The sequence below is a fragment of the Cygnus atratus genome, chromosome 23, assembly GCF_013377495.2.
Source record: "Cygnus atratus isolate AKBS03 ecotype Queensland, Australia chromosome 23, CAtr_DNAZoo_HiC_assembly, whole genome shotgun sequence".
Taxonomy (NCBI): Eukaryota; Metazoa; Chordata; class Aves; order Anseriformes; family Anatidae; genus Cygnus; species Cygnus atratus.
The window spans coordinates 4,257,910-4,363,703 of record NC_066384.1 but is presented as its reverse complement, the minus strand read 5'-3'; the positions used below and the strand labels follow the sequence as shown (position 1 = coordinate 4,363,703).

Genomic DNA, 105,794 nt, shown 5'->3' with positions numbered 1-105,794 from the left:
AGCGAGAAATGTCCCCGGAGAGCCCCAAGAAACACTTCCTGGCTTGGGTTGCTGCCTGAGTAAGCGCTTTCCCGGAGTCAGCCTGGCCCCTGCTTCTGCATCTGGCAGGGAGCAGGGAGAGGGGGAGAAGAGGGCGAGCTCGATCCAGGGGCTGAGGGGAGCACAGGAAGCAGCCAAGCCTCGAGCTCTCCTCGCGTAAAGAAATGGAGAAAGAGATGCTCGATCCCGCCAAGCCCCAAAGGCCACCAAGTAACCAGGGGTGGGATGAGGTGGGTCTGTGTCTGTATCATCAAGCTCTGGCGCCCAACCCAAAAGCTATCCTAACAAAACAGGAAAAAACCAAACCTAGCAGTTGGCTTTGCCAGGCTGACACCGGGAAAAGAAAGAAAAAGAAAAGGAAAAACAAAATGAAACCCCTCCGAGATAAATACAGAGCCCCCACTTTGGAAGCGCCTTCAAAAGGAAGATGGACGAACCGTTCTCAGCAGTGGCACAACCTTCCAGTAACGTCTGTCGGGCTGGTGATTTATCGGCTTCCTTTTGAGGAGGGAACAGTCCGAGACAAATCAAGCTCCCACCGCACGCAGCTCCCGTCTCATCTGCGGAACGACTGGCCACGGCTATTGCCTCACAGCAGCAGGTCTGAAACCAGCGAGAAGTCTCTAATGCAGCAGGTTCCTGGTTGCTAATAGAAAGAGGTGGCAGTGGTAGTAACTGGTCGGGAAAACACTTCTTCCAGTCAGCAGTGCTTCGGGGGGGGTGTGGGGTTGCTGGGACCTCTCCCCGCGGATCGCCGTGATGCGGAACGGTGTTCAACAGAGATCGAAACCAGGCACACTCAAGCATGCTGTCGAAAGGCAACACACACCAGGCGTTTCCATCGAGGCCACAGCAGTGGGAGAGTGACAACACCGAGGTTTTGGCTTCCAGCGATCAGGCAGGCCTCCTAGACTCCTTGGCTAATGCTGGGGAAAGCTCCCAGATCGGGGGTTTGGTTTTTAAGGGGAGGTTATTGCTCCCGACTTCTCAGGCTTTTTGCCCTTCGATAGGGCAGCTGCTTGCTTCAGGAGTTCTCTGTTCTTGGCCTGGAAACACAGTGAAAACGGGTATTTAGTGGCAGGGATCATCGTTAGCTCCTGGGATCCTAGAATTGCCTGGACAGAAACCGCTGCATCCGATGAGAAGGGAGGTAGGTGTTGCTGCGCAGCATCACAGCGCGAGTCACGTCCAGCACCTCACCCCTACCGCCCAGAGAGGGCTCTTCCCATCCCTCCCCCTCGCATCCCGCTGCTCTAACACAAGCGGGCGGGAGGTTTACAGGGGCTGTGGTGAAATCTGACATTCACGACTCGCGTTAACCAACCACGGACACTCGCCAAGGTCTCTGGGACCGGCTTTCAATCCTCCTCTCCCCTCCCGCCAGCCACTGTGGTCTGACAGCGCGAGAAGCGGTGGAGAAAGACCCTAGGGACTCAAGGCCCCGTCTTGACTCTCGTTTTAGCGAGTCGAAGGCAAACTTCTCCTACCCTGCATCCTCACTGGTGTGCAGGGTGGAACAGCTCACTCTGTTCTCCGGCTTTGTTTCACCCTCGGTTTCCTGAGATGCTGCCAACGTTTTACCAGGGCTCAGCACTGCGCTGCCTGCGTCCCTGCAAGGAGCCTCCTGAACCCGCCAGAGCACCAAGAGAGCACCAACAGCTCGGCCCCCTGGTTCGGACCGAATTAAAAATTACAGCAACTTACGAACGAGGCTCTTTGGTGCCTTTTCACAAACTCCTGAGCTCGCTCACCTCTGGCCCACACAGTAATTCGTGCCATACCGGTAGGATAAGGAGCAGAACCCGCACAAAACCAGCCACAGCCCTTCTGCACTGGTTTGCGGTGAGTGACTGAATACACAAAGGTTGTTAGAGGAATTAAACCCTCCGCTCCGGTGCTGCGTGGGGCAAAGCAGCTTCTTCTACCTCCTGCAGACTGGAAGAGCACAGTACCCCCGCTTCCCCCCCGCGCAAAGACGAGACAAAATAACCCAAGAACACATCAAAAACCATGTGAACACTTCAAGGCACCTACAATACACCAGGAGGATTTGAACTTTTATTTTGGAAGCAGTGAAGAAAGTTTCCAGAGCCTCAGTCAGCACCGGCTGCGGGAAAACATTCGGACAGCGGAGAGGAGGAGCTCAGGGCGGTCCCACCCCGAGCTAAGTACAGAGCAGCGCAGCGGGCGGCAGACACGCGAACCCCCCTCCACCCAGGGTGGCTGCGGGCAAACCTGCTCATGGGTCTGACGCTTCCTCTTTGCCCTCAGAACTGAGCAAGTTTAAGGCTGTTGGGAGGCGTCCGGCAGCTTTCGAGACAAGACATCCTCTTTTAACTACAGCAAAAGGCTCCACGGGGACACACGCTGAGCGAGCAGCGCGCCCTGCCTCGGGAAACCGCCGCACGGAGGGAGGGCATCTCCCTGTCAGCCCTTGGCTTCACGGCCGGGGCTGCCGAGGCAACCAAAAGGCGGAGGTTTGTGCTAAGGGAAAGCTGCCTGCTCGGAAACGGAGTAAGAACATCAAGTCATTCTTTGCAGGCCCAAAGCCACGAGACAGAAACAGCTCTAGGCTGAAACAGGATCACAAAAGCAGAACAGGCAGAAGGCTTTGGCCGTCGTCGCTCCCTCAACCACAAACCGAGAGCGCTGCCCTGCTCGCGCGGGGTGGGGAGCACACCCAGCCCCCTGCACACCCCGCAGCCCCCAGGCAGGCTTACGTCGCTTAAGAACGTGCTTTGTGCAGAGGAGCTCGTGGGCACCAGCTTTCTGACAGCAACTGCAGCCTCCAAAACCTGTCTTCCTCTCTAATAATTAACTTGGGTGTGTGCAGATGGAGGAGGGGCTGTTTCCTCAGCAGGAATATAAGCCTTTTGTCTTATCCCCTCCCATTTCTCATTGCTAGGGCTTTAGATCATTATAAACCCCAGGGTAATTAAAGGGTGCAAAGTTCATTTCTAAGGCTGACTTCTTCCCTGTAACCAGCTCCCCTTTGACCCAATCTCTTCAGCGGCTCAGAACGTATTCAGGCTGATAGTCTGCCTGGTGTTTCCATGGCCGTGACAAAAATCCTGCTCTCCCTGTTCCCTCGAGCTCAGGGACTTCTTTATTTGGACTACGGCGATAGAGCGCTAAGGGAACTGCCGACTGTTTCTCGATCTTTGTTCCCCTCGCTTACCGGCCACATAAATCACGTTAGGAGCTACGCGGTACGGGGAGCTGAGAGGTTCTGCAGGCTGGAGGAACAGGGTCAAACCCAATGTTGGGAATCGGTAAAACGAGACTGATGGTTCCCAGCTGGTCCACAAGGGACACAGCCCAGCACTTTACAACGCAGAGGGCCTGAGCCCGAGCAGACAGCAGCAAGAAGGATGTAAATAGGGGTTACAGCGCACTGCGGCGTGGTACGGGGCTGGGGCAGAGCAGAGAGGCTGGAGGACGGGGCTGAGAAGCGTTAGCAGAGCTGCCTGTGCAAAGGCTCACGGGTTGTTCTCATCAGGAGTGTCCTCAGTCACTCCTAGGTACAGCGCAGCTCAGCAAATTAAAACAAAAATGCTGTCACCTGTAACTGCTCCATGACCTCCTTGTGCGTCTTCTCCATCTGGTTCATCTTTGCCCTCATCTGTGACTCCTGGTACTGCAGGTCGGCTTTCAGCTCTGTGATCTGCAGATAAAGCAGGAGAGAGCACATGAGCTGGAAGGAGGAATGACCGCCTTCACCCCGGATGCACCCTGCCACAGAGGACGCCTCTGCAGAAGTTGTGTGAGACTACCCGAGTTGGGAAACGTGCTGGGGTAGCCGGGGGAGAGCAACAGGACCCAAACCGGCCCACAGAGCTGCACAGAGAAGCAGAAGCGCCCAGGGTGCTGCTCTCATTCTGCACAGGGCAGCGGGATTTCCTCTCTGTCTTGTCCCCACATGGAGGTGTCTGAAGCTGGCCAGGAAATGACCCTTTATGAAATGAGAGCCCCCCAGGTGGGTCCTGAAAGCCTCTAACTTCGGAAAGGAGGCAGCCTGGAGACAGCCAGAAAGCCTCTTGCTGGTTACAGCAAGAAAAGCTAGACTCTGCTGGAGTGTGATCTGTGTGAACACGGCAGCTGTCAGCGTGCTGTGGGGAGGGGAGCAAGCCAAGGGCTCTACCTTCTTCTCCTTCTCCAAAATCATCTGATCCTTCTGGTGCAGCATCTTCTTTAAGGTAGCCACCTCCTCCTTGAGCTGGGCGATGATAACGAAGTGGTCGGTGCCGGGAGAGTCCAGGGCGAGGTCCGGAGAGAAGCTGCAGCAAAGAACAGGGCAGGACTCTCATCACGACCCCTTCTCCTCACCGAGGCAGGGGAAATCCCACACGGGCGGCACTCGGGGGAGAACGGGAATCGTTTATGACGTGTTGTGCCCCCCAAGCACACAGGGTCTGGAGGCGCTACCCGGATCCCCGCCCTGGATCCCACAGAGCATTTGGGAAGCACCTGAGATGCTGGGCAACACGGGCTCCGTGTGATTAACCCGAGTTGTGTTATTGCACGATCAGCAGGGACACAGGACTGCTGGGGGTGAACACCAGCCAGCATCTCCAGCAATCAAGCTGTAATGATCCGTTTTCAAACCAAAGAGCTGAGGCCAGCAATCAGAGAGCTCGTGAAACTTTACGCAACCACTTAGGAACTCTCTTCGCTCACAGGCAGTCCTTGGATGTACAGCAAAGCTCCGCACTCAATGTAAACAAACATTCTGGCAAGGAGGGAACATGAAAGAGACACAAATAACCCCCGAGTTAAACAAACAAAGCCAAAGGAGACACCTAGATTAAAGTCAGCCCTGTCCTCAGCAGGGAAAAGGGGAAAAAGACACGCTGGACTTTAGTATTTCGGTTCCACCATGACACAGCAATGTAGGAAGAAGCTTCGTTACAGCTTCAGAGCAGGAAGGGCTCTTCAGGAAGACAGACCAAGAGCCGAGGGCACTGCTCATCAGCCAGCTATTCTGAACTTAAGCAACCAGCTGAAAACGTATCCGGACATCAGTCACCTTCCTGCAAAGGTAATCCACGCATCCTCCTCCAAGACACCCAGGATCTAGGCAGCCACCCCCAGTGCCGCGCTCCAGCAGATCACAAGATATGATAAGCTGCAGCCACAGGCCCAGGGAGCTCACCTGATCTCTGCCTGCCTTCTGTTCCTCACCGCTGTAATGCTAAGCTTGATTTTTATCTCTGGGTGCTAAAAGGGCAGCACACTCCCAGCCACACACACCTGAAATGGCTGTATAAAATTTAACTGTAATAAAAAAAAGGCAACAAAGCTTCACCTAGAAGATAACGGCCAGACTTGAAGTTATCAGCCAGCGCTGCTGCCATAAAGATAAACAGCCAGGGTTACCTGAATTCGGGCATTTTCTGAAAGCCTCCCGGGTAGGCCAGCACACGTCCTGAAGCTCACACTCAGCTCCAGAGCTGGGAGCTGCAGCGGGCGGGGCAGGCAGGGTGCGGAGCCAAACAAAGCTCCCCCACCGCTGCCTCTCCCAAGCACGCCGCCGCCTCCGAGCCCCCTGAAACCCCAAACGGAGAGTTCCGGCTGCTCACCTCACGCAGGGGGCTCCTCCAGAGCCTGGAAAGAATCCATCTGCTAATTAAAAGCACAGCCCGCGGCGATCGGGCTGGAGGGCAAGGACGTGGCGGCAGATGGGAATCTACAGAGGGAAGCTTCCCAGACCTGAAAGCCACAGGCCAGCCCCGCGGCACCGGGAGAGAAAGCTTGGCACAGGAAAAGTCAGAGCACAGCGGAAGCACCGTGCATGTTTGCAGCACGCTGACAGAAAAGCCCACCCCAAGTCACGGCAGCTCCCCGGGGACGCGGGGTTTAGCACTGCCTCGTCACACTGGGCAGCCCTCGGGCACAGAAGAGGTTCAAACACGCGTGCTAGAGGAGAGCACCTCCATTTTAAAGCTGTTCCCGAGTACAAGTTCCCCAGAGCGGAGGCTCTGCAACGTGCTGGTGGGTGCGCCGGCACCTCTCCGTTGCTAGCAGTAGCTTTAATTTCCCACTCAGCGCAAATATGCTGGGGAGGAGAGAAAGGAAGGAGGAAAAAAAGAAAAAGCAGCCTCCGCACAGGCAAAAAAATATAATAAAGTCTTCCTCGCTGAATTCTACTGGTTAAAACAAACTCTGGCTTGCACCGCTGCCTTGCCCGGGCAGGCTTCCCTCCTGCTGTGTCCTGGGGTGAGCAGCAGAGCGGGGAGATGCTCCATTTCCCCGAGCAGCTCGGGCAGGAATCATCGGCTCCCTGGCAGCTCCCGTTGCGAGCAGCCGCGGAGCCAGGAGGCGAGCGCGGCCCTGCCACCCAGCGGGGAGAAGGGACAGGAGGGCCACCAGCCCTCTGCGGAGCAGCACGGGGCTGGAACCCGAGCTTCGGGGGCCTCCACGGATCCTCCTGCTGAGGACGTGGAGCACAGGCAGGTTTTTTGCTGTCCAGCTGCTGCAAAATCCACCCTCAAAAGCGTCAGCGGGCAAATTAATGCGGCTTTCTCTTCCCCCCCCTCCTTTTTTTTTTTTAAGGGTGACAAATCAATAATGAAAGGCCTCTCTGTCTTTAACTTCGTATTAAGGAAGCCTGAGGCTCCAAAATTAGAAGGAAAAATGACAGATACGCATCATTCCTTTAGCAGATTAAGAATAAAAAACAGCAAACAAACCAAACCACCACCACCCAACACAGCCTCCCTACAAGTGAGCTCCATCCCCAGGGGCTGTGCCCCTGGTCAGAGAGGCGTGGGCTCTGTGAGTCCGAGCAGCCTCAAATTCATCCCGCCAATGACTCGATGAGCTACCGCTGCTTGCAGTGGAGACTGTTAAAAACGGAGCTCTTCCAGAGACACCTGCCCCTCCGGTGAGTGGAACAGAAACCAAAATGACTGCCTTAAACTCGGCACCTGTTAAAGGACTGAAATTAGGCAAAATAAAAGCCAGGCTTAAAGATTTTGCTGCTTAAGTCAGGCTGCTGTAAACAGGCACAAAGCAGGCTGACCAAGCCTGCAATAAAAACGCTCCCTGTTCCCAAAAATCCATCCAAACCCACAGGAACCGGCACTGAGCTCCCACTTCCCCTAACACCAGCAAAAGCAGGAGCAGTTCAGCCCAAATCCTAGCGCTTTCAGCAGAAGCCAGCACGTTTCCATGCAAATGAGAATCTTTTTACCCAAGGAAGCCCTGGCAGAAGGGGCTGAGGAGGCCCAGGCCCAGCCGGGGTGCTGGGGCACACCGGAGAGCCCAGGGTTTGTGAGGCAAGGGGTGCTGCAAGCTGTGCTGGGAGCTGCTGCCGGGGAGAGCTGCTCGCCGTGCAGTAGGGTCACCGCCGTTACCTCCTCTCGGAGCTCACCCAGCGAGGAGGAGCCCCTCGGGTACCACCCTGCTGACAAAAACCCTCGTGCCCCCGCCGCAGGCCCTGACCCAGGCTGACTCTGAGGTGCTTTACAGAAAAGGGTGGAAGAGGGGAGGCTTCTGTGTGGGGGGGGGGGGTTCCTCCTCAGCAGCTCCACAATCACACTTAACGAAGCACCATTATCACTCCGCTCAGGAAGCGCAGCCCTGTGTCTATTTAAGGCAGCTGCAGCTCGCCTTTTCCACGGCACGTTGCTGGAGCCCTTCAGGAGCTGCTAAAATTGCCCACGGTTCGTTACTGGGACTCATCAAGAGCCCGTGGCAGAGACCACAGCCTTGGCAGGAGCCGGACTGACAACGCCTGACGTGAGAGCAAACAGAAATAAAGGCATCCGACTCCTCTATCGACTGCTCCTGCTTTGCAGGCGAATGGCTAGCAACTAGACTTTTTGCTTCTCGGGTACGTCCACACCAGCAGCGGTGCTGCAAGGAGTTGTTGGGTCTCAGCCCAGGCTTTAACGAGCAGATGAAAGCACCTCGTACCCTCCTGCAGCCCAGGGAGCAGGGGCAAAACGGGGTTCCAGAGGGAAAGCAATGCCGATGGGCAGAGACCTGGTGCAGAGACCCGTCTCCAGGCTCTCCTCCGGCTCCCCCGGCATTAAGGGCAGCCAGGTGACTCCTCAACACACCGTGCTCAGCTCCCAAGCCACAGTCAGCCCTTAATTTCTTCCGATTTTAACAGAAATACCGTCCAAGTGCCGAGCGGTCTTGTAGACCGCTTTGTGGGAATCGCTGCCCTATAAAATTACTGAAATCCTCTTTCCCATAGCAGCATTTCATCTACTAACAAACGTTGCCCAGACGTTAACCGTATCTATAGGAGAGGTGATGTGATCTTGAAGAGACCTTCAAGGCAGGCAGGCAGCAATTAATTACCAGTTGCTGTAACGACCCCTTTGGCACTAAAAAGCCTACGCTCTGGTCCGCGCTCCCAGTTCACTGCTGTTTGGAAGGAGATCCACCGAGAGGGGCAGTTTCCAGGTCTGAGACAGTTCCCAGGGAGGGAGGGCAACAGGGGGGAGAAAACGAGAGGTGATCTCACTTCAGGATGTCAGTGCCTTGAGAAACAGGACAATGGTGGGCACCGAGACTCGGGTGGGAAGCAGCCCCCTGCGCCAACGTGGACGGGGCACTCTGGATAGGGGGACAAAGCATCTCGGGAGAGGAAGGAACGCTGAGAATCAGAGAGGAAAGGGAGGAATGAAAATATGCATGTACAAGACCATCAAAAAATAAAAAAAAAATCCATCTCAATCTCCTGTTTCTGCTAGTGACTCCCGTTCTGCTGCGCACGCAGCCAGCGCAATCCAGCACAAACTGTGGCAGCAGAACGGGACCGGCTGCGTCGAGCAAAGTTGTTTGATTGCTTGGCCCTCCCCCCGAAGGCAGGAGGGGAAACGGGAGGTGGGTTTTGATCCTCTCCTCCGTGGCCATCTCCCTGCAGAGCAGTCTGACAGCCCAGAAAGCACAAAAACTGCGCAGCTCCGCAGCGTAGCCGGCAGCCACCCCTTCCCTGTAACTGCAGGGAGAGGATACAGCTGAGCCGGCTGCAGTTTTTGTAACTCGTGGTGAGCTCAGCCAACAAGCAGCTCCTGTTCTAGCAGGTACAGGTACCAGGCATTCCTTTCTTTTTCCAGTCTATGTCTAAAGGGCAAGTAACGCTGCCCTGCTGGGTTCTGGAAAGCTGCTAACGCAGCCCCTTTACGTCCCAGAGCCCGAGATCCCTGCTCTAGCATAAAGCTTCCTGCCATCCGCACGCAACTCTCCTACATAAAACTTAGCCAGACCGCCCACCCCCAATTTCCCCATGTAGCAGGCTCACCTGTCACCGTTGGCAGATATGGCATCAAACTTGGCTTTCTTCTTTGGGATTTCATTCTGAATAGAAGAGGTGGATAAGGTTTTCTGGCTAGAAAAACGAGGAAATCGTATGTCAGAACCTGAATGATTTGCAGCCAAAGACAGAGGAGCAGATATATATTCCCACCCACTTTGAGCCTATTGAGACAAGGTTTCCTAGCACAAGAAAGAACAATAAAAAAAAAACTCATTCCTTGAAGAGCAGCTGGAGACTAAAAATAAACAGAAAACAACGCGTCAGCCAGATCGGTAGGTAGGTGAGGAACCCATGCTTCAAATCTGCATTTCAATCAAGTTTTACAAACGCAATTTTGCTTTAATTGTACACAAGTTCAGCAAGTCGAATCGCTAAGCAGCACCGGCGGACTACAAGCCTACACCAGAACAACGGTGTTTGCAAAACAGCGATGTCTGACTTAGCCAGATTCCCCCAAACAGCAGAAACCTGCCCGAATTCATCACCGTTCCACGGTCCCGAGGCCAAGGCACTGCTCCCAGTCACTTCAGGAAGGGCACCAAGGCGTGAGGAGCAGCCAGGAATCCTCCTTGCTCACCTCGGAGCAAGCCCTGCCCGACAGAACGGCGTGTGCAGGTTACCTGTTGTAATGGCTGCCGCTGCTGAGCCTGCTGTACTGCTCCTTCTCTTGCAGGCTGGCTCGGGAAGAGCTGCTGAGGTGTTTGCACTGCTCTTTGGTCTTCTGTAGGACCCGTTTATAGGACAGTGTGCATAACCAGCAGAGCAGCTTTCCATCCACCTGGAGGGCACGAAAGAGAGACAGTTTTGTCTTGCTTCCTGCCCGCAAACGAAGCACAGCGAAGACAAGAAGCACCTTCAGGCTTTAAAATCGCACACAAACAAGCAGCGACTCAAAAAGGACCCCCTGGGAGCCTAGGAAGGGTAAGAAGTGCATTTGGCACGGCTGCTGTGATGCAGGCAGTACTCAGTAACAGCAGCTGACTTATGCTAACTTCAGTCCCTTTCAGGCTTTGCTTACAGGCTGTGAGACATCACCCGCTCATCAGGGCAGGTAAATGGCACCAATACTGTTCCCCATCCCTCTCCCCCAGCAGGCGCCTCGCGTTTCACTCAGAGGCCCCTTTCTCCTCCTTTGCCACCTCACCTACCCTCCGGCCAAATTCAAGAGATCCTGCCCAGCAGACCCGGCAAAGGAGCAGAGGGACTCAAAGGTTACAAAGCTCCAAAACCAGCTCCCACAGCAAAGCCCAACTCCAGGAACTACTCCACAATCAAGAGGCACCCCCTTCAGAAAAGCTAGGGAACACTCCAAAGAGCGGACAGTCGCTGCGAGCAGCCTCGTTACCTCCTCAGGCTCCTTTTACAGATACCGACCTTCTTTCTGTCATCCTTCCTGTCAAACGCACACTGCTGCTTGCACTGCTCGCAGGAGTGCGGCGGTCCGTACTTCTTTTCGGAGTTGGTGCAGCGCTGGCACTTGTTTCCAATGAACGCTGCGATTATGTTGCAGTACTGGCAGGGTTTGGGCTTTAAGGAACAAGACCAACCGATATTGTAGCGCCTTCTAACGACATTAACACATCGCTCCTTCCCCTTCTCCCCGGCACTTCGGAACATTTATTTCCCCATACCAATCTAGCTGTAATGCCGAGCCAGGAGACATAACTGCATTTGGGCCCCTGGTCTCTAGCTAAGCGTGTTTAGCCGTGACACCTCGACCATTTATCAAGCGCTATGAAATCTGCAGAAATATTTATCACCAAAATAGAAACAATCTAAATCTCTGCTTCAGCTTTCAGAAAAGCAGGAAAATGGATTTATCCCTGCTTCCTGGGGCAGTCTCAGTTTGTATAACCACGTTCTTGTTCCTATTGGATCTCCAGTAGTTCATTTCCTGGTCTAAAATGATGCAAGGCTGCTCTTTTCCATACTAAGAGAAGAGAAAGGTAAAAGCTTCACGCTTGAGGGACCTGCGTATCATTGATCAGTCATGCTATCACAACAGAGCCAGCCCATAAACTGCTCTGGGATCCAGCAGGGTAAAGACAAGAAAGATGAAAGGAAAAGAGGCAGGGGCGAACGGGCCCCGCTCACTTACTGTGCCGTAGAGCTTCACGTTCTGAGCACACTTCTTGCATATCGTGTTGGTTTTGCTGGGAAGAAGGACAGATCATTTTATTAGCACCTCCCCCAAGAACACTAAACCTCCGTGGTTAGGATCCCCCCGCAGGCTCCGTCTCCAGTGACGAGACTGCATTCATCTTCACTGGGGACTCCGATACCAGTGCGCTTCCTATCCCCATCTGGTCGAGGATAATTTGGCAAAAAGTGGGCTTACTAGGAGGTATCTTTTAATTAAGGCATCCCCAGATGACGCCAGTTTTTTGTCCTTACAAACACAGGCGTCTGATCGCCAGCTAATTGGCGGCAGGCACGATTCAGCAGCGACAGCGCCACTTCTGCAGGAGGTCTGCGCTCAGTTACGAGGTGAAGGCAGGTCAGCACAGAGGTGATTTGTCCAACAGCACAGGGAAGAACACCCCACACAACGCCCACACACTTTGTGCTCATCGCATTCTGGGTTTACCTATCCTTCCTCTGTAACTTGTAAAAACGCACAAGGGCAGAAGCACAGGAAGCATATTAAGGAATAATTTTGGGGCACCAGAAATCAGGTAGGAGAAAACTCATGGGCAGGTGTACCCAGAGCCTTCAGTGGGTGACGCAGCTGAGCGCTGACCAAAACAAAAATCCAAGGGAGAGGTACAGATCTAAGGGCACTGCGCAGGCACGCTGACTCGCCCAACAGACCTGCGAAGACGACCAAAGGTCTCCCACGCCTTCCGGAGCAACAATCGGGCTCGGTCACGGAGGTGTGCAAACATTATGGTTCCGTTGCAAGGCAAACCTCGGCCTCCCCGGCGCGGCCACGCTTACCTTTCCTGCTGGAACTCGGTCCTGCAGTATGTGCACTTCACGATGGGGTGCGCGATGCGGCACTCCTGCCACAAGAGAAGCGGTCGGTGAGGGGCAGCGCGCCCTTCCCCAAACCCCAGGTCACCCGCTGGCCTCCGCCCCGCCACAGGCACTTGTCAAACCCCAAACATTTCCTCCCCGTGCTGCTCCTACGAGGGCCGGGAGCAGGGTGACAGGAACAGACGGTGGCACAGGTGAGCCCGGAGTAAACCCAGACTCACCCCGAGGGCTGAGCCGTGCCCGACACCCACACAAGGGTCACAGTAAGGCCTCACCTTCCGGGGCAGGGCCCGTCCTGCCGCAGCTATTCACACCCCTGCCCTCCCTCCGCGAGTTTCCCGTGCCCACAGTGTCTCCAGCCCAGCTCTCCTCTCCCCACGCCCCCCTGCTTGGCCCCATCAGCACCCCCAGGCTGCTCCATGCCCTGCCTCATCCTCATCTCCCCCACCCGCTGCCCCCCCAGACCCACCTCCCTCCTTCAATACCTGAAGAACTCCCTCGAGATGCCCCCAGATCCTCCCCCCGTACCTTGGAACCCCCCCCTTACACACAGCTCCCTGATGAACCCCAAAAGCCCCCCCCCAAGGCCCCAGATACCCCCAAGACCTCCCCATCAGCAGCCCCCTCAGCTACCCTCAGTCCCTCCAAGTGCCCCCAGGCCCCAAACCCCCCCAGCAGCCCTGTCTCACACAGCCCCTCACCTTCCTTCAGAGCCCCCCCTCATTTTCTCTCAGAGAACCCCACCTTTTCCTCAGAGCCCCTCCCTTTACCTAAGAGCCCCCCAAACACTTTCCTTCAGAGGTTCCCTACCTTTACCTCAGAGTCCCCCCCCCACATTCTCCCAGAGGCCTCCTCACCTTCCCTCACAGCCCCCCTGCCCACTTTCTCTCAAGATCCCCCCATCTTCCCTCAGAGCTCCCCCCCTTTCCCATAGGGGACCCCCACCTTTACCTCAGAAAGCCCCCTAACCTTCCCTCAAGATCCCCCCCCTTCCCTCAGAGCCCCCCTCCTTTCCCTCAGAGAACCCCCCTTTTCCCTCAAGGCCCCCCCCCCTTCCTCTCAGGAACCCCCCACTTTTCCTCAGAAAACCCCTCACTTAGCAGAAACCCCTCCCTTCTCCTCATCTTTACCTCAGGAACCCCCCCCCCCCCCACTTTCCCTCAAGATGCCCCCCCTTCCCTCAGTAAGCCCCCCACTTTCTCTCAGAGGACCCTCACCTTTACCTAAAAGCCCCCCCATTCCCTCAAGACCCCATTATTCCCTCTGATGACCCTCCATTTTCCCTCATAGCCCCCCCTTTCCCTCATAGCCCCCCCTTTTCCCTCAGGAACCCCCCCCCCCTTCCCTAACCCCCCCATTCCCTCGCAGCCCCCCCTTTCCCTCAGAGACCTCCTTCAAAGCCCCCCTTTTCCCTCAGATGACCCTCTATTTTCCCTCAGAGCCCCCCCTTTCCCTCATAGCCCCCTCTTTTCCGTTAGGAACCCCCCCATTTTCCCTCAGGACCCCCCCCTCTTTCCCTGACCTCCCCAATCCCTCACAACCCCCCCCTTTCCCTCAGAGACCTCCTTCAAAGCCCCCCCTTTCCCTCAGAGGACCCTCCATTTTCCCTCAGAGCCCCCCCCTTTCTCTCAGGAACCCCCTCCTTTTCCCTCAGAGCCCCCCCCCCTTCCCTCACAGCCCCCCCTTCCCTCACAGCCCCCCCTTTCCCTCACAGACCTCCCTCACAGCCCCCCTTTCCCTCGCCCCCCGCCCCGCCGCACCTTGCAGAGCTGCTGGCCCTGGCTGAGCGCCTCGAAGGGGAAGCGCTGGTGGCACTTAGTGCAGGCGTACAGCGCCGCCATCCCGCCGCCGCGCTGACAGGCGCAGCCCAACCCGCCGCGGCCGCCCGCCCCTAACGCCCGCCTCTCCGCCCCGCCCCCTCCGCCCGTTCCTCCCCTCCCATTGGCCGCCTCCCCCATCGCTCGCGCCGCCGCCGCTTCTCATTGGCCGGCGCGCCCGTCGCTCCGCGGGGAGGGCGGGGCGGGGCGGCCCCCGCCCTTTCCCCTCCGCGATGGTCGTTGGGGGGGGGGGGAGCGCTGACGTCACAGAGGGCGCGCGGCGGTGATGCAACGGCCCCGCGCGTGACGCGGCCCCGGGGGCGCGCGGGGAGAGGCGGGGAGGTCTCGCGAGAACGCGGCGGGGTGGGGCGGGGGGGGAGGGAGGGGGACCCGGAAGCGGGGCGGGGGGGGCAGGGCAGGGGATGGGGAAGGGCCAAGGCCAAGGGCAGGGGGCAGGGGCTTGGGCAGAGGGAGGGGGCTTGGGGCTGTCCAGGGCCTGGGGCAGGGCCAAGGGCAGGGTCCTGGGGCTGTCCTGGGGCAGAGGCCACGGGCAGGGGCTGAGGGAAGGGGCCTGGGCCTGGGCCTGTCCGGGGCCACCCTCCCAGTGGGGTTCGATCCATGGTGGGCCAAGGAATGGGGCTTGGTCCCGTCCAGGCACTTGGTCCGGGTCCTGGGCCTGTCCGGGGGCACGCTCCAGGTCGGGTTTGATCCACGTTGGGCCAGGAGCAGGGGCTGGGGCCAAGGGAAGGGGCTTCAGCCTGTGCAGGGGTCTGGTCCTGTCCCTGTCCAGGGACTTGGCCCTGGTCCTGTCCTGTCCAGGGGTCTGGTCCTGTCCCTGTCCAGGGACTTGGCCCTGGTCCTGTCCTGTCCAGGGGTCTGGTTCTACCCAGGGCCATAGCCCTCGTCCTGTCCAGGGTCCTGGTCCTGGTCCAAGGGCAGGGACTTGGGTCAAGGACAAGGTCCTGGTCCCGATCCCATCCGTGTGCCTGGCCCTGGTCCTTTCCAGGGGCTCGGTCCTGGTCCCATCCAGGGTTCTGGCCCTGGCCCTGGCCACGGCCTTGCTCCAAGCCGTGCTCGATCCCCGCTGTGCCAAGCGCAGGGCCCCGTGCTGGCCCAAAGCCAGGCCAGGGCCAAAAGGAATCGGGGTCACACCGAGCCCCGTAACTGCCCCGTCCTGCCTCGGGGAGCGCAGGGTGAGGGGCACGAGGCAGCGGGCGGCTGCGGGGGGAAGGAGGAGCAGGGCTGGAGGAAGGAAGGGAGCGGGGGGCTGCGGGAGGAGCGGGGCAAGGGGGAGCGGAGCCCGGGGGGGCCGGGGATGGGCAGGGGAGTGCAGGCAGGGCAGCCCAACTGCGCCTGAGAGGTCAGACGTAAGAATAGGAGGAAAAGGAAAGGAAAAGGAGGTAGGAGGTAACATCTGCAGCCAAGGGGAAGCCTTGTTTTCCTCTGCCCTGACTCCTGGCCCGCTGCGAGGGCAGCTGGTCCCAGCCAGAGCCGAGCCCGGCTGCGATCTGCGTGGTCTGGGTGGCGGGGCAGGACCAGCACTGCAAACCGCTTGCAAACCATCCCCTGCGCAAACGGGGTAATTCTCTCCTTTTTTATTTTATTTTTTAGCGGAGCAGTTGTTGTTTTTACAGCGTGACACGGAGCAGGTGCTGCGAGCTTCCAGACGTGCTGCCCGCCCAAACAAACCGGGGAACTGACGCGTTTTGGAGTTAAAAGTTCGCTGCCAGTCCAAGACAAAGCGAGCGGGGAGTCGTGGCTGCGTTAACAAACCCGCAGCCGCTGCTTCTGTGCCTGCCTTGCCTGACATTCCTGCGTTCTTAAACCCTGCTTGCTCTCGGGCCGCTGGGGATACCTCGAAATCTTTCGGAAACTTACTTCCCCACCTTCTTTTTCTTCTCCCCACCCCCCCCCCTCCTCGCAGCAGATTACAGACTATTCCCAGTCCTAGCTTGTGCAAGTGGTGGAGCTGAAACCCGAGCTGCTCACCGCGGCGCTCAGCGCTTCCCGAGCAGGACCGGGGGAGTGCCTTGGGTTTTTAGCGAGGCTGCGTGGGTGTGCATATTAAACTGAAATTCTGCTGTGCTTGGCTACCTCGGGGACTAGTTATAATCACCGGGCAAATATGCCGTGTGTAGGAGAAATACTTAATTTCATGAAATTCGTTGCGTTGCACTGGATGCGCGGCGGTGATGGGGAAATAGCAGGCGGTGGAAGCAGAAGGCAGAGCGGAGCTTGGCAGAGGCGGCCGGGGAGCTTCAAACAAAAACCCTCCGCGTCGCCCAGGGGCTGGGATGCTCGGAGGAGGGTTTCTGAGGGAAACGGGGCGGAGGTGGAGGAACCGGGGCCGCCCGGCTCCCCGGGGTCTGACAGCGCACCTGGAAAACGTAAACGCCATGGGCGGCTTGTTGCAAGAAATGAAAACCTCCGAGAAAAAAAAAAAAAGAAAAAAGAAGTCAGGGGGGTTGCAAATCTCTGGAGCTGCGGAAAGGGAACGGTTCGTTTGAGAATGTGAGCAACAAACCTGCCAGAGCAGCCACGGCAGCCAAGGGAGAAGCATTTGGCTAAGGACGAGCGTTTGTGAGGCTGCTACCGAAGGAAGGGTAAGAAGAGCCGTTTAGAAAGGCCCTGCCTCCGTGGTTTGCCAGGATCGCCTCGCCAGCAGCGAGCAGCCTCTCGCTCACCGTCTCCTGGAGGCCAACAGACTGCTCTGCTCTTACTGGAGGCAACCGAAATGCTCGTTTCTGTAGCAAAAAGCGACGTTTCCTGGCCCAAATCGCAGTGGTTGTCACCCCAAAACCAACGTGGCTCTGCTACACGGGTCCCGCTGTCCACGCACCCGGCGTAGGAGGTGCAGGGAGCTCGCCACAGCCCCCGGGAACCCACCCCAGCAGTTGCCAAACCGACTTGCATCCAGCTGCTGCCCCCTGACTCCGCCCGTGGTTCCCTGCGAATCGCTCACAGATAATATTTCCACATCCTGGCTCCCTCCGTGTCCCCGGCCTGCTGAATAATTACCTTGTTTTGCGCGAGCCGCGAGAGGTTTTCGCGGATAATTCATCCGGCGCTGACAGGCAGCCAGCTTTGGGGCCGGAGCACATTTTCTGGCCACCTGGCAGTGCTGCACAGGCTCCCTTCTCGGGAGGGAAGCGCCGCATCCAGCACGGCCCAGGGCAGGGCGAAACCCAAACCCCACCAAAATCCCAGCCGCCCTGCCTCGGAGGATGATTTACCTCGGCAAGCTCGGCACACCCCGAGCTTCTGGATGGAGTTTCTGGACACGTGGACAGATCGATCCCCAGGTCTGGATGCTCTCGCCCGCAGAAAGCGCGTTTCCCTGGAACAAAAACACCTCCTGAGGGCTGTTTGCCATGGGGCTCTCTGTCTCGCCTCGCTGGGCTCTGAATTCGAGGGTCAGAGCCCAGCATGGAGCCGGGATTGTCCCCAAATTCCCATCCCTGTCTCACCATGGATTGGGGTCGGAGTGGCTCGGGGGCAGCCCGGAGGCTTCCAGCCCCGCTGGGAGCTGGGGACCTGGCACGGGGCTCGGTGGCCGGGCAGCGGGGAGCTGGTGCCTGGGCAGCTCGGGGAGCGCCACGGGGGGAAAATGGAGCTGGGGGAACCTCTGCCAGTGCTGCAGGGGAAAGGCTGCAGCCCAGGGGCTCCATTTTAGGGGCGTAACATGATGTCAGATGATGGGGGAAGAAGCCCAGAGCCCCCTGCTCGCCCCAGCGGGCACACGGGGACCTGGCTGTGCCAGGGGACAGAGACTCCTGTCCCATGCCCGGTGAGGGCAGCGGGGAATTCATGGGCACAGGGGTCCCGTGGGGGAGCCGGGGAGCCCTTTTCCCCCCCAAGGAGACACCACCATCGCCCCGATGGAGCACCCGTCCTTGTCTCGAGGGCACAGGTCCACAAGCCCCGAGGACGGCCTGGCTCCAAGCTGCCCGGGCTCGCTGCCTGCTCAGCCCCACGTCCACCCCCAGCACCGTTCGGGGTGGGGGCCCCGCATGGAGCCACCCCCCCAAATCTCACCTCATGCTCCCGCTGCAGTTACGAGCACTGGGGAAGGTTTGGGGGTTGGGATCTCCGAGGGGGCACATGAGAAGTAGGTGCTAAAATCAATTTTGGCTCACGGCACCCGCTGCCTTTAAAGTGCCCAGCCTCAGCTGGTGTTTTACCAGCCAGGTATCAAATCTGGGGAGTTTCCCACGTAGCTGGAAGGCTGGGAATGCGGGGTGTGCAGACAATACGCCTCATCCAAAGGGAAGCTTAAATGTGGGGATTAAATCTTATTAAGGGCAAATCTCCAGGCCACGTTTGTTTTCCCTAAAAGAGGGTTTTAGGGTGTTTGCTCCGTGCTGTGCTTGGTCTGGGGCTCGTGGCTCAGCCCAGCATCAGCTCAGCAAGCAGCCGCCCCCTTCTCAGGTGCCTCCTTTCTTAAGTTCTCCCCTTCCAAAAAAAAGTAAACCCATCTTTTTAAGTTCCCAGCCATGCTTAACTACCCACACTCAGAGCCTTGGCTGTCCCCGGTGCCACAGATGCAAAATTCCAGGCTCCTTCCAAATGCTTCCTGGGGGCGCAAACCCTCCAGCGCTCGCAGCCTCCTGCGTGTTCAGCAGCAAATTCAGAGCATAACCTACCCGAAGGGAGCCTGAAAGTCACGGTTCCCTGAAAGTCAAAGCCTGTTTTATCGACTGCAGTCAAGAGAATCAAAGCTGCGGAGCCCCGGCCTCCCCCAGCACAAACCCCATCACTCCTGCGCCACGATCGTTCCCCTCTCAGCCGCGCGTTCGAGTCAGCACCCCTGCCGGGAATGATTAAAGACCACTTCAGAAATCAGCGCAGCAAATTGTCAAATAAGCAGGTGAACGAGGGAGAGGAAAACAAGGCAATATTACGGCCTGCCACCCTCAGTCGGGAGCTGGAAGGGACCTGGAAGGGACGCGGCGCTCCCAGGGAGGAAGCACGGTGCTCGCCCCGGCCATTTGCTAGACAAAATAAGGGTGTAACAAGGGTGTAGCTGCTCAGCACGGCTGCCCTCAGCCACCACAAGCCCCTTTTGGGAAGGATGCAGCCCACGTATGCACAGGGGAATCGCTGTCAGCTGGAGGCGCTGGGCCAGGCACCCTCGACCCCATTGCTTTGGTCTCGGGGCCTTCGATCCCGTTGCTTTGGGAGTTTTGCAGGTCAAAAAAAATGCAGCAGGGGAAGCCCCATCCACAGACGTGCCGCTGTGCCCTCTCTGTGGCGTGCCCTGGGCAGGATTTTGTGGCTGTGCTGGATGGGGCTGGCATTTCGGGCAGGGATGCATCCGTGGGGTGATGCAGAGCGCCGATGGAAGCAGCAACCCAGCTCCCAGCCCGCTTCTGCTCCCTGGGAGCAGCCAGAGGTCAGCCAGAAACGCGGAGGGGCTCCCACGTCCCCCCTCCAGGAAGCCCCCCAGGGCGTTTGGGTGGCGCTGCCCCTGCCACCAGTACGGCCAGTGGGGTCTGTGCCCTGTGGCCAAGGGGACAGAGCTCAAACCCCTGGGGGCTCCTCTTGCTGTGGGACCCCCACCCCTGCTGCCTCCCAGGAGATGCCAGCAGGGAGCACCATGGTGCATGGGACACCCTGGGGACACTGCTGTCCCCATGCTCTCCCCATCACCTCCTCACACACCCCACTGACAGAAGGTCACCCCTTTCCCAGGGGACACACAGGGGCCCCCCCCATCACCAGCGGCTCCACCAGGAGCCCTGCGGTGCCCTCAGCACCCCCAGCTCTCCACCGCTCACCTCTCCACCCTTGGGACCGTTTCCAGCTGCTACCCCGAATTGCATGGGGTTTGGGGACAGCCCCCCCATGCCGCCTCTCTGAGGCCCCCAGAGCTGGAGGCGCAGCCCCCCAGGAGCTGCAGCTCTGGTTCCTTGGTCTGCTTCTCGTGTCTGCTTCTTGTGAAATCCCCGGGGACGGCAGCTGCTGGCGGTGGGCACAGCCAGGGTGTCTGGGGCAGGATGATAAAGGGCACCCTGGGGGCTCAGCCCCCAGCCTCCCTCCCCATTACCACCAGGAGCCCAGCACTGACTCTGCCCCTCCTGCAGCCTCCCCCCAGCTGCTAAATGGGCTCAGGTGGGGAGGGCAGAGCCTGGCGGTGCCGACAGCTTCCACCTGGGACACGAGCAGGGCACCAGCACCCTGAGTGCTGCAGACCCCACACCGCACTGGGACAGCCAGGACCCTCTCTGGGGCAGCCCCACAGCAACAGCGGCCTCCCTAAACCCTTGGGGCTCCTGCTTGGGTTTCCCCATGGCCATGCAGTTTTGGGGTAAAGCGCTGGAGAAGGGTGCAAAAAGGAACATGGCAGAGCTGGGGTGGCAGCTCCATGCCTGGCTGCTCCCTGTGGGGTTGAACAAAGCCTCCCCCTACCCAGGGATGTGCCTGGGAACCAGCTCTGTCCCCCTCCCCGTGGCTCTGTCACTGTCACCCACCTTCTTGCCCTGTCCTGCACCCCTGTGTCCTCCCAGCACCTGGGTCCCTCTGACACCCCCAGGAGCACTCACAACACAGGGGACCCTTTGGGTTTCTTCCATCCTTGGAACATGAAAACCCTCAGGAATTCTGTTTTCTCCCCAGATGTGTGAGGAAACTGAGGCACCGGGCACTGACACACGTAGGAGCCCAGAGAAGAGGGCCCAGCATCCAGAGGGACAGCCGGAGCTGCTGGGAAGGGGGTGCTGGCACTGAAATCCTTGGGGTTAGGGGACACAGAACCCAAATGGGGCACGGCCGGGCTGAGCACCGCGTGAAGCTCAGCACCCGGAGGGCTGCAGAAGGCACTCCCAGCAAGGGCTGTGGCAGACAGGGGCAGGCTGTGGTGGGGGAGAAGACACCCCAGCACCATGGACAGGATCACTTCTCACAGCATTTATTGCCCAAACGACAAAACACCTCCCCAAAAACCCTCTGCCCTCCTGGCTGGGCTGCCCCCCTCTGCCCCACGGTCACCTCGCGGAGCCCCGCATCCAGCCAGAGCTGCACAGGGGGACACGGTGGGGACGGGGCACGCGTTGGGGCCGCGTCCCATCAGGCCAGGACGGGGAAGGAGGCGGCGGTGGCCACGCCGCAGTTGTTGTCCTTCATGGCCATGAGGATGTAGCCGTCGTTGCCCCAGTAGGTGGACCAGGAGTTCTTGATGAGCCAGTAGCTCTTGCCGTGCAACACCCCGTAGCCCACGGCCAGCACCGCGTGGTCCAGATCCGACGTCTCGTTCCCTGGGAGGGAGAAAAGAAGAAAAACGGAGACATCTCCGTCCCCATCCCTGCTCTGGGTGCAGCCTCTCGGCCAACCCCGCACCGACGTTACGCCCCAGGTGTGCAGATCCCCTTGCCAAGCCCAGACCCCGTGAGCAGGACGGGGACCCCGCTGGGTGCCCCCCACCCCGCCACCCACCCAGCTCACCACAGTGGGGTTCCTCGTAGACGCCGTTGGCGTAGAAGGCGAAGGACTTGTGCGAGGCGTCGATGTTGACGGCCACGGGGCCGTGCTTGAGCAGCGCGGCTTTCAGCGCCGCGGCGCTGCCCGGCTCCATGTTGACGTAGCCGGCAAGCGGGGCCACGAGCTCCGACTGGTTGCAGTGGCAGTAGCCATTCTGGGGGGGACACGGAGGTGGCACCGGGGTCCTGGAGAGGTTTCCAGGGGGATCCAACCCATCCGAGAAGGGTCGGCTTGGGTGGAGCATCCATAACCCAAAGAAGAGCAGCCATCTGGTGCCAGATGGGTGATGGCAGCCTTGGGAGAGCCTCGCTGTACACCCCAAAGCTTGGTGGGGAGGATGGGGTGCAGGTGGGAGCACACCCTCCCCGAGCACCCTCACCTGCCCCAGGTACGGCCCGTAGGACTCGGTGCTGGCGATGCCGCCGTGCTTCATCACCCACTCGTAGGCTCGCCACTCCTCGCCCCCATCACACGCCTGGTTCCCGAAGCCCCAGGAGCAGTCGATGAGGACTTGCTGGGACAGCGGGGTCAGCACGCCGGTCTGCGGGGAGGGGACACGCTGCAGGGACAGGGACAAGCACCCTGCGGCCACCCCGGCCGTCCCCGCTCGCTCTCACCTTGAGGAAGAGGGCACCCTCCATCGCGCCCGTGGTGGCGAAGCTCCAGCAGGAGCCGCAGACAGCCTGGTCCTTCACGGGGGTCACCGCGCCTGGGGACAGCAGGAGGGTGACAATTGGGGTGGGTGAAAGGGAAACTGAGGCAGGACTCGAGGACCTGTGCAAAGCCCGGAGTGCAAAGCAGAGCCCAAGTCTTGGGCATGGTCTGGGCTTGCACCCCACCAGGTTGGGTCCCTGCTCACCGTACAGCCTCCAGTCGAGGCTCTCGGGCAGGTGGAGGTCGGCGTAGAGCTGGGTGGGGAAGGGCAGCCCGTGGTTGGGGGCCCCGCTCCGGCGACGGCCCCGCAGCGCCGCCAGCTCCTGGGGCGTGCGGTCGGCCAGGTGGTTCAGCGCCAGCGTGTAGGAGAGCGCGGCGCGGTTCTTCGAGTGCACGAACCTGGGGACGGGATGGGGTGAAGGTGCTGCGGGACAAGGGGAGCATCCCCGAGCCCCCCCGGGTCTCCCCCCCACCGCCCCCTTACCGCATGTTGTGGATGAAGGCGCGCTTGCGGTGCTCATGTTCCTCCTCGCTGCTGTAGCGCTTCCCAAACCTCTCCTGGTAGTGGTGGAAGAGGTGGTGGTGGACGTGCTCCGTGTCCGTCCCCACAAACTCCCGCATGGGGTTGGCCACGATGCGGTGCTCGGGGCCGGCCGCGGGCCACTGCTCGCACTGCACGCCTGCAGGGGGCACGGGGAGTGCTGCAGCCTCCAAGCGGGCACGGGTCCCTCCCCGTAGTGGGGTGCAACGCCCACACCCCAAACCGTGGGGGCACAGATCGAGGTCTGCACCCTCCGCTTCCAGAGCTGGTGCTGGAGCATCCCCGCACCGCGCCCAGCACGGGATCACCCAGCCCTCAGCATTTTTAGGTTTCTCCCCACCTCCCTTTTTTCTCCCCAGCCAATCATCCCGAATTACGGGGTGCTAGGAAATTAATTATAATAAATCAGAGGACGCAGAGCCGCGGGGTGGCACCGGCTGCGCAGCCGCTCACCGTCCGGGAGCTGGAAGACCTCAGGGGAGAAGCGGTGGCTGAAGGTGGAGTAGTCGATCTCGTACTTGTCGTAGTGGGAGCCCAGCAGGCTGTTGAAGCCGCGCACCTCGTAGTGCAGGGGCACGGGGCCACGGGCCGAGCCGCCCACCCGCAGCGTGTAGACGTTCTTCTTGCGGCCCCAGTAGGAGACGTTCTGCCAGACGGCGCAGCGCTGCCCGCGGAAGCGCTCCTCCCGAACCCACTGGGCACAGCGGGTGTCAGGGACACCGTGCCACCACCGTGTCCCCGGCGAGCACCCCACCACCATCACACCCCAGCCACACCACACTGTGCAAGATGAGAACCCTCCTCCTCTTCCTCCAGCACCCAGGGCTGGATCTGGCCATGTGTTTACCCGTTCCCAACCACCTCTGCCCTCGCACGGGGGCATTTGCCCATTCCCAACCACCCCATGCCCATCGGTGTCCCTTGTCCCCTCCCCTGCCTCATTTCCAGCTCCTCGGGGGCCATGCCCGGGGCTCACCTTGAAGTTCTCCAGGCTGGGGAAGACGCTCTGCGGGGTGACGAGGTCCCCGTCGGTGCCGTTGATGCGGAAGCACTTGCGGACGTTGACCTCCGTCTCCGTGGTCTCCGGCGTCACCTTGAAGCTGGCGCCAAAGGGCTCGACGGAGCCGAACTGGTAGGTGACCACTTGGCCTGGGGACAGGGACGGCACCGGGTTCCAGCCCAGCCCGGCGTGGAGGGGGCCCCCAGAGGGAGCAGAGGGATGGGGGTGGCCGCCAGCCCCCCGCGCACCCACCGCCGTAGTACTGGATGCGGCTCTTCCCCCCGGTGAGGTTGTACCAGGCTTCGAAGGGCTCCCTGATCTCCGCGTAGGGCAGGCTGAGCACTCCTGTGGGCACCCCGGGCACCCCACGGCATCACCACCCCGCTCCCACCCACAGCACCCCACGGCAGCGATGTGCCCAGCCCCAGATGAGGGGAACCCGGAGGTGCTGGGTCCCTCGGCTAGCACCGTCCCAGCAGGGTGCTGGGTCCCCGAGCGGTACCTGTGACGTGGTAGATGTCCCCAAACGTGGGTATCTCCAGCAGAGCTTTGCTCTCTGCTCCTGGAAATTAAAAAATAAATAAAATAAAAGCAAAAAAGCCTTTTAAGCTGCTGATTGCCCACCTCTCCATGCACAGGGCTGCCTCAAAGCCTGCAAAAAAACCCTAGGAGAGGGGGGACAACCTGGGGGAGCGCACCCTGCCCAGGCAGGGCAGAGACTGGGGGTCCCCAAGGCAGGGCTCCCCGCTCCCCCAGACCTCCCCCTATCACCCTGGGGTGCAGCCAGGGCAGGGGGGGCGCTCACCCAGCAGCAGGGCAGCCCCCAGCACCAGCAGCCACCCCAACCCCTCCATCCTGCACACCCCAGCCCACGGTGCTGCCCTGCACCCACGGGTGCCTTAAATACCCCCGGTGGGTGGGCAGGGAGCTGCCGGCAGCCGATGGGCACGGCCCCATCCCTCCCGTTGGCCAGGATTACACCAAAGGGGAGGTGGGGCTTTGTGCTGCCCTCCCCAGCCCCGCCACGAGCACCCAGGGGTGCCCTTCCCACCCGTAGCAGGGTGGGTGCTGATGCCGTGCGCTTGCAGGGCTTGGGGTCAGGGGGAGCAAGGTGGGACCCAGATGTCTGTGGGCACTGGTTCCCTGTGGTGGGGCCATCCCCTGGGGTGAGGGGGGAGGGGTCCCATGGATTAGGGACCCAGGGGTGGGTGCTGGGGGTGCCCATCTGCCCCCAGCACTGCAGCTTGCAGCAAGGCTCTGCTGCCTGCAGCGAGCAGGGGCAGCGTTTGCAGCAGCGCGGGGCAAAGAGGCACAAGGCAAAACCCATCGGCTGCCCCGGGAGAGCACCCAGGAGAGCACCCACACCCTGCACCCACACCGCGGCCCCTCAGGGTGCTCCCTGCCCTCCTGGATGCCCCGCTGTCCCCACTGTCCCCACGGTGGGGTGCGGGACTCTCTGCACCCCTGCGTCCTAGCAGGGCGAGCCCAGGACTGCAATTAGAGGGGGGTTAATTGGAAAAAAGGAGAGAGCCCAGATGTCAGGAGCGCTGTGGGGAAGGAGGACCCAGGCAGGAGCGCAGCGGTGGCCTTCACCCCCCCCACTTGCAGCGGGGCCAGCTGGACCCCGGCCCAAGGTGACAGCGAGCGCCCGCAGGGCCGCCGAGCCCCAAACAACGCCGATAGGGGCCGGGCGCGGGATGGCTGCACGCACCACAAGGCACACGGGGGCTGCTGCCCCCCCCAAAATGCTTCTGCCCCAGAGAGGTGACAGCGAAGGGGGGAGGACAGCCAGAGCTCTCCCTTCCCATGCTGGTTGCAGGATGTTCCCGTACCAAACCTGCTCTCCTGGGGGGATTTGTAGGGTCCCCCCTCCCCAGCAGGGAGCAGCCCCACAGGGTGCGGAGGAGCCCGGCTGGGGACACCGCAAGTGCCACCCCCTCCCAGAGCCCCAACAGAGCCAGGGCAGTGGGGAAGAGGGTGGCTGCCCCCCCCCTCCCCGTGCTCCAGGAATGTCCCGTCTCAGCAGAAAGCCCTGGGGGTGTTTGTGCTCCACTCGAGATAGGGCTGGGAGAGCCTCCCCCCTCATCCCGGGGCGCTGCTGAAGGCAGCTGGCTGTCCCCAGGGCCAGGACAGGGACCTGAGCCAGGCGGGCAAACTTATTTTAGCCAAAAATTATTATATTATTATATTATTATATTATTATATTATTATATTATTATATTATTATAATTATAGCCAAAATTATTTTTTCTGGGGTCTTTATTGGCAAGCCCACGGCTGATTTTCCAGCAGCTCTGTCCCACTATGTCCCCATCTTCCTCCTGTACCATGGGGGTCCCCCCATGTCCCCATCTTCCTCCTGTACCACAGGGGTCCCCCCATGTCCCAATCTTCCTCCCACACCCCAGGGGTCCCCCCACGTCCCCATCTTCCTCCCGCACCCCGGGTCACAACGAAGGCTCTGCTCCAGGGCTGGGTGCCCGCAAGTTCCCCCTGCAGAGCTGGCAAGTGCCTTAGGCCAGGATGGGGTAGGTGGCCTCGGTGGCCACGCCGCAGTTGTTGTCCTTCATGGCCATGAGGATGTAGCCGTCGTTGCCCCAGTAGGTGGACCAGGAGTTCTTGATGAGCCAGTAGGTCTCCCCCTGCAGCACCCCGTAGCCCACGGCCAGCACGGCGTGGTCCAGCTCCCCCGATTTGTTTGCTGCGTGGGACAGCGCAGGGGAGGGCGCGTTGGGACGGGAGCCCCCAGGGGGCTGCAGGGATTCTCACCCCCTCCAGCCCTGCCCAACGTCAGGCGGGGGGTACCCGGGGGCCACCCGACTCACCGCACTTGGGCTCGTAGTAGACACCGTTGGAGTAGAAGGAGAAGGTCCTGTGCGAGGCGTCGATGCTGACGGCCACGGGGCCGTGCTTGTAGATGGCAGCTTTCACCGCCGTGATGTTGCCCGAGGTGACGTTGACGTAGCCCGTGATCTTGGCCAGCATCTCAGACTGGTTGTAGTGGCACAGGCCGTTCTGCGGCACCCCCGGGGGCAGCGTCAGCGGGGGCATCCAGGTCCCCCCGCCATGCCCCTGGCTGCCCCCTGCTCACTTGCAGGGACTGGTGTGGGATTTGGGGTGTGTCAGCGTCCCTGCCCCAGCCCCTGCTGCCCACCACAATGGGGACATTTCCCTGGCATGCAGCACGGGCGCCTTGCTCTGTCCCCAAGCCCCTTGCTCTGCCCTTGTCCCCCTGTCCCTGGGCAGTCCCGCACCACCCCTGCACCCCATGGAGCCGTGGCTGTGTCACCACCCCATGGAAGAGGAGCCTCATCCCTGTTGTGCAAGAGGAGAAACTGAGGCAGCAGTGACGAAACCGCCTGGCTGAGCCCCAGGGCTTGGCTTCGCGCTGCAAAGAACCGCAGGGACTCTCGTGCCCTGGGGAAAGGGTGGTTCGCCCATCCCCAGAGCCCGTTAGCATCCCTGGAGGGTGACCAGAGGGACACATCCTGAGAGCTGGGGACCCCGGCAGGGGCACAGGGCCACCCTCACCTGCCCCTTGTAGTTGCCGTAGGACTCGGTGCTGGCGATGCCGCCGTGCTTCTTGATCCACTCGTAGGCTCGCCACTCCTCGCCCCCGTCGCACGCGTAGTTCCCGAAGCCCCAGGAGCAGTCGATGAGGACTTGCTGGGACAGCGGGGTCAGCACGCCGGTCTGCGGGGAGGGGACACGCTGCAGGGACAGGGACAAGCACCCTGCGGCCACCCCGGCCGTCCCCGCTCGCTCTCACCTTGAGGAAGAGGGCACCCTCCATCGCGCCCGTGGTGGCGAAGCTCCAGCAGGAGCCGCAGACAGCCTGGTCCTTCACGGGGGTCACCGCGCCTGGGGACAGCAGGAGGGTGACAATTGGGGTGGGTGAAAGGGAAACTGAGGCAGGACTCACCGTGCTCCCTCTGGAGTCCCTCTGGAGCTCCCTGGCATGGGGAAGGAGCACGAGCCAGCTCGGCCAGACTCTGCACCGACCCTGATGGGCAGCACCCCCTCCCTTTACCAGCACCCACCCCCCAGGCAGAGCAGCACCGCGCACCGACCCCATCCGGCACGCACCGTACATGCGCCAGTCGAGGCTCTCGGGCAGGATGAGGCCGGCGTAGCGCTCGGCAGGGAAGGGCAGCCCGTGGTTGGGGGCCCCGCTCCGGCGACGGCCCCGCAGCGCCGCCAGCTCCTGGGGCGTGCGGTCGGCCAGGTGGTTCAGCGCCAGCGTGTAGGAGAGCGCGGCGCGGTTCTTCGAGTGCACGAACCTGGGGACGGGGACAGCACCGCTGAGGCCACCGCAGCACCTGGTTCCCCAGGGGGGGTCGGTGGGTGCCCCCCAACCTGCCCGCACCTCATGTTGTGCACGAAGACGCGCTGCCGGTGCTCCAGCTCCCGTGCGGAGCCGTACCGCCGCCCAAAGCGCCGCCGGTAGTGGTGGAAAACCTCGTGCGCCCGCGGCTGGTGCCGCCCCACCAGGTCCTCCATGGGGTTCGCCAGCACCCGGTGCTCCGCCGTGCTCCCCGGCAGGAGCCCACATTTCTTCGTCTCTAGGGTGCAATTAGGGGACGCCGTCAGCCCGAGAGCCAGCCGAGGGCGGGCAGGGTGGTGGCCCCGGCCCCGCTCACCATTCACGGGGATGTCGAAGACGGAGGAGGGGAAGCTGTTGTCGAAGTCGGTGTAGGAGATCTCGTACTTGTCGTAGTGGGAGCCCAGCAGGCTGTTGTAGCCCCGCATCTCGTAGTGCACGGGGGCCACCCCGCAGCTGGAGTTGGTCACCCACAGGGTGTAGACGTTCTTCTTCTGCGCCCAGTGGGTGACGTTCTGCCACACGGCGCAGTACCGGCCCTGGTAGTACTCCTCCCGTAGGAACTGGGGGCACAGGGACAGGTTCTTGGGGTGCCGACCCCTCATCTCCCCCTATGTCCATGCCTCCCCACCCGGCCCCTCCGTTGGCACCCATCGCACATGCAGTGCCGTGCACCCGGTGTCTGCGTGGCCAGCAGGGAAAGCGGGTGCTGCAGCCAGCCCCGCCAGAGGCTGGGGATGGGGGGAGCCGAGCCGCCATGCAGCGACTTGCCCGAGCTGCCCCGAAACACCGGCGCTTGTGTGGGCTGCGACACGTCCCAACACGGCTCCTGGGGTTGGGAAAGGAGCCGGGCGTCTGGCCCCGAGCCGGGTGGAGAAGTGACCCTCCCTGCACCCATGGGCGCAGGGACCTGCCGCAGCCTGCCCCGGCACCCTGCACCACGCAGAGGCGAGCAGGGACGGAGGGGAGCATGGCCCAGCACCCCCGGCCCCAGGGATGCTGCGGGCAGCAGGTCGGATCCAGGCTTTCCTTTGCCCCCCCTCACCTTGAAGCCATCCAGGCTGGGGAAGACGCTCTGGATCCTGACCACGTCCTCCTTGGAGCCGGGCAGCTGGAAGCATTTCCTGGCGTTCACCTCCTTCTCGGTGGTCTCGGGAGTGATCTTGTACTGCATCCCGTAGGGCTTCACCCCGGCCAGCTGGTACGTTATCACCTGCCCTGCGCCAGCCAGGGGGGAAACTGAGGCATGGGGGGTCCCGCGCTCAGCCTCCCTTCACACAGGGATGGGCGCAGACGGATCCGGCCAGATGGATTGTGCCCCCCTGCCTACCCCCGTAGTACTGGATCCGGCTCTTGTTCCCCGTCAGGTTGTACCAGGCTTCGAAGGGCTCCTCGATCTCCGCGTAGGGCAGGTTGATGACCCCTGCGGAGCACCCAGCACGGGGCACGGCTCAGCCCTGGCACCCCACATCCCTCCCCGAGCCCCCGACCACACCGTGCTCATCAGAGACACCCCTGGCACCCACGGGGGACGCAGCCCCACAGCCGAACCAAGCCGCTGTCCCCAGGGGTCCCCCACCACCACCACCACATGCACCAGTTGCAGTGCCAGCTGGGAACTGGGATGACCCGGTGCTGAGCATCCTCCGCTCCCCCCATGGTGCTGGGGGGGCCTGGCCGCCCTGAGCCCCGACACGGGGCCGTTACCTCTGACATGGTAGATGGATCCGAAGTGGGGCAGCGGCCGGGAGAGCCCCTGGTCCTGTCCTGCAAGGCACGAGCTGGGATGGGGCCGGGTTGCGGGGCCGCGGGGCAGCCTGTGGCGGGACGCTCCCGTTCCCTGCGGCTCCTCCCGGGCTCGCAGCTTGTGCAACCCCACGCTAACACGCCCTGGGAGCCAGCCTTCCCCTCCGTCAGCACCTTTCTGACGGGCCCCAGCACCCCAAAATCAGGGGGTTCCCAAAGATCGGGGCACCCACAGGTGGTGCCCAGGACGCAGGGAGCGGCGATAGAGCCAGCACCCCCGGGACTTGTGCAGTGCCCCAGGCACCCGGCGAGGGGAACTGGGGGCACGGCTCCCCCTGTCCCCCCCAACGCTTCCGGCAACAACCCGCCCGCCTCCCCGCGCTGCTCTCTGCAAAAACAGGGAAATGGCTGGGGTTGGTGCGTGCGTTAAAGCCGTCTGGCTCGGCGTAGCCCTATTTTCATCCTCCCCCCCTTGCCAAGCCTTCAAGGCACTGCACCACCCCGCAGCCCTCCTCTCCCAGGGGCTCCAAGCACGGGGCCTGGCACACGCTATAAGAAACCCTTCTCCACCCTGCTCTGCGTTCCCATTAACCCAGCGATGGGGAGACGAGACCCACAGGGGTTCCCCCAGCTGCGGGACGCCCACAAACCCCCCGGTGCCTCGGCACCGTCCCGGGGCACGGACTCACCCCGCACGGCGGCGCAGAGCGCGGAGGCCACGAGCCAGCCGAGCACGCCCATCCTCGCCCCCATTGCCCCCGCTCGCCGGGACCTGCTCCCGGTTTTAAGGCCGAGCCTGGGCCCTCCCCAGGGGAGGGAAGGAGCCGGCATCATGTGGTGCCCGATGGGGCGCATGGGATCGGCTGGATCCATTGGGGGGAGCCCCACAGGCTGGGCTATGGAGTGCTCAGGGTGCGAGGGGAGAGCTGGGAGCTCCTCACCGCGCAGCAAAAGGGGGTGTGTGTCCTCCTTGCTCAGCTGCGAGGGGGAAACTGAGGCAGCAGGCGGGGAGAGCAGCCGGGCTGCAAGGGAGAGCCTCATCCAGCAGCACGGGGAAGCCACCACCCACCCACCCTGTTCACCCCAAGGGCTTTGGGGGCTCCCCGAATGCAGGGCTCCATCCTTCCCCAGCTGTAGGGCAAGGAGGGGAGCGCTCCTGCAGGGTTTGTGCACCACCAGCCCCATCTCCACCCCGCACGGGGGCTGGAGCCCTCTTGGCAAGGCTGTTCCCATAAGGGACGCGCCATGCCAGGCTGTGCCCCCAGGGGCAGGGGCACACAGCAACCCCCGCCCCGATCCCTCCAGCCGGCTCCTGTCCCCGTGGTTTAGCCAGGCTGAGCCCATATTCTGCCTGGGGACGGGTGCTCAGCCTCCCCCAGCACCCCGGGAGCTGCCCTTGTTCCTCAGCGGTGGCAGCACCCATGGGACGGTTCTGGTGAGCGGCCGCCCCCCCTGCTGTGCCCCGTCCCCCCCCCCCCCCAAGGGGCACCGGTGGCCACGTGCCCATCCCGGCGGGGACCCGTGGCCTCGGCCAGCCCCGTCGCCGCGTGAGAACAGGAAGCCCCGGGGCTGGCCTTGCTGTCACACAGGAAAGAAGAGGTCAGCGCCTGCGAGGAGCACCTCACACCTCCCCAAATGCTCTGCCTGGGGGACCCCTGCTGCAAGGGACCCCCCTGGAACCCCCTGGAGCCAGGATGCCAAAAGCTCGAGGGGCTTTTGGTGTCCGAGCGCCTGGACTGGGAGCCCGGGGGGGCGCAGGGGGGCTCACTGCCTCTCCCGGGGCTGGCTGGGGTTTGGGGTTTGGTGCCAAATCTCGGGAGCCTCCCACTTGCAGCCTCACCCGGGCAAGGCATAAATAAGGAGCCCGGTGTCCGGGGCACTGCCGACAGCCGCAGCGACTGCGTGAGTGGGCCAGGAGCAGCGTGCCCATTTTGGGGACCCGCGGGAGGGGACACGGTCCCACCACACCTGGGGAGCCGGACCACTCCTCGCCTTCCCACAGCTTCACCCTGTCCCAACTCATCCTGCCCTGTCCCACACCCCGCTCCTGGGCTCGTTTTATCCCTGCCCCATGTTTGCAACGTGCCTGTCCCCGTGCCATCCCCTGCTCGGGGGGGCTCAGGGATGCGTTTGGGGGCAGGCAGCACCCCGACCCCGCACACGCTGCCTTTTGGAGCACGACAGCCCCACGCGCACCCCATAAATCACCAGCAGACCCCGCGCAGGGTCCCCGCGTGGGGCTGCGCCGTGGATGGGGCACCCCAAAGCCACCGTCCCGTGTGTGCCCCCAACGCCACCGTGTCCCAACAGGCACGGGGAAGGTGCTGGGCCCCGGTGCGGGCGGCGGGGCTGGCTGGTACAATGAAGCATCGCTGGGAGTGCGGGGAGGAAGGGGGGGCAAGGGGAGGGGAAGCTCGGCTCGGCGGCGAGAGCTGCTCGCGAGGCAGGGAACCGCACGCACACGCACTCCCGCTTCTCCCCTCGTCGCCCACCCAGCCGAGCCCTGCTGAGCCCCCCCGAGCCGTCCCCCGGCCCCCAGCGCCGGGAGGGTCGGGGTTCTGCGGTGGGACCCCGCCGGGGGGGGGGCCGGGGGCCACCGGGCTCCATGCGAGCCGGAGCAGGAGGGCTGACGGTAGGAGGGATGCACAAGGGTGATGGGAGGGCAGGTGGGGGGGCTCGCGCTGCCTCTTGCAGTAAGGTGGGGGGGTCCCTGCATCCCCTCGCTGAGTGTTTTTTTTTTGGGGGGGGGGGGTGTCTCTGTGTGCTGCCCCCCGCCTCGAGCGTGGCGTGGGTTCGGGACGGGGCGCTGAGTAATGGGGACGGAGGGCCCCATGGGGGGGGCCCTGCCTCGCCGCCCCCCCAGCCTCTGTGGTGATGCTGGAGATGGGGGGGGGGGGGCAGCAGGAGACCCCCGGCCTCTCTCATCCTGGGGGGGAGGCAGTGGCAGCGGGGAGGCTGGGGGCAGCCTCCAGCTCGCCCTCCCGGCACTAATCGGCGGCGCCGCAGCCGCGGGGACACTGCTGAGACAAAATAGAGCTGGGGAGGGGGCTGGGGGGGGTGCCCATATTGGGTGGGGGGCACCCTCTCCCCCCAGCCCCATAGGTGTCCCCAGCCTGCCAGCACCACCATGCTGAGCTCCGCCACCCCCAGCCGGGGCTGGGAGCCGGGGGGCAGCTCCAGGCGCATGTAGGGCTGGGGGGGGCCCGCTGCAGCTGGGTGCCCCCCCCCCGCGGCCGGCGGCTCTGCCTCGTCCCCGGCCCTTGGTGTGTCCCAGGCAGGAGCAGGAACTCGGCGCTTCCTGCCCCGCACAATTCCCTCCCCGCCCTGCTCCTCCCGGGACATTGTATTTGGGGCCGCGCTCCGCTCTTGGCTGCCTTCCTCCTCCCCTGCAGCCCCTCGGATCCGGGAATTGCTCTTCTTCCAGCGGAAATCCTGCTTTCCCCGCCAGCGATGGGGCTGGGAGGCTGGGGGGGGGGGGGGGGGGTTGGGAGAGGCGGGGGGAGAGCAGAGCGGGGGCCACGGCTCACTCCGTTGTGGGCATCTCCTGCTGGGCCGGGGGGTGAGGGGCACCCCCAGGCTGGGGGGCGCAGCGCAGGTGGGCTTCTCGGGGCCGATCGCTTGTAGGGGTGCTGTGCCCTTCCTCTTCTGTATAGTCCCAGTATAATTGGGGGGGGGGGGGGGGTGCAACGCTCTGCCACCTCCTGGGGCAGGCACTGGTTGGTGGGGGGGCCAGCAGCCCCCGTGGACCCTCCCCAGCCTGCCCTGCATGTGGCAAAGGAGGGGAAGGGGCTTCTGTGGCCGTGTGTCCCATGGGCAGCCATGGGGTTCCCTGCCCTGCCACGTTCCCATTAGGGTGGGACACCCGCTGGGACCACCACAGGCGATGCTCTGATGCTGTTGGGAGCTGGGTCCCAGCAAGGTGCTGCATCCCCCCCCCCCCCCCCCCGCCACCTCTCCTGGTGTCCCCATGGGCCGAGAAGCGGGCAGTGGGGAGGCAGGAGGTGTCCCCTCGTCCCCTCCCCAGCAGAGGTGTCTGCAGGGCTCCTGCTGACGGGAAGGGATGTGGCTGGAGGCCCCATATCCTAACGAGGCACCCGAAATGCGTCACCGTCCCCTGCTGGGCTGCAGCTGGGACCCCAGTGCCGCAGGGTGACCGAGGGGACCCGGCAGGCACGGGGCTGCGCCGTGCAGCGATCTCGGTTCCTCTTCCCCCAGGGAGGCTGTGGCAAGGTGGCGAGAGCTGCCAGGGGTTGCCGGGCCACGTGGGAAGGACGTGAGTGTGCAGGGCAGGGGGTGGGATACGGCCCTGGGGGCACATTGGGTACCCGAGGGGCTGCAGCCCACGGCGTCGCTGCTCAGCCCCACCAGCGTCCCATTTACGACCCCGTTTTGCCATCCCCAAAGCCTGGGACCCTGCCAGCCGCAAGGTTCCCCTTGGAGGCCGCGGCACCATTCTCTTCCTCCTCCTCCTCCTCCTCCCCCACACCGCTCTCCCTGGCCGCTTCCTCCTCCTGCTGTGAAGGTGCCGGCCTGGGTGACGGCAGGGCCCGCGGGGTGCCCCCTGCTCCTTGTCCCTGCGGGGGCCCCCCTTTGTGCTGCGCCCCGGGGTCGTGGCTGAGCCCCGGGTCCGGGCGTTGGTCCTGATGCCACCTCGGTTTGTCCCCAAGGCACCGGGTCTGCGATATTCAGAGAGCCTCCGGAGGTCTCCGTGCATCTGCAGCCCCCACGAGCCCGACCCCTCCGTCCCCATTAGTCCCCAGAGGCAGGGGATGGCGGCAGGGGATGGGGGTGATCCCATGGGGTGACAGGCAGGGTGACACGCTGGGACATCAGACCGCGGCTCAGGGCTGGGACAGCGCTCCCGGTCCCTCCCTTCCTGGCTGTCACCGCTGAGCTCATTCAGCCCCCTGGCCACCCGCTTTGGAAACCACCCCGTGCCACCAGGACCTGGAAACCAGGCTCTGGGGTGTGTGGGGGGGGACAGGAGGAGCAGATGGCCAGGCGGACGGTGACAAATCCCAGACCCGTGGCGGCGGGGGGGACAAGTTGGCCGGGCGTCCGCGTGGCACGGAGGGGGCACGGCGGGGCGCGAGCTGGCACCGCGGCGGCACCGGTGCAGGTGGAGCCAGCCGGGGGGGGGGCTCGCTGCCCATCTGCTCCCGGGTCTGGCCGCCAGCACGCGGAGCCGAGCGCGTCCCCTCCCCAGAAATGACCCCAGGGACCCGTTTGGGGGCCACCCTTCGAAGGCGGGTGGGATGCTGCGTGGTGGCTGGGGCTAAACCCCAAGGTATGAGGGTATTTGGGGTTTGTGCCTCTCTAGGAGCTGCCCCGCGCCCTCCCTGACCCCCGGCTGCTGAGCTCAGCAGAGAAATTCAGCAAAATGGGAAGTTTCAGAGCGCGGTGCCAGCGACGGGTCCGGTGTTTCTCATGAAGAGGGTTTGCGAGAGCTGGGAACGTTTGTCAGCTGAAATACCAACTTCTTCTCAGAAAAAAAAAAAAAAAAAGAAAAAGAAAAAGAAAAAAGCCCCAAAAACCGGCCAGGCCCTCTTGGGTTTGGCAATTCTGTCCCGGCTGCAACAGCCTCGGCCTTGCCAAATGGCTGGTGTTGAAAGCGAAGCTGGCCAGGGAGAGCCCGGGGCCACTCGAGCTTGTTTGGTGTTTAGAAACCTGCTGCCGAGAGAAGGAAAGGAGAGTCAGGGACTGGGACGGGGGAAATCCATGTGAAACGTTTCCTTGGCTCCAAAACCACGGCATTTGCCTCTCAGATTTCGGGGACAGGACCTGAGCCTCCCTTCCTCCTGACAAGGGGCCGGGACGTGGCTGCGGGGCCAAGCACGTCTGCGCGGTGTCACCTCCACGCTCCCGGGCTGGGCACGGCGCAGGGCTGGGACCCCCAAATCTCCGTCCCTCCCAAGGCAGCTGTCCCCAGGGGACAGGGGACAAGGGCCAGCGCTGTCCCTGGTGGGAGCGGTCCGATTTCCTCCTCCTCCTCCGTTACACCTTCGCACAGCGCTGGCCGGAAAAGCGCGGCTGCGACCGCAGCGAAGCGAGCGGGGCCCTTCCTGCCCCGAGCCACCAGTTCCCCCGCGAGCTCAGGGGACGGGGACGGGGACGTTTCGGGGGCTCCTCACCGCCCTGCCTCGCTCCCTCCGGCCCCGCGGGGTGGCTGGGGGACGCTGTGCTGCTTGGAAGGAGGTGCTCGGCTCGCGGGGGGACCCGGCGGGATGTGGTTTCAGCCCATGCAAAAGTATTTTAGCTCGTGCAGCGGGACTGCAGCTTGTGCAGGGGTATTTTAGCTCGTGCAGAGTCCTCTGAGCCTGTGCAGCAACATTTAAGACCTCACAGGGGTATTATATCCTGTGCAGGGGCGTTTCAGCTTGGGGAGGGGTATTTAAGCCTGTGCGGGGGTATTGCAAGCATGCAGGCTTGCTGCAGCCCGTGCAGTGATATTTAAACACTCGCAGGGGTCTCGCAGCCCCTGCGGGGTTTTTGGAAGCCTCGCGGGGATGTTTTAGCCCACGCAGGGGCTCTGCCCCCCTCTTGACGCCCTCCCCGCTGCCCGCAGGTGCCTCTCGTCCTCCCCGTGGTGCCATGGAGCAGCTGAAGTGACCCGCGGAGCCGTCACAGTGAGTGGGGCCGCCGGGGACGGGAGCTCCCGCGGGTGCTGGGGTTGGGGGGAGCAGGGGAAGTCGGGCTGCGGGTGCCTCTAAGCGTGCCCGTCCGTCCGTCCCACGTCCGTCCGTCCGCCCCGCAGGCCGTGCCAGGATGGGCTGCGTGCACTGCAAGGAGAAGGTGGCCGGCAAGGGGCAGGCGGGGAGCAGCGCGGGGCCCTCGTCGGCCCCCACCCTGCAGTACGACCCCGACCCCGCGCAGCTCGGCGGCGCCTTCACCCACATCCCCGACTTCAACAACTTCCACGGCACCGCCGTGCCCACCGCTGCGCCCTTCGCGGGGCCGGGCTTTTACCCCTCCAACACGCTGCAGGCGCACAGCAGCAGCATCACAGGTCAGTGGTGAGCTGGGGACGGGTGTGGGGGGGTGTCCTGGCTGCACCCATGGGTGCTGGGTGGGATGGGGCTCACCCACGGTGTGCCGCAGGTGGGGGCGTGACGCTTTTCGTCGCCCTGTACGACTACGAGGCCAGGACGGAGGATGACCTGAGTTTTCAGAAAGGGGAGAAGTTCCACATCATCAACAACACGTGAGCCCCCCCGCACCCTCCCTGGCCCCCTATCCCACTTGGCGAGGTACTCCCAGTACTCCCAGTACAACCCAGGCTGGGGACCCTCCTTACCAGTAAGAGAACTGTGTATGTCACGAGTTGGGTGGCCCCAGCAGAGCCCTGGGGTGGGTGCCCTCGGTGGTGGGGGACAGCGGGGTCTGGGGGTGCTGTGCGTGGGGAGGGGAGGCGCGGGGCGGCCAGGTCCGTCTGTCCGTCCGTCCCTCCTCCTCACCCTCCGTTCGTCTCTCCCCAGCGAGGGTGACTGGTGGGAGGCCAGGTCGCTGAGCTCGGGTGACACGGGCTACATCCCCAGCAACTACGTGGCCCCCGTGGACTCCATCCAGGCAGAGGAGTGAGTACGGGGGGGGGGGGGGACACATGGGTGGGGGGACCCAGGCGTGCTGGCACCCCATAACAGTACCGTGATGAGAGCGCGATGCTCGCACGTTGCTTGGCCCTGGTGCAAAGCAATGTCCATGGTGCCGGCAAGGGCACTCAGGGGACCCATGGGTGCCCCCCGGCACTGATGCCAGCCCCCCCCCCCCCACAGGTGGTACTTCGGGAAGATCGGGCGCAAGGATGCAGAGCGGCAACTCCTGTGCCACGGCAACTGCAGGGGCACCTTCCTCATCCGGGAGAGCGAGACAACGAAAGGTAGGGAGGGGGCCGTGGGGACGGTGTAGGGGGCCGTGGGGACAGGGGGGCTGTGCCCCGTGCCCCTCCGTGTCCCACCCCTCACCCCTGCTCCCACCTAGGCGCCTACTCCCTCTCCATCCGGGACTGGGACGAGGCCAAGGGCGACCACGTGAAGCACTATAAGATCCGAAAGCTGGACAGCGGGGGGTACTACATCACCACGCGGGCCCAGTTCGACACCGTGCAGCAGCTGGTCCAGCACTATATAGGTAGGGTGGGATGGGGGGGCCATGGCGGGGTGGTGGGGGGCGGTGGGGAAAGCCCAGGGGACCAGTTGGCAAGACCCAGCCTGCTCGGCCAACTGGGTTTAACTGGAGGAGGAGGGGGCTGTGCTGGTGGCAGCAGGAGGGGGACCCCCGGGGGTCCCCAGTCTTCCGTGTCCTCGGTTCAGGGAGCACCCGGCCTCTCCAGAGAAGGTAAATAGCCCCCGGGTCTTGGGGGGCATCACCCTGTAACGGGGCTGGGAGGGCTGCAGGGCTGTCCCCGGTGGGAGGGAGCGCACCCCATGTATGTGTTTTGGGGAGGGGGGCACTGCAGTGGGACCAGGGTGGGGGGCGAGGGCCGGGGGCACCCCGGGGTGACGCCTGCCTCTCCCCGGTGCCACAGAACGGGCGGCCGGGCTGTGCTGCCGCCTGGCCGTGCCGTGCCCCAAGGGGACCCCCAAGCTGGCCGACCTCTCGGTCAAAACCAAAGACGTGTGGGAGATCCCCCGCGAGTCCCTCCAGCTCCTCAAGAAGCTGGGCAACGGGCAGTTCGGAGAAGTGTGGATGGGTAGGGCCCGGCGGGCGAGCCGGGGAGAGCAGCGAAGGGGGGGGAAGCGGCGGGGGCACCCCCAGGCCTGGCACCCCCCCGGAGATGGGCGTGGGCTCTTGGTGCCCTAGGGAAATGTCCCATCACCTGCTTTTGCAGGGCACCCCGACTCCTCCCCGCAAGCATATATCCCATATATCCCCCGTATCCCTGATGGGACCATGAGCAGGAGACAAAACCAGGCCAGGGGGGGTCCCTCGTCGTCTTCCTCTCCCTTCCGCGCCCCGTGCTCCCCCCGCTCGGCATGCATGCTGCGTTCATCCCATCGCACACCCTCCCTCCCTCCTCCCCTCCCTGCGCCCCTGCAGAGTGCAACGACGGGTTGTGCCATCTGCTCACCCGCGCGTGCCCCGCTATGAAGCCCCAGACCCTGGGATTAGCTAAGGACGCCTGGGAGATAGCGCGGGAATCCATCAGCCTGGACAAGAAACTCGGCATGGGATGTTTCGGAGACGTGTGGATGGGTAAGGCTGGCCCAGCCGGCCGGGAGGGGGCAGGGGCACGAGCGGCCCCGTAGGCAGCATCGCGGGGACCAGGCTGCGGTGGGGCAGAGCTTGGCACCGCTCCGCTGCGGATGGATGGGGAATGGGGTACGGCTGTGGTTAGATGAGCCCACGGGTGCCTCGTCCCCGTGCCACGAGGTGAGGAGGAGTCCTTGTCCTGGGTTGGGCGCGGTGGTAGCATGGCCCTTGATTGCCCTGGCTCGAGTTCCTTGCTCCTCTGCTCGTCCCTCCATCCACGCATCCATGCAACCATCCACCCGTCACCTACCCGTGCACCCCTCCATCCATGCATGGATCCATGCAGCTCCCCATCCCTGCACCCCTCCAACCACGCACCCTCCATCCACGCACCCTCCATCCACGCACCCTCCATCCACGCACCCTCCATCCTGGCCCTGCCGGGGCCGGGTGTCCCCCCCGGGGGCTCCAGGTGACGCCGTGTCCCCGGGCCAGGCACGTGGAACGGCACCACCAAGGTGGCGGTGAAGACTCTGAAGCCGGGCACCATGTCCCCCGAGGCCTTCCTGGAGGAGGCTCAGATCATGAAGCGGCTGCGGCACGACAAGCTGGTGCAGCTCTACGCCGTGGTGTCGGAGGAGCCCATCTACATCGTCACCGAGTTCATGAGCCAAGGTGAGCGGGTGACGGCACCCACGGGTGCCCCCCCTGGTCCCTCGGAGCTGCCCCTGGCTCTTCTGCAAGCACCACCCTGCCTGGGCACGGCCAGGGTGTGCAGGGACCTGGTCCAAGGGCTCCCTTTGGTGGGCACGGCTGGGTTCCTATGGGGAGAGCACCCTTGGGTGAGCATGGCTGGGTCCCTACGAAGGAGAGAACCCTTGGGTGGGCACAACTGGCTCTTTGACTGGCACCTTCTGCCCCCAGGCAGCTTGCTGGACTTCCTAAAGGACGGGGACGGCCGCTACCTGAAGCTGCCCCAGCTGGTGGACATGGCTGCCCAGGTACCGGGGAGGCTGGCACGGGGTGGGTGCCCTCAGGGGGGGACACCCAAGGGTGTCAACACTTCTCCCTGCCGCCCCAGATCGCCGCGGGCATGGCCTACATCGAGCGGATGAACTACATCCACCGGGACCTGCGCGCTGCCAACATCCTGGTGGGCGACAACCTGGTGTGCAAGATCGCTGACTTCGGCCTCGCCCGCCTCATCGAGGACGACGAGTACACGGCGCGCCAGGGTGAGCCCCCGCCCATCCCAAAGCTTTGGGGACCGCTGCCATGTCCCTGCTGGGCTGGGTCCCAGCACAGGCCTGGAGCTGTCACCCCCGGTGCTGGGTGCCCTGAGTGATGGGTGTCCTGAGTGGTGGGTACCCCAGGTGCTGGGTACCCCAGATTGTGGGTTCCCTGGGGGATGGGTTCCCCAGGTGCTGGCCACCCCCGTTAATATGTACCTCAAGTGCTGGGTACCTCAATTAATAGGTACCGCAGGTGCTGGGTACCCCAGATGATGGGTTCCCTGGATGATGGGTTCCTTTGGTGCTGGGTACCCCAGGTGCGGGGTACCCCCATTAATAGGTACCCCAGGTGCTTGGCACCCTGAGCGTTGGGTTCCCTGGGTGCTGGGCACCCCCATTAATATATACCCCAGGTGATGGGTACCCTGGATGATGGGTACCCCAAGTGATGGGTTCCCTGGGTGCTGGGTGCCTCAGGTGCTGGGCACCCCCATTAATAGGTACCCCAGGTGCTGGGCACCCTGGATGATGGGTTCCTTTGGTGCTGGGCACCCCAGGTGCTGGGCACCCCCATTAATAGGTACCCCAGGTGCTGGGCACCCTGGATGATGGGTTCCTTTGGTGCTGGGCACCCCAGGTGCTGGGCACCCCCATTAATAGGTACCCCAGGTGATGGGCACCCTGGATGATGGGTTCCTTTGGTGCTGGGCACCCCAGGTGCTGGGCACCCCCATTAATAGGTACCCCAGGTGATGGGTACCCTGGATGATGGGCACCCCAAGTGATGGGATCCCTGGGTGCTGGGTACCCCTGGTGTGGGTTACCCTGGGTGCGGGTGCCCCGGGGTGCCCCGGCCGTGGCTCACCCGCCTCGCATTGCCCCCCCAGGTGCCAAATTCCCCATCAAGTGGACGGCCCCGGAGGCGGCGCTTTTCGGGAAGTTCACCATCAAGTCGGACGTCTGGTCCTTCGGCATCCTCCTGACCGAGCTGGTGACCAAAGGCCGGGTGCCCTACCCAGGTACAGCCCCCCCCCGGCGGGGTGGGCACCCTTGGGTGGGCTGGGCGGCGGGGCGCAGGGCCCCCCCTCCCCAGCAGGACCCCCGCGTGCCTCGGTTTCCCCGGCGGCTTTCCCCACGGGGGTGCAGGATGCTGATGGGGCCGGATCCTTACCTCCTAGGGATGAACAACCGGGAGGTGCTGGAGCAGGTGGAGAGGGGGTACCGCATGCAGTGCCCGGGGAACTGCCCCCCCTCCCTGCACGAGGTGATGGTGCAGTGCTGGAAGCGGGAGCCCGAGGAGCGCCCCACCTTCGAGTACCTCCAGTCCTTCCTCGAGGACTACTTCACGGCCACCGAGCCCCAATACCAGCCGGGGGACAACCAGTGACCCCGTGCTATGGGGGGGGGTGGACAGGGGGGGAGCGAATCCCCCCCTTTTTGCAGGGGGGTTTCTCGCTCCCGTTGCCTGTGCCCCCCTGTAAATGCCCATGGGGTCGTGCAGGGGGCGCCCCCGGGGGGGTTTTGCACAAGGATTTTGGACTCAGGGGGCAGCGCCTTGCCCAGATGTGCACCCCCCCCCCCGCCCCCAGCCCCTCTCTCGTTGCCTTCACAGCCAGCTTTGAACCTGAGAAGTGCTTTGGCTGGGGGGAGGAGGGTGGGTGCCCTCCCGTGCCCCCCACACCCCTACCCCACAGCAGCAGAGGCCTCGGGGGGGGGGGTGGGCAAGGGTGCCCCCTCCCCACGCCAACCCCATCCCCTTGTCCCCAGCTCTGCCAGCTCACCTCCACACAGGTGGGGGGGGGGGCAGAGGGGGGGCTCAGCCCCCCAGATCCTAGCACTGAGCTTCAGCCCCCCCTTATATCGCCTTTAATTTATACAGTTTCACCCCCCACACACACCCCAGCAGGCACCCACACACAGGGACCCCTATATGTGGGGGGGGGGGGGGGACAGGATCCTTGCTCCTCCCCCCCCCCCCCTCCTTTTAACTCCTGTCCTTAAATTAGAGCCAAATCCTTAAAGCCATAAACCCCTGCTTGCAGTGGGGGGGACACAAGGGGTCCTGGGGTGGGGGGGGGTCTGTCCCGGGGGCTGTTCCCACAGCCCTGTTGCCTTACCGGGGGGGCACGGGGTGGATTCACCCCCGCAGCAGCTGGGGGGGGGCTGTGGCTTGGCTCCAATCCCTGCAGCAAGCATTAACTTGGGGGGGGGCATTGTGGAGGCACAGGGCGCAATGTGAATGTGATGGCACTGGGGGGGGGGGTCACCCCACCTGGGCACCCCCTACCCCATATTCCAGGCTTGGTCCCGGCCCTGCCCCCCATGGCCAGGACCCCCCCACAGCCATGCAGCAGGGCCGGGGGGGGGGGGCACCCAGCTGTGCCCCCCAGGCTGTGCCACCCGGGGGGGGGGGATGCTGGGGGAAGGGCCGGGTTTGTTGTTAATTTTTTTTTTTTTAATTCCAGTCTGTAAATAGAGAGAAATAAAAATCTTTCTAACAAGCCTGGGTCCTTCTAGCCCCATATCAGGGGGGGCTGCATGCCCCCCCCGCCCCCCCCAGCTGAGCCATTTGAGGCTGCAGGCAAGCTCCCCTTGCAAATAAAAGCCCAAAAAACAGCAGGGGAAGGGGCAGCATTTGAGTTTTAAAGCTGCTCCCCCACAGGGGAGCGCCCTTGCAGGGGGGGGACTGTCCCCTCCTGCTGTCCCCTACCCCTTGGGGCTTTGTGCTAACGAGGCAGACAGCCCCGGCTTCGTTAGCGGGGGGGCCTGGGCAGTGTTTGGGGGGGGGGGGAGCAGCTTTTGCTCAAAGGCAGAGAAGGGGGAAGGGGGGGGGATCCCATGCATGAGGCTGGGGAGGAAGGGGTTAATTCCCCCTGCAGCCTGGCCTCCCCAGCAGGGCCCAGCTGTGGCCGCTACTGAATTCCCCAGCACTGGGGGGGGGGGGGCAGCAGGTGGGGAAAGGGGGCAGGGGCTCAGGGACACCGTGCACCCCTCGTCCAGCTCCGTCTCCTGGGCAGGCAGCGGGGCAGGGCTGGATGAGGCCACCCCGTGCCCCATCCCATGCCTCATCCCATGCCCCATCCCATGCCCCATCCCATCCCATGCCCTATGTCATATCCCATCCCATCCCATCCCATCCCATCCCATCCCCTGCCCCAGCCCGTGCCCCATCCCCTGGGGGACCGTCTGGTGCCCAGCAGGGAGCAGAGCGGCGCTGGCACACCCCAGGTCACCAAATTGCAGCCGCTGGCACCCACGGGCGCACGGGATCTCGGGGCCGCCTGCACCCCGTGGGCATTGCGGCGGCTCCGTCCCCCCCCGGCTGCTGCCTGCATGGTGCACGTGCAGGGCACGCGTGTTCACACGTCCTCTGCGTGCACACGCAACACGGAGGTGGTGGTGCACGTGCATACACATGGCACAGCCCTGCCCGAGCTCCGTGCACACCCCTGCGTGCACGTGTGGGTGTGCACAGCCAGCTACTTGGGGTGCACGTGCATCCCAAAAGCCATGTGCAAGGAGCAAGTCCCTCACCCTAACGGGTGTCCCTTGTCCCCATGGGGACACCTGTGTTGTCCCCCCTTTGCCCCCCACACCACCCTCCAGCCAGGGGGGAGCACCCTGGCTCACCCCTTGCTCGCCAAGCCCTGCAGAGCCCCAGAACCTCAGGGAAATGCCGCCCCCCCCCCCCCCCTTCCAGCACGTTTTGGGCACCCAGGGGGAGGAGAAGGGGGCTGGAAGCGGCAGTGCTGGGAGGAGAGGGGATGGCCACCGCGATGGGGACCGATGGCTGTGCCCACAGATGTCACCTCTGTCCTGGGTGGGAAGCACTGCCAGCACAAAGGGCTGGGGGGGCACGGTGCTGAGCCCCAGCCCCAGCCCCATGGGCTGAGCCCATGGCAGGGTGACCCCGGGGGCAGCAGCGGGCAGGATCAGCCCCCGCTCTGCCGGGCTGCCACGGCGGCAATTTCCTCCTCCAGCATGAAATTCACTTAAAAAGAAATAAAAATGCAAATCCGGGGCCTGGTGCGGAGGGGCAGGCTGGTGGCTGGTGCGGGCATCCTGGCTGCTGCCTCCCTGCAGCATGGGCCGGATCCTGACCACCCCATGGGATGCGATGTCACCCCCGTGTCCCCAGCCCAGGACCCCCGTCCCCAGCTGTGCCGGTGGCAGGATCGGTGCGGGTGCCCCCTGCTCTGCCCCAGGGCTGGCTCCGGGTGTTTGCTCCATGCCGTGCCCCCGGGGGGACCCTGCAGGGATCTCTCCCCGCGGTCACGCCGCAGCGGTGCCCTGCCCGGCCTGGCAGCAGGCTTTGGGCAGCAAAAAGCCCGGGGACGAGGCCAAGCTGGGGCTCAGCCACCTCCCTGCTGCAGCCTCCTGCACGCCCCTGGTCCTGTCCCCTTCATCCGTCCCCAGCTTTCCCCTCTGCTGTCACGAGGCTTTAAGGGACGGGCAGCGGGGCTCGAGGCCGTGGGGGCCTGCTGAAGGCGCTGTGGGGGGGGGGGGCCTGTTGTGTCCGTCTGTCCTCCCCCCCCCGGGTGCCTCGAGGTGGGGGCGAAGGGGTTAAAGGGCGCAGCTTCGCCCAGCGTGCCTGCAGGCTGGGCAGGGGAGGGGGGCATTGATTTTATGTTAATGCCGGGCTCCATCGACCTGGGGAGCGGCATGGAGGGACAGCCACCGCAGGGCACGGCCACCAGCCCCTGGGGGGCCGGGGAGGGTAGAGAGCAGCATCCAGACCCGGGGGGGGGGAGCTCTGGGCTGGCCCCTTCCCCTCCCCGCTGCCCAGGTCCCTGCAGCATCCCAGGTAGCGCCGCAGAGCCGAGCTGTGGCTGCAGCAGCTTCTGGAGAGGAAAGAAAACAGCTCAGCATCACCTCCCCTCCCCGCGCACGCACCCCGGGGCATCAGACCCCCCTCCCAATGCACTCCCAGGACCCCCCCAACACCTCCAGGACCCCGCATACACCTCCGGGACCCCCCATCCCCATGGTGCCCAGGCCCATCTCTCCTGCTCCAGCCCTGCTGCCGCAGATCCTGGCCGTGCCGCCCCGCTTGGCCGCGCTCCCCGCTCGGGGGGTGCTGGAGCGGGGGTGCCCGCGCGGTGCCAAGCGCGGTGGGCGCAGGTGTGAGACCGCTGCAGATGGCCGGCGCTGCAGACCCTGGCAGGAGGGAGCTGCGGCGCTGCCACCACCGCCACCAGCACCCCCCGGGGGGGGCCCCCACTGCCACCAAACACCGCGGCTCCGTCGCCACCGGCGAGGTCCCATCCCCACCCGGCACAGCCCCGGGGACCCCGCGTCTGTCCCCGTCCCCTTCGACCCAAGCTCCCCAGGGGCTGGCGGAGCCCGCCTCGCTCCCGGTCCTTCCATCGTCCCCACGGTGGCGATGGCCAGACAACAGTGGAAGGTGGCCAAGAATGCAATTTTAGGCTTGGCCAGCCTCGTGACTGCTGGCCCAGGCCCGCGGGGACCGTGCCCAGAGGGGAAACTGAGGCACGGGGGGATTTATCTGCGGTCACACGGCGGCTCGGCACCGCTCGCTGGGAGGGGACACATTTTTCCATGGAAAAAGCAGCCGAGGGTTGGGAACGGCCACGCAGCGGCCACGGCAACATCTGTGACTGCAGCTGGGGAGCGAGGCAGGCTGTGCACGGCTGCTCGCCCGGTGCAGGCGCTACCCGACGGCACGGCCCCTCTGCCCCCACCTCTCCCCATCGCCTCGGCCCCACAGACACAGGACCCTGCTGCTGGCGGGGGTTTGGGGCCGTGGGGTTTTAGGAGCGAGGCGAAGAGTGGCAGCCATGGAGGTGTCGCAGCCGCAGCGATGCTCTGCTGGGACCTGGTGCTGCCGAGTGGCACTGAGATGTTTGCTTTTCGGCAAAATCCTAAATCCAGGATGGGTCTGCTGCCTGGGGAACGCCCTGCTCCAGGGCTTCGGAGTCACGGGGGCAAGGTCTCTTCTGCTGCAGTTACTGGGGTAAAATCAGGACGGCCCCAACATCGGCAGTGGGGCAGGAAGCCCCCAGCCCCAATTGGGGTCGGGGGATGCTGCTCTCCACCCCAAAGGCAGCTCCCACATCCAGCACCCCGCCTTGCCATCCCCTCCTGGCGCCCACCCACCACGCACCCCGCTCCCCCCGCTGTCTCCCAGCCCCCCCAGCCCCCAGATCCCACCCGGTGGTGGCTTTGGGGGGGGTCCCAGCTGCTGTCCCTAACAAGCAAAGCCACCACAAGCTCTCGGGGGACAAACGCAGCATGGGGACAAGGCGGTGGGGTCACCCGGTGACCCCATAATCTCAAGGAGGGTGGCGAGCAGAGCCTTCAAACCCCTCCCTGGCTTTGGGTAGCGGTGGGTGGGCACGGGGGGGGGGGGGGGGGGGGGTCTCAATCCGGTGCGGCCACCCCTGTGGCACGGCGACACGGGGCTGGGACCCGGGGACAGCGGTGGCCCCGGCTCGGCAAAGCAGCCGCTAGATGGTAGCGTAGGTCCGCGCCAACGCTGCTGACACAGCACTTGGCTGCGAGAGGGACAGGGGGCCCGGGTGACCCGGGTGGCCCTGGGGACCCGTTTTGGCCACCCCCCTCCCCGCCCCGTGGCACCGGGGAGCTGGCCACGCGTGGGGCCGGGGCACGGGTGGCGTGGGCACCGCGCCCCCGCCCCGACGCCCCCTGGCACCGCTGCCCGCCCGCAGCTCTGGGGGCTCGGGGTGACGGGGGACCCCTCTCCAAAAATCCCCCCCCACGAGCATCCTGCCCCAAAGCAGCCCTGCGGCCAGCTGGGGACCACCGGGGACCACCAGCTGGACTCGAGTTGGGGACAAACCCACGCCTGGGGGCAAGCAGGGTCACCCAGCTCGATGTGGGGGTGCTGGGCACCCATGGGAGCCCGGCAGAGCCCCGGTGGGTGCCTCTCTGCAGGGACCCCATTGCGAAGCACCTCGCTTTGCTCCTTCTCGCCCGCTCCCAGCCCTGGCGAGGGCTCCATGCCAGACGGATATATATATTTTATGATAACTATAGAGATGCACTTCAAACCTGACAAAGGACTTTGACAGTTTTAAGCATCTCTTTGATTAATACATGACCTTTTAATGCTTCGGATTAAATTAATAAATCTTTTACATTCCAACCCATTCTGCTTGCAATGTAATGTTTTCTGCACGACCTCCTTCTCTCCCCGCACACGCAAGGCGTCCCTCTGTCCTGCTGTCCCACGGCACACGCACACACAGGGCAGGTACATCAAGATACAGCCTTGCAATATTCATACGGTGCAAAGCCCCGCGAGGCGAGCGGGGAGGGATCCTCCTCGGTTTTGAACCATCCCTAAAAATAGCAAGAAAATTCAAAGCTGACATTCAGGGCGAGGGGACGAGGAAGCCTGCAAAGTTGCTCACTCAGCCACCAGCAATTGCAGCGATCCTGTCTGCGTGTGCAGATTCCTCTGCTGACCGGGCTGGAGCGCCGGGCCTCCTCTCCGCACGGTTTCCAGGAGCTGGGAGCGATGCAGACGGGTCCCCGTCCTCACCCCCATCCCAAATCCGAGCCTGCCAGGGTGAGCAGAGCCCGCGGATGGAGCCGCTGGCATTTCGGATACGAAGCGTGGCGATGAGTCCATGCTGGAAGGCAGCTCTCGATCCAACCCCAGTTGAACCAGTTTGTCCCAGTCTGGTGGCGGAGCTGGGGAGCCCAGCCCGTATCCTGAGCGCGGATTCACTCCCTGGCGCCTGTTGATCCCAGACCACGCATCAAAACCCAACGTGCAGCGCGCCGGTGAGGCAGAGGGCTGCTGTAAAGCCAGGTGCTGTGCGTCTCCCTGCACCCATGTGTTATTTCATCGATGACTCACGTGTTACTAGCAGCCAAGCGATATTCCCAATTCCCTGGCGTTAACCCTTCACTCATCACTCACAAAACCACGATGTCACAACAAACATCAGTGGGATTATCTGCGTTAATTATATTGTATCTACCGGCTCTGGGAACATTAACATTGGCGGAGCCTTGGAGGGAAGGCGCTGAGGATGCTCGAGGAGCCACAAGGAGGGAGGTCACGGGGGCGTGATGGCAGCTGGGGGACATCTCCCCGCTCTGCCACCACCGTCCTGGGTGGCTTTGGTCACCACCTGCCCCCCTGGTGTCCCCTCCGTGCCAAGGGGGACGTGGCCAAGAGGGGATCCCTGCACAGCACCGTGCCCTAGGGATGGAGGAGCGGGGTGTTAGCAAACAGCGGGGAAGTTTCCAGTGCCGCCAGGCCCTAGCCACGGCTAACTTTAAAAAAAATAAATAAATTAAGTGGGAAAAAAAAAAAAAAGAAGAAGAAGAAAGGCTAATTAGGTGGCTTCAAGGGGGTGTGTCACGGGGTAAAATTCGGACCGAGGATTGGGGCGGGGAGGGGGGGGGGTTCGTGCCCCCCAAACCCCGCATCCTAACGGGGAGCGCAGTGCGGGTGCAACCCGGGAGAGGGCAGCAATGCCCCGTGCATCCCACTTCGGGGAGGGGGGGCAACCCGGGGGGGGGGGGGGGCAAAACACCCTCCGGGTGTTTTGCCCCCCCCCCCGGGTTGCCCCCCCCCCCAAAAAAAAATTTAAGCCCCCTCCCCAAGCAGAGCGCGGAGATGCGCGCCCCTTTGCGCCCCTCCCCGCTCGGCAGCGACGGGGAGGAGAAAAGCGGGGAGAGGAGAAGGGGCGGGGGGGGGGGGGGCGGAAAGGAAGGAGGGAAGAGAAACGAGAAGGCGGGGGGGTGGGGGGGGGGGAGAGAAGGAAGGACTACAAGGCCCGGCATGCCCCGGCGGTGCTCCACGGCTCCCCGGGGTGCCGGATGCTGGCCGTGCCGCTGACAGCGGAGGCGAAGCGGAGCCGCGGTCCCCGCCGCGCACGGAGAGGGCAGGGCGCGCCGCGCCGCCGGCTCCGCTCCCCCCTTTCCCAGCCCCCACAAAGCCGGGAGCGGCAGAAGGCAAGAGCGAGGGAGGAGGAGGAGGAGGTGGAGGAGGAGGAGGAGGAGGAGGAGGAGGAGGAGGAAGGGGGGAGGCAGCAGCAAGCCAGGGCTCTGCTGCGCTGTGTCTTTCTTTGCTTTCCGCAGGCGGCTGAGCGGCGGAGGCGCAGAGGGGAGGTCGGTTCCCCTCCGCCTCCCGCTCCGCTGCCTTTTGTGTGTGTGCGAGGCGAAGGGGTGTGGGGGGGTGTGGGGGGGTGTGGGGGGGGGGGGGGCGGTGGGGGGGGGGGTGTGGGGGGGGAAGAGAGAAAAAAAAATTAAAAAAAAAAAAAAGAGAGGGAGAGGAGGGAGAAAAAAGAAGCGGAGGGGGGGAAAAAAAAAAAAAGAGGAGGAAAAAAAATAAGAGGAGGATAGGAAAAAAAAAAAAAAGCCGAGCGGCAGAGGGGAGAGAGGAAAAAACAGGGCAAAAAAAAAAAAAATCAAATAGGGGTGGGGGGGCTGGGGGGGAAGAGGGGAAAGGAGGAAAGGCGAGAGGAAAAGAGCAGGCAGGGGACGGAGGAGGGGCGGGCTGGCAGGAGCGGAGTTGCCTGGGGAGAATGTGAGCAGGAGGCGCTGGAAATGCTCTCGTTGAAGGTGGCGAGCGGTGCCGAGGGCTCCGGGACTCCCGCGGGCGGCCAGGACGCAGCCCCGGCGGACGGCAGGAGCCTCCCCAAGCGGGCGGGCTCCGGGGGGCTCGGAGCGCAGCAGCCGGCGGGTGAGTACCGGGGTGTCGTGTGTCCCCCCCCCCCCCCCCCACCCCCGTCGCCTTTGTGTGGGGCTGGGACCCGGGGGGGGGTCGTGGCTGGAGGCGGGGGGGGGGGGGGTCGTGGGTGGGGAGGCGGAGGGCCGAGGGGGGGAGAAAGGGAGGGAGAGAGGGAAAGGGGGTGTCGTTGGGGGCACCCAGCTTGTTGGTAGAGAGGGTGGAGGGGGAGGGAGGCGCGCCCCCCCCCCCCCCGTGTGTGTGTGTCCCCCGCTGTCCCCTCCGCCGAAGTTGCGCGGCGAGTTGGTGCCAAATTGCAGGAGTTTAATGGCACTTGGGGAGGGGAGAGGGGGGCGAGGGGAGAGGGGGGAGACGAGGGGGGCATCCTGGCGATCGCCCCCTCCTCCCCCCCCCCCCCCCCCCAAAAAAATCCCCCGCCGTGCCCCATTTGCACGAGTTCAGCCGCCTCCCCCGGCCGGCCCCCCCCCCCGGCTCCCCCCGGGCTGCGAGCGCTGAGTGACAGCTGTCAGAGCCGGCTCCGTCCGCTAGAAGGCGGAACGGAACATGTCAACAAAATTTGGGGTTATCCTCGCAGCCCTGGGGGGCGTGAGGAGCTCTCCCCCCCCCCCCCCCCCCCCCACAACCAACCCCCTGACCCCCAGGGCAGAGCCTGACCCCCCCCGCAGCCCGGCCGGGTGCGCGGGGAGCCGGCGGCGGGGGGCACCGGGGAGGGGGCGCTGGCCCCAACTCGTGCTCTCCGCGGCGCCTTCCCCTTGCGCAGGGCTCGGCGGGTGCCTGTGGCTTCTGCTGCCGTCCCCCCCCCCCCCCCGCCACCCCAAAACGTGGTTGGCCATCGGATCCTTCCACGCACCCCCCCACACCCCCCCCCCCCGGCAGCCTGTTTCCGAGCCCCCCGCTTCTTTGGCACGCGCACGGCACCGGGGACCGCGGGGACCCCGGGGGGGAGCTGCGGCCACCCCGCGGGGGTCACGCCAACGGCGGCCTCGAAAAGCCCCGGGGAGGGAGGCCTGGGGGCAGGTGGAGGCGGCCGGGTCCCCGCTTGTTTACTTGCCGTGGGAGGAACTGGCCCCGGCCGCGACCAGGTGGCCTTGTGCACGAAGCCACTTGGCCGGCTGCTGCGAGAGCAGCGACCAAAAGCCGCGGTCTGAGCTCATTGTGTGCTGCTGCGAGCCCCCGGCGCGCCGGGGAGTCACTCCAGATTTATCCTGGCGTGACAGAGAGCAGAAGCGAGCCCCGAGGGCGCGGGCACGCATCCTGCCCGACGCTTTGCAGCCGGGAACCCGAGCGGGGGGCTTTTTGGGGGGCACGCGGCCGAAGCGGGGGCCCCGCGGCCCCCAAGGCTTTCCAAACCACCACCCCCCCCCCCCCCAGGTGTCCCCTTACACTGGCTCTCCTGCTGGTCTCAGGAATTTGCAGAGGAGGGTGGTGGTGGTGCTGGTGGTGCTGGTGGTGGGGAGGGGAGGAAGGAGGGAGGGAGGGAAGGGGGGGCTGAGCGGGGGGGTGGGGGGGGGGCTGGAGAAGGGATGGCGCGGCGCCAAATTCCGCTCTGCCATGTCTCTGTAACCTGAATAGGCCAACTCCATCCCTGGTGCGAGTCCCCCGTGGCTCCGCCGCGCTCCAATGCAGTTAGGCGCGAGGAGGTGGCTTTCGCCCGGCCGCTCTCGCGTCCCCCCCAGCCCCACAATTTGCCCCCCAGCACCACCACCACCACCACCACCACCACCACCAGCTCCCCGTACCGAACCGGAGCCCGGCTCCTTCCCTCCGCCACCGAAACCGCCGCGTGCATGCCGGCACCGGGCCGGGAGGAGCCGGAGGCGGCCGGGGGGGAGAGGCGAGGGGCTGGCACCGCGGCGGGGCCGGGGGAGCCAAGGACGCGCGGGGAACGGGCGGCCGGCGGGGGAGAAGCGATGGAAGCCCGTGGAAGGTTATAGGGAGCCCGGGGGGGGCCCGGCGCTGCCCTGGCCTCCTTAGAGGAGGCAGCAGAGACCCGGGGCAGGCTATTTCTGCTGAGATCCCGAGGAAAGCTCTGGGAGAATTGTGGGCTTCTATAAATAGTGTGTGTCAGCCGAGTGGAAACAGGGCCTTGAAATGCTCCTGCTATTCTCCCGAGTGCTTGGAACCAGCTCTTGGTAAACAGGGCAGCGCTGGGGAGGGCTGTTTCCTACTTCCGGGCTCGCGACGGGAGCGTTTTGGGGGGAGCAGGAGGGACGGGGCCGGGGGGGGGTCACTTGGCGACAGAGCGGGGCCCCCCCCGCGGGGCCGGCTGCCTGATGCTGGGCTGTGGTGGGGCCGCCCGGATGCGGGGTGGCCACCGGCTTGCGCTGAGACCCCCCCCGTCCCCTCCCCAGCGCGGCGAATTTCGGGGTTGGGATGCGCCGGTCAGCCCGCTCGCGGTCCTCGGGGGTGTCGGTGCTGGGTTGGGCTCGGTTCTCTGGGGGATGCTCTGCAAAGCCCCCCCAAATGGACGGGGTGGTTCTGCGGGCTCCGTCTCGGGAGGGGTGAGATGCAGCCCCGGCTTAAATCGCGGGGTCGCGGCGTGCTCTGTGTCCCTCTGCTCCCCACTGCTTGTCCGTCGAGGCTGGCGTTGGTCCTGCTGCTCCGGGGTTAGCGGGGCGATGCGCCGAGCGATGTCCTGGTCCCGTGCGGGGGTCTGGGGGCGTGAGCGTTCGGTGGCCGTTGCACCCCTCTGCTGGGGACCCCCTCCCTCGGTGGGTGGCCTTTGCGTGCAGAAGGGACCTGGGGACATTTGCCCAGGATGTTTGCCCAGCTCTGGGAGCACCCCAATGGTCCCAGCACGGCGTGGGGCGCCGCGGTACGTGCGGGGCTCCCCCACGTGCAGGGCTTTGCTCCCGCCGCTCTCATCCCGGGGCATTGCGCGAGGATCCGGCCATGTGGTGCGTCGCACCGGGTGCACGCTGCCTGGCCATGTGTGCCGGCGTTCCCTCGTGCTGCAAAAGGTAGCTCGAAAGCCGCGCTGTTATTATTTTCCTTCCAAAACACCGTAGCAGAGACACAAACAGGGCGCCTCTGAGGTGCCCACTGTGAGTTCGTACCGCGGTGCACGGCGAGCTCCGCGCTGCAAGGGGCCTGACGCGCTCCGGGGGTGGTTGGGTGCCACGCAGCCCAGTTTCACCCAGTTTCACCCAGTTCCACCGCCCGGTTTCGGGGTCCGTCCCCGTGGGCTGGGTGACCCGGGCGAGGGCTGGCGCGCGCCCGCGCGGTGCCGGCGCAGCGAAGCACGCAGCGCCGCGTGGGTGGGAAGGGGCGAGCGCGAGTCCGTTTTGCTCTCTGCCTTTTCTTTTTTTTTTTTTTTTTCCTCTTTTCTTCTTTTTTTTTTTTTTTTTTTTTTTTATTTCCCTCTCTGTGGGTTGAGCGTTGGGGCGACAGACAGGGAAAGTCTGAGCAATGGTCTCCGCGCTGGTGCTGTCTTCAATCAGCGCGTCCCAGAATCCCTCGCTCTGGGCCTTCTAGGCACAAGGGCTTACAGCGAAAATCGGCAGCTGCAGCTGCGAGTGAAAGCACAAGAGCCCGGCTGGGTCTTTGGCATCGGCAGGAGAGCAAAAAAAAGCTGGGGGAGGCGGGGAAGAGAAGGGCGGGGGGGGGGGGAAGAGCGATGTGCCCTGTGGTTTTTTTTTTATTTATTTTTTTATTTTTTTTATTTCCAGCCCTGCCACCGAGGGTTGTGTTTCAGAGCGACGCTTCCCGGGCGCGGGAGGGGGGCGCGCGGCGATGCCTCCGGGGAGCTCATTAAATCCGCCGGCCCCCCCTTTTTCCCCGTGCGCCTCGCCGGCCGGGATGCGGCAGGGAAGGAGGGAGGGACGTGCCGGGTGGAACCGGCTGCCCGGTGGGGACAGTTACTGGCCCAGGCAGGAACGCTGCCCCGGGGGCTCACCTGTCGGAGCACGTAGGACGGGTGCGTGCCAGCGGGGCCGTGACAAAGGCAGGCGCAGCGCCGGGGACTCCCTCCGTGCCGGGGCAAAGCCCCCGGGGACGCCGAGGCAGTGGGGATTCGGGGGGCTGGCGGGGGGCTCGGGCGATGCAGGGAAAGGGGGGGGCAGCAGGCGTGAGCGGGAGGGGTCGGCACATGTGCGGGCAGCGTGCGGCGATGGGGCTGGCGCGCGGATGGCGGCGGCGAAGGTGGGCGCCAGATGGGTGCTGGCAGGGGACGCGGTGCCATGGGGGCACCCGGGCGTGGGGACCCCCTTCCCCGGCCAAAAACCAACCCGGCGCAGGCGTGAGGGCCGGCACGGCCTCGCCTGGCGCGACGCGGGGGAGATGAGGGAGAGGCGAAACGTGGTGTCGGTCCTGGCAGAGGGAGAGCAGAGCGGTTCTGGCACCCGCCAGCCCCAACCTCTGCCCTTCCCGCGGCGAAACGAGCTCCAGGCGGCGGGAGCAGCATCCCTTCCCCGCGCCGCCGCCCCCGGGGCCCCGAGCCCTGCGCACGCTCCTCGCCTCCTGCTGACTTCAGCGCATCGGCTTGGGCTCGGCGCCTGTAAATTCCTCGCAAAACCTGGGCCTAAAATATCTGGAGGAGGACGGAGGAGCGCCTTGGGCGAGGGAGATGAGATCTTCAGCTGCGGGAGAGAGGGAGGCTGCTCCGCTGCAGGCGGCGGGGCCGCGCCGGGCTCCTCCAGCTGCCGGCCCCCGGGGAATTCGCCAGGAATAAATCTCGCCCCGGCAAACTTGGTGGCTCGGCTCGGGACAGAAGCGCCCGAGGAGCGAGGGGCACCCGGGGCGGTGGCACAGGAGCGGGCTGGGGCTCGGTGGCTGAGGAGGGACAATAAATGCTGAGAGGGAGGCGCTAGGCGGGAGCTGTGTGAGAACCAGTTTGCGAGGTCCAGATTGGCAGCAGATCCTGAACCAGGAGGAGCTGAGCATCCATACGGCCCCTGCCGAGATCAGACGAGACGACAGCGACTCGGTTTGGGGGAAGAAATTGGAGGCGGGGGAAGCTTTTTTGCTGAAATGAAATTTGAACCCCAAAGTGGGAGGGAAGTGGAGGTGGGGGGCACGGCTCTCTCCACATGGTTATTACTGCTGTTTTCCACCCAGCTGAAAGGAGAATGTAGCTTAATATGGACCCGCGGGGAGGAGAAGCGCTCGGGAACGGGGATTTGTCAGGAGGGAGCTGGGAAACAGCGAGCGAGACGTAGAGGTGAGCGCGGCCAGCGGCGTGCCCAGGGAGGTGCTGGCAGCCCGGCGGCCAGGAGAGGCCGGAGCCGGGCTGCAACAAGGCGCTATTGTTCTCGGCGAGCGGGGGGCCACCCGCGGCCCCCCCAGACCCGCCGCCTTCGCCACGCAGCTGGAGGAGCCGGCGCGGATGCGGGGAGGCTGGAAGGTCGCAGGGAGAGGTTTTCCCGGTAGCTTCGTGGCCTGGCCGGGACCGGTGGGTGCCGGCGGGACGTGGGGTGCCAGGGGGTGCCGGTGGGATGGAGGCGCAGGGGCTTGGCGGGGAAAGCAGGAGGGGAAGAACCGCAGGTGAGCAGGGAAAGGGGTGAGCCACGGGGATGGGAGCGGGGCGAAATGGGGCGCTTCAGCCCTGCGGGGAGCCCCCAGCCCTGGTGCTGTCGCTTTCTCCGGTGCGGTGCCGTGCTGCGTGGCCCCCTGGCCCTCGCCATGCGCCGGGGCTGCCGTCGGCGTCTCGCTGCTCGCACGGAGCTGTGGGGTGCTGGCATCGGCTGCCGCGTTGCTGCAACCACGGGCTCTGCCCTGGGCCACGCGGGTGCTCGGGGACTCCCCAGGGTGCTGCGAGTGAGTGAGCACAGGGGATTGGCGAGAGGAGGAGGAGGAGGAGGAGGAGGCGTGTGGCTGGGGGGCCGTGGCCAGGCTGGGGGAGGTGAGGGCTGGGCAGCTCTGCACAGCTGGGTTCAGCTTATCCCAGCCCTCCTTGGGATCCCTGGGGCCGGGGGCAGCCCAGGGCCTGCCGTGCCCACCCCCAGCCAAGCTGGGAAGGAGAGACCCCCCCCTTATCCCCCGGGGCTGGCGTTTGCTCCCCATCCCCCCCTGTTCCCAGGTTGGCTCCCCTCTGCTGCTTCAAACGCGGAGATGCCCCGAAGGCAGCAGAGGCACCTCAGCAAGTGCACACGAAATATTTGAGCACGCATGGGTGGCTTTGGGTTTGCTGTGGCTCTCGCCCTTCCGCGGCCCTGACGCTGCTGCTGCTGGTGGCGTGCGCTTCTCGGGAGCCCCCAGATTGGGGGCACCCATGGGTGCTTCTCGTCTCATCCAAGACAGGGTGTAAGGTTTGCTCGGCGGCTCTTGCTCGGAATTCTTGCGGCTGCCCCAACGGGACCAGCGTGGCACTGCCGTGCCGCCACGGGCACCTGGCGCGGATGCCACCGCATCCACCGCGAGCCGTGCTGATGCCGCCCACCTCCCCGAAATAGCAGTAGGACCTCTGTCCTTCATCCCCACGCCCTCCTCTTCCTCCCTGCAGCAGCAAAGCACCCTGCAGCCGGGCCTGGAGCCCGTGTCGGGGAGGGGGGAGCCGCGCTCCCCTCCCCTCCCCGGCATTCCTCGGGAGTGAAACACAAGAGCTGGCAGGGCACTCGCGCTTTCTCTGGCCTCCGCTCCTCCGATTCCTGAACAAAGCCTCCTGCCTCTCCCGGGAGCCTGAAACAGGAGAGGCGGCTGCTGGCGGATGGGAAAGGCGAGCTGTTCCCTTCTGTCCCATGCCAGGAGCCAGGCGGTGGGACAGGGGTGGGTGGCGGTGGGCAGGGTCCCCGCGGTCCCCGTGCACCAACGTGCACGGCCGGAGCTGCCCCGCGTGGGGACCACAGGGACCGTGCCCACCCTCAGCCTCACCCCGGTGCCCCACCAAGCAGCAAATCCCCCCCAGTTACGGGAAAGCTCCTCCGAAACCCACCACCGTGGGCGATGCTTGGAGGGCTGGCCCAAAGGGCTGGCCAAAGGACTTCCCATCCCCGCCATCTCGCTGCGAGATGCCCATGGTATTGCTATGGAAACTGAGCCCCGGAGAGAACCGGGTTAGCCCTGGAAAGGACCCGGTTAGCCTGGGAGAGGACCAGGTTAGCCCTGGGAAGGACTGGGTTAGCCCTGGAGAGGACCAACTGAGCCCCAGTTCAGCCCCAGTTTGGTCCAGGCTCCCAGTCTTGCGCGTGATGGTAACATGGGACGGCGCACCCGGACCGGCTTCGCCCCCGTAAGCGGGGCGATGCATCCCGCAGCCACCTTCCCAAAGTCCGACCCCTTCCCGCAGAACAAAGCCGCCCCCCCCCTCCCCGCCGCCCCCGGTGAAGCAGGCCCCTGTCGGAGCGCAGTCCCCGACAGCGAAGGTTATTTTAATGGATGCATTACTTTAAACGAACCCTCCGCCATCTGTTCCACCCCCTAATTACGCATGCAAAAAAAGCCCATCTCACAGCCAGCGCAGGAGAAAGTAAAGATATAAGTGATTTAAATGCGCGTAGCCCCAGCTCCGCCAGCAGCTGGGGTGGGCTGCGCTCCCCTCCTTCCTCCTGCCTGCCAGGCGAGCGGGGCAAGGTGCGGGGAAGGAGGCAGAGGGACGGGGCTCCTGCCTTTGGTGGCGGCTGCCGGCGAGGAGGAGGAAGAGGAGGAGGAGGAGGATGGCGGCCAGCCCCGGTGCTGGCAGAGGCAGGAGTTTGGCAGTGCCCCCCCGGTCTCCCTGCAGCCCCCCCGGAGGTTGTGCTGGAGGCTGAGCCGTGGAAACGCAGGGGGACACGGGGTGTTTGGGGGGGTCCCCAGCCCGGCCGCGGTCGGTGGTGTCTCGGTGAGGTCCTGCAGCTCCCGTGCGTGGCCCCCATGGGTGACGCTGGGGTCCTCGTCCCGCGGGAGCCTCACCTGGGGACGTGGGGGTGACAGTGGGATAGCAGCGGGGTAACAGCGGGGCTGGGGCCCCGCTCCGTGCCCCACGGCTGTCGGGTTGGTGCTGGGGGGCTCATCCTCGCAGCCCCCCAGGATCTCGGGGGGATGTTGGGGAGCTCCAGGGATGCGGCAGGGGCAGATGGGGAGGGCTCAGCACCCGCAGGCCATGCTGGGGGGTGCCTTTCCCCAGCCACAGCTGCATTTCCAGGAGCTGTCCCCAAATCCCAGGCCCCGGAGTGCCTGGGGGAGATGCTCGGTCCTGGTGTTTTGTCCCCGGGGGCTGCAGGGAAGCAGAGGAGGAGTGCAGGGGGGCAGGGAAGAAGCCCTCCAACGAGGCAGAGCCCGCGGGTAGTTGAAAAAAATGACATTTTCAAGTCAGCCTCCTGCTTCTGGGGGCTGGCAGCGTGCTGGGGGTGACAGCGCACCGGGACCATGGGGCCGAGGGCTGAACCCGTTCAAAAACCCCATCCCCGGGGCTGTCCCCAGCGTGACTCAGTTTCCCCCAGCCCCTCCCCACCCCTCTCCCCACGCCGCCGCGTCCTGGGTGCCGTCTCCCCTCTCCCTCCGTCTCTCTCTCTCCGTGCCTGACTGCAGCAGATGCGCCAGCTCTGCAGGAAGAGGGAATTAAGTTGGGCTGGAGGAATTTTAAAGATTGCTGCAGGCCTGAGGGTCTTAGATACCCCTGTGGAGATGGGCAGTCATGCAGAATTAATCCTATCGGCAGCCTGGCTCGCCTTCAGCCGGTGCAGATCTCCAGGAGAGCGCGAGGGAGCGCGGGGGGCGATGCTGGGGGCAGCTGGGCGAGCACCGGCGCCTCTCGGCGTTGATGGGAAATTAATAATGAAAAATTAAAGCCCCAACTCAGCCTTCCTGTGGCCCGGAGGTGGGACTGGCAGGGGGAGGAGGCGGGCGAATTGTGCAAGGCTTAAGGAAAACCTGTTTGCCGTAGCGAGCGGAGCCCGGTGGCGCGGGCAGGCAGCAGGGGAGCGCGCCGGGGCCGCATCCTGCTCTTGTTGGAGGCTGCTGGGGTGCAGCCAGGGCTCGGCGTGGGGCTGGTGTCTTGGCTGGACCTCGGTGTCACCCAAAACCGAGTTGTTTGCAGTGGGCTCCTGCAGCCACCGGGCTCAGCATGGGGTTCAGCACCAGCGTGGGGGACACGGGGACGCGCTGGATGTCCCCACGTGCTGCGACAGCGACGTGCCGCAGAGCCCAGGGTGGCATCTGCTCACCCCGTGGCTCTGCCAGCCCTGCAGGCACCGGCGTCCCCATTGTCCCTCCCGGACAGCAGGGCCGCAGTGCCACCAGGCCACCGCACTGGGTGGCCCCGTGACGCTGCGCAGGGTGGCAGCTGCCTCCCAGCCCTCTGCTCCTGTTTTATAAATAATGCAGCGCCCAGGCGGCTTGGCACGGGGGCGAGCGCAGGGTGCTGTCACCCCCTCCGGGTGACACCGGGCCACCGCCCCACCCCGGCAAGCAGGAGGCGAACCCCCATGTCCCCACGCCCCCCTCTTTGTCCCCCCAGCCCCAAATACCGGGGACGGGCGGTGGCCGCGGCGGGGGGCCCGCGGCGACCCCACGTGCCGTCCCCGCGCCTCGTGGCAGCGGCGGCGCCGATGGCGGCGCGCAGCTTGCAGGGTTGCCATGGCAATGTGCTGGCGCTAACGAAGCCGAGTAAACATTAACTAACGAGGGAGAGCCCCGCACGGGTCAGGGCTGGGGGCTGCGTGGAGCCGGGGGGGGGGGGCCTCGGAGCCGTGGCGGGGGCCCGGTGCAACGAGAGCATCCCCGGACCCCTCGCCGGGCTGCGCCCCCCGCTGCGCCCTGCTGGGGGCTGGCGGGGGAAATGTCCCCAGGGCTGGGACACCGGGGGCCCTGTCCTCTTTTGCGGCCACCCTCCATGGGAAAGGGAGAGCCCCAAGGACACCAGTGCGATGTGCAGGGGCTGAGCATCGCCGTGGGTGCCGGTGGGATGCAGCGCGCCAGCCATCGGCGCCTTCGTTGTGCTCGCAGCCCTCTCGCAGCACCCATGGGTGCAGGGCAGGGAGCTCGGGGCATCCCTCGGCCGCTGCCACCGCCTGCAATTGTCACCGTGACTCAAGTCCCCGCGTCCCTCCCTGCTGTCCTGGCCTGGGGACCCTACACCGGGGTCAGGGTGGGGGTCAGCCCCCACGCCAGGGCCCCGCGGTGCCGAAGGTCCCCTCTGCAGCTGGGGGCGCGGTGCTGGCGCTGCAGCTCATTAGAGAGAGGTGCAGGTGCCCCGGGTACCTTCCTCCTCCCAGAGGGCTCCTAATGAACGGCCACTAACGAGCGCCTGCTTGGGAAGAGGCTGATTGGCGAGCAGGCACCGGGGGAGCCGTGCACAGGAGCTTTTTTTGGGGCTGCAAGGGGCTGAACAGCCCGACCTGGTGAGCCTTCCCTCTGCACCGCGCCGTGCATGTGGCCGCTGCACCATGCACGAGGGCCCCGTGTCCCCGTCCCTGTCCCCGTGCCAAATCTGGCCCCTCCGCCAGGTCTGAGCACGGCTCCGCAGGGCTTTTACCCCCCGGGGGGTTTCGTGTCCCTGCCCCGTGCCACCCTCCCGCCCAGGGACAGGGCTGTCACTGTCCCCCCAGGTGTGGCAGCGCTGCTCCGTGCCCGCTGGGCGGGTGGGTGCTGGGGCTGGATGGGAGCACGGGGACGTGGCTTGGGGAGGGGGCTCGTGTCGGCCCCCCCCAGCCCCATTTTTAGTCCCATCATCCGAAGCCACCCACCCCCTCCACGGGCCTATCTGCCTGGGGGGGTCAAAGATCCGTGACTCCCATGCCAACGCCCCCACCCCAAAACCACCCCGCGGGCGCTGGCATTGGAGCAGCGATGGGGGCAGGTCTGTGGGTGCCGCAGAAGGGCGGGCAGGGGGGCTGCGTGGCTGTTGGGGGGGGGGGGCCCTTAGGCTGTAAACGAGCATCTCGTCCCCCTCCTTCTCCCCCCCCCCCCCACCGGACTAATCTCCTGCCAAACCTGCTCTTCCTGCAGCGCCGTTATCGGGGCCGCAGGTCGCCCACCCCCTGCCTCAGCTGCTATTTTGGGGGCGGTGAGGGGGGGCTCAGCCCATCCCTTGTGGGGCCATCAACCCATTGGGGTCAGGTCCGTCCCCCCCCCCTGCCGAAGGGAGCCCTAATCCTGCCTGACACGGTGCCCGGCTCCGCGGTGGCTAATTGCAGCGTCCCCAGCTGAGGATTAGGGTTTAAAGCGGGGAAGGAGCAGCGGGAGCAGATGAGCTCCCAAGCAACAAAGCTGCCGTTTTCCTGCAAGCCACTTTTATTAGGGGTGTAATTAAAAGCTGACGGGAGGTGAAAATTACAGGGAGGGTCGAGCCGAGGGAAGGGGCCACCCAAATCCCCCAGCCTGAGCCCTGGGGGGCTGCCTCCTCGCAGGGCGTGCGGGATCCCGAGGTGTTCCCGTGGCCACCGGCAGGGACAATCCCGGTGCCCGGCGCTGCCCCGAGGGCCAGGATGGGCCCCGGGCACCCGGCCCCGCTCCCCCCGCAGCGTTCCTCCCCGCCTCGCCGCGCTGGCAGGGCAGGAGGCAGCGAGGTGCTGGGCTGGTGGAGGAAACCCAAAGGCGGCCCCTATGAAAGGGGCTTTGTGTGCCCGGGAAGGAGCAGCCCTCCTCCTCCTCCTCCTCCTCCTCCTCCTCCTCCTCCTCTTCCTCCTCCTCCTCTTCCTCCCCACGTTGCAGGAGCGCGGGCGAACCTTCGGCGCTGCGTAATCGGGGCTCGGTGCTGCTGGTTGGGGTGCTGAGCTGGGCACCCGCGGCGTCCCTCTGGTCCGAGGGGACTTCGAAGGTGGTGCAGACACCGGTGTGGCCGGGGCGAGAGCCGCCCCTGTACCCGTGCTGCCTGCTGCTGGCCGTGGTGCGTGGGGGGACGCCCCCAGGGGCAGGGGGCACCCTGGGTGCTGGGGGGAAACTGAGGCACGGAGCAGCGTGGCAGCCGGGCCGTCCTGCAGCCTCCTGGCCCGCTCGGCGTCCCCAAAGGGCTTTTTTTTCCAGCGCTTACAACCGTGGCGTCAGCAGGGGAAATGCGCTGGGTGACCCAGTCCCCGGGGTCACGCTGGTCCCTGTGGGACCGTGCAGGGCCATCGTGGCCCAGGTGGCGCAGGACAGCACGTCCCTGCAGCCCCCTGGGGCCGGCTGCGCTGCCAATACCGCAGGTGAGCAGAGGCAGAGGGACGTTGTCCCGTGTCCTCTTCCTGCCACCAGCATTGCCCTCACCCCGGCACCGCCGCCTGCCTCAGTTTCCCTTCCCACTCACGCACACGCCGGCTCCAGTCCGGAGGGACCCCGGGTCACCCGAGGGGGTTCGATCCACATTGGCCACCCCGACTGCCCCCCGTGGATGTGGCCGAGGTTCCCAGGGAAAGGGACATGGCACAGCAGTGGGTGTTTCATGGTGCCCTGTGTACGTCCCCAGGCAGAAGCTCTCAGTGGGGTCCCGGTGGGGTCCTGGCAGGGTCCCCCCAGTGGGTGCCTGGCCCTGGCTCCCACACCCTGGCTCCATCGGGTGGCGGGGGGCTTGTTCTCCGCCTGGACAGGAAGACGAATGAATTCCATTACGGGATCGCGATTTTATTCCACGTGTCAGGGAGCCTGAGATTAACTTGCTCACCAGGCTGTGACAAACCCAGACACCCGCGTGCACGCGCTCGGGCGCTGGGGCTTCGCATGCTTGCCGGGCACGGAGCTGCCTGAGACCCCACCGTGCCCCCGCTGGCCCCCTAAGGGCGAGCAGGGCCGTCCTCATCCTCCCTCCCGCTGGCTGGGAACCCTTCTGGCACCTGGGAGGGCGCCTGGCACTGCCACCGTGCTGTCCCCTGTCCTAGAGGTCCTTCAGGCCCCCGAGGACGCAGGTGGGTGGGGAGCCCCGCAGCCTCCCCACATGGCTCCCCTGCACACGTCACCGTGCCAGGACGCCCGCACGCCTCCAAAAACCAGGCTGGGAGCGAGGCAGGAGGGGGGAGATGGGGGCTCGGGCGCTTTGTGGGGCGGAGCGAGGCCTCTCGCAAGAGCTGGTGGAGCTGGGAATGTGCCAGCCCCGTTTCACTCCAGTCAAGCAGCTGCCCACCCCGGGAGAGCGGGCTGGGGCCATGCATCCGCGTGCATGGGGCTGTGCCGTGCCGTGCCGTGCCACGTTGTGCTGTGCCGTGCCGTGCCATGCTGTGCCACGTCGTGCCATGCGGCGCCGTGCCATGCCACACTGTGCTGTGCCATACCGCACCATGCCGTGCCGTGCCCTGCTGTGCTGTGCTGTGCCATTCTGTGCCGTGCTTCACTGTGCCGTGCCACACCGTGCTGTGCTGTGCTGCACCGTGCTTTACTACGCTGTGCCGTGCCATGCAGCGCCGTGCCGTGCCATGCCGTGCCGTGCCGCGGGGCTGGCTGCTCTCCCCTTGCCGCCCCCCCTGCGCGGGCGCAGGCAGCTGGCTCTGTTTGCTGGAGGCTTTGCGCATTCCAGTTCTTGGGTCACTCGCCTTCAAAACCTCTCCGGGGACGGAGGCAGTTGGGAGCTGTAACAAACAACCGAAGGGCTCCGATGACGCCCGCGCCTGGCGCTGAGTGCCAGCACCGGGGGGGTCCGGGGAGGGGGGGACACAGCCCCCTGCTCCCCTTGCACAGCACCAGGCAGGAGGGCAGCCTGGGGAGGTCCTGCTACAAACACACACGGGACTGGGGCTCGTGGTTGGGAAAGGGGAGGCACCTCCGAGCGGTCTCCTTGCAGGACGTGGTCACGTCCCGGGGAGTGTCAGGGTGTGCAGGAGGGATGCCACTGTCCCCAACACCCGGGGCACCAGCACCTGGCCAGGATTTGTGCGTGGAAGGGTGATGGAGCCCAGCGGGCGGCCACCTCGCTGCAAGAGCAGCGTGCTTGGGGCCACTGGGGCTCAAGGTTGGTTAATGTGTCCTGGAATGTGTGCCGGAGCCGTCCCGGGGAGATCAAGGGTCCGCGCGGAGCCGCAGGAGCGCGGCAGCACTTGGGGGCTGCCGGGGCCGTGCGTCGGGGAGGCTGGGCGGCGCGGGAAGGTCAGGCTTGGCCAGATGCAGCCACTCCACCCTCCTCCAGTGCTTTGCACATTAATGCAAATGCACTGGCCTGAGTGGTTCATTAGCAGCATGTGGAATGGAATAATGCATCCGCATCCCATTAGCCTAATGAAAAAAAGGGAGCCGGCACCTGGAACAAAGCTGCCGACTCTTGGCGAGTGCTCTGGCTCGGCCATGCTGGGCCGTGGGGCCCCCCCTTTCCTTCCCTTCCCTTCCCTTCCCTTCCCTTCCTCTCCCTTCCCTTCCTTTCCCTTCCCTCCGCCGCCCCGCTCACCCCGGCCGCCTCCTGCACCCGCCTCCGAGCATCCTCGCGCCCAACACGGCCGAAGGGGGCCGCGGGTGCCCCCACCTTGGGGTGCTCCCCGCTCGCCAGCCGGCACGGGAGGACCGGGGAGACCCCAGGCCGGGCGGTGCCGGTCCCGGGGGGGTGGCAGCGTTGGGCCCGAGTGGCGCAGAGGCGCTGGCCGGGTGTCGGTGCCGGGCGGAGAGATGTCCCCGAGTGTCTCTGGGGCTGGGAGCGCAGAGCCTGAAGGATTAGAGGAAACATTGCCAAACAAACCAGGCTGTGCCGGAACCAATTAGCCTCCAGCAGGCAGAGTTTCAGATGCTGTTATTTCTGCCTCTTCTCTTTCTCTGCCTCCTTCTGTCTCCCTCTCTCTTCCCCCTTTCCCCCCTCCCCGGCCCTCCCCAGCCCCTCCTGCCCGCCCCCAGCATCTCTGCCGTCTCCATTCCTCTCCGTGTCGGAGCTTGTTTTGGGCACTGGCTTTGGAGTGAGTCATGCCGCGCGTAGGGGATTTTAAAAGCTTTCTGCTGTCGCTGGGAGCCGGTTTGGGCTGCTCTGACACTGGGGGTGGAGCGCGGCGCGCTGCAGACAGCCCTCGTCTGGGGAGCCCAAAAATCCCCCGCCCACCCCCTCCAAACCCCCCGGTCCCCCCAAAACCGCTGGGGTCCCGTGGCCCCACGAGCTTGGGGCCGGGCCCCGGCCACCCCAGCCAGCCGCTGAGTCACAGCCGAAACTTTCGAGCCGTTGGAGCTTCCTCCGCGAGGCCCCTCGCCGAGGAAGTGGGCTGCCGGGGCGTCGAGGCTGCCGGGGCGGTTACCCCGGCCCCGGCCTGGGCCGGGCGCGCAGGCGCACGGGGAGAGGGCGCTGGGGCTCGAAGCGTGGGAGATTTCCACCCCCCCCGGCCACCTCCGCCAAGCCCCGGGGTGGGGGCCCCCGCGGCGTGACCCTGCCGCTGGTCCGCAGCTGGCCCCGGCTTCCCTCCCTCCTCCTCCTCCTCTTCTTTCTCCTCCTCCTCCTCCTCTTCCTCGCCTTGAGCTGTGCTGCCGAGGGACTGCAGCTCCCGTGGATCAGGAGGAGATTTAGGTCAAGCGCTCGACTGAGTCGGAACAGCCATCTGTGTGCGGAGGAAAGCGGCCACCCAGCGCCCCCGGAGCGCCCGGCACCGCCGCCCTGCCCGCGGCCCGGCACCGCCACAGCGCCCGCGGCGAAAAACCCAATGGGGGAAGAAAAAAAAAAACAAAAAACAAAAAACAACGACCCCCCCCCCCCCCAAAAAAAAAAAAAAATCCATCGCCCTCCACCTTTGCCCGTCGGCATCGCTGGCAAATGAAGGGGAAACCAGCCAGGGCACCAGGCCAAGGTCGCCCTGACACGCCGCGGGCGCTGCGCGGGCTGGGTGCGGGCACGAGGCTGGGGCCGGCCCCGGGCGCCCGGGCGCAGGCGGGGAGGGAGGCGCGGGCGGGAGCAGCGGCGCTGGCCACGGGCCCGGCACCGGGGCTCCTGGGTTCCTGCAGGAACAGGGTGGAGCGGGAGGAGGCCGGGGAGCTGGTGTCATCCCGGCCGCGGCGGGGGGTGCGCTTCCCTCGCGGGGCGGCGGAGAGGGAGGGGGGGCTCAGCGCCGGCTGCGGGGTGCGAGGGGTGCGCCCGCTCCGTGCCTCAGTTTCCCCGAGTGGGACTCTCGGGGTGCGGGCGGCACGGCGGGGTTCGGAGGCGGGTGTGGAGGCGGCCCCGGCCCCTCCTGCTCCCCACCTGCCGGCTTCTTCTCGCTTTCTCCGTTTCCTTCCGGAGCTTTTTCGCTCGCCGGCGTTTCCCTGCCGCTGCTCCTCTGCACACGCCCGGCTGCGGGGAGAGGAAACGGGGCCGGGGAGGCCGAGGGGGCTTCCAGCCCCATGCACCACGCCGGCGCCGCAGCCGGCAGGGCTGGGGGTGCTCCCCGGCACCTCGCCCCCTGCGCCCCCCACCTGCACCCCGCCGAGCCCCTCGGGAGCCCCCTGGCCGATGGGTGCCGCCTGGTAAGGAGCTCTGCCCAGCCCCGCCGCCTGTTTGCTATTAATCCTGCCTCGGCTATGGGATTGAGCGTGGGGAGAGCTTTGGGGAGCCTGGTTTTTGGAGGTTTTAGCCGGGAGGGGATGTCCCCATGTGGGTGCCGTGCCACGCCGGAGCTGGTCCTGCCATCCAGCGGTGCTTGCTCCCTGCTCGCGTGTCCGGGGAGAGAAGCAGGCAGGAGCATCCGTGTGCTGCGCCGTGCCAGGAGTGGGGCCGGTGCGTCCCCAGCCTTCATCCGCATCCCTCCTCTCCCTCCCTGCCTCGCACTTGCACAGCAGCACGCAGGCACGTGCAGCTGCGCGGCGAGGCGGCTCCGAGCGGGGCCACGCAGGCAGCACCCAGAGGAGGTGTCCAGCGTGGGGACGAGGGATGTGGGCTCAGGGTGGGCTCCGATCAGGGGTGCCGTCCTGATTTCCCCATGGCCTGGGGTCCCCGGGGAGGCCGGGGTTGTTCGGAGGGGGCTGGTGGATGCCGGGAGCTCAGCGGTTCTTTATGGTCTCAGAGGGCTCCATTAATTCTTTAAATATCCAGCCTTTCCAGGTGGGTTTTGTTGAAAATTAATTTCCGGAGCTATTTTAATTTTGCTGTATTTAATTTGCTGTTTATTTTAATTAATTAACGTCGGGAAAATCTCTTCTCCCTAGCATCCTGCAGCCGTCTGGGGTGGCTGCACCCGGGAGGTGAGAGCAGGGGGTGTTGGGGGCGCGAGGGCGAGGGGCTCCGGGAGGGGGGGAGCACCCATCCCACCCATCCCCGCCATGCCCACCCATCCCTGCAGCACCCTGCCCGGGGAAAAGGGGTTCTAGCACCCACCCGCTCACCGGGATGGCAGCGTCGGGACGGGCAGCGTGGCCGAGTGCATCGGGTACGGGCGCTGGGAGGCGTCGAGCTGGGTCCCTGCCCAGCTCCGTCCTCGGCTCCACGGCTCGCCTGGCACCGGGGGGGTTGCTGCCGGCTCCCCCGGGATGGTTGGGATGGTTGGGATGGTTGTTGCATCTCCCGGCGGGGAGATGGGCTGGGTGCAGCTTGCAGCCACCTTCCTCCTCCTCCCGACAGCTCTGGGGACCCGCAGCCCATGCAAGGGGTCCGGCACCACGGGGACCCAGCGCGGTGCCGTGCCAAGGGGCAGGGCGATGCTTTCAAAGGCAGCACGGGGCTCTTTGCTGCGAGCCGTGCCCGTGCCGAGGGATGCGGGGCTGGGCTCAGCCTCACCCCACACATCCCCGTGCCCGGCGCTCGGTGGTCCCGGCTGGGAAAAGCAGCCCCAGGGCTGGCCGGGGCCGGCTCAACCCCGTGCCAAGGCCGGGAGTGGGGCCAGGGGGTGCCTGGCTGGGGGTGGGGGGGGAAGGGACTGAGCCGCCTTCCTACAGATCAAGGCCTCTGGTCTCTTGCATGTCTAGACACTGCCACACACACCTAATGTGGTTCTTGGCAGGAGCCGCGGCTGCTCTCTCGAGGTTAATTGCTGCGCGCGGAGCGCTGCAGACAGATAGCCGGGCTCCGCTCTGCCCCCGAGGACGCCTGATGGACTGCGGGGCGAGGGGCCCCGTGCCCACCCCGAGCCCCACACCAGCTCCCGGGGATGCTCGGTGTCCCTGGGAACCAGGAAGGGTGTGCACGGCCAGGTGTCTCGGCGCGGAGCTGGGGGGATGCTCTGCGTTTGGGGAGCACGCAGGGGTGGAGAGGGGCCGGCTGTGCTCGGCAAGGGGCTGGTGGTCCCCCGGGGGCTTCGTGAATGGGGCCGGGTGAGCGTGCACGGGGCAGGAGAAGAGTTAACGGCCCCGGGAGGCGCCGGCACAGCCTCTCCCTGCTCGCCGCGTCCTCCCCGCTGCCTCGTGGTCTTGGCAAGGCGGCTGAGCTAGATAAGGGGAAGCGCGGCGGGGGGAGCCGGACAAAGGCAGAGCCTTATTCAGCCTGCGTGGCCGGATCCAGCCTCTGGAACGGGAGCCGGAGAGAGCCACGGCAGGGGCTGGGGCGGGAAGAGCTGTTTCATCCTGCGGCCGAACATCTGGCTGAAAGCAGAGCTGGGCGCGGGCAGGGAAAGGGACGGTGCCGGGGTGCGGTGGTGGGGTGCAGCTGCAGGGGCGATGCCTGGGGCTCTGCCGGCCCCAAGCACCCTGGGACGTGATGGGCGAGCCCATTCCCAGGGGCGGCTTTTGCGGAGGAGCCGAGCACAGCCAGAAACCGGCACCCCCTGAGCTGGGCACCCAGGGGGGCTGCGCTGCACCAGGGCCGGGCAGGACCCACCTCCCTCTGGCTTCCCCAATGTGCAGAGCAGCCCTTGTTCGGGCCCGTCCCCAGCTCCCTTGTGCAGTTTTCGAGGTGCAGCAGCGCAGAGCAGGGGTGGGAAGTGGTGGCCTCACCCCAAAGGCGCACGGAGGGGGAAGCACATCGGCCGCTGGAGAGATCCCCCAGCACGACTTCCCCTGCCGCGCGTGGGGCCGGCGCTGGCGCCGACATCCGGACTCGGTGCCCCCACGCACCGAGCCCCAGCCCCGGGACCTGCCCCGCATGGCATCCCCAGGGACCCGGGCGAAGGTTTCATTCCAAGCTGTGTTTTGGTTTGGGGTTTCGTCATGTTTTCATGGCAGGGAATTTCCGTTCCTAACCAAAGACGAGGGAAAGAAAAAAAAAAAGAAGAAGAAAAAAAAAAAAAAACACAACACACAAAAAAAAACCTGCGTTGAATTTTGGCCAGTGAAATGGGATGTTTCCATTCTTGTTTTGGCTTTTGGCAGCCCCAAACTGCAGCCAGTGGAAGAAACTGTCTTTGTGGAAATGCTGCTGGCCTGCTTCGTGCCGCGCTATGGCTGCGGCGCGGCCCCTTCCCGTCGGGCTCTCCGAGCTCCTGCCCTCGTGGCCGAGCGGCTCGGGGGTGGCTCGGGGGGTTTCAGGTGCGGTGCGGGGGGGGGGTTTCCGGGGAGAAACCTGCAGAGAGCGTGAGAAGGAGCGCGAAACCTCCCGAGCGGCGCAGGCAACCGTTCCTCCGGCCCCTTTTGAACTCGGCTCTCTCCTCCCCACGGCTCCGCTGGCTGCGCCGCGCGTTGCTCTTTGCCTGTTCCGCAGAGGACATTGCCATGAGAACGGGATCTTTGTTTCGCGGGGAGCGTCGACACGAAGCAGGCGAGTGGCTGCAAGGACACCGGTGGCACGGAGCTGGCGGCTCCCACTTGTCCTTGCAGCGGGTCGCTCTCTCCTCCCCAGCTGGCGGCAGAGCCGCGTTTTGCTCCAGCGCGCGTCGCCGTCCTCCCGCCGTGCGCCGCCTCCCCTCCCTCCCCGCCCGGCCCTTCCAGCGTCACCCAGCGTCCCCGAGGAGCCCCTCGGGCCACCCTGCCCTGCGCCCGAGCCTTTGGGGTCCCCCCCCCTTGGGGAAACGGCGCTGCGGCGGGTGGGCTTTGGAGGAGCAGCCTCTGCAGTGCTTAAATGAGGTTGCTCCCCCCCTCCCCGGCCACGCTAGGAAGAATTACAGTAGGCCAGGCATCTGTTCTGGCAGAGCCGAGCTAAAGAGCTTGTCCTGGGCTTGGCAGCCCAGCCAGCACAGCCGACAGCTTTTCCAAGGGCAGCCTTGGCGGGTGCAGAGCAGCAGGTTGACATTGCAGGAGGAAGAGGAGCCCTGCAGTGCCGGCACCGGCCCCGCGCCCCTCTCTTCCTGCCGGGCGGTGGGGTGGCGGGGGCATGGGGGGGACACCGGTGGGTCTGCGGGAGGGTGATGGGCTGGGGGATGCTGCCACCAAACACCCCGTCCTGCGGCAGGTCTTTGTTAGGGCTGTCTGTGCGGTGCTGGGTGCAGGATGTGACCACCTGCACCCCTGGGCTGATGGTAGTGAGGGGCGCAGCGGGCGCGCCGGCACCGGGGCGGTGAGCTGACCCCGTGTGGGATTGGGGTGGGCATGGGTGGCAGGGAGGCTCGGGCTTGGAGCAGTCCTCCGGGTCGGAGATCTCCTTGGCGGTGCCCCCCCGGCTCGGAGGGTCAGGCTCAGCCCGGTTTGTGCATACTGATGGCAGGAGGACGGCTGGTGCCGCGCTCGGTGCGTGCCTGCAGGCAGAGGGAGAGCCAGAAGCCACAGGGCTGGCAAGAGAGGGGGGCAGGATCGGTCCCCACGAGGTGCTGAGCAGCCCCTTGCTTCCCGTGGGCTGCAGTTAGCAGGGAAGCGGTCCCCAGAACCCCATCAGCTGCTTCTCAGCTGTGTGACTCAGGGTCCTTAGATGTCCCCACCCTGCCGGTGGGCGATGGATGCCTGGCAGCCCCCCGCGGTCCCACCGCCACCCGCTGTCCCCATCAGTGCTGTGGGGCCCACGGGGCTCCCCGGCCACGGGGGCAGGTGCGTGGTGCTATCCGAAATGGCATCCCCTCCACCTTCTGGTGCTTTCCTCCAACCCACCACAAAATTATCTCAAGCTATGGCCACCCTGGTGGCACAACGCAGCGGGGGGCTGAGCCCCCAGCACCGCAGCATGCTTGGCTGGGGGTTCAGCCGCCCCTGTCACCCCCTGAGCCCCTCCGTGTCCCCAGTCGTGCCCAGGCCTGCGAGCACAACTGCGGCGCGGGTAATTAGCAGTAAATCTCCGCGTGCGGCTCTGCTAATCAGCCGGCAGGAGCTGGGCTTGGGGGCGGCGGTCCTGCAGCACGGCCGCCTGCCGGGCGGCCGCCGGGGAGGCTCGGGCTCGAAGGCACCTTTGCAAAACCCCCGTGCAGCTCCTGCAAACGCCGAGCCCGGGGGTTTGCAGCCACAACGCTCCTCCTGCCTGGTGCCCAGCACGGCGCCGTGTCGGCCGTCGGTGCTGCGACAGCCGTGCCTTGAACCAGCACCGCTCGGGCCAAGCCCTGCACAGAGCACGGGACGCCGGGCACGGAGCTGGAGCGTGGCGGTCACGGACGGGATCGTCGGCGGTGGTAAAAATGACCCAGCCCCCTCTTAAAAACCCAGGCGCAGCAACCCGAGCTGGCGTCTCCCGTGGCAGCAATTCCCACCGGGGTGGCGGTGGCGGTGATCACTTTCCTGGCCGTTAACTCCCAGCCGGGCCGTGCCCGGGTGGGGAAACAGCGCCTGGGTGCCCGGCACGGCCCCGCCACCTTTCCCGGCCCCGTATGAACCAAGCCCTCTTCGTCCTCCCCAGGGCGTGGGCTTGCCCCGTGCCCTGTCCCCCAGCCCCGTCCCCAGCTCCCGGCCGCGGTGCAGCCGGCACAGGGCGCACCCCAGCCCCGGCCCCCGCGCTCCAATCCGCGCGATTTCCTATTTCTTTCTTAATGCGCCCGAGCCTCCTGTTTGCTTTTTTAACTGCAGTAACCACAAGAGGGAAGTTTCAGAGCGGCGCAAGCCCGGCTCCGCTGGGAAGGGAGAGCGGCGGAGGAGCAGCCGCATGCCACCGCCGCCGCCACACCGCAACCGGGGGCTTCGGCGGCACGGCCCGGCCCCGTGCCCCCAATTCCCATGCCCGGCGGTGCCTTCCTCCAGCCCCTTCCCCACGCCCCTCGCCCCCAGCCCCTTTTTGAGGAGATGAGTTTGGGGCATACAGCATTGCAGGGCTGGTTCAGAGCCGCCGAAGGGGCTTGGGCCCCCCAGCGCCGATCGATCGCTTTTCTCGCTCCCTCTTCTTTTTTTTTTTTTTTTCCTTTTTTTTTTTTTTTTTTTTTCTGTTTGTTTGCAGCCGCTTGAGGGCTCTTGTGATGAATCCAGCCTGGACAGATTTCAAGAGCAGCTGAAACACAGCCCGTTGTGGGGGTGGGAGTGGGAGGTTAGCAGGGCCCGGTCAGCACCAGAATGCAAAATGGTGCAGCGCTCAGCGCCGCGCTGGCCTCGGGGACTGCAGGGGGACGGCACCCGTGGCCCCGGTGCCCCAAAGCTGGCGGCAGCGCCGGGCACGTCCGGATGCAGCGGGGCTGGGGAGGCAGCGGGGGCGCGCGGGGGCACCGGCGGCTGCGTGCTCCGGCGGGGCTGGGCTCTGCTCCAAGCCAGCCCATAATTGCGCCCGCGGAGGGGCCGGTGCCGCTGGCCTCACGCGGGGTCGCACCTGCGCGGGGCGGCGAGGAGCCGGGCGCCAGGTGCCGTCCATCCCCGGGGAGCGGCCGGCCTTCGAGCGCCGTAAAATGGCGGCTTGTTAATAAAACGGGGAGGGGGGCGGAGGAAACCCTTCCAAAAACCAGCAGGCGCTGCGAAAAGAGAAGGAGGAGAGGAGGGCGAGCGGCGCCCCGTGCCATCGGCTCGCGGCCGAGCGCCGCGCCAGGGCTGGGCAGGCGGCGGCAGCAAAACGGGGCGGGGGGGGGGGGGGGCACGTGGCTGCGCCGGGGGGCACGGGAGAGCAGGGGCAGGAGGCAAAGCAGCGCCTCGGAGGGGATGTGCTGGCTGAGGCGGCGCTGATTGGCGAGGATGCTGCTGCCATGGTGCTGGGTGCTGGGGTTTGCTGCGATTTTGCAGCTGCGACTCTGGGAGACAGCAGGACGCCTGCGCGCGCGTGCACGCGCCCGCGTGTGCGTACAAGTGTGTGCGCACGCAAGAGGAATAATTAGTTCCTACTCTAGCCCTTCTCACTCAAAGTGCTTTTTAAAAGCCTCCATTCATTAGTCTTCACGGCTCCCCCGAGGTGCCGTGTCCTCATTCTCTCCCCGCGCCGACTCCCCACCTTCCCAAGAGCAAAAATGGGGATCCTGAACCGGGGAAGGGGAGGGCCTGGCTCCCGGAGGGCACCGGGTGCTTGGAAAACCCACGGATAGAGCCCTGGCGGTGTGACAGCGGGGCCACCAGCAGTGTGCCAGGGACAGCGGGTGCTTTTGGGACCGTCCTGGTGGTACCTGTCCCGGTGGGGCTGGCTGGGGCATCACAAGCAGCTGGGCATTGTCGCAAAGTTCTCGTTAGGGTTGAGCCGAGATGGGTTTGGAGCAGTGGGATGAGAGCGGAGTCCCGCAGGGATGGCAAGGGCAGGGACACGGGTTGGCTGCGTCCCTCCCGAGCAGCCTTGGTCACTGCCACCTCCCTGCGCCACCGGCTGCGCTGGGACGAACCGAGGCCACCAGGGATGGCGCTGCGGGTCCCCAGATTACCCGGCGTGATCCTGGCACCCCAGGAGGAAGGATGCCGGAGCGCGCCGGTGCCGCTCAGCCCCCGGACCCGAGCACCGTGGCTCGGTGCAGGAGCAGGCGGGTGCCCAGACGCGTGCCCCTCTGGCGGGCGGGCGCTGGCGGAGGGCCTCCTCTGCAAACCCTAACCTTATTTTCCCAGGTCCGACGCCAGTTTCCATGGAAACAGCCGGGAGCAGAAACGGGAACCAGAATCCAGAAACGCGAAGCCTCGAGCTCCCCGTTCGCTTTGCTGGATTCCTGCTCCCATCAGCCCCGGGACACCCTTGGGGTTGGGGTGCTGCCATGTTGTGGGGAGCGAGGGGCACCCCAAACGTGCTGCAGCACCCGTGGGTGGTACGGGGCGCCTGGGGTCGTGCCCGGTGCCCGGGCAGTGATGTGGAGGCTGGGACAAGGTCTGCGTGTCGAGGTGGTGCCGCGAGCGTGCGTGTGATGCGCGTGGGGGCACGCTCGTGCACCCACCTGTGCACTGTACGGGTACGGGGGCGGGGGGGGGTTCAGTATTTATCGATAATACATGAGGGTGTCAGCGTTACTGGTGCGTGGGGAGGCGCCCGGCCCTGTCCCTGCTGTAATGTCCCCAGGACGTGATGGGAACAGGGGACCAAAGCCACCTGGGGAAGGGCAGCATGAGACAGCCGCCGCGTGGGGACTTGGCTGCTGGGTGCTGCAAGGGTCTGGTCGTGGGGGGAGGCTCTGCTCAGCTCTGAGCCCCCAAAATGCCCCCGAGCCTTTCTGAGAGACCACGTCTGCCTGCTCCCCGTTCCAGCCTTGTCTTTGCCAGCTGTGGGGTGTTGTCAGGGAGCCTCGAAGCCCCCAGCACCCAGGGGTGGTGGCACCGCGAGCGGCTCGCTGCGTCCCCGCAACGTCCCCAGCCTGGCCAAACGGTGACCGCCGGGCTGGCCCCGGTGGGGCCCCGTGGGACGGGTTTGTGTCCCTGCGTGGGCTCCCAGCACCTGGCGTCGGTGTCCGTGGGGCAGGATCGCAGCCGTGCCTCACCCCGGGGCGCTGCCGGCACCGGCACGGCGCCTTCCCCCCGAGTGGCACCGCCGCCATTGTGCGTGCACACCGTAATACATCATTTAGAGACGGACAGGTATTAAGATACATTATGGATAACTCACAGAGAGAGACGCTATTAATAATACAGACACATACAGAGGGAAGAAAGTGCACACTTGATTTCCATGTTGCTACCAGGAGTTGTGAGGCTGGCTCTGGCTGCCTCTTCCCACACGTGACTGCAACACAGTGGGTAGCTGACAGCCCAGAGAGCCTGGCTTGGGGCCAGGAAAAAGCAGAAAACACAATGTCTGTGCATATCCTCTCTCTTAAAATAACACTCCAACACCGTCTGAGACGAATTAAAATAAGATCAGGAGCGGTCTCGCGGAGAGAGAGAGAGAGACGGAGGGAAAAAGGCAGGCAGGGGAACGGCCAGGGCTGGGTTGCTTCAGACACTGCCACCCGCCCGCAGCCTCCCGCCAGCTCTCGCGGGGAAGGAGGGGGCTCGTTTGCAGGGCTGGAGTTTAAAATAAAAAGGCGAGAGAGAGAAAGAGAGAGAGAGAGAGAGAGGAGAAAAGGCGCAGGCGAGCGGGAGAGCAAATCCCCGGCCGCGGCGGGGAGGGGAGAGATTCCTGCCGTCGTGTGCGCTGGATGTCCAGCACATGTCTGTCCTTTGGAGGGGAGCCTTGGCAGGGCGGGGGATGCGAGCGCAGCCTGCATGATGGAGAGCATCAGGAATTTCCTGCAGCTGAGGAACACACCAAATACCAGAGTGCAAGGGAGAGCGGAGGGGAGCAGGGTGCCGGGGGGAGCGGAGGGCTTGGAACAACCCGCGGGCAGGGGGCAGAGGGGTTGGGGGCTTTGGGCGGCGGGGAGGTGGGGGGGGGGGGACCTGGCGCTTCGGTGCTTTTTCCATCTGTTTGCCTGTCGGTGGGTTTTTTCCGCTCGCTTTTTGAAGGCAGGGCTCGGCCGGAGGCTGGCGGTGCCCTGCGGTGCTGCCTCGCTGCCGCGGGCCCCTCGCCGCCCTGCTCTCCTCCCCCTCCCCAGCACGGGTTTGGGATATTTTGGGGCTTTTACGTCTTTTCCTCCCTTCTTTCTCCCCCCCTCCCCAGCCTTCCCCCGGTTATCTGGCGCGGCGCCGGGGGACGTGGGGTTGGCGACGCCGGGGGACGTGGGGTCGGTGACACTGGGGGACGTGGGGTTGGTGACACTGGGGGACGTGGGGAGCCGGGGCCACATCCCGCACCCTGCACCTCTCCCACGGGGCTGAATCCTGCTCAGGCATCAGCCTGGAAGGACGGGCACATCCCCGTGGTCACCACCTTCGGGGTGCCCAGGTGCGAGCGCTTTGCGAGGCGCCCTTCGTCGCGCTCCCTCCTCTTCCTCGCCCGCATGGGCCCAGCTGGGTTAAACAAACCCAAAAGCCACCGGGGGCGGGCGGCAGAGCCCCGGCGGCGCGGCGAGGCTGCGTCCAGGTGCAGGCTGACCTCTCCTCTTGCAGCTCCCCCTGCATCCCGCTCTGCGCCGGGGGCTCCCTCGGGGATGCTGGGGGGCCGGAGGGGAGGAGAGATCAGAGGGGGCATCGAGCAGCGCCGGATCCAGGTAGCCAGGAGGTCGCTCTGAAAATCTGGAAGTGGAGTTCGGTGGCGCTCAGCCGAGCGGCGAGAGCTGTCTCCTGCTTCAGGGCGGAGAGGAGGAGGAGGAGGAGGAAGGAGAAGGATGCAGCGGAGGGAGCGGGGGGCAGAGGCCGTGTGTGTGTGTGTGTGTGCGCCCCCCGTTGTGACCGCCGGGTGTCCCCGCGCCATCCCCGTGCCCCAGGGGGATGCTGTGCCCGTGCAGAGCATCCCTAGCAAAGCGGGTGGGGGGCATCCGGCGGGGCCGAGGGGGTGCAGAGGAGGCACAGCACCGCGAGCGGTGGCCGAAGGCCGACCACGCGGCCCCGTCGCCGCCTGCCTCCCGTTCTCATCCACTCCAGGCCACGCGGCCCCCCCCCATTCTGGGGTGAGCCGTGCCCCACACCTGCCGGGGGCTGCGGGGGCCCGGGGATGCTGAGCAGGCGCTGAGCTCATTAGCAGGCTCCAGCCTCCCCTGCACGGGGGTCAGAGAGCAGCAGCCGGGGGCAGGGGGCGTGGGGAGCGCGGCCGGAGGCGCTTTGTGTGGGCTGGCAGCGGGGCCCCCCCCCCCGGCCCGCTCCCCCCGGCCCCTCGCCGGCTGCGTGCCCCCAGCCTCCCTGCCCGGCACGGATGAAGTCCCCCGGCCCCTTGCGTGACGGGAATCTGTCCTGGCCCCGCTCACCGCGCCGGCTGACGGCCCTTTGATCTCCAGCACCGCCATGGCACCAGGGCTTTGGTTGCACTGACCGAGGGGGGGGGGGGTTGCACCTTGGATCCCCCCACCCTGGTGACAAGGGACAGCTTTGCGCGGTGTCACCCTGCCCGGGCAGGAGGCGCAAAACCCCTGCTCGGCCCAAGGGTGGCTTCTCCCTCGTTAGCCACCAGCCACTAATTGTCCCCTCTGCAACGCTGTGCCATGGTGGTGGTGGTGGGGGGGGGCCCTTCTCTGCCGTCCCCTGCTGTCCCCACGGCCCCGCCGTCCCCTTGGGGACACGTGGCCCTGCCGGGGGCACCGCCAGCCCGGCGTTTGCTGGGGGTGGCCAGCGGGGAGGTGGCCGGGGGGGGGTGCCACTGGCTGGAGCGAGTGTGAACCTGGCATCTGGCGAATGTCACCTTACCCAGCCCGCGCTTCCCTGTCTCCATACCAACGGTTCTGCTCCAGCCACCTGCGGGGGGGTGGCAGCCAGCGCCTTTGGGGAGGAGGCGAGCTCGCCGCGGGCTCGCCGCAACCTTTCCGCACCTCTCCCCTCCCCGCTCGACCCCCCCGGGGTGCCGAGTGCCGTGCCATATAAATCCACCCCGACCGCCCCGCGCTCCTCGAGCCATCGCCAGGCACAAGGGATGCGCCCAGGAGATGTGGCGGTGCTGACCCTGCTCATGCAGCCCCAAAATCACGTTATTGCTCGCTCTGGGACTCAGTTTTCCCTCGGGGACGGAGGGCTGAGGGCGCAGCGAGCCCCTGCCCCTGCCCGTGCCGGTGCCCCCGCTCCCCGCCGAGCCCCGGCGCAGCTGCGGCGCAGGAGGGAGGCCGGCCTCGCTCCACCCCAGCCTCCGCGGCGAGGGCCTCTTCCAACAGCTCTGCACATTTTCCTGGACTGTCCCTCTTCCCTGCGACCAGATGTTCTCGCCCTCCTCCTCCTCCTCCTTCCCTCCTCCCCGGCAGGGTCCGGGCGGGAGCCAGCCCGATGTGGCCGCCTGGGGACACTGCTGGCCGGGTCCCCCCCCTCCTGCCCCACACGTGGCTGGGGGCCAGGGCTGAGCGGTTTGGGGATGGGGACAGCAAACGGCGCGGTCCTCCCGCGCGGCTCAGCCCCACACCGCAGCACCCCGGCTCCCCCCGTGCTCCCCATCCGGGCTGGAATGGCCCCAAACGCCGCAGGGAGCTGAGCAGGGACGGGGATCCCACACGCGTCGGGGTCAGGACCGCAGCACCAGGGCCTCGTGCTGGAGGGGATGCTGGAGTATTTGGGGTGCTGGAATATTTGGGATGCTGGAGTGTTTTGGGGTGCTGGAGCACATTGGGGGTATGCTGGAGTATTTGGGATGCTGGAATATTTCAGGTACTGGAATATTTGGGGTGCTCGAGCATTTTGGGGGTATGCTGGAGTATTTGGGATGCTGGAATATTTGGGATGCTGGAGCATTTGGGATGCTGGAACATTTGGGGGGGATGCTGGAGTATTTGGGGTGTTGGAGCATTTTGGGGGTATGCTAGAGGATTTGGAGGATTCTGGAGCATTTGGGGGATGCTGGAATATCTGGGATGCTGCAGTATTTGGGGGGTAGCCTGGAGTATTTGGAGGATGCTGGAGCATTTCAGGGGCTGCTGGAGTATTTAGGGGCTGCTGGAGTACTTCGGGGACGCTGGAACATTTAGGGGAATGCTGGAGCATTGGGATGCTGCAACATTTAGGGGAACGCCAGGCTGCTGGGGAGGATGCTGGGACTGTTTGGGAGCATTGGGGCGATGTTTGGGAGCATCGCGCCGTGCTCCTCACCCGTTCGTGCTGGGGCTGGCATGAAAGGTGATGGGAAGGGCTGCGCACACACGTGCAAGCCCCTCATGGGTGCACACGCGTGTGCAAGACCCAGCCCGAGCCATCATCAGCCACGTGGCCGCCGCTCGAGGCCGCAGCAGGAACAAGGGCCGGAGGGGCCGGAGGGGCCGGGCGCGAGCACCGCTCCCCGCCGCAGTGTGTAATTTCAGCAGAGCCTCAGCGAGGGGCAGGAGCAAATCGACCTTTTCACCCGTTTTCCTACCGGGGGGATTGCAGCCTGTTTCCTGTTAAACCTCGCCGAGAACCGGCTCCATCCTGCTGGCGAAGGGGGGGGATCTGGGGGAGCCCCGGCCGAGGGGGGCTTGGGTTTCCCTCCCCGCCCGCTGCCCGGACCCGTGGCGGCTCCTTCGTCCCGCTTCGTCCTCCTCTTCCTCCTCCTTCCCCTACCGCTGTTCCCGTGCGAGGCTTCGGGCGCCTTCGGCAGCCCGGGGAGCGGGGAGGCAACGTGGAAAATTGCTGCGAGGAAGGAGCCGAAGGCGGGAGTGATAAATATTGAAAGGGTGGGATTTCGATGTAGGCTGCAACAGCTGTGCTGGTTACAGTGTCACACTATCTCTCCACAGGTTTACTGACCCATTTCCATTCACACGGCTGCCAGTATCTTAGCAACTGCAACAGTCCCCCAAGAACAGGCATATTGCCTGCTATTAGTGACTGCTGCAACTGTGTCAAGGTTAGCTCTCTCCCTCCAAGCCCTGCAGGGTTTGTTTTCCGCCCAAAGCCAGCGCAGGCTGTTTCGTGGCACAGCCCCGGGGCGCCCGCCGAGGGTACCCGGTGTCCCCCCGGCCCCAAAAGCATCCCAACCTGGCCCCTCTTCCCGGGGCTGGCGGCCCCACGGCATGCTGGAGGGGTGCTGGAGGGGTGCAGGATGGGTGCTGGGTGCTGGGAGGGGGTGGGGAGGGTGGGCGAGGGGCTGGGTGGGTCGGGGGGTGCCGCAGGATCGGGTGCGTGGCGCGGCCCGCGCGGCCCCTGCTCGTCCCCGGTCCCCGTGGCGCTGGGCTGAGCTTTGGGGAGGGGGAAACTGAGGCACGGGGGCTGCAGGCGCTGGGGCAGGGGGTGAGGGTGCTGTGCCCAGCCCTGCATCTCCCCAGGGTGGGCAGGCGCAGAGCCAGCCCGCAGCAAGGCGAGGGGCTCGCGCCCCTCCTGCGCCCCCCCAAATCGCAGCGGCATCGGGGCCACCGAAGGCGCAGAGCACGGAGAGGGCAAGCAGCCAGCCTGCCCCGACGGGGAGGGAAACTGAGGCACGGGCACCCTGCACAGCACCCCAGCAGGGGGCTGAGCACCCAGCAAAGGGGTGCTGGGATGGGCAGGGTGGGTGCACCCGGCCCCCCCCACCCCATTGCCGGGTGCTCCCCCCGGCAGCGCTGCAGACAGCAGGCTCCACACGAGCGCAGCCGCGGGGACGGCTGAGAGGGAAGCCACAAAAATGATTTAAGGGGCTGGCGGGATTGATTTATTAAGAACAATTAAAAGCGCTAAATACGCTTAGCTCAGCCAGACGCCGAGCAGGGAGCTGGGGGGGGGGGGGGGCGGGGGGAGACCTGTCTGCTGTATCCGGAGGGCGAGGCTGGCAGCAAGGGGACCGGCAGCGCCACGCGGGGGGACAGGGTGGCACCGGGCTGCAGTGGCACAGACGGGAAGGGAAGGAGTAGGGTGCTGGGAGCAGGGGCTCGGGGTGAGGGCGATGTCGTGGGGGCGCAGCACCCGTGGGTCTGATGTGCAGCCGGGGCTGGGTTTGCACCCAGGAGTAGGTTTGCACCCAAGGATGGGTTTGCAGCCAGGGCTGGGTTTGCGTCAAGGGTTGGGTTTGCATCGAGGGATTTTGCACCCAGGGATTTTGCACCCAGGGATGAGTTTGCATCCAGGATTGGGCTTGCATCCAAGGACGGGTTTGCATCTGGGGCTGGATTTGTACCCAACAATGGGTTTGCACCCGGGGATGGGTTTGCAACTGGGGCTGGATTTGCACCCGGCGATGGATTCGCTCCCGGGGATGGGTTTGCACCCGGGGATGAGTTTGCATCTGGGTCTGGATTTGTACCTGGCCTGGCAATGGATTCGCACCCAGGTCTGCGTTTGCACCCAGGGGTGTGTTTGCACCCCAGCTGGAGGGCTCCTGGTGGGATGCAGGAGGACAGGAGATTCCCATGCATCGCTGAAACCAGGCGAGCTGCGTTGAGCCGGTGCCAGATGCCAGCTGCAGGATGCCCAGTATGCCCAGTAAGCCGTACTGGGCAGGCACTGCGGTCACGGCCCCATCTGGCAGCACTGCCCTGGGAGCTCTGCAAAGCCCCACGCAGCTGGCGGCGTGCAGGGACGGAGCAGGGCTCGGGGAGCGTTGCGACACCGCCGAACCCACGGCCCCGCAGGAAATCCCAGCCAAAAGCACCGGGAGAGTCCCCAGAGCTGCAGGGACCTGCCCAGTGCCTGCCTGGGGACTGGAGTTTGTCCCCGGTGCTGTCACCCTGTAGGGGGGTGCCCGGGGGTCACAGCTTGGTGCCCCCACCGGCTGACACACTGGGGTGGAGGTAGCGGGCTGTGCTCTGCAAAGCTCCCAGTCCCTGTTGGCTGCATGTACTGGGAACACTGGTTTTGTCCCCATTTCTGCTGCTGGCTGTCCCCAGGAGGGTGCCTGTCCCCATGCTCGGAGGGTCCTGGGCAGCATCCCATCGCCTTCATCCCTCCCTTCCCTCCTCTTCCTCCCTCTCTCCTGCCATGTGAAGGTGTTGTGCTCATGGTGGCCGGGTTCTGTCCCACCACTGCTGCCCGTGGGGCCGGGGCTGGTGGCCTCGGGAGCTGCCCCCAGTGCCCCCAGCTCCTGGCTGAGCAAGGAGGGTGCTGAGAGAGCAGGGAGCAGGATCCGGCCCCTCCCCTGGGCACAGCCGGGCACTGGGGGCAGCAGCTGGGGATGGGGCAATGCCCAGGGACCACCAGGGGACACGGCAAAGGGGGGCTGCGCTGCCTCCACCCCCCCTGCACCGTGTCCCCTATTCTATTGCAGGGACTTGGGTTGGATTCAGAGCCCCCCCCAAGCCTCACCTCCCCCTGCTCAACCCACCTTGGGGGCACAACAAACCCCCGTCCCCACCACCTTTACGCATTCCCGGCGATGCGAGCCTCCTCCTGCTGCCTCGCCCGGAGGATCCGCTCCCCAAAAACCACCGGATCCCAGAGAGGGACCCCCTCCCTCGGTGCTGGGGGTGGTGGGAGAGGTGCAGGACGGGAACAAAGCCCCGCTCGGCGGCTGGCAGGAGCCGGAGGCTTTCTGCTGACCCTGCTGCCGCTCACCCTGGCCCCCCCGCTGCCCCCACCCGCTCCTGCCAGCGTCAGCGCTTCCCAGCAGCTCCCAGGTACCAGAGGCAGCCGAGCTCTGGAGGAGCCGCTCCTGCCTCTGTCCCCTCTGTGCCACCAGAGGAAAAACCTCTCGGGGTAGGGGGGGGGCCTGTTCCGTGTCCCCCAGTGTCACCGTGGTGGGGTGCAAGGGCTTGGTGGTGGCCGGGCTGCGGGTTCTGTGTCCCCTCTGCCCGTGCACGCATCCTGCTGTGCTCCCCGAGGGCTGCACGTCCCTCTGCCGTGCCCCTGTCTCGCTGCCACGAGAGGTGGTGGCACTTTGGGGGGGCGGCTGCAGCGTTCCCAGCTCGGCAGCGGGGCTGGGGGCTCTCCCAGGCTTGGTTTCTCCCCAGGGAGCCTCGTGCCCTGGGCTGGGGGACGGGACCCCAGCCCTGTCCCCAGCCTGGTGGCCCCGGTGGCCCCAGCGCCCCGTGCTGCTGCGACCGTGGGGGCAAAGCCGGAGCCCGTGGGGCAGGGAGAGAGAGGGGCTGCCCCCTATGCCGTGGGCACCCACTCGGGGTCCCAGCACCCTCCCTGCAGGCCCGTGACCGCTGGCACACCAAGGCAACCCGTTTGGGGTCATGCCACCGAACCCCGCGGCACCCGGTGGCGGTCCCCTCGTGTCCCCAGCCCCACATAGGTGACAGCTCCCCCCCCCCCCCCCCGCCCCCAGCAGCGCGCCCGCCGCCGGCTGCCCAAGGGTTAAGGAGAGTTTGCTGCTCCTGCAGACAATTAGTGACATCTTTGCTGACAGCGGCACACACCGAGCCGCTCGCCGCCTCCCCCGGCAGCACCCACCCGGCCGCCCCCACGCCCCCGCGGCCCCGGCTCCCGGCCGCCCCTCGCCCCTCGCCCCGGCGGCTTTTTCGGCTGCGGCACAATCGCAGCCGGGCGCGGAGCAGGCAGCTCCCCTCGCTGCCCTCTGACCCGCTGTTGCTGTGGAAACTGCATCCGACGTCGGATTACGGAGCCTGAATTTGCAGGCTCCAAACTCTTCCCCCCCCCCCCCCCCCCTCCATGCACACGCATGCACAAACCCCACCCCAAAAATCCACCTTGGGGTGCCCACAACGGGGGTGGGCGCCTGCCTTGGAGCCCGGGGTGCTCCCCTGCCTTGCACCCGGTGATGCTGAAGGTGCCACAGTGAAGCCAACGAGGCCATCAGTGCCCCCCCTTGCTCCCCCCACCCACCCAGCACCTCCGCAGCCCTGAGCATCATCCCCCTGGGTGCCCCCATCCCCGCATCCCACAGCTGTGGGGTGCCAGGGGGACGAGCCGCAGAGGACCCCCCCCCCCCCCCTTACCCAGCAGCTTTTCCAAAAGGACCCCAAGCAGGGAGGGGGGGGTCCGCCCCAAAGCCCCAACCCCAAACCGTGTCCTCGTGGGCCCCCAACACCTCTGGGTGACAGCAGGAGCCGGGCACCCATCGGAGCCGGGCTCCCAGCGCCCTCACCCCGTGGGCACCGCACCGTCCCCGGGGCCGGGCAGCCTGCGTCCCCCGGGACCGGGCGCCCCCGCTGGGGGAAGGGGTGCGTGGGGGAGAGCGGAGCCCGTTTTGGGAGAGCTTTGTGGGCTGGGTTTGTGTCTCAGCATCTCTCCCTGCCACCCGGGGAGGTAGGAGCTGAATTAATCGCGATCAATTAGTGCTGCTTGCAGCCACCGGCTCCCGCCCTGCACCAGCTTTGTGCCGTCGCGCCCAGCATGGGGGAGCCCGGCGTCCCCGGCAGCACATGGGGGGACCTCGGGGACCGCAGCCCCTCCGGACCCCGCGCACATCCCCTTGCTGGGGACGGGGCACAGGCAGGGACAGCGTGGGCACCCCGTGGGGATGCGTCGGATTCGGAGGGGGCGGCGATGCGGGGGGCGTGGGGGGACGCATGGGCCCCCGGCGGCCCCGCTCTTGGCAGAGCTTGGAGCAGGGTCGTGGGGGTCCGGGCGGCCGGATCCTGCAGTATACTGCAGCAAATGCCCTGCAATCTGCATCCGAATGAGTCCCACCTTCCTTCCCCCGCAACGTGCTGCCCTGGGCTACAGCTAATCTATTGTGCGCTGGGCTGCAGCCAGCGCGAGCTGCAATACAGTAAATCCTTCTGCAGTATCCTGCAAGGGGACCGAGCCCAGCCGCAGCCGCTGCCTCCTCCCAGACAAAGCCTGGGGCCCGCGGGGGGCCGGGGCGCAGCGCTGCTGCCCGGGACGGGGACGAGGACGGGGACACGGGAGGGCCGTGGGCGCCCGCGGCGGCTTCCTGCTGGCCGAGGTGGGAGGACGCGGCCCTGAGTGGGCTGCGAAGTTCCCCAGGGACTTTTCAAGGGACTTTTGGCGGCGCTGAGCCCCCAATTTCCCCCCCCCCACCCCAAATCCCCAAATCGGGGTTCACACCACGAGCCGTCCTCTATCCCTGCCACCGCCGTGGTCCCCCCCGGTGCCGCGCAGGGGGTTGCGTTTCCACCCCGTGCGTGGCGCAGCCTCCTTCGTGCCTCAGTTTCCCCCCTGCCTGCCGAGCTGCCTGTCCCCCTCCTGCCCACGGGCTCCGGCGCATGTTAGCACTGCTGCCCTGTGCCGAGGGGTTTTGCTCGGATACCTTTATTATCACCATTATCGCTGTTATTATTATTATTATTGGGACGCTGGGGGGGCTCTGCGGCTCCGCCGGACCCGTCTTTGGAGAGCGAGGCATCCTTCAAAGGGAAGGAGCTCTGTCACCGCCCCACAGCAGCTGCGTTCTCCTCAATTAGAAGAGGTAATGAAGCAATTTATGGGCATCTACAAAGTGATGTGTGAGTGACAGGCTGTGTACGATGCGCGCCGGGGCTCTGCCGGCAAGTTGTGTTCTTCCAATTTTAATGGCAAGCTCCCCGGCGAGGGTGGGGGAAGCACACGTCGCCGTGTAGGTGGGTGCAGGATGAGGCACCCGGCGGGGGTGCCAGGGGGGTGCGGGACGAGCAGGGTGCCCCCATTCCCATCCCGGGGGACCTCGGCCCCGTGGGACGTGCCGGGTCCCTGTGACTGGAGATGGGTGGGGTGGGAGCAGGGTTTGGGGCCAGCACAGGGCACCCGGCTCCCCGGGGAGCACGCGCCGCAGCTTGCAGTTTCTACCCATGCCTGGGAGAGGCATCGCCCTGCTGCCTGCCTCAGTTTCCCCGTGCGCACACGTGCCCGCTGCTCTGCTCGCACCGCCCCGCCTTGCTGACTCCGATTTTTTGGGGACGAACCACGGGAGTTATGGGGTCTCGTGAACAGCAGCACAAAAGGGTTGGTTGCGTTTCAGGGTCACCTGCTGTGCTCAGGACCAGCCCGATGTGCCCCCCCGCGCACAGGGATTTATGGGGGGGCTGAGCCTCGGGAGCCGCTGACAGCCTCTGGGATGGGAGAGCCTGTGATGATGACCCGGCTGTATGGGAGGGCTGGGGGTCCCCGTGCTCTGAGCACCCATGGGTGCCACCTGGGTGCTTGCAGCACATGGCCGGGAGGGTGCAGGAGGTGCTCGGTGCTGCGCTGCGCCCCCGGCTGGGGGTGAGTCTGCGGGCGGGCGCGGGGAGGGAATGCGGCTGCGGTGGCACACCTGAGTGTGTGTGTGTGTGTGTGTGCACCTACGTGTGTGTGTACCTATGTGTGTGCATCTGTGCGTGTGTGTGCACCTACGTGTGTGTGTACCTGCGTGTCTGCGTACCTGCATGTCCATGTACCTACGTGCCTGTTTACCTGCGTGTCCATATACCTACGTGTGTGTGTACCTACGTGTCCGTGTACCTCCGTCTGTGTGTACCTACGTGTGTGTGTACCTGTGTCCGCATACCTGCACGTCCATGTACCTGTGTGTGTGTGTACCTGCGTGTGTGTGTGTACCTACATGTCCATGTACCTGTGTGTGTGTGCACCTGCGTGTGTGTGTACCTACGTGTCCGTGCACCTCCGTCTGTGTGTACCTCCATGTCCGCGTACCTGCGTGTCCCGGTACCTCCGTGTCTGCGTACCTCCATTCACCCATGTGTGCACCCAGCTGCGTGCACGTGCACCCTCGCAGACCTGTGCATGCACCTGTGCCCGCGCACACTTGTGCACCTGCCCCTGTGCCCATCCCGTGCGCGCGGGTGCACCTGCGTGTGCACACCCCTCTGCCTGCACACACCTGCTGGTGCACGGCCCCGTGCACAAGCGCAGCAGCTCCGTGCACGCCCGTGCCCGGTGCTCCCCGCGCCACGCTGGCAGTGTCCCCGGTGGCTCCCACCCCAGCTCGGCCCCCGCCGGCCCCGCACCGCGCCGCATCTCCCAGGAAACAGGATCTGCAGCCAGGAGTTTCCGCTCAACTCCTATGTGCCTCCGATAAAAAAAAGAAATAGAAAAAAAAAAAAAAACAAGAAAAAAAAAAAAACCACCCTGACACCAGCCCGGCCGTAAATCCTGCCCGGCCCTTTCTGCCTTTCTTGTCTAGCCAGTTTCTAAAATTGGCCGAGGGAGGCAACTGGCGGCTCCCCCCTGCCCGGACCCCCCCGGGGCCCGCGGGGGCTGCTCCCCACCTGGCCCCGGGGCCGGCACCGAAGGGGTGCAGCGGCGATGCCGCGGGCTCAGCCGGCGCACCTGGCCCGGCACAGGGCCCCCGCCGCCCCCGGCCTCCCCCCGCTGCCCTTCCCCACGGTGCCGTGGGGGGGACGGGACACGGGTGGGCGTGGGTGGCTCGGGAGCCCATGGGGCGCGTCGCCGGTGCCCCCCCCGGCCCCTTCGCGCCCTCCCCGGGCAGCCCCCCAGCCCCAGCGCCGGGGGAGCATCGCCTGTGCCGAGCGAGACCTCGGCACGGGCACGCATCCATCTGGCGCCTTCCAAATGTTACTGGCCTCGCAGCATCCCGGCCCCGCTTGGCGTTAACCCGCGGCGCACCGCGGCCTCGCAGCAGGCTCGGGGCTTGGGGGGGAGCTGAGCACCGACCCCCCCGGTGGTCCCCAGCGGGGCGTCGGGGGCTGCGGAGCCACCTCGGGGTGCGTGCAAGGGGGTGGCACGGGGCTGGGGGACGGAGCCCGCTCCGTGCCGGGGCGGCCGCGGGTGTTACATGACCCGGCGTGGCCGGGCGCTGGGCAGGGACGCACCGGAGCTGTGACTCATGCTGTGGCTATAAGAGGGAGCGTGGGGAGAAAAGGGGGGGGGCCGCGGCCGTCTGCGCAGCCTCAGGCCTGCCGGCACGCGGGGGGGGCCCGGGGCACGCAGGGCAAGGCACCCCGTGATGGCACCGGGGACGGCACCCGCAGGGGGGACCCGCGTGCCAAACCCCGGCACCCCCAAATCCGCCCCCGGCACCCGGCTCCACGCCCCAAGGGCCGGCTGTCGGGGCGTCCCCGCGGTCCCCAGCGGGGAGGGGGCCGAGGAGGGGGCCAGGCCGGCTGCTCGCCTCCTGCGCCGGCTCAGCGGGGCGGGGGAACAAAGCTGGCACCGAGGGAAGCAGCTAAATTTAGCCCGTTTCCCTGCTAGCTCTGAACTGCGGCTCTCGGCTCCAGCCGGCCGAGGTGCCACCGTCTCTGCAGTCCATCTGTCGAGCGCTTTGGCGGCCCCACCTCCCCGGCCCCCCCCCCCCCGGCACAGCCCTACAGCCCCCCCCCCTGCACCTGGCGAGGGGACCGAGACCCCTCCGGGGACAGGGGCTGGGGGGGGCAGAGGGTTGGAGCGCGAAGGGGGCTGCGTCCGTGCTGCACGATGCCAGCGGGTTGGGGGGACCTGGGCATCGAGGGGAGGCAGTGGGGGGGGTCCTGACCCCCCCCCCCAAGGAGCAAGGGGAGCATCCCCCTGGGGGGGCTGTGGGCCCTCAGGGCTGTACAGGGGAAAACGGTGATTGCAGGGGGATGGAGGCGGCAGGGGAGGGGGTCGTGGCTGGGGGCCGTGCTGCCTCCCCAGCTCCGCATGGCCCCCCCGGCAGCGTGGGATGCGGCAGCGGCGCCCGCAGGGGGGCCTGCCTCCCCAGCTGGGTTTTGGGGGCTGTTTCGGCAGGGAGCTTCCCACAGTGCCTTGCTGCAGCGGGGTGTGGTTGGGGGGGGGGGGGGGTGGCCAAGACCTGCAGGTACCCGGTGCTTCCAGCCCCCCGGTCCCACAGCCTCCCCCCCTCCCCGGTGCCACGCCGGGTGCCTGAGCACCCTGGGGTGCCTCGGGGAGGTGTCACCAGCTCTCCCTGCGGACCTCGTCTCCTCGGTGCATTTGTCCCCCGCAGCACCCGAGCCCTTCCCGGCGGTGCCGTCTCCCTCCCAAAGCACCGCGGGGGTCCGGCGGCTCCCTGCGTGGGGAGGGGACCCCAAAACCCCTCTGCTCCGGTGACCTACGGCCCCGCGATGGGAAGGGGCGGCCGAGCAGCTCGGCTGGACCCCGTTCCCTAGGATGAAACGCAGGCACCATCTGCTCCCTCTCCTAATTACCACCGCGGTGGAGAGGGCGAGGCAGCAGGGGGAAGCGGCGACGGATGGGATCGAACAGCCCCGGGAGCGGGCGATGGCCGAAGGCGGGGGGTGGGTCAGGGCTGCTCGCAAGCCCCCGCGCCCCCCGGCACCCGCCTGCGGCCACCCCCAGCCCCCCCAGTCCCAAGGCACCGCCACGCACCGGTGGCATCGCGGCGGTGGCCGGGGACACCCCACGGGGGTGACGGGGGCGCAGGGAGGCAGAGGAGGGAGCAGGAGCCGCGTGCTTTGGGGCGGGGGTCGCGATGCTGAGGCCGGGGGGAGGGGGTGGGGGCGAAGTGGGGGGGGGGGTCTGCCCGCCTGCCCGACCTCCCGCACGGCGCGGGGAGGAGGTGGCCGGGGGGGGGCTGGATGGAGAACACGGAAACCCTCGGAAAGCGCCTGCCAGGAAGCTGTCACTGGAGGGGATTTTCCATTGGTGTCAGCAGGCGCAGGACGGGCTCGGTGGGGATTTGCAGGGCGGGGGGGGCCGGGTGCGTGTGAGCGAGCGAGAGGGGGGCGAAAGCGTGCAAGGGGGGAGAACGGCAGCAGGCAAGGCGGAGCCCCCACGGTGCCCCCAAACGCGCGCACGCGAGGGGGGAGAGCCGCCGCCGTGCCCTGGGGGTGCACGTGTGTGTGTGCGAGGGAGGGGCGGCATCCCTGGGAGCGTGCAAGGGGTGTGCGTGCACGAGTGGGGCACCCTCGTGATGCCACAATTTGGGGGGGGGGGGGGGGGGGGGGCACATCCACGGTGCCCCAACTGTGCGTGTGTGCAAGGGAGATGGGTGCACACGCACCAGGGACGGACGTGGCAAGCCCGTGCCCGCAGCACACGCGTGATGGGGGCGCCCAAAACGGGGGATTTGGGGCCGTCGCAACCCACCCCCGGTGCCCAGGGGGCCGGGCAGGCAGCGGGGCGTTTGGGGGGGGACCCCCCGCACCCCACGCCAGCGCCACGGGCATCTCGGCGCAGGGTGGGCGGCGCGGGGCCGGCGTGTCCCCATCTGTGTGGCGGCTGGGTCCCCGCCGCCTGGCTGTCTCCCGGTGGCATCTCCGGCCCCACCCTGACGTCTGGGTGGCCTCGGAGCCGGGCACCAAACCACGTCCGTGTCTTGCGGGGCCGGCCCTCCGCCGCAAGCTGCCGCGACGCCGGTGCCAAGCGAGCCCTTCCGGGGAGGGGGCCGGGTGCCAGCAGCCCCAGGGAAGGGGGGGAAGGAGGTGGGGGGAAGGACGCAGCCCCCCCGTGCCCTCGCCGTGGCACCTCTCCCACCCCGCGGCACCGGGTGGCCCTGCCACCCAAGTGGGAGCCCCCCGGGAAGCCAGCCGGGGCCGGGGGGGGGAGGCCGTGCCGCCTGCCTCCAGCCTGCGCCGAGCCTGAAACCGTTAAACTAATTAAAGATTTGCAGCAGCAGGATTAAGCCCGGGCAGGGGAGGTGGCGAGCCCAGGTAGTCGATTAGTTCACCAGGCGAGGATATTGGATTTCTGCGAGGCGAGTCAGCAGTCTTCGGGGGCTGTTATCTTTGCGAGGCTCCAGGGGTCAGGAGGTGGGATGCAGAGGTGGCTGCAATCCCCCCCCCCGCCGCCCGCCTCGCCCGCCGCAGCGCCCGGCCTCGCCGCCTCTCCCCCGCCCGCCTCTCCCATCCATCTCTCCCTCTCGCTCGCTCCCTCCATCCCTCCTCTCTTGTGTGGTCTCGGCTGGTGTTTTGTAACCAGCAAGGAAAAAAAAAAAAAAATGAAGGGAAAAAAAAAAAAAAAGAAGGAAAACGGCCCTACCCCTGGCTAGCAACCCAGGAATGGCGAAGTCCAGAGCGCCTAATGCGAAACATGTGGCAGCTGCCTGGGGCTGAGCAGAGGAGGTGAAAGTGAGCGCGGCGGCGCGGCGAGCATCCCGGTGCGCCCGGCTCCCTCGCCCCCAAATGGTGGCGGGGGGCCGGTGGGTGCTGCCCAGCCCCGCGGCTGGGTGGGGGGCGCAGGTGGTCCTGGACAGAGGGAGGGAGGAGCGCTGGCACCACGCGGGGAGCGTCGCCCGCCTTGGTGCCGGCCGCGTGGCCCCGCCGAGCCGAGGGCAGGAGCCCGGCGCCGGGCGGCGTTCGGTAAGAGCCGGCTGCACCGGGCACGGCTTGGGGGGGGGGTGGCGCGCACCCATGGGTGCACACAGCAGGGTGCCGCGCACACCGGTGGGGAGCCCCGGGCGTCCTGTTGTGCCGGGGTTTGCGAGCTCGGAGGCGGCTCCGTGCGCCCGTGGTGCGTGCGAGGGGCACCCCACGGCCCCTCGGGGGCAGCCGGGGCGCAGAGGAGGGGACACGGCCGTGCCCCGTCCTCCCCGGCGAGCCGTGCGCAGCGTGTGCGGCAGGGAGCGGGTCCCAGCGGCTGTTCTGGAAAGCCTCCTGTTTGCTTCCTTCCTGCCTGACTCCCCTCCAACAGCTCTCAGCTCCGGGCACATTAGCAGATTCATCAGAGACTCGACCGGTCTTTCTAGCACATATTTTCCTGCTCCACATTGCCCTTGGTGTAACTCTACACCGTGCAGGCAACACAGCCGCGTTTCTCCGCTGGGCTGCGGGAGAGGTGCCTGCGCCTCCGCGCCAGCGCTGCGCCCAAAGGATCGCGGGGAGACGGGGAGGGGGCTGAGGACGGCCTGACAGGTTTGAATTCTCCTTCCCTGCCTTGTTGATAAGTTGTCACGCTAATCCAGACACCGGGAACAGCCTGGATCACGCCGAGCGGGTGCGTGTGGCTGGGTGTGTGTGTGTGTGTGTGTGTGTGTGTGTGCTGGGGGAGGGAGAGAACAGGCAGAGATTCACACGCGGCTGGGGGGGGAAATGCAGCCAGACACAGGCACAGCCGGACCTCGCCAGGCTGAGGGGGGGCTCCGCCGCGCTCCCCCCGCGCCGGTGGGCACGGGCACACGGCCCCCAGGCGTGCTGGCATCGCGCGGGCACCGCCGGAGCAGGCAGCACGGAGCCACGCGCACACGCGTGTGCACACACATGCACATGTGTGGGAAACATCGCGCCCTGGGAGGACGAACCCGAGGCTCAGCACGGAGCAGAGGGGCGCCCAGCCCCAAAACGCACCCCCGTGTGTCCCTGGGCACCCAGCGGCATGCCCCGTCTGCGTCCCCAAATGTCCCCGGGGGGACGCAAGCGTCGCGGTGCAGCCGGCGAGGCGTCGAACGTGGGGTGTGCGGCGTGCCCGGCCCCACAGCGGTGCGGGGCGGGGGGCCGGGGCATGGCAGGGGGGACACCGGGCTGATGCACCGGGGGTCTCTGTGCTTGCTCGAGCAGATGGGAGCTCGGTCGCCTGCCAGCCCGGCGCACTGGAGAACGGTGCCAGCCCGCCAGCCGAGTGGTTCCCGCGCGCCCAGGGCTCCGGCCTCCGCCAGCCCAGCAGCGACGGCGACAGCCCCGACCGCAGCTTCAAAGTGAACCTGCACTGCAAGCACCCGCGGCCCAGGTACCCCGGGGGGGCCCTCGCCCCGGGACGGGGAGCAGAGGGTGCACCGGGGGTGGGGGCGGGCGGCAAAGCTGGCTGCTTCTCTGCCTTGGCGCTGGGGGGAGGCTGCGGAGCATCCCTGGGGGCTCCACGGCTTGGCAGATGTCTTGGCTTAGCGGGGTGGGGGCAAAGAGGGGTGCGGGGTGCTGGTGCTGGGAGGGGGCTGTGCCATGGGTGCGTGGGTGTCAGCCCTGTGACGGGTGCTGGGCACCCCTTCCCGGCGTTGGGTGCCAACGCCACGCGTCCCCGTGCGCACCCCGGGGCTGTCCCCGCAGTGCCACCCATTTGCAGCGAGGGGAAACTGAGGCAGGGGGCAATGCGGGGGCCCTGGGGCTGCTGCCACTGGGTGGTGTCACCTCGGGTGCTGCCCTGCTGCAGATCCCCGGGGGTGGCAGCTGTGCGTGGGGTGTCCCTGGGGGGCACAGGGAAGGAAGTGGGGCTGGGCGCAGGGCCGGGGGGGCGGCACACAGACGGTACCCGGCATGGCTGGCCAAGGAGCCGAGGTCGCTTCCTCAGGCTGCCGACTCTCCACGAGCCGTGGCCACGGGTGGGCTGGGAGATGGGGTGACAGCCCCCCGGATTTTGGGGTGTCCCCGGTGCCTCAGCCCCCTCGTGCCACCCTGGAGACGTGGCTCAGTGCGCCCCCGTCCCGTGCCACATCCCCTCCACCGGGGTGGCACGGGGGGCACCGCCACAGTCCCCCAGCTGCGTGCCCCCTGCTGTCCCGGGAAGCCCCCCACGCGTGCCCGTGGGCTGGGGCCACCCCCACCACCTGGACCCCCACATCCCTCGTGCCTGGCACGGGTAGGGGGGCGCACAGCACCCGTCCCCTCCCACCCACCCCCGAACAAAGAACTTTGCCCCGAGCCCCCCCCCGGCCCCTGTCCATCCCGCTGCCGTCCCCCAGCCGAGCCGGGCCGGGCCGGGCCGGGCCGGGGGGGGGGCACGGCGGGGCCGGGGCGGGGACCGGGTGGCCGGGAGCGGGGCGGGCGGCTCGGCGGGCGGGCAGCGCGGCTCGCCGGGGACACCTAGCGGCAACGCGGCCGCAGGGCCCCCACCGCGCCCGGTTCCCCCGGCCCGGCACCCCGGGGCACGCCGCGAGGGGACGAGGCTGGAGCCCCAGGGGGGAGACGGTCGGGCCGGGGAGGTGGTGGTGGGGACGGGGTGGGAGGTACGGGGTGGGGGGTGGGGGGGGATGTGTGGGGTGTTAACCCGAGCATCCCTGGACCCGCGTCCCCTCCGGCTCCGTGGAGGGGCTGGTCAACCTGTCCCCTCTGTCCCCAGATCGGAGGCAGCCTCCCCCTGCCCCGCTCGCAGCCCCGACGCCAGGGTGATGGGCACAGGCTGCCCTCTCGGCTGCGCCAGCTTGGGAGCACCCCAGGGAGGACCAGCCCCTGGTATGTCCCTTGCAGGGACCTGGCGCTGCGAACCCTGGGGCACGGGGGGGCAACCCGGGGACCCCCGACTCGGGGCTAACCCTCCGCCCCGCTTCCTTTGCAGAGAGCTCAAGTGCAACAGCAGGAGCAGCAGCAAAGCCGAGGGTAAGTCACCGCTGCGCCGGGCAAGGGAGGAGGCTGGGGAGCGCGGCCTGATCCCCGCTGGCGATGGGGCCAGGGTGAGCGGGGGGCCGAATCCGGGCACCCCGCTCTCCCTCAGCGGGGAGGGAGCGGGCGCAGCCAGCTGCTTTGGCCGGTGGCGCCCTGGGGTCCTCACTGTCCCCTCTCTGCCCCATCCAGGTCCTTGTCTCACCATCCCCGACCCCCATGTCAGCAACTGCTCGGCCAAGCGGCACGCGGGGGAGGAGGAGTTCAGGATGCGCGTGAAGCCCCCGGGCCCAGTGGTAACAACCAGCGTTGTGCGCGGCTCGCCCGACTACGTCCGAGAGCCCAAGTTCTACCCGCCGGGGCACCCGGCGCAGCGGCCCCCGGCCTGCCCGGCGGAGAAGGCCTTATCCTGCAGCGTGCTGAGCTTCCCTGAGGGCTCGTGCCCCGCGCTCGGCCGGGAGCACCAGGCAGGCTCGCTGCTGCACGGCGACCCGGCCGACCGGTGCCAGAGCGTGCACGGCAGCACCAAGGCGGCTGAGGACTTGCTGGGCTGCGCCGGCGAGCCCCGGATCCTGGGGGGCAGCGCGGAGGAGGCAGCCGCCCGCGACCGGGCGCCCAAGACCTTCCCCAACGCGACGCTGGCCTCGGGCCGCTGCAACGTCGACAGCATCGTCGCCCTGCTCCGGAGCAAGTGCGGCAACGGGCACATCAACCTCCACCCCGTGGTGCAGCTCATCGACATCATGAAGGACCTCAACCGCCTCTCCGAGGACCTCAAGAGCAGCGGGGTGCACCTGGACTGCGGCAGCCTCCGTGGCGGCGGCGGCAGCGGCCATGAGGACGGCCGCCTCCTGCCCGCTGACCGCGACCTCCAGTACAGCTTCTTTTCCTCGCCCTCCCTGGCCAACAGCATCCGCAGCCCCGAGGAGCGCGGGGTGCTCTGCAAAGCGGAGCCGCCGCGGCACCCCCGGCCCCCGGCCCGCGACGGGGAGGCCGAGGGCGGGGGGGGGAGCGCCCCGCAGCCTCCTCCAGCCTCCAAAGCGCCCGCGGAGGAAGCTGGTTGCTCCCAGCCCGACGCCAGCGACTACTCGGACCTGGCCGAGGCGGACATCCTGAACGAACTGGCCTCCCTGGCGTGCCCGGGGACGCAGCTGCTGGAGTCGCAGTCGATGGAGGCGCAGCCCCAGTTGCTCCCGGCCCAAGATTTGGACTCCCAGTCCCGGCTGCTGGATTCCCAGTCCCTGGAGTCGCAGCCCCAGCTGCTCGATTCGCAGAGCTTGGAGCCGCTGCCGGAGTCGCTGGAGCTACAGAACCTGGAGCCGCTGGGGCTGCAGTCGCTGGAGCCGCTCTCCGAGTCGCTGGAGCTGCAGTCGCTGGAGCCGCTCTCCGAATCGCTGGAGCTGCAGTCGCTGGAGCCGTTGGCGGAGCCGCTGGGGCTGCAGACGCTGGAGCCGCTGCCCGGAGCCTTGGAACCGCAGCTCCTGGAGGCGCGGGCCCCGCTGCTGGCAACCGAGCCCTCGCTGCTGGAGGCGCAGACGCTGGGGCCTGTGCCGGAGCTGCTGGAGGCGCAGGCGGGCACTGGGGACCCGCTGCGGCCCCACGGCCTGCAGCCCCGCCTGGGGGGGTGTCCTCTGAGCGGCGTGGTGAAACGCGGCCCCTGCGGGGGCCGGGGGGCCGGGAGGTGCGGCGAGGACCACCGCAAGTACGCGCTGCGCCGGACTGACAAGCCAAAGATGCTGTGCCGCAGGAGGAGGGCAGGGCGAGGGCGCCGGGCAGACGTTGCCCCCGAGAGCCGCGTCCTGCCCCTCGCCCTGCCCGCCGAGGTGCCCCCAGGGCCCGAGGAGCCCAGCACCCCGCTGCTGACCCCCCCGCCACCCCCTGAAGCCCTGGACCCCGACGAGGTGCCCAAGGCCCCTGCCATGGCGGGGAAGAAGAGCAAGTGCCGCGGGGTGCGGAAGATGGTGGTGAAGATGGCCAAGATCCCCGTGTCGCTGGGGAGGAGGAACAAAACCACCTACAAGGTGTCGTCACTCAGCAGCAACCTGAACCTGGAGGGCAAGGAGCTGGCGGCCAGCAGCTCCATGGAGCCCACGCCGCTGCTCAAGATGAAGAACAACGGGCGCAACGTGGTGGTGGTCTTCCCCCCTGGCGAGATGCCCATCATCCTGAAGCGCAAGCGGGGCAGGCCCCCCAAGAACCTGCTGCTGGGCCAGGCCAAACCCAAGGAGCCTGCCCCGGAGGTGAAGAAGAGGAGGAGGAGGAAGCAGAAGCTGGCCTCGCCCCAGCCCTCCTACATCGCCGACACCAACGACAGCAAAGCTGACTACTCGGACGTGCTGGCCAAGTTGGCGTTCCTCAACCGGCAGAGCCAGTGCTCGGGGCGCTGCTCGCCGCCCCGCTGCTGGACGCCCAGTGAGCCCGAGTCCATCCACCAGGCACCCGACACCCAGAGCATCTCCCACTTCTTGCACCGCGTCCAGGGCTTCCGCCGGCGCGGCGGCAAGGTGGGCGGCTTCGGCGGGCGCGGCGGTGGGCACGCCGCCCGCGCCTCCCGCTGCTCCTTCAGCGACTTCTTCGAGGGCATCGGCAAGAAGAAGAAGGCCCCCGCCGCCGTGCACGCCGACCCCGTGCACCCGCGCAAGAGGGGCCGGCCAGAGCCCGACCCCGTGGGCAAGCCCAAGCGCAAGCGGCGGACCCGCAAGAATGGGGTGCTGTTCCCCGAGCAAAACCCTGGCCAGAGCTTCAGCGACAGTGCCTCCGAGTGGGCCGGGGAGAAGGGCAGCCCCTGGGCCCCCCACCACGGCCACGCCGCCGGCCAGGCCAGCCGCAACTGCAGCTACCAGGGGGCCGAGGCCAGGCCCTTCCACGCCGCGGCGCTGGAGTCGGGCTCCTCCGGCCGGGCCAGCTTCTACGCCGGCAGCGCAGCGTCCTCGCAGGCCGAGGTCAGCCAGGAGCGGCACAGCCTCTTCACGGGGTATTTCCGCTCCTTGCTGGACTCGGACGACTCCTCCGACCTGCTGGACTTCGCCCTCTCAGCCTCGCGCTCCGAGTCCCGTAAATCGGCGGCCGCCTACACGGCTCCCCCCAATGCCCTGGCAGGCCAACGGGGGGGCCTGGCCACCTACCCAGCCCGGGGGGGCAAAGTGGCAGCAGCAGCAGCAGCCCCCGGTGCCGAGGCCGCCTTCCACGCGGCCATGCAAGGCCGCCAGGCCTTCCCTCCCGGCCGCCCCGCAACCGGTTACGGGGTGGCCCAAGGAGCCTCGGAGTGCCGTGGCGCTGAGGCCTTCCCCAAGCTGGTGCCACCCTCGGCCGTGTCGCGGTCGCCCACGGCACACCCGGCGGCCAGCGGCACCCCCGGCTACCCCCAGTACGGCGGCTACAGCACGGGGCAGAGTGTGGCGCCCGCCAGCGTCTTCCCCCCGGGGAAGCAGTACCCGTCGGCGCAGGACTGCCCCACCAGCAAGGACTGCAGCTTCGCCTACGGCAGCGGCAGCAGCCTCCCGTCCTCCCCCAGCAGCGCCCACAGCGCCGGCTACGCGCAGCAGACGGCCGGCCCCAGCCTGCCGCTGGGCAAGGCCTCCTTCTTCAACAGCGCCGAGGGCGGCCAGTTCTCCAGCGCCGCGCACACCCCGCTGCGCTGTGACAGCCGGGCCAGCACCGTCTCGCCCGGAGGCTACATGGTGCCCAAAGGCTCGGCCTCCTTCCAGCCCTCGCCCGAGAACTGCCGGCAGTTCCCCAGCGCGTCCCAGTGGGCTTTCCGGCAGGGCTACGGCGGGTTGGACTGGAGCTCGGAGGCCTTCAGCCAGCTCTACAACCCAGGCTTCGAGTGCCACCTCAACGAGCCCAACGTCATCCTGGACATCTCCAACTACACCCCGCAGAAGGCCAAGCAGCAGACGGTCTCGGAGACCTTCTCCGAGTCCTCCTCCGACAGCACCCAGTTCAACCAGCCGGCCGGCTACCGGCGCGCCAACAGCGAGGCCTCATCCAGCGAGGGCCAGTCCAGCCTCTCCAGCCTGGAGAAGCTCATGATGGACTGGAACGAGGCGTCCTCGGCCCCCGGCTACAACTGGAACCAGAGCGTCCTCTTCCAGAGCAACTCCAAGCCCGGACGGGGCCGGCGGAAGAAGGTGGACATGTTCGACACGTCCCACCTGAACTTCTCCTCCTCGTCCTCCTCCTCCTCCGTGTACCCCTCCAAGAGGAACACGGGGCCCCGGCAGCCCCGGGGCTCCCGTGGGGCTTGCGCCTCCAAGAAGGAGCGGGGAACGGGCAAGGCCAAGTTCCCCACCAAGTCGCAGCCGGTGAACCCCCTCTTCCAAGAGAGCACGGACCTGGGCTTGGACTACTACAGCGGGGACAGCAGCATGTCCCCCCTGCCCTCCCAGTCCCGGGGCTTCGGGGTGGGCGAGCGGGACCCCTGTGACTACGCCGGGCCCTACTCCATGAACCCCTCCACCCCCTCGGACGGGACGTTCGTGCAGGGCTTTCAGAGCGACTCCCCCGGCCTGGGGCAGCCGGATTTGGAGAGCAAGCACTTCCCCGCCCTCCCTCACCAGCTGGCAGCCCCCGGCCAGCAGACTGTCTTCGAGGCCGGCCTGCAGAAAGCCTTCTCGCCCAACTGCTCGCCCACGCTGGCCTTCAAGGAGGACCTGCGGGCGGGCGACCTCCGCAAGCTGCCCGCCTGCGACTCGCTCAAACACAGCATGCAGGGGGGGGCCCTGCCGCACGCCCCGCACATGGCCTGCCGCGACCTCCCCATGCCTCAGCCACACTACGACTCCCCCAGCTGCAAAAATCCCCCCTACTGGTACTCGCCCAACGCCAGCACCCGCAGCCCCTCCTCGTACGACGGCAAGGCGGGGGCCGGCATGCTGGTGGACTTCATGGGCAGGACGGACCCCTCGTGTCTCAACCCCCACCTGAGCAGCCCGAGCGGCACCCACCCCCCCAAGGGCGAGAAGGAGCCCTTGGAGATGTCCCGGGCTCACCACCGAGGCCCCTACGCTTGCCCCCTGATCAATGACTTGAATATCTCCCCCGTACCGAGAGACTCTATGCTGCAGCTGCAGGACAACTACAGGTACCCCAGTTTTGCACCCCAAGGGCACCCCGTCATGGCCCCCACCCAGAAGAGCGGGTTTTTGGGGCCGATGGTAGAGCAACAGCACCCCGAGGACACTTTTACGGTCACCTCATTGTAGTGTCTGCTGACGTGCCAACCGGACAACGAGGTTTTGTTACAGGGTAGGTGCGGGACCCCCCCTCGGGACGGGGGTCAAGGGGGTGCTGAGCTGTTGGGGTGGGGGGGCACGGGGCGCCCAGGCCCTTCTCACCCCCCCGCCCTGCTGTTGTGTTTCTCTTGCAGAGGTAATTTAGCCAGCACTTTTTTTCTGGAACACTTTTCAAGTTCTGTATTTAACTGGGATTGGAACCGTTTGTTTGTTTTCTAAAAAAAAAAAAAAAAAAGAAAAAAAAGAAAAAAAAAGGGAAAAAAGAAAAAAATGGAAAAAAAAAGTTAAAAAATAAGTGAAATGAAAGAGAAAAAAAAATAACGGAAGAAGAGAAAAGGAAGAGAGAGAAAACCCCCCGTTTTTTTCCCCCCTTCATACTAAAACCCGCTCCGTCTGAGAATGACCCGGCTCTGCTTTCCGGACTGCCGCCCCCACCTCCCGCCCCGCAGCAGGACAATCGGACGGACGGACGGACGGATGGACAGCACTGGCCCCCGCCAAGCCCAGGGCAGAGCCGGCGGGCAGGGCGGGCGGGCAGGGCTGGGCAGGGAGCGGCCACGGGACGTGGGGGTCAGCGGCCCCGAGCCCCCTCCCCGGTGCCGCGGGGACCCTCGGCCGCCCTCAGAGGGTCCGGTTTGTTTGTTGTGTTTTGTTTTTTTTTTTTTTTTTTCTGTTTTCCTCCCCGTTTGCTTGCTTGCTGGGGGTGTTTTTCTCGCCGGATGACGCCGATGGGTGTTTCGGAGAGCTGGCCGCACGGAGACTTTGGCAGCTTCGCCGTGGGTCTCGGAGACGCAGCCGGTGCCCAGTAAGTGCCACGTGCGCCCCGCTGGTGCTTGTCCCCAGATGGCCACGGCACCATTCGGGCTGCGAGCACCCATGGGTGCTGCCGGTGGTGTCCTGTGGCCGAGCACCAACCCAGAGACCTCGGCTGCCCCAGGGTCTGTGGGTGGCTGGAGCTCGGTGCTGGTGCTCGGTGCTGGTCCCCAGGGTGTGGGGTGCTGGAGGACAGGGTGAATGGGTGCTGGAGACTGGGGGGGTCAGGTGGGTGCTGGACCCGGTGAGCAGGACCCCAGACCCCTGTGTACGTGGGTGCTGGGTGAGCAGGACCCCAGACCCTTGAGTACATGGGTGGCAAATGGGGGTGAGCAGGACCCCAGATCCTGGGTATGTGGGTGCTGGATGGGGGATTTGTGGGACCCCAGACCCGTGGGCAGGTGGGTGCCAGACCCCTTGGCATGAGGGTGCTCGATGGGGGGTTTGCAGGACCCTAAACCCATAGGCATGTGGGTGGCAAATGGGGGGTGTGGAGGACCCCAAACCCCTGGGTATGTGGGTGCCAGATGGGGGTTTTGTGGGACCCCAGACTCCTGGGTATGTGGGTGCCAAACAGGGGCATGTGGGACCCCAAAAGGCTGGGCATGTGGGTGTCAGATTTGGAGTGTGCAGGACCTCAGGCCCCTGGGTAGCTGGTTGCCAGGTGGAGGGGGGAGGGGGTTACAGGATCCCAGACCCCTGGGCATGTGGGTGCCAGATTTGGGGCGTGCAGGACCCCAGACCCCTTGGCATGGGGGTGCTGGATATGGGTTTGTGGGACCCCAGACTCCTGGAAATGTGGGTGCCAGATTTGGGGCGTGCAGGACCCCAGACCCCTGGGCAGGTGGCTGCCGGACTCCTTGGCATGGGGGTGCCAGACGAGGGGGGGTTGCAGGACCCCAGACCCCTGGGCATGGGGGTGCCAGATTTGGGATGTACAGGACCCCAGACCCCTGGGCCGCACGGGCACCACCCATTCGGGCACGGATCCATCCCTCCTGCGGGAAGTCGGGCGGGGGGGGCCGGGGGGCGGCCGGACGCTCACCCCTGTCCGCTCTCCCCGCAGCCAGCCCAGCCAGCGGAGCCCCCGCGCCCTCGGCCCCCCGCGCCCACCCGACGGCCCCGGCCACCGGAGCAGAGAGGAGAGGAGGAGAGGAGAGGAGGGGGCCGCCGCCGGTGCCCCCCGGCCCTGCCGCCCCGCTTCGCCCCCCCCCCCGGCCCCCGCCCCGGCCGTGGCGCCGGCGCCGCGCTCTCCTCCCGCCAGAAGCAGAGGGACTCTTTGGATTTTTATTTTTTATTTTATTAAGTTTCGTTTTCTGCACAAAAACCAGCAATTGTAAATACTTTTGAAGAAAAGGAGAAAAAAAAATGTTTAAGGAAAAAAAAATTAAAAAAGACGAAAATTCACAAAAAAAATAAATAAATAAAGGAGAGCCACACACCTGAGAGAGAATCAAAAAGTGACAGAGAATAAAAAAACTAAAGCGAGAGAGAGGCGAATATGCAGGAGAGAAGAGCAAAAACCCACCAGTATGCACTGAGAAAATTTATTTACAGATCGATCGACAAAAAAAAAAAAAGTAACAATAACCTATTTATTGTATATAATGTTTTATTATAAATCGTGTCTTGTATATTGCATTCTGTACATCTGCTGTGGTTTTGTGGTGTGCAACTTCCGCATGGGTTCCTTGGGTTTCCGTTGCCTTTTTTTAATGACGATGATTTGAGTTTTATTTTTATTATTATTAATAAGGACGACGCGTTTTTTTTTTTTGGTTTTTTTTTTTTTTGGCAGTACACACCCAAAGATCCAAATTTGTATAAAAAACAAAACAAAAAAAAGGAGTTTAAAAAAAAAGGAGTTTAAAAAAAAAAAGGAGTTTAAAAAAAAAATGAGTTAAAAAAAAGATATAAAAAAAAAAAAAGGAAAAGAAATCAATAACACACCCTCTTTGTGGGGAGGGGGAGCCGGGGGGGGGCACGGGGGGACCGCTCTCCTTCCCGCGGTGACGAGCTCAGGGTGTGCGTGTGTGCGTGGGTGCCGGGGGGGTTCGGCTCCTCTTTTTCTCCCCAACCTTTTCCCTCTGTCCCCCCCTTCATTTTGCTCCCCCCCCCCTTCATTTTGCTCCCCCCTCCCCTCGTTTTGCTCCCCCCCCAGCCCAGGGTTTGGCAACTTCTGTACGGCTTTGTGGATTGTGCAAAAAAAAACTTTAAAAAAATTGACCTCCCCCTCCCCCAAAATGAAAAACAGCGCAAAAGAAAAGGGCAAAATGCCCCCCCAAAAAAAAGAAAAAGGGGGGGATAAAAAAAAAAAAAAAACTGGTCAAAATAGCAGCTCCCCCCCCCCTCCTCGTGTCGCCCCCCCAAGCTGACCCACGCAGTGCTTGTGGCCGTGGCCCCCCCCCGGAGAGCCCCCAGCCCCCACGCCCGGCCCCGCCGGCCCCCGCTCTTGCCCTCAACTGGTCTTTTTGTGTATTTAGAAAGGAATTTTTCATAGGCACTTTTTTTATATTAAAAGAAACCTATATATTGAGCGGTGCCGCTGCTGTCTTGCTTCTCTCGGGGGGCGGCACGGCCTCGCTGCGCCAAGGGGGGGGGATAAAAGGGGAACGTTGCCCCCCCCCCCCCCAGGTTGGGGGGCTCAGCCCCAGCACGGCTATGGGGGGGGGGGGGAAAGCAGCGAGCAGGATGAGGCCCACAGTGGGATCCCTCCGTGGGGGTCCCCCAGTGGCACCAGTGGGCACCCGCTGCCCTCGCCGCGCGCTACTGGGAACGATGGGTGCCCCCCCCCACACACCCCCATCAGCACCCATGGGTGCCACCCCCGGTGGGTGACGGAGGAGGCAGCGGCTTGGGGCTGCGGGCAGGTTAAGGGCTGGGCAAAGAGCCAAAAGGGATAAAAAACGATTAAAAATTAAAATAATAATAATACATTAAATTAAAAAAAAAAAAAAGAAAAAAAACCCACAACTTCCAGGAATGGGCAGCTCAGCCCTGCAGCATCCTTTGGGGGGGGGGGGGGGATTTGAGGGGGGGGCAGCAGCTACCTGTGGGTGGGAGAGGTTAGCAATCCCGGCGGGGTCACGGCTGCTGCAGCAAAGTGCTCGTGCAGCACTGGGGGGGCCGGGGGGGGGGGAAGAAAGAGGTTGCTATGGAGAACAACACACGGTGCATACTGATGGCCGGGGGTGCGGGGGGAGCGAGGCTGCCAGCGCCACGCCGCCGGGCAACGAGGATGGCTGTGCGGGAGAGGGGGGGGGGCTAAAGGAGGGGGGCAATATGTTTTGGGGAGCCATGACCCCCCCCCCCCTTGCCACGCTGGGGGCTCGGCATCCATTCCCCCCCCCGCCCCGGGGCTGCGATGCGTGGCTGCGTGGTACCTAGTGAGCGTGGTGCCATGCAGCACCCCCCCCAAAAAAAAAAAAAAAAGAATAAAATTGTTATGGGGTTGGGAGGATGTAGCCGGGTCCCCGCACCCCCTTATAGGGCCAGGGTGCTTGGAGGGAGGGGAGAGGGGGGTTGCCAGCCCCAGCCCCCCCCAGGTGCGGGCGGTTTGGGGTTTGGAGGAGGCTGTATTTCCACGGGGCAGGGGCCAAAGGGGGGGGGACACGGCTCCCCTGCGGTCCCCTCCAGCACCCTAGGAGCCCCCCCAGGGTCCTTGGGGTAAAGCGGGGGGAGAGATGGGGGGGGGGGGGGGGCTCTGCTGGCGCCTGCGATGCTGCAGCATTGCTATCCCCAGGGACCCGCCACGCTCACTGCCTGCACCCCAGCGCTGGGTGCACCCCTGATGCCCCCCCGGCATCACCCAGCACCAGGAGGGCCATCAGGGTCCCCCCCACCCTCCCCGGAGGCCGCATGCCCTTGGGGATGTCGGTGGGGGGGCACCCACCCTTGGCACCCCCCACCCCACAGCACCGGGAGGCTGCTGGTGGGGCAGGGACGGGGGCTGGAGCCCCCTCACCCACAGCCCTTGCACACGCAGCACCCATGGGAGAGGGACAACCCCCCCCCCACAGGACACCCCAAAACTGTGCTCACCCCCCCCCAAATCTCCCTGCCTGCAACGGGGCTCAAAGGGGAAACTGAGGCAGGCGGGGGGGGGGGGGGAGGCATGGGTGCCCTGCACCCTGCACCCACGGGACCAGGGCCGAACGCTTCTGCATCGACCCCAGGCCAACACCTTGCCCTCCCCGTGAGCCGTCTCCCCGCCATTTTGCCTCTTTTTGGTTAGCGGAAAGCAGCGGCGAGGGAAGGGGCTTGGGGGTGGGGGGGGGGTGAGTTTTATATTTTATAGCGTGAGTTTTACGTTTTATTTTTAAAAATAAATTAAATGAAATCCATCGAGCGGGCTCTGCGGCTGAGGGGCCCGGCGATCGGGCTGATCGCCGGGGGTTTATCAGCACGGCCCAGCGGCTCTGCCGCCGTGCCAGGCTCTTGGCTGGGTCTTGCCAGCAGAGGCTGCTTGGGGGGGGCGGGGAAAAAAAGGACAAAATGCCTTCGAAATTTGGAGGGGAAACGCTCGCTTTGCCCTTTCTTTATTTGCACAGCGCATGCTCATTGAAGTCTGGGGGGGAACCGCTTGCAGGGGGTACAGCGCCAGGATTTAGGAGCTTTTCCCCCAAACTTGGCAGCCTTGGGTGCTGTGCGCGGTGCTGTGCAATGCACTGAGCCTGCAGGAGGAGCAGGCGGAGGAAAGCCCCGGCTGTGCCTGGTCGGGGCCAACAGGGCCATTTTTTAATTAAGCAGCCCAAACGTCGCAGCTCTGCTCGGAGGCGGCTCGCTGCCATTTCGGCTTCTCCCATTCCCTCGGAAACAAAGCAGGAATTTGCCTCCCCTCCCTGCCCTCCCCTCCTACCTCCCAGCGTGGGGACGGAGCCCGGGGCGGGGGGGGGGGGACGACAAGGCCATGGAAATGCCCCTTTTCCAAGGGGATCGAGGAGTGGGGCCGAGGACGGGGCGCGTGGCTGCGCACCTGGCACGGGGCGGCACGCGGGACCCCCGTACCCACACTGCCTGGGGGGGGACCCTCCATGCGCCCCCCCCGGTGCCAGCTGAAGCCCATCACCGGGCTTTCCATCGCCACTGGGACATCTGGTGCCAGGCGTGCCACCGCAGGTCGCCCTCGCCCTGCTTCGCCCCACGAGCGATTTCGGGGCCGCGGCAGGGCCCAGCCTTGGCATCGCACGGGCCGGGGGCCGGCGGCGCTGTCTGGAGCTGCCCAGGAGATTTGGACACCACCCCCCCCCCCCCCCACCACCACCCTTCTCCTTCAAATTAATGGCTGTGCCGCGAAGAAAATTGAAGCCATTATTCTTAGCTCGCATCCTTTATACCCACGAACTTCAACCACTTGACATGCTAATCACAAGCTAACGAGGAAGGGAGGCGATTTCCCACGTCAGACCTGCAATCCAGTGCATCTGGCAGCCCCTGCCCGCCGCCAGCGCCCCTCCGAAGCCCCCCCTGGCTGCTGGCAGCCCCGCCGGCCGAGCTGTCCCCGTCCCCTGCTCCGGGACAGCCCTGGGACAGCCTTGGGAAGGGGGCTGCGGGCAGGGGACGGTGGCGGTGGCGGTGTCCCCGGGACGTCCCCGGCGCGGGGAGGGCCCCCTGTGCAGCGGCGGGGGCGGCGCGGAGCCCAGCTGCAGCACCAGACCACCCCTGCTTTTCCCAGAGGAAGGGCCAGGCCCTTGGAAGCTATTTCCACCACCCCCCTGCCGGGTCCCCCCCCCCTCCTTCTCCTTCCGCTCCTCCGGCAGCGGCTCGGGCCCCCCAGCACCCAGCGGGATGGCGAACCCGCTTCTGCCCGAGCCCAGCGCCCGCAGCCCCGTTTCGGGGTCCTGCTGAGCCCCAACACGCTCGCTGCGCCCACCCAGACCAAGCCCTGCCCATCCCCAGCCACCCCGGCTGGATTCGGCCCAGCCGCCGGCCGGGCAGAAAGCTCTGGAGTCCATTAACATTCCCCCGAGCCATCTAATCCCCTCTCTGCCCTGGCTCTGGCTTTTACTTTGTTTTAATCAAGCCCAGCCTGGCGCCTTTTAAATAACCGGGGCGGACGGCACCCTGCTCTGCGCCAACCCACGGGTGCTGCTGGCTGCGGGGCCACCTCTGCCACGGGTCCCAGTGCGTGCGCGTGTCCCCTGGTGCATGCTCATGTCCCCCCAGTGTCTGCCAGTGTCCCCCAGTGCGTGCCCATTTACCCCGGTGCATGCCCATGTACCCTGGTGCATGCCCATGTCCCCAGCGTGTGCCAGTGTCCCCAGTGTGTGCCTTTGTCCCCAGTATGTGCCCATGTCCCCCAGTGCATGCCCGTGTCCCCCAGCATGCGCCCTTGTGCCAGTGTCCCCATTGTGCGCCCATGTCCCCCAGTGTGTGCCCATGTCCCCAGCGCATTCTCATGGTTCCCATGTGTGCCAACGTCCCTCAGCATGTGCCAGTGTCCCCCAGTGTGTGCCCGTGTCCCCAGTACATGCCTGAGTCCCCTGGTGCATGCTTTCATCCCCCGGCGTGT

General features: G+C 65.7%; 5 protein-coding genes across 10 annotated transcripts in view; 2 read left to right on the top strand and 3 right to left on the bottom strand.

Annotated features, from left to right (window-relative positions):
* The window catches only part of FAM76A (family with sequence similarity 76 member A), a 15,085-nt gene extending 895 nt beyond the window's left edge, over positions 1-14,190 (bottom strand). Inside the window, exons 1-10 of one of the 3 annotated variants that reach the window (XM_035562366.2) lie at positions 14,047-14,190; positions 12,248-12,312; positions 11,409-11,463; positions 10,685-10,837; positions 9,931-10,088; positions 9,296-9,382; positions 8,516-8,647; positions 4,181-4,316; positions 3,602-3,703; positions 1-1,085 (exon numbers count right to left, since the gene is read on the bottom strand). The exon at positions 1-1,085 is cut by the window's left edge and continues 895 nt beyond it. In XM_035562366.2, the coding sequence (XP_035418259.1) occupies positions 999-1,085; positions 3,602-3,703; positions 4,181-4,316; positions 8,516-8,647; positions 9,296-9,382; positions 9,931-10,088; positions 10,685-10,837; positions 11,409-11,463; positions 12,248-12,312; positions 14,047-14,127 (1,056 nt within the window). In that variant the 5' untranslated portion in view covers positions 14,128-14,190 and the 3' untranslated portion in view covers positions 1-998. Of the gene's footprint in view, positions 1,086-3,601; positions 3,704-4,180; positions 4,317-8,515; positions 8,648-9,295; positions 9,383-9,930; positions 10,089-10,684; positions 10,838-11,408; positions 11,464-12,121; positions 12,313-14,046 lie in introns of those variants that run through there. The other 2 variants (XM_035562368.2, XM_035562367.2) reach the window with 2 other exon arrangements.
* Positions 14,191-21,168: 6,978 nt separating this feature from the next.
* LOC118255670 (digestive cysteine proteinase 1-like) lies at positions 21,169-24,628 on the bottom strand. The gene is made up of 11 exons (XM_050715169.1): positions 24,580-24,628; positions 24,277-24,336; positions 24,027-24,119; positions 23,751-23,923; positions 23,228-23,468; positions 22,718-22,913; positions 22,439-22,632; positions 22,197-22,288; positions 21,959-22,120; positions 21,544-21,733; positions 21,169-21,356 (listed from the first exon to the last, which is right to left on the bottom strand). Exons 1-11 carry the CDS (start codon positions 24,626-24,628, stop codon positions 21,169-21,171), a joined length of 1,638 nt encoding a protein of 545 aa, XP_050571126.1.
* A 1,396-nt stretch (positions 24,629-26,024) lies between these two features.
* On the bottom strand, positions 26,025-30,595 carry LOC118255669 (digestive cysteine proteinase 1-like). 2 transcript variants are annotated; one of them, XM_050715168.1, is made up of 11 exons: positions 30,531-30,595; positions 29,803-29,862; positions 29,426-29,518; positions 29,141-29,313; positions 28,415-28,658; positions 28,141-28,336; positions 27,861-28,054; positions 27,544-27,635; positions 27,306-27,467; positions 26,600-26,789; positions 26,025-26,475 (listed from the first exon to the last, which is right to left on the bottom strand). In XM_050715168.1, exons 1-11 carry the CDS (start codon positions 30,592-30,594, stop codon positions 26,288-26,290), a joined length of 1,656 nt encoding a protein of 551 aa, XP_050571125.1. In that variant the 5' UTR covers position 30,595; the 3' UTR covers positions 26,025-26,287. The 2 variants fall into 2 exon arrangements, with proteins under 2 accessions (XP_050571125.1, XP_050571124.1); XM_050715167.1 differs by having other exon boundaries at positions 27,306-27,485; positions 30,531-30,593.
* Positions 30,596-36,606: 6,011 nt separating this feature from the next.
* Positions 36,607-41,649, top strand: FGR (FGR proto-oncogene, Src family tyrosine kinase). Of its 3 annotated transcripts, none has more exons than XM_050715170.1 (11): positions 36,607-36,847; positions 36,940-37,042; positions 37,317-37,415; positions 37,614-37,717; positions 37,819-37,968; positions 38,878-39,033; positions 39,526-39,705; positions 39,955-40,031; positions 40,112-40,265; positions 41,150-41,281; positions 41,441-41,649. In XM_050715170.1, exons 1-11 carry the CDS (start codon positions 36,607-36,609, stop codon positions 41,647-41,649), a joined length of 1,605 nt encoding a protein of 534 aa, XP_050571127.1. The 3 variants fall into 3 exon arrangements, with proteins under 3 accessions (XP_050571127.1, XP_035418257.1, XP_050571128.1); XM_035562364.1 differs by lacking the exon at positions 38,878-39,033 and adding an exon at positions 38,366-38,530; XM_050715171.1 differs by lacking the exon at positions 38,878-39,033.
* An 8,289-nt stretch (positions 41,650-49,938) lies between these two features.
* Positions 49,939-98,708, top strand: AHDC1 (AT-hook DNA binding motif containing 1). Its single transcript, XM_035562310.2, has 5 exons — positions 49,939-49,944; positions 91,485-91,653; positions 93,193-93,233; positions 93,429-98,483; positions 98,605-98,708. The coding sequence occupies exon 4, from the start codon at positions 93,506-93,508 to the stop codon at positions 98,438-98,440; it is 4,935 nt and encodes a 1,644-aa protein (XP_035418203.1). The 5' UTR covers positions 49,939-49,944; positions 91,485-91,653; positions 93,193-93,233; positions 93,429-93,505; the 3' UTR covers positions 98,441-98,483; positions 98,605-98,708.
* Positions 98,709-105,794: the final 7,086 nt, after the last annotated feature.

Excerpts from the sequence above, each read along its gene's own strand:
- LOC118255670 (XM_050715169.1), bottom strand. The coding sequence starts at position 24,628 with ATGGAGGGGTTGGGGTGGCTGCTGGTGCTGGGGGCTGCCCTGCTGCTG. Across the intron at positions 23,924-24,026 it reads CCGCATCCAGTACTACGGCG|GCCAAGTGGTCACCTACCAG; the intron begins GTGGGTGCGCGG and ends CCCTGTCCCCAG. Across the intron at positions 23,469-23,750 it reads CCAGCCTGGAGAACTTCAAG|TGGGTTCGGGAGGAGCGCTT; the intron begins GTGAGCCCCGGG and ends CGCTGTGCCCAG.
- LOC118255669 (XM_050715167.1), bottom strand. The coding sequence starts at position 30,582 with ATGGGCGTGCTCGGCTGGCTCGTGGCCTCCGCGCTCTGCGCCGCCGTG. Across the intron at positions 28,659-29,140 it reads CCAGCCTGGATGGCTTCAAG|TTCCTACGGGAGGAGTACTA; the intron begins GTGAGGGGGGGC and ends CTGTGCCCCCAG. Across the intron at positions 27,486-27,543 it reads AGGGTGCCCTCTTCCTCAAG|CGTGTCCCCTCCCCGCAGAC; the intron begins GTGAGAGCGAGC and ends CTGTCCCTGCAG.
- FGR (XM_035562364.1), top strand. The coding sequence starts at position 36,607 with ATGGGCTGCGTGCACTGCAAGGAGAAGGTGGCCGGCAAGGGGCAGGCG. Across the intron at positions 37,043-37,316 it reads TTCCACATCATCAACAACAC|CGAGGGTGACTGGTGGGAGG; the intron begins GTGAGCCCCCCC and ends GTCTCTCCCCAG. Across the intron at positions 37,416-37,613 it reads GACTCCATCCAGGCAGAGGA|GTGGTACTTCGGGAAGATCG; the intron begins GTGAGTACGGGG and ends CCCCCCCCACAG.
- AHDC1 (XM_035562310.2), top strand. The coding sequence starts at position 93,506 with ATGCGCGTGAAGCCCCCGGGCCCAGTGGTAACAACCAGCGTTGTGCGC.